Source organism: Rhinolophus sinicus, chromosome 12 (genome assembly GCF_057876585.1).
Source record: "Rhinolophus sinicus isolate RSI-liver-muscle chromosome 12, RSI-T2T, whole genome shotgun sequence".
NCBI lineage: Eukaryota > Metazoa > Chordata > Mammalia > Chiroptera > Rhinolophidae > Rhinolophus > Rhinolophus sinicus.
The window spans coordinates 38,331,855-38,453,032 of record NC_142512.1 but is presented as its reverse complement, the minus strand read 5'-3'; the positions used below and the strand labels follow the sequence as shown (position 1 = coordinate 38,453,032).

The 121,178-nt window shown below is 51.2% G+C and overlaps 5 protein-coding genes, 1 long non-coding RNA gene and 2 other non-coding genes across 12 annotated transcripts in view; 6 read left to right on the top strand and 2 right to left on the bottom strand.

Moving 5' to 3' along the window:
• STAC2 (SH3 and cysteine rich domain 2) overlaps positions 1-8,131 on the top strand; it is a 12,906-nt gene extending 4,775 nt beyond the window's left edge. The window contains exons 2-11 of the mRNA XM_019747795.3: positions 2,051-2,357; positions 2,713-2,810; positions 2,987-3,077; positions 4,095-4,207; positions 4,291-4,363; positions 4,454-4,512; positions 4,973-5,070; positions 5,416-5,467; positions 5,831-5,968; positions 6,544-8,131. Coding sequence (XP_019603354.1) covers positions 2,051-2,357; positions 2,713-2,810; positions 2,987-3,077; positions 4,095-4,207; positions 4,291-4,363; positions 4,454-4,512; positions 4,973-5,070; positions 5,416-5,467; positions 5,831-5,968; positions 6,544-6,648 — 1,134 coding nt within the window. The 3' untranslated portion in view covers positions 6,649-8,131. The remainder of the gene's footprint in view (positions 1-2,050; positions 2,358-2,712; positions 2,811-2,986; positions 3,078-4,094; positions 4,208-4,290; positions 4,364-4,453; positions 4,513-4,972; positions 5,071-5,415; positions 5,468-5,830; positions 5,969-6,543) is intronic.
• A 4,551-nt stretch (positions 8,132-12,682) lies between these two features.
• Positions 12,683-16,719, bottom strand: RPL19 (ribosomal protein L19). Of its 2 annotated transcripts, none has more exons than XM_019747797.3 (6): positions 16,602-16,719; positions 15,615-15,721; positions 14,572-14,694; positions 13,726-13,846; positions 13,257-13,367; positions 12,683-12,914 (listed from the first exon to the last, which is right to left on the bottom strand). In XM_019747797.3, the coding sequence occupies exons 1-6, from the start codon at positions 16,604-16,606 to the stop codon at positions 12,791-12,793; spliced, it is 591 nt and encodes a 196-aa protein (XP_019603356.1). In that variant the 5' UTR covers positions 16,607-16,719; the 3' UTR covers positions 12,683-12,790. The 2 variants fall into 2 exon arrangements, with proteins under 2 accessions (XP_019603356.1, XP_074176933.1); XM_074320832.2 differs by having other exon boundaries at positions 16,311-16,610.
• Positions 16,720-19,042: 2,323 nt separating this feature from the next.
• On the top strand, positions 19,043-39,254 carry CACNB1 (calcium voltage-gated channel auxiliary subunit beta 1). 3 transcript variants are annotated; one of them, XM_019747733.3, is made up of 14 exons: positions 19,043-19,341; positions 21,750-21,836; positions 24,901-25,020; positions 25,774-25,896; positions 26,460-26,596; positions 26,820-26,896; positions 27,296-27,450; positions 28,574-28,654; positions 29,080-29,138; positions 29,323-29,432; positions 29,579-29,730; positions 32,464-32,559; positions 32,980-33,165; positions 34,847-39,254. In XM_019747733.3, the coding sequence occupies exons 1-14, from the start codon at positions 19,258-19,260 to the stop codon at positions 35,309-35,311; spliced, it is 1,932 nt and encodes a 643-aa protein (XP_019603292.2). In that variant the 5' UTR covers positions 19,043-19,257; the 3' UTR covers positions 35,312-39,254. The 3 variants fall into 3 exon arrangements, with proteins under 3 accessions (XP_019603292.2, XP_019603293.2, XP_019603294.3); XM_019747734.3 differs by lacking the exon at positions 27,296-27,450 and adding an exon at positions 28,306-28,325 and having other exon boundaries at positions 19,044-19,341; XM_019747735.3 differs by lacking the exons at positions 19,043-19,341; positions 21,750-21,836 and adding an exon at positions 23,178-23,270.
• On the bottom strand, positions 30,472-37,328 carry LOC141569011 (uncharacterized). Its single transcript, XR_012492394.2, has 4 exons — positions 37,206-37,328; positions 34,547-34,661; positions 33,180-33,305; positions 30,472-32,618 (listed from the first exon to the last, which is right to left on the bottom strand). It is a non-coding gene; the product is annotated as an uncharacterized LOC141569011 (long non-coding RNA).
• On the top strand, positions 38,829-47,400 carry ARL5C (ARF like GTPase 5C). The gene is made up of 7 exons (XM_019747519.3): positions 38,829-38,956; positions 41,158-41,285; positions 41,899-41,959; positions 43,005-43,152; positions 44,226-44,309; positions 44,827-44,978; positions 46,565-47,400. The coding sequence occupies exons 2-7, from the start codon at positions 41,240-41,242 to the stop codon at positions 46,611-46,613; spliced, it is 540 nt and encodes a 179-aa protein (XP_019603078.3). The 5' UTR covers positions 38,829-38,956; positions 41,158-41,239; the 3' UTR covers positions 46,614-47,400.
• A 416-nt stretch (positions 47,401-47,816) lies between these two features.
• On the top strand, positions 47,817-47,888 carry TRNAC-GCA (transfer RNA cysteine (anticodon GCA)). Its single transcript has one exon. It is a non-coding gene; the product is annotated as a tRNA-Cys (tRNA).
• Positions 47,889-48,592: 704 nt separating this feature from the next.
• TRNAC-GCA (transfer RNA cysteine (anticodon GCA)) lies at positions 48,593-48,664 on the top strand. The gene has a single exon. It is a non-coding gene; the product is annotated as a tRNA-Cys (tRNA).
• A 1,811-nt stretch (positions 48,665-50,475) lies between these two features.
• On the top strand, positions 50,476-113,248 carry PLXDC1 (plexin domain containing 1). 2 transcript variants are annotated; one of them, XM_074319668.2, is made up of 14 exons: positions 50,476-50,910; positions 58,752-58,930; positions 75,668-75,811; positions 76,088-76,157; positions 76,812-76,934; positions 77,558-77,676; positions 78,667-78,766; positions 93,007-93,102; positions 97,161-97,242; positions 100,533-100,593; positions 101,611-101,746; positions 106,036-106,071; positions 108,198-108,358; positions 109,649-113,248. In XM_074319668.2, exons 1-14 carry the CDS (start codon positions 50,835-50,837, stop codon positions 109,766-109,768), a joined length of 1,503 nt encoding a protein of 500 aa, XP_074175769.2. In that variant the 5' UTR covers positions 50,476-50,834; the 3' UTR covers positions 109,769-113,248. The 2 variants fall into 2 exon arrangements, with proteins under 2 accessions (XP_074175769.2, XP_088658363.1); XM_088802237.1 differs by lacking the exon at positions 50,476-50,910 and adding an exon at positions 58,590-58,629.
• Positions 113,249-121,178: the final 7,930 nt, after the last annotated feature.

Here is a 121,178-nt window from a genome sequence, read left to right as displayed (position 1 = left end):
GGAAGTAAAGTGACGTGCCATCAGACAGCAGGTTTAGTTTTGCTCGCACCATCCAGAGACCTCATGTACTCTATGTCCATGGCCCCTGGGCAGAACAATAGGTGATTCACCCGCCTCTGGGCCTGTCAGAGCCCCCAGAGCCACATTCGGCACATAGAACACATTTCTGTTCTAATTAATTGTCCCTTTGGCCCTCCACCTCTGCCCCAAAGCACAGGTCTCTGAGACTGGGGCCTTGCTTCTCAGACACACAAAGAAGCCCACAGTGCTGTCCAGGAAGCTGCATTTGGAAGGAGCTGGGCAACTCAGAGTGCCAGACACCCCAGGGCTCTGACTGCCCAGCTGGCACACTGGGGTGCCTTGTGCCCAAACATCTCCCTGTCTGCTCCCCCCTCCATCTTGCTGCCTACTGGCCTCCCCTATAGCTGGAGCAGCCACCACTTCCATCCTCTTGGCACAGTTACCAGGCTGGCAGTCGTGACACATAGTCCGCTTGGTGTGCCAGCTGGAAACACTGGCCAAGTCTCCCTTCCTGAAGCCAGACTCTGGCCCCCCTTTTCTATCACTGATGGAGAGGAGTGGGGAAGGGTAAGAGGGCTCTCAACAGGAGGAGAGGGAGGAGGATCTGGGTGGAGAGTTTTCCAGGCCTCATCCTGGGCAGATTGAAGAAGGGTAGGTTTGGGTGAGCAGCGGAAATAATTCTGGCCTCACTGCAGAATCCAAAACGTGAGCTCCATTCAGGATTCCAGTCATTTGCTCATCATTTATTCAACAAATATTGACTGAACACCTACTATATGTTGAGGCCCTGTGTGGGGATTTGAAGAAACTATCCCTGTCCTCAAGGGGCTCACAGTCTTCTGGGAGAGTGAGAAGTGAATGACAACATAAACGTGACTGGAGCTATAATGGAAGTCGGTACTGGGTGCAGAGGAGGGAGTGGTTTCACTAAATGGAATTCCTACAGAAGAGACAGCTTCCAGGAAGAGAAAGAGTCACTGGAAACCCTGAAGGATAAAGAGGGTGTTAATTGGATAAGGCAGAGAAGAGGACAAATAAGTCAAAAGCTCAGAGGCATGAAATATGAATAAGTTCAAGTCCTCATGTCTGGGCTGCAGGCAGAAGGCATGGGTTGGAAAGGGAGGTTTGGCCAAGCCGCAGAGTCACGTGACTGGGGCAAGGGCATTGGCTGGGTCCTGAGGAACCATGAAAAGTTTTTAGCAGGGTCAGTAGGTGGAATGAGCAAGGTGGCGGCAAGGGTCTGTGGCCTTGAACCGGACTGGGGGTGCTGGACCTGAACTAGGGCTGAGCTGTGCAGGGGATGCGGTGATTGTGGGGGATTGGGCTGGGAAGGTGTTTTGGAGGAAAAATCAGCCTTGAGGATGAGGAAGCAGGATGAGCAGATCCTACTGTGACTCTGTTCAAGAACACAGGTGGAAAACTTGGGACCTGGTGTGTTTTGTTTAGCCCCCGAAGTATTTTTTTAACTTGAGTAAATGGTACACCCATACAATGAACTCCTGTGTAGCCATAAAAAAGAATGATGGAACTCTTTATGTACTGGTATGGAATGATTTACAAGATTTGCTGTTAGTGAAAAAAACAAGGTGCAGGAAAAATAGTATACTACCATTTCTGCAAAGAAAGAAGGAAATAAAACCTCTTGAGTTTATGTCTATCGAATTGCACATAAAATTCTAGATTTCTTTTGAAAAATAGGAAAATCAGACAACACTGGGCTGGGCGTATGGACTAGCCTCAGTTGGCTAGAGGAGACCAGTAGCTGCTCCCCGGCTGTCTGGTTTGCTTCAGTCCCCACTACTCCTAATTGTAATGCCCGTCTAGCCAGAACTCCTTTGCTCATGGGGCTTGCCTGCCATGGGGGTTACCTGGGATTGTGACCCACCTTCTGGAACTTGGCAACCTCTCTCTTAATACTTCATCTCACCTCAGGCCCTCAGCCTTCAGGCTGCTATTGACCAAAGAGATATCCTGGAGGAGAACCAGCCCCCTCTCAGGCTTCCACTCACAGCCCCTCTTCTTCTCTCAGCTCCAGCGGTTCAGGCGCTCACTTTCCCTCAAGACCATCCTCCGAAGTAAGAGTGTGGAGAACTTCTTCCTTCGCTCAGGCTCTGAGCTCAAGTGCCCCACTGAGGTGCTGCTGACACCCCCAACCCCGCTGCCCCCTCCCTCCCCACCACTGGCATCCACAGATAGAGGCCTGCCCACCCCGGCACCCTCCCCCTGCCCAGTCCCGCGCCCCTTGGCATCACTCAAACCAGTGAGGCTGCACAGCTTCCAGGAACATGTCTTCAAGCGAGCCAATCCCTGTGAGCTTTGCCACCAGCTCATTGTGGGTAGGTGCCTGAGGCGGGCAAGGGACGGGCCAGGGTGGGTGTGGGGAGGAGCCCGTGGACCTACCTGGGCTCTTGCTGTTCAGGGTCCCCAGTCCTAACTATGCCCTCACTCTGGGTGGACAAATGAGTCTTGGGGGTGGGCGGTTGCCCAGTGTTGCTGTGTTTACTAACAAGTCAGGCTTCAGTGCCAGTTTATACCCTGACCGTGAGGGGATAAGTATTAGGCCCTGAGGCTGACACAAGGGTGCGCAAACCCCTGCTCTCTTCCCACCCCCTTAGCTGCCTCCTTTGCTTCTTGTCCATGGATGTATCCTCTCTTGATCAACCCCTCTTGCCGAACCCAAATTCTTCCCAGGAAACTCCAAGCAGGGCTTGCGGTGTAAGACGTGCAAAGTCAGCGTCCACCTCTGGTGCTCTGAGGAGATCTCCCACCAGCAATGTCCAGTCAAGACGGTGAGTAGGGAACCATACAGAGACGGCTGGCTGAGGGCTCCCAGGACTGGCATGTGGGGGAGTGAGTACCCTTAAGGCTGGTTCCCCATGTGAGGGGGTCCTGGGGCTTGGGCAAGGCCAAGTACTCAGCGGGCTGTGACATCCCCATGCCCTCTCTCTGGCCTCTCTTGCCACAGTCCTCCTCCTTCCGCCGCAACTTCAGCTCCCCGCTCCTGGTACATGAGCCACCACCAGCCTGTGCCACAAGCAGAGACTCCCCACCCACTGGTGAGTGTCCCCCTCCCCCGTTGCCCCTGCTTTCACTGTGGTACAATGAGGAACCCATGCTTTCCTCAGATGGGCACCTGAGTCACACTGGCATTTCCAGTTGTTGGCACTGCTACCACTTCCCTTCTCTGGATGCTCCTGTCCTGAACGTAGGATTCATTCATTCATTCCTCCTTCAACAAACATTTTATTGAGCACCTACTAAATGTCAGACACAGGGGCACAGCACTGAAGAAAGTGGAGTTCATGGTCTGTAAGGGAGCTAGACATGAACTGGTTAATGACACCAATTATCAGTTAATTGCCAGTCAGATGAATGCCTGAAAGGAGGATAGGGCATAAAGAGAGGATAAAGCAGGCACTGTCCTCATCCAAAGAGACCAGGCAGGCATCCCGGAGATGTAAAGGATGGCAAGTTAGTCCACTGAGGATCTGGGGAAGACGGGTGTAGGCAGAGGGTGACCTGGGGAAGGAAGGGCAGTTAAAGAAAGGACAACATGGCTGGGTTGAGAGTGAGAGGGTGTGAAGGGCCTTGGGGTCCGTTTTAGGATTATTCTTCGGACTTTATTCTAAGGGCAATTTTCGTGTTTTTACAAGAGCGTTCTGGCTGCTGTGTGGATTGGAGGGGCAGGAGTGGACGCAGGGAGAATAGTTGGGAGGTCATGACCGTTTCCAAGGGAGAGTTTGGTAGCTTAGCCTAGGCTGGTAGCAGTGGAGATAGAAGTTGGCAGATTCTGGAAACATTTGGGAAGTAGGACTAGGTGAGGAAGTCATATGGGCAGTGAAGAGAGTGGGGAGTCAAGGATGCCCAGGGTTTCTGCACGGACTCCATGGGAGGACATGGAGCTCTCCCTGCCATGCGGGAGACTTGGGCGCGGCAGGGGAGGGGAGGCTGGGAGTTCAGCCTCGGGCATGTGCAGCTGGAGCTGGTGGGGCAGACAGAGCCCAGATACAGGGCTTCAGGGCAGAGTGAGGCTGGCAGCTGGGTACCTGGCCTTAAGGGTGGATGCTCATCAGGGGCCAGCGGGAAGGTGGACCCCATCTACGAGACCCTTCGTTATGGCACCTCCTTGGCACTGATGAACCGCTCCAGCTTCAGCAGCAACTCTGAGTCCCCCACACGGAGCCTGGTATGGTGGAAATAAAGGGGAACCTCAGGGGCAGGGGTCTTTGAAGGCCCAGGGGATGAACCTTCTCCTCTCTCTGTCCCCAGAGTGAGCGGGATGAGCTGACTGAGGATGGGGAAAGCAGCATCCGCAGCTCAGAGGATGGCCCTGGAGACAGTGGTGAGGCGGGTGGGGACCAGAGGTGGGAAGGGAGTGCAGTGCGGATGCTTCTTGCTGCCTCACATCCTGGCCCCACCCTGGTATCTCCAGTATTCACAGCCCTGGCCGAGAGTGAAGGGTCAGTACCGGAGAAGAGCCCTGGACAGCAGGTGAGGTGATGCTGGCACAAAGCCCTGGCAGGCCAGGTGGGAAGGGGATGGTACTTCTTGTCACTGATCCATAGATGGGTGAGAGCAGGGTGAGGGGAGTATCACTGTTCCATCATTTATATTCAGTCTACAGGGGTGGCAATGCCAAGGTGAGTGGGCGCAGGAGGCAGGGGTATTGCCCCTCCCACCACTGACCCAATGCCTGTTGCTCCCACTCCTGCTCCCTTCCAGGGTGGGCAGTTCCAGGGTACAGCAAGCAGCGGAGTATCCCCCCTTCTCCATCCCTGGACCAGTCCCTCCAGGGGTGTGTAAGCACAGCAGATAGGAGAGGCCCTATCCGTGGCCCAGGAGCACTGTGTCCCACCTGTTAGCCCCCAGGTAGCAAGGTCAGGACAGGTGGATGGTGGGTGGAATGAGGAGGGTGTCGCCCTCCCATCACTGATCCAGAGCTCTTCCACAGCCCCCCAAACCTCCCTTGCGGAAGGACGTGGGACCCATGTATTCCTATGTTGCACTCTACAAGTTTCTGCCCCAGGAGAACAATGACCTGGCTTTGCAGTAAGTTCTTTGTGCCCAGCCCCACTGGGCAGCTGCCTGGCTCCCACTTCAGGTCTCTGAGTTCCCTTGGAACATGAGGGGGGCCTTCAGGAACCTTCTTCTGGCATGGTTGGGCTGCTGGGCCCAGAGAGGAGCGGAGCTGCCCAGAATCCAACAGGGGTTGGTGTTGATGGCATGGCTCCTGCCCACTGCCCTGGCTCTGTCCTGGAGAGTGTCTGCTGTAGCTGTGGTCCTCCTTTTAAGGGCGTCAAGAATCCTCCCCTAGATGGGGGGAGCCCAGAACTGTTGGGATGTCGGAGGGCAGGTCCCTTCTGCTCTGTTTGCTGCCCAGCTCTCTCCTCCCAGGCCTGGAGATCGCATCATGCTGGTGGATGACTCTAACGAGGACTGGTGGAAGGTGACTTGAAAGGGGGAGGTGACGGGGGTGCAGAGGGACTTGCTGGGCACCTCACCAGCCTCTGCTCTGCATGGCCACTGCCTCCCCTTCTCTCCAGGCCCCTAAGACTGCCCCTTCTTCAGTCACTGGCCCACGCCAAGCCTAGGACCAACCCTCAAGCCTTGCTCTCCCTGTCACTCCACCAACCCCCGCCTCAGCTTTGTCCCTCTTCCTACCTCGTACCCTTCCCAACCCAGAAGCCACCTGACTGGGGGCTCAAACACAGACAGCCCAGGAGCTGGCATTGGCTCTGAGTGGGCATTGTGTCTAGAGAAAGCAGTGGGGGTGGGGTGGCACTGGTGCTCATGCCAGCCTCATCCCCAGGGCAAGATTGGTGACCGGGTTGGCTTCTTCCCAGCCAATTTTGTACAGCGGGTGAGGCCAGGTGAGAATGTTTGGCGCTGCTGCCAACCCTTCTCCGGGAACAAGGAACAGGGCTACATGAGCCTCAAGGAGAACCAGGTGAGTGCCTGGGCCCTGCAGCGGCTGGAGAGAGGGGCACGGGGGAGGGGGAGAGGCAGCAGGGCCGGCGAGTGTCCTGGAGGAGGATGCTCGCAGCGTGGCAGGGGGAGGGAAGGCAGGTTAGAAGTGAAGGGACTGCAGGGATTTGGGGCTGGTGGCCAGCACAGGCATGGGGCTGAATGACATTAGAGACAGCTTGGGGAGAGGAAGCGCACTGGATTAGGAGTCTAAAGGCTTGAGTTTGAACGCTGGCTCTGCCTTTGGCTAGTCGTGTAAGCTTGGCAAGTCCTTTTCCCTCTGTTACTTGCTCTGTGAAATGGGAATGGGACCACAATAAGTCAGCTGTTCTCAAAGGTCAGCCCCGAAGGGCTGCTCGGTGTCTGCTGATGTCCTGGTCTGGCTGCTGTGCTCTGGCCCCTCATGGGATCTGCTCCCAGCACCCCAGCTGAGGTCTTGAACTACATCTGATGCTGGTGGCATCATTCCCTGGAGTGGGCCCCCTGGGAACCATGACAGGACTCAGGGCCAGGGCTGCAGGTAGTGCCAGGCCTCAGTTCCATGTCTCTCTGCCTCAGATCTGTGTGGGCGTGGGCAGGAGCAAGGATGCTGACGGCTTCATCCGCGTCAGCAGCGGCAAGAAGCGAGGCCTGGTGCCAGCCGACGCCCTGACCGAGATCTGAGAGGAGCCAAGAGAACCCAGATGCCACCCCTGCCCATGCCTGGCCCTTGCTTCTAGCCCCGGGTGGGGGAGCAGGCATCTGCCCACACTTTTTCTCCCTCTGCCTCTCTCCTAGGGGGCACTCACCATGGCTTGGGAGCCTTCTGGTCTGAGGAAGATTTTATTTCTTGGGTCCCAGGGTGCCCTGAGGAGGTGCTCTGGGACTTGGGGGTGGAGGAGAAAGTGAGAGGGAATGGGGAAGCTCATTAGGTCTACCCAGTGCCCAGGCACCCCCAGAGTCGTTGCTGTGCTGAGTCTAGCCCTGGGGGGCATTCCTGGGGAACTTCTTTGCTGCTTCTTCCAGAGAGTCTCCCAGTGCCCACACCAGCTTTGCATGACTGACACCTGCCTTTCCCCACAGAGCCTCTGCTTGGGTCTGTGTGTGTGACCATGCGGCTGTCCCTTTGGAAGTGGGGCCTTGGGAAGGTTCCTTCCCTGACCCTCAGCTATCTGTCCTGGGTGCGGAGGAGACTCAGCTATGGCAGGGCCCCGAGTCCACCTCTTGGTCTCACTGCCTCTGTCACTCCATTAATTCTCAGGAAAGTTCTGCAGGAATCTCTCCCATTACTTGAAATCTGGGCAGGCAGAGGAGGGGGGAGGGCTGAGGTCCGTGGAGTGTGTGGCAAATCAGAGACTGTCCCTTCTAGTAGAACAGTCACCATAGAGCAGCCTCACCCCACCCTTGCCCACTGGAAAAGGACATCCAAGAGCAACCGGAACACAGAAAACCCACTGAGAACAAAAAACTGGCCCATGCTTGGTCCAAACAGCCCCCATTTCACTGTCAGGACTCTAAAAGCCCCCGCAGCAGGACCAACCAGCTCGGGGGATCCCCAACAGGCAGCCCCAGGAGCCCCGCCCTCAGCCTGACCTCTAAATGGCCCTCTGTCACCCCGCTCTCTGGGCACTGCGGGCAACAGGGTTGCTGGGCTGCGGTTGCAGGGGTCCCTTTTCTGGCTGTATTTGCATCCTTGTCCTGGACAAAGCACCCTGGGAGGGAGAGGGAGTGAAAGATAAGGAAGGTGGATCATTCTATTTGGACACCAGGAAAGGCAGGGAGTAAGTACCCTGGGGGTTAGGGTGGGCACACGCAAAGAGGATCCCTCCCTTGCAGGTTGTTTCATTCAGGTGCCAACCTCCCTCTCCCCCCAGCTCAGAGCCTCCTCTTGTGCCCTTGATCGTGCCAGCCGATGCCAACCCCCATCCTGGGCACAGTCACACCCTCCCATGCAGTGAGAGGGACACATCCTCCTACCCACTGGCCCCTGCCCCACTTCTCCCCTGCAAAGGGGGGCTCAAGCCACACTGCCCTGTTTGCTGCCATGAGGCCCCCTCAGCAATATCCCAGGGGCGGGCCCTATGCCCACTGTACATGAGGCTGCATGATGGGTCTGCTGGGGCATTGCTGAGCCCCCAGACTCCTAATTAAATGTTTCTTGTCCCAAGGTGTCTGCTCCGTGTATCTGCCTGGGATAGAGGAAGAAAAGGGGCAAAGAATGGGGGTGAAGGATGAGGGTACTGAGGGGACAAACATGAAGGTGGAAGAATTTGTTTGTCTCTGAGGAGAGGGGTGTTGGGGCTGACATTACAGGGGCCCCACGCCTCTTCACTCCCTCCCACTGAGCAGCCTGAGACGTGGGATCTGGGGAGGTGTTTGAGAGAAGGGGCTGGGGAGAGAGGGTCGCGGGACGCTGGAGGGAGAGACGGTGGGCCTATGATCATTTTCAGGTTCCTAGCGCACCTGAGGTGCAGGGAACGGGCACACACCTCCGTGCGTCAGAATGGTTCCTGCCCGCCCAACAGTGCCCTCCCAACAGTGCCCTCCCAGAGCCGCCGTGCCTAGGGCCTGAGAGACTCAATACCCACCCGAGATCAGCCTCGTTCCCGCAGCTCCCCCAAGCCCGAGGCAGCAACGCTGGCGGCGAAGACGGGAGCGGACAGTGGGTCCCTGAGATGACTCAATCACGCCCATCGGAGCCTGGCACGAAGCAGGCGGGCGACGGCTCCCCTCCCGCAGCGGTGCCCGCCGCCCACCTGCTCCAGCAGAGCTGCCTCCTTCCCCTCCGCCGCGCCACGTCAGCGTCCCTGCGAGCACGTCCTGTGCTATTTATAGGCAGAGGGGAGCCGGGAGAGAGCGAGGGGCGGGCTGCGGGGGTGCCAGGGCAACGTGGTGCGAAGATAATGCAAGGGGGTGGGGACCTGCCCCTCTCTCGATAGGCACTCACCGCTTCTGCTTACCAGCCCCCCACCACCAAAGCAAGGTAAGCTAGGTGGGACCAGACCCTGAGAGAAGGCCCTAGAGCTGGTGGGGGAGAAGGAGGATGACCATCCCACCCCCTCTTCCTAGGACTCTGGTGGTAGAAGTGAAAAAAGGGGTCACAAACCTAGTTCAAAGGCTTAAAAAAAGGTAAACTCATATAAATAGGCACCTACTGCGCCCCAGGAATCAAGCCAGGAACTTAATTTATTTAATCCTCTCAATGATCCAGTGAGGAAAGTGGTAGTGTCCCTTTTCACAGATGAAGAAACTGAGGCCCAGAGATATTAGGTGGCTTACCCAAGGTCAAACTGAGACCCAGATGGATTAGTAACCTACCCAAGGGCACCCAGCAAAATAGTTCTCAAGCCAGTCTCAGAAATCATCTCTTGCCTCCCAGTTCAGCTCTTCCCCCACTGGACTCTGGGTCCCTCAGTGCCTTAAACCAACAAGATGGAAACAGAAACAGCCTGAGATGCTGAATCAGGGGCTCCAGGGATCAAGGCCCCACCCCCATCAAGCCTTTCAGCTAAGCCTTCTGCACACCCTACTTGGGTCTGCCACCAGCCGGCAGCTGGCCTGGACCCCTCCACCCCCTCCCTAGCCCATTTGCTGCGCTGCTGAGCACAGCAGCTTTTTCGGGTGGCTGAACCACTGACAGCATGCTCACAGCCTGGGGGCTGGGAACAGCTGGTGCCCCCACCGTAGCCTCTGCTCTCCTCTGTGCTCACTCTGCGGGTGGCTGAAGCAGCAATACCATTGGCCTGGGGCAGAGGATGCCCAGGAACCTGCTGGTGGTGCCAACCCACCATTTGGCCCTGTTGTCTGACCCACACGTATCCTTCCATCCTCCACCTCAGCCTGAGATTAACTGTGTGGGGATGAAGGTTATCTAGGTTTAGGGGTGCAATAAGAGGGAGAGTCTGGGAGCCAGAGACAGGAGGCCTAAGGGCAGAGATAGATACCAGAGATGGAAGAGGGGGGACACAGAGTGAGCCCCTCTGTGTAATTCCATCCATCCTGCTAGCGCCCACTACTCCCTTTGGCCCCTTCAACCTTCTTCACCCGCCTCCTCCCCACCCCACTCCCCCCTTCGCTCCCATACCCTCCCTTCCAGAGGCCCACACCTGCTGCAATGTTTGGGATAGGCTGGGGGCACCTGCTGAGGAGTACAAGGCAGGGAGCATTGTACTTCCAGCCTCAGCCCTCCCTGTGCTTGCAGGATGCCCCCCCCGCCAGGAGGTCCCTCTGTTAACCTAGAGCGAGTTCCCGGGGAAGCCAGGGGCTCTGTAGCCTGCTCCAGCTTATGGCCCTGCAGCCGCCACTGTGTGCAGTAGCTCTGCCCACTATGAGTCAACCCTTCCATGTGTGGAGGAGTCAAAAGCAGGTGCTAGTGTTCATGCAACGCAGAGATTCTGGGGAGTCGTTGGCCCCTCCGGGCCTGTTTCCTCCTCCAGGGAACTTCCTTGCTCAGGGAGTCTTTACCTGGGGGCCACGAACCCCTTTAAAGGGTATGCAAAATTACATAATGGGACCAGTTGTATGCTCTTGAGAGAATGGGTATATCGTTTCATCAGAATTTCATAAGGTTCCAGGACCTGGAAGAAACCTAGCAATTACTTCAGGGGATCTGCTTGCTGAGGGTCCTTCCCAGGTACTGCTCTGAGAAGGGATGGTGGAAAGAGGTAAGCTCCAGGCCTGGGGTGAGCTTCAGAGAGAAGTGACTAAACCCTAAGCTTCCCAAGAGATAGGCTCTTACAACCCATAATTCTTCCCTTCCCTTCCCTTCCCCCCACCCCACCCCACCCACAACAAAACCCAAAAAGTGAGGCAGTTTCCTACACTTGCAGCAACCTGTGAGAGAACAGCGCCATCTCCTGGTCCAGGGTGGAAACCTGTGCTGCAGACTCAGGAGTCCCACGCTGGTCCCATGCTTTTACCTCATTTTTCTTCCTCTCGTCGCTCTACTGCCAGGAGGGTGTGGAAGTAGAGCGGTCTTCAATGCCCTTCCTTCGCCGGTCCAGGCCTGGCGAAGAGGTGTCCCATGCTTCAAGCTGGGAACTTGGCCAAGGCCCTTTTCCCCCTTCTAGGCCACAGCTTCCCCACGTGGGATGGGCAAAGGATTCGAGCAAGAGCTAAAGGATTAAATGCACACAGGCTGCTACAGCGGCAACAGGGAGCCCACAGATCAGTGACCGCTTGTACCAGGCTCTGATGCACATGTGTGGTGAAGGTCCTCTAGAGATTCTTGAGTCTGGGTTTCCTTGCCTTGGGCCGCCCACCTGCCCCACTCTGTCCAGACTGGACGAAGACAAATGAGGCAGAGCTGGAGAGGGGTCTGCTACTGCCAAGACTTTAGCCCTGCCTTTCCCACAGAAATGCAGATGGGACATCTGCCCAGTATATCCCCAGAAGGCCCCATTTGGTGTTTGCATTGCTTCCCCCAAAACAAGAATTCCTAAGAAGGGAGGACGGCAGGGAGATAACGCACATGGGCACACCAGTCCTAGCTGTGCCCAATATAGTGGCTCCCCCTAGCCAACTTTCCTCCCAATCCAGACCTCTCACCTGAGTTGACACTCCTGTATTTAAATGGAGGACTGACCCCTTCTACTTGGACACCTTACCTTCAAACTGCCACCCACTCAATTTATCTGAAACTCAGCTCTTCTAGCCACTCTCCCACCTCAATTGGTTCCTTCTCATCACTATCCTCCAAAGCTTGAGGCCTGGGGACCAAGCCAGACTTCCTCAGCCCCCACAATGTCTAAAGTCCATTTTATTTCCTAAATATCTTGAATCCATTTTCCACCCCAACAGTGCAACATTAAAGTTGTGTGAATTCAACACATCCCTTCACCTGTTTTCCTTCTGCAGAATGGACATGGTTAATAACCCTACTTTACAATGTTGTGAAGGCTACAATCAATGCCAATATACTTAGCTCACAGAGCAGGTAAGTTTATTGTAAAATGTATTGGCAGTTATTACAAGTGGCAAAACAAAACATACTTCCTATTTGCAAAAGCGGTTATGAATTCCTTAAGCAACTCACAATGGCGTTTTCGTATATTATATTCCTGCATTTCAATTTGAGAAAAGCCTTTCCTTTGTACACTATGTGATAGATATGAACCTTAAAACCTGGTAGGACAGGAAAGCAAGTTTAGAAATTGGGATGCTCCAAATGACAGCTTCAGTTGTACCTCAGTAGTTTAGAGAGCTCAGGTAGTAGTCAGCGACTGCAGTCCAGGTGTCAGCTTCTTGACTGGTGGTAGCTGAAATCCCTACTGTCCTGGAGTTGTGGGGCGGTAGGTATCAACCCTGGACCTCAGTGCCCAGCTGAGTGCTGTGAAGTGTAAACATACTATTTTGTTGTTTTTAAAACGTGACAACTGATATCACTACTACTGGTTCCCAAACAACATTTGAGACCCCTTTAAGGTGACACTCATGCTCTACTGTCGAAGGCAATTCTGAAGCAGTATTTTAGAGGCTTGGGTAGAAGCCATTCTTTCCTCCTTTCAATGTAAGGCCCACACCCCACTAAAACAAGATAAAGAAACCATCTCTTCCATGGACCAAGGGGTCATGAGCCTGACCAGAGGCCAGGAGCCAAGAAAGAAATGCAACAGGCACCCTGGAAAGGGCCTGCATCTGTCCTCAGTGTGGTCAGTACTGGCCCTCTAAACAGAGAAGACCCACCCAACAGTCAGAAACTTTGGAAGCCACAGAGAGGTAGGCAGATGAAAGCTATTTTATTGAATGATCGATCCGTAACTGGACAATGGCTAGAAAAGCTGAGTTCAAGTACAGGCCACTATGTACAAGTAAAAGAGATGGAGCTTTATTTCTTGGTCTCTTCTTCCTTGGACAGAGTCTTGATGATTTCCTCCTTCTTGGCCTGGAGTCGCTCTTCACGGCGCTTGCGTGCTTCCTTGGTCTTAGACCTACGGGCCTCAGCCTGGTCACTGAGTAATGGAAGAGAAAAGATGGGTCAGCTTGAGAATAGATGAGCTGCTGGGACATGGAAGCACCTGCCCAGTCCTCTTCCTTTGAGCCTAGTCAGCTTGAGGAATGAGTTCCAGGGGCCACCAAGAGCTCCTACTTCAATTAATCTCCATTCCCTACCCCGACAATGATGGTAGATGGTGTGGGGGTGTATAGAGGACAGAAGAGCATATACGTCTAACACAGACGGCATGCAGGTCAAGATTAGGTATTAGCACATTTTAAATGTCTCAGAAAAACCCTTCCCTTTAAAGGTCAAAGAGCCTGCCCCATGACAGAGGCCAATTCCTGAAGAAACTTACGCAAGAAGCTTCTTGCGAGCCTTGTCTGCCTTCAGCTTGTGGATGTGTTCCATGAGAATCCGCTTGTTTTTGAACACGTTACCCTTCACTTTCAGGTACAGGCTGTGATACCTGCAGGGTATAAGAAGCAGAGGTTCTGGTCAGCAATAGGATTAAAGGTTGGCCCTTCCACAAGGTCCCTAAATGTGTATGTTTCCTTTCCACTCTTCTATTGCTGTAGTAACGACTTTCCCCCAAACCAAGACTTTCTGTGCAATTTCTAGACAGAAGAGCTCATCTGGCAGATAAATTCGTAGATTATGTATGAGGAAAAAGACAGTAGTACAGATGGAAGACCTTTCTTTAAAAGGCTTACTTAACACATATGGCTCCCTTGACGAGGCCAATGAGATGGCTTGTGTCTATGCAAAGAACAAGCCATCAACGCAGCAAACAGGTCTTGGTGGGCTCAAGAGGAGGGTGTGCTTACATGTGGCGGTCAATCTTCTTAGATTCACGGTATCTTCTGAGCAGTCGGCGAAGAATTCTCATCCTTCTCATCCAGGTTACCTTCTCAGGCATTCGAGCATTGGCAGTACCCTTTCGCTTACCTGCGGGGAAAGAGGAGTTAGGTCTACTGTAGTGCATCCAGGTCGCAAGTCAGTTTTTTACAGGTGATGATCCCAAATATTAAATTTCTTTCATTTACTCAAAGTTTAAGGAAGCACAAACAAGGCAATTCTTCTCCATTCACCTTGCACTGAATGTGGATATGAGAAGGCATGCGCCACGGCAGTATGGTAAGCTGGAAGGGGCTTTAAAGGTGGTGAGACCATCATCTCCCTAAATCACCCTGACCTTAGAAAGTTCTTTTAGGATTTATTGGATAACATTTTCAAGTACCTAGCAGAATCCTTGGTATAATGTAGGTGCTCAATAAATGTGACTTCTACCAATGCTTTCAACTTCAACACTAGTGCCAACTTTCTGATTTGTACATAGACAACCTATCCAATTCAGAGTAAGAAAAGGGTTCAAGATGAGACAGAATGGGAGAAAAGTATTCTGAATGTATCTCAGTCTAGACTTAACCATCTATTATTTCTTAAGTCTTAGAGAAAGGGCAAGAATGCACTCACTGCGGGGTGGGAGATGAGGGTAAGGGGGATCAAATATATGGTGATGGAAGGAGAACTGACTCTGTCTGGGTGGTGAACACACAATGGGATTTATAGATGACGTAATACAGAATTGTACACCTGAAATCTATGTAATTTTACTAACAATTGTCACCCCAATAAATTAAAAAAAAAAAAAAGAAAAAGAATGCACTCACCTATGCCCATATGCCTGCCCTTCCTACGGGCCAAAGTGTTTTTTCGGCATCGAGCTCGGGAATGGACAGTCACAGGCTTCCGGATGATCAGCCCATCTTTGATCAGCTTCCGAATCTGCTGGCCTGGAAAAACACAATGCACCTGGTCAGTCAGTTGGGGCCTAACACCAAGAACATCAGTCACAACCCAGAATCCAACTAGGACAGGCCAAAGGCGTGGCTCACAACCCTCGCGCAGTGATCTCAAAAATGGTGGCAATTCCAAACATATATATATATATATATGTATTTGGTGATGTGCAATCAAAATAGTGTCCAGATGCAGCCTAATCCTTTAGATCCTATCTGTCGCACCTATGAGCTACTGGTCTAAAACAAGATTAGGATTTTTTTGAGCACACATCACAATGCCACAGACCCAAATAGATTATGATTTCCCCTGATATTTACAGTCTTTGCTTAACCAAACTTTCGTCAGGCTCTTGAACCTTCTCCTAGGCCTATCTGTGCACTTCCCTGTAAATTCTAGTTTTAGTAAGAACCCTGCACAATCTCTCTCCCCCGCTGTAAAATCCCATTGCAATGGCCCTGAATAAAGTCCGCCTCACCATCTTTACCTAATGTCATTGAATACTTTCTTCCTGTAGCAGTAGTACATGAAAGTAATGTGGGGATGTCAATGTTACCTACAGGCTCTACTGAAGTCTAAGGCCAGGTCTTCCCACATCATTTTCTTGGCCACCTCTACTCCCCAGTCCCCGTCTCTTATCCTTCACATTGCTATAAAACAGAATATCCACTCTAGCAATAATCATTAATATAACATTGGGTGCTTCCATTAACTTCTATCCTGTCATTCTGGCAAATGGCAGAAGAAAACCTCTGGCATCTCCATTATTTCTGCGACTCCAACATTTTATAAGACCTCCAAACTGTGAGCTTTCCCTAGGTTTGTTAGAGTCAACACAATTGTGTTCTCTTTAATCTCATGAAGGCTGAAGAAGGGGTAGGGTGAAGGATGGATATAGACCCCAAGAACTCACGGGAGTTGGCATTGGCGATTTCATTGGTTTCATTGGGGTCCAACCAGACCTTCTTTTTGCCACAGCGGAGGACACTGGAGGCAAGCCTCTTCTGAAGCCTGAGCATACTGTCACAAACAAAACACGATCAGAACCTGGAAGCCATTCCTGGGAAAGAATGAGCATCCCCAGCAAGACGTTCCCTCCAATGTCTTCTACTGTTACTTAACACAACACACGGGAAAGTGGATGTGTATATGCACTTAGTGTTACGGGCAAACACATTTCCCTCCACTAAGACTTTTGCCACTCATTGTACCACCCACCCACGATTAATAATCTTTCTTATATCAAATATCAAGATCTTTCTCCTCTGGAAAATGAGGACATTGAATAAAATTGGGGTGGGAGGTGCTATCCTCATTCTGGTGTTCAGCCCTAAAAACAAGTGTTTAGCATGAAGAACCCGAGAAAAGGAGACCTGGTTTGCTAGTCTAGTCCTTTGCTTCCTGGTCTCGTTTTCTTCGTCTTATCGTAATAATAAGTTACGGTAAGCTAGCGTTAGAATTTGCTTATGAGCAGTCTACAGGGGTGCTAGGGGTTGCCTCACTCTGGGCAGATGGAGGCCTGGGGCCTACGTCACATGGAAGCAGACATCGGCCGGGATCCAGGTACGCCCTACGACTAAGGGGACCACAGCCTAGTCCCCGCCGCTACCTTTCTTCTGTCCACGTGGGTCGCCCCTGACACAGGTGAGGCGCGGGACCAGTCCTTCCCGCGGCCTAGAGTTCTCAGGACGCTCCCCTTAACCCCATCCTCCAGAGGCCCGGGCCTAGTGTGCTCCCGTCTACCCCGAGCTCCGGGACCGGCTGCTTCAGGACTGCCTCCATCTCATCGCTCCCACCTGGGGCCACGGTACCGATGCCACGGTACCGAGTCCACGGTACCGGGCCCTTCTGTCCCCCAGCAGCCCGGATCAACCCAAACCAGGGAATCGCGGGCCCTCACCTCATGGCTGCGGCCGCAGCAGGGAAAGGAAAGAACGCCTTCTAGCCGGGCTCCTCCCATTATCTGTAAAGGGGAGAGCCCATCCCCGGCTCCGCTTTCGCCCGTATTCCCCTCTGGCCCTTTCATCTTCTGCCACCCTGAACTTACTTATATACTGTATAAAGACCCGAGATAATAGAAGCCTGGTATCGGGAATCGTTTTTAAACTTAAAAACATAGAAAAATGTATCCTTTGGTTAAGGCAAAGTGGTATAGTCCGACTTCCTACTAGGCACGCGCAGGATGGGTGCCTAATCATGTGGGTAGTGGAAGCCGGAAGTCAGCTGGATGGCGCAGGCGGGCTGAGGGCCTTTTGCTGTAGTGGCCTACTCCCTGCAGGTGTCCTGGATTCTCTGGAAGGTTGTTTTATTAGCGGGAAAAAATTAGTGAATGAAGCAAGAGAATAATGAGGGCAGGTATCAGACAAAAGCAACCTTTTATTAACGCTCTCAGTAGATTGGGAGCCCCCGGAGTCCAGAATACAGCATCAAATACATTCGTTTTTGCACCACTACGGTCCTTAATCTCTCAGTGCCTCAGTTTCCTCCTAATCCTAATATTTCCGTCATCCAGTTGTGAAAATCAGATGAATTTATGTTTGCTACTTGTAAAGGTAGACATTAAGACAACAAGCTCCTTGGTGGCGGGAACCAGTCTTTTGTTTGGCTCAGTGTACTACAGCAGGCTTGGACCTTTGCACATAGTAAACACTTGAGAAATAGTATATTGGCTGAGTGGATGTATAGTTATGAAAGTTAAAAATTCGAACGACAGGACAACCCACAGTTCTTTCTCCCTGATCTGGAATACCCAATGCAAAAACCCAAGGAGAATAGTCTGCGTTCTGGCTCTAAATCTTTGCTTGGTTGGCTCCAGCTAATCACCCCATCTCTATCATCTGAATTTTCCTGGCTGTTGAATAGAGCTCAGAAGGTCAAAAAGAGAAAGGGGAGCGAAATTTATACCACTTGCTCACAACACAATTAGTGTCATCCTCATTTTACAGCTAAGTGAGGTAGTAGAAATGAAAAATCCAGGTATTTCTGACTGCAAAACCCATACCTCCTCTGTCATGCCAGGTTCTCCTGTGCCCAAGGGGCAGATGGGAAACCTGCTCAGGGTTGGATCTGTTCATGAACAATGCTAACAGGCTTTATTCACACTTTCCCTTTAAAGTAATGTGATTAGACAAACGACTTAGGCTGGCCATCCACTTGTTGTAAAGGGTGAAGAGGAGGATTCAGTGTATTCTAGTCCCTAGCAGAACACAGCAGGTTGGCCTTATATGTATTAGGGTCACTGAACCTGGGCAAATCTGCATTCTACTTCTCATCTCTCCTCTTTGTGGAACAGGGGGAGGCGGAGAGTAGGGAGGCAACAGGTCGTTCCATCATGACTGACCTCTGCACAGCACCTGGCAACATCGCCAAAGCCCCCAGCAATCCATCATTTAATTTCATTCTCCCTCATCCTCCCAATAATCCCAGGTGACAAAGACCCATTTTACAAACAAGGTGTAGTGATTTGTCCAGGTCCACACCACCACAAAGAGCCTGAGCCAAATTGGCACCAGGGTCTCTTACCAGGATCCCCTACTCTTCTCTCCACAGATCATGGTGGGTGGGGTCCATGCCCTGGATATTTGTCCCTATCTCAAGGATGAAGGGGGAGTAATTCCAAGTCAAAGGTCATTAGATTTGATTTTAGGCAGTCTCCTCTCTCAGCTCCATTTTTCTTCCTCTTTCTTCTCTCTTCCAAGGTACATGGACCTCACCCAGCCCCATTCCTGGCCTTTGGAAAGGCCTGGGGGATACTAACGACTGGGGAAGAAGGACTCCTGGATCTCTGAGATTTCTTGTTGCTGTTTCTGTTGGGACTCCCTTTGGACACCCTCCCCACCCCAGATTCAAACTCCAGCCCGCCAGCACCGCGTTGGAGGGGAAGGGGCCTTTCTGTTTGGTTTAGGGAGGCCTGGGCCCACACAAGGGAGAAAGGAGTTAAAGCAGGGTCCCAGGATCACCGGGTCAGGGAAGTTCAGGTAGCCCAAGGTGCAGAGGAATGGGGAGACCCGTTAGGAAGAGTGGTTTGGGACGTAAGGGGGACGTGGTGCCAGCCATGCTAATCTGCGCTGCACCTCCATTAACGCTTGGCATCTCCTGATAGCCGCCCCCAGCCCCAAGGCAAGTTTCCACTCCCCACGCCTGTCCCCGCAGAGTGGGCTGCCTTCACCCCAGGCCAGTCGGAAGACAGAGCGAGCCGGACTCCAGAGCCAGGAGGGGCGGGCCTCCCTCCTGCCGCCCTCCCATTGTCTGCGCGGAGCCGGCGGAGGGGCTGCGAGGGGCGGGGCCGGGGCGGGCTGAGGGAGGGAGGGAGGAGGGGTTGGGGGAGCGGAGCGGGCGGGGGGAGATGCTGAGCCTTCAGGGGCGGAGGAGGCGGCGGCGGCAGTGGAGAGAGCGGGAGGAGGGAGGCAAGGCTGGAAGAGGGCAACCGCAGGCCGGGCCAGGTGGCTGGATCGGGTGCTGGCTGCGCTGCGCCGCTCTCGGTTCCGACGGCCTCTCTTTTGTGCTGAGGGCGCCCGGCTGGGCCGGGCCAGTGGTCGGAGGGGAGGCTCCTCTCCATGGTCCAGAAGACCAGCATGTCCCGGGGCCCTTACCCACCTTCCCAGGAGATTCCCATGGAGGTCTTCGACCCCAGCCCACAGGTGAGGCGTGGTGGCCGGGCCGAGGGAAGGGGGCCACTCCCGCGGACCTTGTGGGGTCGGCTCGAGGGGCGCTGGGGAGGAAGGGGTTATGTGCCCGGCGCGGAGGAGAGAGGGACGCCTGTGCGCCCTCCATTCCTGCAGGTTAATGATTGATGGGCGCTTGGCCCGGAGTTCGGCTGCGGTTTTGCCGAGCTGGGAGGGGGCGGTTGGGCTGTCTGTCATTCTCGCCTCCTCGTGTCGCCCGCGTTCAGGGTCCCTGCTGCTCGGGTACCGGCTCCAGTGGGTTGAGAGCTGGGGGGATTCCAGGGTTGAGGGAGGCTAGAGAGAGAGCTCAATGGGGGCTACGCAGAGCACGCTCAGGGGCGCAGGGCGGGGGTGGGTGAAGTGGGGGTGGCACTGGGAGATGGCCGAGGCGGTAGTCCGAGGGCGGCGCCAGCAGGCCTTTGGAGCCGCAGACACTGGCCCTCCAGGGTGGGGAAGGGGCCGGCCTCCATTCCTGCCACCTCAGCCACACCCCTATATTGGACCAGCTCCTCTCCAACACCCACGTTATCTCTCCCTCCTCACCCCCCAACCCCGGAAAAAAACGCCTCTAAAGTTTGGAAAGTTGGATGGATGCCAACTCACTGAGAAGCTGTTACCTGGGGGAAGAAGTCTGCTGCCCCAACCCCACTCACGCTTCTCCTGTGCCCATGCGTTACCCCAGGAAGGGGAATTCTTGGGTGTGGTGGGTATCCATGTAATTACCAGGAGGGTCTGGGGTGGTCGTGCCAGGGGCTTTCTTTGGGACATGTCCTTCTCCAATCTGTCAACACCCCAAGGCTAGGGCAGCATTAACTTTTCTTGCTGTGGTTAGCCTGGAGCGACTGTAACCTCCATGATGTGGTTCAAGGGTGTGTGTGTGTGTGTATGGGGCGGGGGGGTCAGGTCAGTCCTAAAAATACCTCCCTTTTCCACCCTAGGCCCCTTGGATCCTGGGAGGCAGCTGACTGGGGCCTTCCTTTCAGCTGTCCCTTGTCCCTCTGGGTGCCACTCCCTTTTCCCAGTCTGGGATGGTGGTGGGAGAGAGAGTCTGGAGCTCACTAGGGGATCCTCTTAAATTCATAGAGATCCTCAATCCTAGAGGTTGGGTGTGTGTCTGATTTGAAGAGGGGGGTGGGAGGGAGGATTCTGGCCTTCCCAGGTGCCTTTCTCACCCGTCTATCCATCCTCTTTACTGTACTCAGATACAAGGAACCAGAGTTCCTAGTCTGGTCGTGGCTTATCGACCTTTTTTGGTAAAGAAACTCTAGGGTACAGGCTGCAGGCTGGGGCTTGGAGGGCCCGAAACCTCAATCATCATCCTCTACTCTGGACTGGCCTCTGGCCAATATGTGTATGTGAGTTGGGAAGGGCAAAGAAGCAGCCCCCTTTACAGGAGGCCTGGAAATACCTGAACATGTGGTCAGGCAGTGTCCACTCCAGCCAAATCAGGAGCCTAGCCAGTGAGACTGAGCCAGCCTACCCCAGGGACCTGTGGGGGCTATGTCCTAGGCTCCTCTTGGGGCAGGGCCAAGGGGCATTTAGATTGATGCAGCCTCATGGGTACCATGGGAACAGGATGTAGTACTGGCAGCTGGAATCAGTGAATGCTTGATCCCTCTTGCCCCCTTGGGGAGAGGTGCGATCACTGTGATTGTGAGGAGGGGACTAAGAAACAGTCCTGCAAGGGTAGCTACCCCCCTCTCTCTAGCTAAATCTGCCCCGTGACAGTGGGTAGGGATTGGGGTTAGATGTTTACATTCCAAATACTTTTCCAAGCCCCCCGACGCCCTCCCTGGAAATCTAGTTTGGGGTCTCCCAAGAGCTGAGAGCTGTCACTCCCCTCCCCACTCTGCGAAAAAGGAAATCATGAGTTGGGCATGAGAAAAGCAAGGCTGGGGCCTGTTGGCAGTTGGCAAATCCTCTTCTCTCTGGGGGCCACAGGCGCACTCCGCCCCCGTCTGCTCCAGCTGAGGGGGAGAGGGATGGGAACCTTCCCCAGCCCTCTCTGCCCCACCCCCCAGCACTGCAGGCAGCCTCTTCCTTCCCCTGAGGCCACTGCAGCCTGCCCAGCATCTTAATTGGCTTTGCTACCTAATGAGCCTCCAGCTATTCAGCGCCTTCCCCTTCCCAGCCTTTCTGGTTTGGTTTGGGGGTTTCTGTGTGTGCTTCCTAGGGCTCTCTTTCACTGTCCCCGACCCTCTGGTTGTGGTCTGGGGCCTCCCCCCCACCCCCCGGGGCTGTACCATCTCGGGAAGAAGATGGGGGGCGCTGTTCAGATCAGGGAATGATACTCGCAAGGCTTGGCTGTAGCTCTGGCCCTGATGGGATGAGGGTTGGAAAAGGGCCTTTCTGATTCCACTCTTTCCCCTTCCTGGCTTCTCCAGGGCAAATACAGCAAGAGGAAAGGGCGGTTCAAAAGGTCGGATGGGAGCACCTCCTCAGATACAACATCCAACAGCTTTGTCCGCCAGGTAATGGGGAGGTTGGGCTGAGAGGAGGGAGGTGGTTGGTTGGTGGAGCCCAGCATTGGTGAGCTGGGTCTGAGGCTTTCTCCAGGCGCCCTCCCCCATGTCATTTATCACCTGTCTGGAGCTACCCATCACCCTGACACCCCATGACCTCTTCTACATAGACTGTCAGCTGCACCCACTCCCTCAGCCCCCGCCCCACCCCTCCCCCAGCACCAGGCACCAGCCCCTGCTGCCTGCCTGCGTCATCTCATTCAGGGACAGCCTGGCCTGCCTCCTTCTAGCTTGCTTCGGGCTGTCACCCACTCCCCCTGCCGGCTGTCTGCTTCCTTGTCCTCCCCCAGAATCTGACTGTGGAGTAGAGGCAGGTCCTAAGAAATGAGGAGCCAGGACATTTGAGTCCCTGGAGCTTTAGTTAAGTATCAGTCAGGGAAATGCTCTCCTCACATCCATATATGACTGTTCTTTAATATGCAGAGAGAAAGTGTGTTGAGGGAGGCAGAGTAGAGGCAGGCAGGAGTTGATTTTAGAGAGGATTTTAGCTTAGCAGCCCAGACTAAAGCGGGGTGTGGGAGGGTGGGGTGTGTGTGTCACTGAATAGCTTTCTGGGGTCTTCTGTGCTCAGTCAGGAAGATGCCATTTTCATTGCTGTTCTAATTCTCAACCCCAGGCCATCTCAGGCTCAGGGAGAGGCAGTGAGAGAGGCATGTGGTTGCTATGACTACAGAGCATCTCAACAAAGCCTGGTACCCAAAAAAGGCAAGGAGGGCTTGGGATCAGACAAGGAAAAGGAGTAGTTGAAGAGGAAATTGGCAGGGCGTCTGAGGGCAGAGAACAGTAGGGAGGAGGAGCCCCGTGGAGGTCAAGCCCCCCTTGGGCCAGAAGAGAGAAGGTGGTGCCAGGCAGATCCACCACAGATTGGAGTGAGGCCCTTCTTTTTGATTCCTCTGTCTCCAGAGCACTTGGCACATGTGAGCCCAGGCCTGCCTGACTTGGGTCAGAAAAGGGGCCCTTCGTCCCAAAATCTCCTAAGTACACAAAAAGGAAGTCCTGTCTTCAGTCACTCCCTCATCCCTCCTGTTGCATTACTGGGCTAGGGGCTAGGAAGAATGACACTGCACTCAGTGTAACCCCTGTTGACAGAAAAAGGCCTTGGTTCCCTCAGTGTTTGGCAACCTAGGGTGTCAGACCCCAGCCTCCAATCTTTCCTTGTCTTAGCTCCCTCGCTCTGACCACCCCCAGTAGGTGGCGGGGAGTGGGGGGGGCAGTCCTTGCCACATCTCTGAGCTAAATATACCCTAGCAGTTTGCACATGTAGCAACTCTGCTTGAAATCTGAGCCCCCTGGGGGAACAGGCAGTTTGGGCCACCTCCTAGGCCAGCAGGGCCAGGCACTGAGGGCCCCGGGATGGAGGTGCCCAGCCGGACCCTTGTGGTGGTAAGCTGGGGATGGGGAGGGGCTAGGTGGGAGCAGCCCCTCAGGAAAGCTGGTGGGGTGGGCCTTCACTCCAGCCTGTCTCAGCCTCCTCACTGTTTCCCTGCCTCCCGCCATTCCTGACAGGTCTGTGTGCATGCATGTGTGTGTGTATGTGTGTATGTGTGCATGCATGTGTGCATGTGTGTGTTAGGTCAGTAAGTGCGTCTCGGCCACTCTATCTCTGGGTCTGTTTCTCTGGCTTTCTGCACATCCGTCTCCCTGACTCTGGGTGCTCCCGTCAGGAGGGGTGAAAAGTGGTAGGTTAGCTGTTTTTCACTCTCCTTCATTTGCATCTTTGTCTCTTTTCCAGTGTCTGTTAGCGACCTCAGCCCCCACCTCTAACCTTTTCCTTCATAAGTCTCCCACTTTTATGATTTGGCTGGAAAAAGGATAGGCAGCTGCACTAGCTAATGAGCAGGGCCCTCTAGGAAAGGTGAGACTTTGTCTTCTTTTCCCGGATCCCCTCCATACCAAGCTAATGGGCGTTTCTGGTCAAGCGACACTTTCATGCCCTCAGGGAAGAACCCCCATATCTCTACAATCCTGTTCTTTCCCCCACATCACCTCCCACCCTTGTAGCAACAGCACTGCTGCACAGTGACACAAATCCACATTTCCTGGCTCCTGCCCTCACGTGCTACACACCCTCAGGGACACTGACACCTAGGGCACGCCCCACCGTATGCTCATGTGTACCTGTTTGCATCAGTCACACATACCCAGCACATATTATAGAACATACCCTCTTACACACACTGGAAGTTGCACGTCCAAGCACATCCATGAGTAAGCATGTTCATTCACACTGTGGGTCTGGACAGGCTATGTGTATCTTAGCACATGTGCCTGCATCTCTGAAGGCGTTGTGCTCTGGGATGGTCAGTGTGGTTCAGGCCAGCTTCCTGGCACGGCCAGGCTTCTGCGCCAGCCTTAACCCTGGCATCTGCAGGCCTAGTCCTGGGCAAAGGCCTGCCCCACATCCTGCTCTTAACTTGCCTCTTCTTCCTGAACCACCCCAGGAATCTTGGACTCTCTTTTTGTATCTTCTGAGAGCCTGAAGGTTGGGACTCCCCTGATTCTGGCAGGGGACGTAGGGTTCTATCTTCCTTCAACCTTGAGCAGAGGATAGCAGTATTTTTGGTGGCCCCATCATGCCGAGCATACTGCCCACTGCCAAGAGGGCAGAAAGCTCAGGTCTATGCTGGCAGCTATAGTCCCTGAAAGGACCCACTGGGCTTCTGCTGAGTTTGTCTCAGACAGTGCTGGGAGGAGCAGAGAGTGGAGACTCGTCCCCTGGCACTCCTCTCCTGTGCTTTGCCCCTATCAGGTTCCTGCCCCTCCCTGGGCCCCAAGCAGCTGTCCTTGGACCTGCCTTAACCCCTGGCTTACTGCTGTCACCCTTCCTAGGGCCACACTCTTCCCTCAGTCCCCGATTCCTTCCATCTAATACCACCTTCTTCTAGCCCTTGTGGCATCATGCTGGGTGGCTGGGGCTTGAGGCATCCGTGATGGGTGGCACTTCCGTGCCTTCTGAGTCCCAGGAGCTGGGGAGGCAGCAGCAGTAGCCTGACCTGGCCCTGTCTGTGTTCAGGGTTCAGCGGAGTCCTACACCAGCCGTCCATCGGACTCTGATGTGTCTCTGGAAGAGGACCGGGAAGCCTTAAGGAAGGAGGCAGAGCGCCAGGCATTAGCCCAGCTCGAGAAAGCCAAGGTGAGAAAGAAGGGAGGGGCTGTGCTGGCATATTTTCACCACCCTCAGGCCTTGGGGACAGCCTGGACATACCCGGGGTCAAGTCTTGGCTCAGCTACTTCCTAGCTGGTATACGCTGGGCCTCGATGTGCCTCTGTCTTTCATCTGTAAAATGTGGGCTATGATACCGACCTCCTTATACAGTATATTAAGTGTCTAATACTGTTTCCACACATCATAGGTGTTTGAGAAGTGCTAACAATTTACACTTCTTTCTGGAGTCAAACTTCCTGGGCTGACTATTATAGCTACATGATCTTAGGCAAGTCACTTAACCTTTCTGAACTTTACTCTCCTCATTCATTAAAATGAAGAGAATAATACTTAACTTCATAGAGTTTTTGTGATGAATAAATGAGATAATACACGTCAAACATGTAATGTAGTACCTGGCACACTAAACGGTAGCTGCTATCATCATTATTGTTATTACTATTATTCCTTCTGGGGGTCATTCTGGGTTCCCCCACCACTAATACGTATTCCCCAGTGTTCCCCTCCACTCTGTGAGAGCTGAATTCTAGTTTTTGCTTTCTTTTTTTAATTGTGAAATTTAACATACATACAAAAAAAACTATGTAAACCATTCAATGTACCTTTTAATGAACAGTTTACAAAACAAATCTCCACATAATCACCACCCCAGTCAGGCAGTTGTGCATTGTATTACGGTTTAACCCTCTGGTTGTTTTCCTCCCTGTGCACCTCCTCTAGACCAAGCCAGTGGCATTTGCTGTGCGGACAAATGTCGGCTACAACCCGTCTCCTGGGGATGAGGTGCCTGTGCATGGAGTGGCCATCACCTTCGAGCCCAAGGATTTCCTGCACATCAAAGAGGTGGAGAGAACACCTGGCATCTGGAGGGAGGGCAGGGTAGTGGGTGCCAGGAGAGGGGCAGCCAGCTCTATAGTGGAAAAAGACTTCTGAGCCAAGCTGGGCTGAGTCTGCTGTGTGACTTTAGACAAATGTCTCCACCTCTCTGGGCCTCTAATTTTTCATTAGTAAAATGGGGTAGTAATGCCTAGGTCACATGGTTGTTGGGAAGGTTTGTGATGAGGCCTGTAAGTGGAGTGGCAGTTTGCCAGGCACATGTAGGTGTCAGCATTTACTTCTCTGCCATTCCAGGGCAGGGCAGACACGTGAGGAGGAAGGACTCTCAGAAAAGGGATGTGCTGGAGGCGGGGTGGTCCATGGCCCAAGAGGATGCTGGTCCTGGATTTGTCCTGAGAATTGGGGGCTATACTCAGAGGCTGGAACCAGGGGCTGGGCTCTCTGAGGTTGCCACACCCTGGGCAGGGTAGGCAAGTCCAGGGGTGGTTTCCCCTGGAGGGTGGCTGCTGGCTTACATATCCAATCTCCCTCTTGGTCTCTCCCACCCCACTTGCTGTTGTTGTTTGCAGAAATACAATAATGACTGGTGGATCGGGCGACTGGTGAAGGAGGGCTGTGAGGTCGGCTTCATCCCCAGCCCCGTCAAACTGGACAGTCTGCGTCTGCTGCAGGAACAGAAGCTGCGCCAGAACCGCCTCAGCTCCAGGTGTCTGGCTGGGGGCAGGGCACTGCCAACCCCTGAGAGGCCCTGCAGCCAGGACTAGATTTCAAGGGTTGACCCATTGTCCTGAGGGCACAGAGCTGCCTGTGGTATCACCAGAGGGGCTGGAGCATCTTGGGGGCAGGGCAGCACGTGAGAGAACAAGATTCCTCCACCTTCACACCCACCCCTTTGCTCAGAGCTCCTGTTTGCCTCTCTGCCCACACAGCAAATCAGGTGACAACTCCAGCTCCAGTCTGGGAGATGTGGTGACTGGCACCCGCCGCCCCACGCCCCCTGCCAGTGGTAAGAGCTGCCGCCTCCCCAGGGAGTGGGGGGGGCTCCAGGGTGGGGTGGTCTCCCCACTGCCTTTCCCCTCCTTTCCCTGTAGTAGTGGGTACCCCAACCTCAGTCCTCCAAACACATCTAGTGGTCGACTTTCCATGAAGAGTAGGGGACCCCACACGCTGGGCCGGTCAGCGCCCGTCCTCTCATGTCTCTCCTTTCCCATTTCTTTGGTAGCTCCATCTCTCTGCCTGACTCCCCTCCCCCTACACCCCGTTCATTTCTCCCAGCCCTGTTCCATTCACCTCTTCTTCTTTCTTTTTTCCCCATCCCATCTCTGCGTTCTGTGTTTGTGTCTCCATGTCCATCTCACTCCTCCCCACCTCGCCTCCCTCCCTCTCTTCTGACTCTCCGGTCCAGGTAATGAAATGACTAACTTAGCATTTGAACTAGACCCCATAGAGTTAGAAGATGAGGAGGCAGAGCTTGGGGAGCACAGTGGCTCTGCCAAGACTAGTGTTAGCAGTGTCACCACCCCGCCACCCCATGGCAAACGCATCCCCTTCTTCAAGAAGGTAATTCTTGCTGGGCTCTTACAAGAGGGGAGGGGGTCAGGGCCCAGCTCTTTTGCGGGGTGGGGGGGGTGAGGGGGGAAGCTGGGATGGATTCAGATGTGGTACCAGCATGATTCTGTGGAGATCAAAGCTTCCTGCTGAGGAGAAGGGAGGGGTAGGATGGCACAGAGGACAGGCACATCCGTCTCCACACATAATCCCACCCTGGTCCACTGCGCAGGAAGGGATGGTTCTTGCAATTGAAGCACCCCTTCCCTTGTAAGGTCCCCCCCCGAGCCCCCAGCATCAGGGTCTGGTGCTAATGAAACCTGACCTTTCCCCTCACTACCAGTGGGATATTCCATGTTTGCCCCCCACCCCTGCATGTGAAGGGGAGAGTGGGATGGTGACCCTTCTTTGCCCTTTTCAAACTCCATGGGACCAGGGTGGGGCTAGGATTCCATGTGGGGGTCTACTGGCTGCAGAGAAGGACAGTTAAGGGAACCCTTAAAATGGGCCTATACTGGGGGCAAGAGATGGGCACCAAAGTAAGAGCTGTCACCCTTCCCAGCTCTTTTCTAAGACCCAGAAAGGGGGTCTTGTTATGTCTGAATATTCCCAAGTCCACTAGACTGACTGATTGTCAGTCCCACTCCCAGCCCTGATCCAGGGTCATCTCTGGCTCCCCTTTGGCACGGGGGTCCCACCCCACCTCTCTAGCTCTGTCTGTCACTAACACGCATGCCTTGTTATCTCTCCTCGTCTGCCTGCTTTTCCTCCCTCTCTTGTCCTGGCTCCTTCCTTGCCCTCTGCCCCTGCCTGGGTACCTTCCCTTCTTTCCTCCCCCTCCCGCCTCTTGGCAATCTCTGGACCCAGCCAAACAGAAGCAGAAGTCGGTGAGTATCACAGCTTTCTGTGTCGTCCCCCCCCCCACCCTGGGGTGAGCTAGGGAGATCTTCTAACACCCATTCCCATATCCGCCTCCTGGTTCTCCCTGGCCATTCCTCCCCACCCCCACCCTGATCCCCACATCTGGGCTCTGGGACCAGGGAGAGGAAAGGATGCATGGGGGTGCCTGGAGGCTGGGGGAGAGGTGCTGACGCCATCTCCACTCGGGGGTTTCCCCTCCCCCCTTCCCCTCCAGACAGAACATGTGCCCCCCTATGACGTGGTGCCTTCCATGAGGCCCATCATCCTGGTGGGACCGTCGCTCAAGGGCTATGAGGTAGGAACCCCGAGTGGGCAGTGGACCCAGAGGGGCCCAGACCTCCAGAGAGACTCCAAAGAAAGGTTCAGATGCCAGAGAGATCCCTGGGAAGGGCCCAGGTTCCCAGGGGATGCTCCCCTTCAGAGAAATTTCCCAGAGGGTCCCAACCCTCAGGGAGACCCACTCAGAAGAGTCCAGTCCCTCCCAAAACTCCCCCAGAAGAGTCCTCCCAGAGGTCATCCCTAGCAGGACCTTTGGAATCAGAGATCCTATTGGCATCCCCTCAGACTCAGAAGCAATTCCCCTCCCCCTTCTCAGGGGCCCATTCATCTCAGGAATTTAAGAAAATGGAATGTGAGGGTGCAAATAACCAGCAGCTCACCCTTCATGACTGGCTTTGAACACCTGTTTCTCCTCCCTCCCACCCCAACCCCCATCCTCAGGTTACAGACATGATGCAGAAAGCTTTATTTGACTTCTTGAAGCATCGGTTTGATGGCAGGTAAGGTCCTGGGAGCTAGCTACCCCCTCCCACCATGATCCTCTGCTGCTGGGATTGGGCAGGACGGCTCGCATGATCACCCGGGGACTCTGGGACCAGGGCTAGGAGGCAGTCCTGGAGCCTGGGAAGTGGGCAGGGCATTCTAGCCACCCTGACACCTGACTCCCTTTGTCCCGTCCCCCAGGATCTCCATCACGCGTGTGACGGCGGACATTTCCCTGGCTAAGCGCTCAGTCCTCAACAACCCCAGCAAACACATCATCATCGAGCGCTCCAACACACGCTCCAGCCTGGGTGAGCTCACCCCTCAGCTTCCGTCTCTGGGTCCAGATGTGGGAGGGGAAGTGGGGGGGGTCATCTCTGGAAGTGTGCTATCCACTTACTGCCTCCTGGGGGGCTCCCTCACATTTCCCCCTTCCCCATGACTCCATGTCCCCCAGCTGAGGTTCAGAGCGAGATTGAGCGAATCTTCGAGCTGGCCCGGACCCTTCAGTTGGTTGCTCTGGACGCCGACACCATCAACCACCCGGCCCAGCTCTCCAAGACCTCACTGGCCCCCATCATTGTTTACATCAAGATCACTTCTCCCAAGGTGCGTGCAGGAGTTGGACCCTAGTGGGGACAGGAGCGCTCAGGAGTCAGGCTGACTGTTTAAATCCCAGCTACTGCTTACTAATGTGTGACAGTCTCCCCAGCTTGACTTTCCTTCTCTGTAAAACTCCATCATACAGATATTGTGAAGATTCAACCTAAAGTGAATACTTAGCACTTAGCAAAGGGGCTGACATAATGTACCCCATCGTGTATTAGCTCTATAATATTATATAAAGAATCATATAAATATTTTATTGGGGTCGTGCAGGCCAGTCCCCTGTCTCCACTCTGGTTGACCTTCCATTTTTGGTCCTGAAAACTGAAAGAATTCTGTGCTTGTTGTCCCAGTGTCACTCGGCTACTTGACAGTTGGGAGGTCTTTGCTGTCTTTGGATTTCAGCCCTTTTTGTCGCACTGTCCTCATTTGGACCTTGATAGAGATGAAATCGGTAGGAAGGCTGATTTACTTCTTTGTCATATTGCAGCCCCATTTTTTTTTCCCTCCTAGATATTAGTGGGAGTTTGAGGAACATGGAGAGCAAGTGCAGGTGAAGGATTTGAAGTTAGAAGACAGCATGGGGTTCAAATCCTAGCTCTGGTTGGCTTATTAATTAATTAGGTTTTGTTGTTGGTTTTCTGGCTGTTATTTTCATTGAAATTGAGGCCGCTGAGCCTCAATTTCTTCACCTATAGAATGGGGATTATAATCCCTTCCTGTGTTATTGGTGAGAGGATTCAAGGTAATAGTGTAAAGAGCCCAGAGTTCTGTTTGATTTCATGGTGGCAACTAGGGGTGGCAATTGTTATCATCCATGTAGCACCCTATGAGCTGAGCACTCAGTTACTTAACCTTAACCTTTGTGAGCCCTAAATTTCTAATGAGCATAAAGGGCATGATAAGATCTAAGTACTTCCTCAGGGTGATTGAAAGGATCAAATGAGATAATGGATGCAAAAATACTTTGTGAAGTAGAAAGTAACAGATACGTGCATCTCCCCCCCATGGAAGAGCGCTGACTGGGTTAAGGGTGGAGACTCAGAGTTCAGACTGCCTGGGTTTATGCCCAGTGCTGCCACTTAGCAGCACTATGCTCCTTTGGCAGGTCACCTAACGTCTCCATGCTTCAGGCTTCTCATTTGCAAAATAGGGATCCTCAAATGGTGAAGATTAAATAAATGGACTACCCATGCAAAGTGGCTGGTACCTGCTAACACTATATCTATTCCACTGTTTTTTTTAAAGATATTTAAAGTAATTTTACATTTACAGAAGAGTTGCAAGAATAGTAAAAGACTTCTCATTCTTTGAATACTTTTCACTCAGATTCACTGTTTTTTTTAAAAGCTTTATTGACATATGAGTCACGTATCATTCACTTAGCCATTTCAAGTATACAATTCCAGTTTTTTCAGATTCACTAATTTTGCATTTTGCCACATTTACTTTATCTTTCTCTATCTTTTTTTTAAAATTGGGGAATATTGTGAAACAGTGTGTTTTTCCAGGACCCATGAGCTCCATGTCAAGTTGTTGGTTTTTTTTTTTTTTTCAATCTGGTTGTGGAGGGTACAGCTCAGTTCCAGGTCAAGTCGTTGTTTTCAATCTAGTTTTGGAGGGCGCAGCTCACTGGCCCATGTGGGAATCGAACCAGCAACGTTGGTGTTATGAGCACTGCACTCTAACCACTGGGCAACCAGCCGCCCTATCTTTCTCTATCTTTATATATGTATGTATTATATACATAAGCATTTGAATGTAAGTTGTGGATATTGTATTCCTTTGTCCCTAAATACTTCAACATGTATTTCTTAAGAACAAGGACGTTAATTTAACCACAGCATAATTGTCAAATTCAAGAAATGTTATCAAAAATACAGTCCATCTTCACTTCTCACCAGTAGTCCCAATAATGCCCTGTGTGGAGTTTCCCCCTCAATGCAGGGTCATGTGTTGCATTTAGTTGTTGTAGCCCTTTAGTTTTCTTTAAGCTAGAACAATTCTTCAACCTTTCTTGGATTTTCATGATACTGACATTTTTGAAAAAGTACAGATCACTTGTTTTGTAAACTGTTCCTTAGTGTTGGTTTGTCTGATGTTTTCTTCATGATGAGATTTAGGTTTTTGCCGTTTGGGTAGGAATGTCACCAAAGTGATGTGTCCTGAGTGCATTGCATCGGAGCACGATGTGGGTTTGTTGCATTGTTGCTGATGTTAACTTCGATCACTTAGTGAAGGTTGTGGCTTTGTTTTAGCTACTATTATTGAGAGAGAATAATAATAGTGGTTACCTAATGGGATTATTGTCAGGACTAAATGAATTGATCATGTATAAAGCACCGAATAGTGCCATTACATAGCAAGTGCCCCATATACCATGGCTGCTGTTATTATCATGCAGGGGAAGTTGGCCCTGAGGATGAAGCCTGGAAAGAAGCTGAGAGGGGCTGGGACAAGAATCGCTGCCCTTCATATAGCCACGGCTAGGAGAACTTCCCAGGACAGGCTGGCATGAGTCCCGAGAGAGCCTGAGCGTTGTGTATGATGTCCCGAGCTTTAGAAATCACCTTCCAGAGCTGCAGAGGTGATTTCTAAGAAGGTGGCCAGGGCTGAGAGTCATTGAACGTCCCCCAGCCCCGACACTGGCTCTCCGCCCTGGCTCCAACCAGGACCTGCCTTTCTGACTTGCTGCATTACGGGGTTCCTCTAGCTCTTCTTCTCTCCCCAAACCAGGTACTTCAGAGGCTCATCAAGTCTCGAGGGAAGTCTCAATCCAAACACCTCAATGTCCAAATAGCAGCCTCAGAGAAGCTGGCGCAGTGTCCCCCCGTGAGTACTCAGACCCGGGGGAGGACAGGTGGAAGATTTGGGTTCTGGCTTCCTCTGGCCTGCGTGGGAGACAGAGTGACCAGCAACCCCTGGGCCGGGTCCACAGGGGCAGACTGGTCTGAGGGGACAGAGTGCTGGACAGGCAGGCAGAGACTGCCTTCAAGCCCCAGAAGCACCACCTCTCTGTGGGGAGGAAGCCTTAAATCTAAAATGAGGGAGTTGTATTATGTGGGTGCCAAGACCTCTTACAGTTCTGTTGATGCGTACACGAGTGTTCCCCTCTTCCTGGACATCCAGAGGTCTCTGTTCAACTTTGTCCTCCAACCCCTTGACTCTCTGCCCACTGTGCCCAGGCCACACCCTCTCCCCCTTGGTCATGCCTGGCGTATCCCAGCCCCACCCCTAACCCCACCTCCACAGGAAATGTTTGACATCATCCTGGATGAGAACCAATTGGAGGATGCCTGCGAGCACTTGGCAGAGTACTTGGAAGCCTATTGGAAGGCCACACACCCGCCTAGCAGCACGCCTCCCAATCCGCTGCTGAACCGCACCATGGCTAGTGCAGCCCTGGCTGCCAGCCCTGCCCCTGTCTCCAACCTCCAGGTACAGGTGCTCACCTCACTCAGGAGAAATCTCAGCTTCTGGGGCGGGCTAGAGGCCACACAGCAGGCCAGGGAGGTGCCCCAGCAGCAGGAGTACACCATGTAGATGCCCCGCATCTCCCTTCCTGCCAGGGCCTGGAACTGGAGCGCAGGGAATGTGGGGAAGGAAGGAAAGAGCTTTATTTTATAAAAAAATGTGGTGAGTGGCAGTTTCTGGTGTCTGTGGTTTCTGGGGCTGGCTGGTGTTTCCTGGGCCTGGTCCCACAGGACTACATCTGCTGCTTTGGGGGCTTTTAGGGATGAAGCCTGATTAGGGGCCTTATAAGACAAGTGACTAGGAAGAAAACATAAGGAAGACTGAGAGATTCTTTCACTGGACTCCATACCCCTTTTAGACCCAACAGTGGTCATGGCATTTTAGTGGTCACAGTAGGAGGCCTCAGACACAGAATCCCACAGAGCAGGGACCATTAAATCCAGAGAGACTGCCCCCTCCCCTAAACCCCTAACCCCAGAAGGCCCCTCAGAAGGGACCCAGAATGTAGCATTTTCTGTGATTGAATGGACATTCTATTCTCCCAGTGAAACAGACTCTCGGAAAGGGCCTCTTGTGGGTGCCCCGCCATGGGAGCCAAGGCCGATCTCTGAGGTCACATCATTAAGTATTTGCTTCTAGAGTAGAGTTAGAAAGAACCCCATTCTAAACTGTTGCTTTCAAATTTGTTTTCAGCAACAGATCCCATTTGTTCATTGAATCTTATATGGGAGCTCATGTAGATAACATCCTTGCTCTGCTCCGAGGGAGCGAGTGGCTTGGCCTCCATTTCACCTCCATGGGGACCCATAAAGCACGTCTGTGCCCTCCTCACCCTCCCCACCAACCCAGACCTCCAGAGAACAGTTTGGAAACTGCTGCTCGAATCCCCATCACACCACCAGAGAGAAACTGGGCCACAGAGAGGGGAGCCATTTGCTTAGGGTCACACGACTTAAAAGGGCAGGGGCGGGACTAAGACCCAGGCCTCTTTGCACCCACATGGCAGCCTCCGTGGTGGTAATGGCCATCAGGTCACCTTCATGTGGCATTTGGTGCTGAGGACATTGGGCCACCTCATCGTCTCCTGTGGGAGATGGAGACCCATCGCCCTTCTCTAAGCTGCTGCTTTTGAGTCTCTGCTGGGGACTGGGGAGGAATCCATCTGACGGGCAGGCGGAAGTATGGGGTTCTGGAGGTCTCTGGTTAGGGTCTGGTTTGTGCTGAAGGAGCTCGGCTTAGTGAGCTGGAGCTGAAATCCTCTTAATATGTTTGGAAAACAGGCAACGACTAACTTAATCAGTCACTAATGAGTAGCAATACTAATGAGCTGTTAATGATGACTTACCCTAAGACAGCATTAATGACGTGTGTTGAAGTGAAGACTAATTGTTCTTGGGCTCTGTACCATGGTTACCAGGAGAGTTCACGCCTCCTCACGCCTTAGGAAGGTTGGGTGACCCCTGTCCCAACAGAGGAGCTAATGTCCCGAAGGTCTGGCTGGGCTCTAGATCCATCCCCTAGAGCCAGTCCCCTCCTCCCTCAGTTGGGCTGGTGTCTTGGTGCCCTCACTAATCTGCCTTGCTTTGTTGTGTTTTTCTTACCCCTGCTTGATCTGCATGGTGTGTGCCGTCTGTCTGCTAACCAGGGACCCTACCTTGCTGCTGGGGACCAGTCGCTGGAACGGGCTACTGGGGAGCACGCCAGCGTGCACGAGTACCCCGGGGAGCTGGGTCAGCCGCCAGGCCTTTACCCCAGCAGCCACCCACCTGGCCGGGTGAGCACCGTACGGGCACTGTCCCGTCAAGACACATTTGATGCCGACGCCTCTGGCAACCGAAACTCTGCCTACACGGAGCCGGGAGACTCGTGTGTGGACATGGAGACCGATCCCTCAGAGGGGCCAGGGCTTGGAGACCCTGCTGGGGGCAGCACCCCACCAGCCCGTCAGGGATCCTGGGAGGATGAGGAAGAAGACTATGAAGAGGAGGTGACTGACAACCGGAACCGCGGCCGGAATAAGGCCCGCTACTGCGCGGAGGGCGGGGGTCCAGTGCTGGGGCGGAACAAGAACGAGCTGGAGAGCTGGGGTCGGGGTGTTTACATCCGCTGAGAGGCAGGGGCCACACAGTGGGGAGGAAGGGCTCTGAGCCCCAGGGAGGGGAGGGACAGCGGGCTCACCTCCGGGATGTATCTTGCCTCCAGGGGGCGCTGTCTCCCTCCTTTCAGATGCCTTTGCTCAATGTTTGGGGTTTCTTGGGTGGTAGCATCCCAATTCCTGGGAGTCCTTAAGCCCCAGCTGTAGGTTTTTAATCTACCTGCTGTGGATGGATGGGGGATGCCCACCTTTGTGCAGTGTCCCCATTCCCCCACCTAAGGGGGCTCTCTCCCAGAGAAAAGGTGCACTTCCTTAACTCTTTCTACTTGGGGCTCTAATGAAGGGTCCTAAATGGGGTGGCCCTTTTTCCAACCTGGAGTATTTGGGAATGGTAGGGGGCTTTTCCTGGAGAGGGAGACCACAGACTTTCCCATGAGGATTCTCTTCCCCCAAACCCCAGATCCAGGGTCCCTCACCATGCCCAGCCCTCCCCCCAGCTTCTGGCAGCATTGTCTGGTAGGAGAAAGCTACAGGATGGAAGCCCCTTGGGGCAGGGTCTGGATAGAAACTGGCAGGCCTCAGATGTAGGGCCATCTGCCTGCCTGGGACCTAACACTGAGGAGTGGGCAACCTGAGACGGCTGCTACCCACCCCACCACCTCCATGCCCCAGCCTTTGCCTGCTCCAGGAATGAGCTTTGCCTACCTACAACATCCTTTGCCTGCTGCCATCCAAGGAGTGGCTCTCTGTGTCTGAGCCCCCTGTCCCTGTGTCACCTGGGTGTGGAACCCATGGAACGCTCTGGTCCGCCTCATTTTGAAACCAAAAACTGTTCATTCACTCACCCTGAGGCCCCAGGAGAGAGGCCCTGTGGGTGGGTACCCAAGAAATGATCACCACCCCAGGGGTTTCCTCGGGACCATGGATCTCCCTGGGGGGGTTGGCTGCTGCTGCTGCTCTATATTTGCCTCTTGTGATCCTGTCCTTTACCCACGTCCACTTCACTCCCCCTGGAAGCCTTCGTATCCCGTCTGCTCTGGAGTGTCCTCTGCCCAGCATCTCCATAGGCCAGCAGCCCTGCCCCTCCCCAGCGTCTCAGCTGGGCCAGAGAGAGCCGATTGTGCCAATGACGACTGGGCCTTGCCTGGATGCCCACCTCAGGGATGGGCACCTCATGCCTGTCTCACCACCTCCTGTGCCAATGTTGTCTCACCCCCCCCACCTGGGGGTGGGGTGCAGCTTCCACTTACTGGTTAGAAGAGACCACTGCCCACCCTTTCCCCCCTCCCTGTCTGGTGTCCTGTGCCCCCATCTGTCTGTCTGTTCGTCTGTAATCCCCTAGAAGTATTTTGCCACATATAAAACCGCCACCCTGTCCTTTGCGGCACGTCCTGAGCCTGCTTCTTTGTTCCCGCCACACAGTAGCCGACCTAGCCATGTGAGAACTGCCGCCATGCAGGGGGGTGCGAGGGGTGCGCGCAGAAGTAAGCTGTGCCCTGAGAGTTTACTCAACAAGAGAGATGGCGCTTTGTGTGGCTCTGATGCGTTACATTCAAGCCTGACAGGAGCCGCATGGCCATCTCAGTCCCCACTCGTCCCCAAACACCATACCTAACCCATCTCCCCATAAGTAGAGCCAGGAAAAATGGGAAGCTGAGGCCGGGAAATAGGGTGTCATTCGGTGGGTGAGCTCCAGACCCACTGGCACAATATCTTAAAGGCTTGTGCTTGTTTTTCTGCTCCTGTGGCCTCAGCTGCTCCCCAACACCTCAGGGAAGGGAGGGGCTGAGCTTCCGGCTTTCTCCACAGATGCCACCACAACTACCATCCTTCCAGACCCTATTAACTAGGCATGGGGGTGGGGAGGAGGTCTACTTGCAGGGAGGAGCAGAGAAAATCAGGGACTCACCCAGTCCTATCCTGAGAGAAAGATCACGAGTGAGGAAGAAAGCAGGTGACTGCCAGTTTTTACCATCACAGCTGGCAGGATGTGAACTGACGGTTGTTACTGCTGCTGTCACCTGTATCCTGCCTCATGTAGCACCTACCAACTTGTACTCATGGTTCTTGTTTTGGGGTTGGGGGTGGTGACCTAAAGGGCTCCTGGGTCCTTCACCTGAGTGCTCCTGTGCAAAATGTGTGTTTGCGTACAGAGGGCAACAGACATCCAGGTGCCCCAGATGAAGGCTTAGCAGACCCAAGAAAAGGAACTGGGCAGGCCAACAGGTCAAATCACTGGCCCAAGGTTCCTGGGGAGTTGATAGCAAAGCTAGCTAGCAGACACTGCTGGGACTGGAGTGCATTCTCTGCCTCCCAGTGTAACACTTGCATTGCCTTGCAGTGCAGTCAATCATTCATTCCTGTATTTGTTAAACATTTACTGAGCACCTGCTATGTACCAGGCGCAAGTCAAAATGGCAATGCAGGACAGCACAATGAGCTCTTTGATGCCAGAAGCCCTGGGTCCTGGGGGAGCCTGGAAAAGGAGTCACTCCCTTAACCTGGGGAGGCCAGGAGAGGTTTCCTGGAGGAGATGAGGCTTGAGTAGAGACTAGAAGCAGAGAAGTGGGGGAAGTGATCAAGGCAGAGAAAGCAGGTGACATGCAGGACGTGTCCTTGGACTTCACGAGTAAAGCACGCTCTCAGGGCGATGGTCAGAGAGGGTTGGCAGGAGCAGGTCCCAGAGGGGCTTGAGTCATGTTAAGGAGTTTGGACTTGGTCCCGAAGCTGGTGTGCAGAAATTGAAGGATTGTAAGCAGCGGTGGCATGATTGCTTTGGTTGCAGTTTGAGGCATAGATTGCAGGGCCTAACCTGGAAATCTACAATATTCCAGGTGAGAAATGAGGAGGGTTTGCAATAGGCTTCAGCAATAGAACAGGAAAGGAGGCAATAGTTGCCTGAGACACCTAGCAATTAGAATCAAGAGCTCTTGGAGAGCAATTGGAGGTGGCCAGTGAGAGAGAGGGAGGTGTCTGGGGTTCCTGTGGGTCACAGAGAGGAAGCAGGTAAAGAAACCAGGTTAGAGACAGAAACAATGTCTAGCTTTGGACAAGGTGGGTTTATGGTGACTATGGGAGATCATCCAAGGGGAGAAGAGCAGAAGGCAGCTAGGTGCTTGGCCTGGAGCTGAGCAGAGAGCTCCATCTGGAGTGGAACCTGATATTTTGAATCAAAGGCAGGGATAATTAACTCTAGTTTACACCTAAAGCTCAGAGAGGTTAAGCAACTTGTCCATAGAAAGTTACACTACCAGTGAGCAAGGACCTGAGCTCAGATTACTGGCTTTCAAGTTCTGTGCCACTCACGTCTAATGCTACTTCCCCTGCCCCAGTATGCTGCAGCTTCTGTGAGGGGAGGGGGCTTGGGGAGAAGGAAGCAGGTGTCTGAATATGTTTTTGTCTCCTCCCCACGTGCCTTCTGCCTGAAATTGGACTTGCCCAGAAGTTGCAGGCAGGGGCATTTCTGGGTTAGCTTGGAGATATTGAGAGATGCGGGGAGACATAGTCTTGTCTCTTGGTAACCACAAGCCCTCAACCTACATGGTTAGCACTTTGGTGGTTGTCAACATGTAAGGATGTCACAACCACGAAGCCAGCTGGGACTAGGCCCAGAGAGCCTGGTGCTACTACCACAGCTGCCTCAGCAGCTCAGGAACTGAGGTACTGGAGACACCCCTACCTGGAACCCCTCATCTCCTTCCCTGACTAGCTAAATCAGGCCTTCCCACCTACTGTCTCTCAGGGTTTTTTTGTTTTGTTTTGTTTTGTTTTGTTTTGTTTTGTTTTGTTTTGTGGTTTTTGGTATGTGTGTTTGTCTCCCCACTAGACGGTAAGCTCCCCACTAGATGGTCGTAAGCTCCATAAACCTGGATTGGGTCTGTTTTGTCTACTTAGCATGTTTCCTAACTCCTGGTTCATATTTGTCTAATGAATGAATAAATGAATGAAATGCCCTTAAGATTCAGGCTCTGGGCCTTAGTGAAGGCAGCTCTTGTCTGTTTACTGAATGTGCTCCAGCTAGCAGACTGTCACTTTCAATTCTGCAATTTGTGGTAGTGGTAGAGGGGGTAGGGTACAGTTTCCCCAGCCAGGAAACAGATGGTGAAAATACTTCACACAGTGCTGCTTCCCCCAGCACCATTCTGTGCCCCCACTCTATTGAACCCAGCTGCAGCCCCAGCTCCTTTCCTAGGGCTGAAACGGAATCAGCCAGATGGGCTCTGCTAGCCAACTCCCCTTCCTTCTAACTCTGGGTACCAAGCTGGGTGGGATGAAAATTCTGTATTTAGTAAACTGTTTTCCCTCTTCTCTTCACAAACTTCCCAGCCTTTCTCAATCCTCCTTAACTTGTGCTCACACTTCTTTTTTTTAATACTCCAAACACCATTTTTCAGGCCGTTAGCTTAACTCACTGTACTTAAGTCCAATAGCAATACATTCCTACCGTGTGCCACACACTGGACCAGGTGGGGTGTGGGGGGAGTGCACAGGTGAGCAAGACATGAACCCTGCCCTCTAGGACTCACAGGCGATTGGATGAAATAGACATGCCCATGTGCAATCTCTGTGGAGAGAAGTCCCATATGGCTGGAGAACCACACCAGAGCTTTTACAGCAGGCAGCTAACGGGTCTCAGGAATCTTCCTTTCTGAAAAGGGGAAAGGCATTCAGGTGAAGGAAACACAAGCAAAAGCACAGTGGGAAAGAACTGTGCATGGATGAGCAAGGACAAGTGGGTGCGAACATGGGAGATAAGCTGCAAAGGCAGATGGGGGCTATTCATGGAGGCGCTTGCATATCAGGTGAGACTGATCTGAATTCAGTGGGCAGTAGGGAACCATTGGAGGTTTATGAGCTGTGGAGGGATAGACTCTGAGCTGTGCTTTAGGAAGCGTAGTCGGGCTGTTAGGAGGATGTCCTGCTAAGGGGGAGGCAGAGGCAGGGAGACCCGTTAGAGGGTTGTTCTCTTATGGGCTGTAGGAGCGCAGTGACAGTGGAGAGAAAGGAGCTGATTCTCCTGAGTGATGGATGACTGGTGTCTCCTAATCACCCCCGCAGTCTGAGATTGGTTGGCCTTCCCCACTTCTCTTTTTGTTTTCTGGTTTTTCCCAGTTTAAGCAAAGAAGGAAATTCACAAACAAGACCAAATGGCTCCCCCTTCCTCCTCCAGCCTGGCTGTCTCTTGGCCCAGGTTCTCCTGTGCTGGGTCTTAGTATCTGGGATCCCTCCATAGAGATCTCTTTTTGCTCCATCCCTGTCTTCAAATGCCTGCCCTTGGGAACGAGGGAGCTGTGCCTGCGCAGTGGGTTTGTCAGTGAGTCATAGAGATAGCACCAAGGTACCTGAAAAAGGAGGGAGACCCTGCCCTTTCCCAAGGGAACTCACTTCCAGTGGGCCTAACAAGACCCACACTAGTGAACAACTAGAGATCTGTTGAGAATTGGAACATTCCCCCAGCTCAGTGAGAGAGAGAGGATCGGTGAGCCCTGTCTACCCCACACAGCTGGTAGGTGCAGAACGTGGGTGACCAAGCGCTTTGTTTCAGTCTCGTGCCCCAGACATGGCACTTGGAGAAGGGAAAGCAGGGATCCGGTGGCGGGTCACTGTACTGAAACTTCTTGATTTGCAGTGGGAGAGCAGTCCACCCAGAAAACTCTGGAGTTTTCTCAGGGCGACTGGGAGGATGTGGAGTCTGAACCCCATTTTCCTTGTACCTCCAGAGTTCTGGATAGGTAGTTTGTTGTCACCGTGACGTCCACAGCGTCCGCGAGGGGCCAGCGTCCCAGGGGATTCCCAGGCCCTGCAGAAGACCCGTGGGGCTTCCGTGACTTCATAGGCAAAGCTCTCTCGGCCCTCCCCAGGAGGCGGGGCTCGAAGCGTCCGGGCTCGACCTCGGCCCCCGAAGGCCATCGAGTCCTGCCCCTGCCTGGCCCGGGACACGCCATGGGACAACTGATCGCCAAATTGATGGGCGTCTTCGGGAAAGAGGGTAAGGGACGCACAGTGCATCCAAGCGACCTTCTTTGACCCGGCTCCCACCTGGGGCTCCCCGGATCTGGGGTCGCGGGAGCGGATGCGCTGGGGGACCTCGGGTTCGGAGGGTCGGGTGTGGGCGTTCCTCAGCGGCTGCGTAGTCTCCCCTGCCCCCTCCCCACCTGCTCCTCGCGGGTTGCGAGCTTCGGAGCGTCCCCAGGGTGCCGGGCTGGACGAGCCTCCTTCCTTCGGGTAAACGCCGCCGCGGGTTTCCTGCGGTTGTGATTTCGGGCTCGATTCTTTCCCCAGACCCCTTCTGTTTTGGCAAATCCAGAGCTCCCCGGACCCTTCGGACAATCACTTTTCTGGAAATGTAGAGCGAGCGAGGTGGGGCTCATCTCCCATTTCCACTGTCCGGGAGTGGAGCAGGCGTCCGGGGCTCGGTGGGAAAGAAACCTGTCCTTTATTGGAGGAGGGGGGTGGGGGCGGGGGAGCAGAAATGGTACCGAGGGGAAGGTCCCCCACCCTGCTGGGAACACTTGTCTCCTTCCTGGGAGGCCTGGAGGGTCACACAGTACCTTGGTCATCGCATTTGTCCCTGACTCTGTCCTTACCCCGGATGCCTCCAGAGCACAAGGTTATCATCGTGGGACTGGAAAATGCAGGAAAGACCACCATTCTTTACCAGTTGTAAGTGACTCCGGGGTGGGCGGGGGAGGGGATTTGGACCTTCCTGTAGCCAGGAGGAGAGATGTGGGTAATGCTGATGGGACCTTCCTGGTTTAGTGACCCCTCAGTTCAGCGGCCCCCCAGCCTGGTATTCGTATCCTGCTTGGTATGGGCAACCCCGGCCCCTGCCAAACGCGGCTGCAGACTTGACCTGGTCTGAACCTGCCTCCTAGGCAGGCAGGTTCTTCCCACCTCCCTGCTCTTCGCTCCTCCTAGCGGCAGGTCCTCCCCCCACCCCCCAACCCCGTCTAACTCCTGCACCCCATCTTTGCATCTTAACTTTCTCCCCCTTCTGCAAACTTAAAGGGGGATGCCAGCTTTGGGTCCAGCTAGGTTGTGTAGCTCCTGGTCTGGCAGAGTTTGGCACTTGTGCTGAGCACCCTTTGGAACTTTTCCTGAAATTCTCTCTCTGGACGGCATCTCTCCGGTTCTGGAGCCTCCAAAGTATTTACTTAGGACAAATTTTCCTCTGAAAAAGTGATATATGTAAATGGCTTTTAAAAATTAGAAGAAAAGAAAAATCCAAACAGTACAAGAGTATACAGTGAAAAGTAAATTTCTATCTCATCTCTAATTCCCAGTTTTACTTCCCAGCCCTTCCAGAGGCATTCCTTACCTATAAAATTGTGTTTTCTATGTCACTGTAAATAACACCTTCCTGATGGCCTCCCTTGTGTCTCGTTTTTCTAACTCCTTGCTATTCAAAGTGTGGGCCCCAGCCCAGACCCCCTGGATCAGAATCTGCATTTTAACAAAACTCCCAGGTGATTCACCTGCATATTACAGTGGAGGCAGACTGCTCTATTAAGTCTCCCGGTCCTGGGGTCCAAGCCAGGACAAGACTTGGTGTCACTCCTGTCTGCTTTCCCTTATGCCCAGCAGAGGCTCGGTTAACCTGGGTTGAGCTGTTCTGAACTAGATACAGCCTGGCTCGGGAGCCGAGGGCTGGGAGCAGCACTGGGAATGGGCTGGGCTGAGCTCTTGCTGCTCTCTCCTACCTCCCCAGCTTGATGAATGAGGTGGTCCATACATGTCCCACCATCGGTAGCAATGTGGAGGAGATTGTTCTGCGAAAGACCCACTTCCTCATGTGGGACATAGGCGGACAGGAGGCTCTGCGCTCCACCTGGAACACGTACTATTCCAACACTGAGGTGAGGGAGGCCTGGGAGATGGAGTGGCTGTATGAGGGTAGCCAGCCTTAACCTCGCTCAGCCTGGGTTCCCCCACTTGTGAGACGGAGATCATAAGAGTGACCTCCCTGAGTTGTTGTGAAAATTAAATAATAAAAAAATAGCTCATGCATGTGTGTCAGATACTGAATGCAGCACAGTGCCTGTTAACAGTTTTGAATATTTCCTAGCAGTTTTGTCTGGGCTGGCAGCTTTCTGTTTGAGGCATTGAATGGGGTAGACCCTTTGTCTCCTTACTTTCTCACTCTGGCAGCAGTAGAATTCAGTGGTTTCATTCCTGGAACGAGACAGAGACGAGTTCAAATTCTAGCCCTGCCACTCACCAGCCATGAGGCTGAGGGCAAGATATGTCACCTTGCTGAACTTCAGTCTCCTGATTTGTAAATGGGGATAATAACACAGTTAACCCTTGAACAACACAGGTTTGAATTGCATGGGTCTGCTCATACGTGGGTTTTTTCAATAAATATACAGTCAGCCCTCTGTTTCCCTCTGGTTTTGCATCCATGATTCAACTAACTAGGGATTAAAAGCAGTTTTTTTGATCCACAATTGGGAGTCTGTGAATGCAGACGGTCAGCTGTATGCATTGCTCTGTGCCATTTCATATAAGGGACTTGAGCATTTATGAATTTTGGTAACCATGGGGTCCTGCAATCAACCCCCCATGGATACCAAGGGAGGACTGAAGTTTTTGGGGAATCAGAAGTTATACATGGATTTTCAATTGTGCAGGGGTTGGTGCCCCTAAGCCCTGAGTTGTTCAAGGGTAAGCTGTAGTTCTGGTTTCACAGGGCTGTAGTGAGGCCTCAATGAAGTGCCACGCAATCGAACGTTGTGTTGTGTACACTCTGTGTCTGGACGGAAAAAGGAATGAAAATGGGACTAGGGCAAGGAGATCTTGAGACTGGACAGTTTGTTTGCTGTGGGGCTCACTTCAGGGTAGTGCAGAGGCCGGGGGGGAAGCACAGTTGTACAGGAGGCACCTTCACCGAAGAGAAAGGCCACCACTCACAGTTCTCTCTGCTGGCCAGTTCATCATCCTCGTGATTGACAGCACGGATCGAGAGCGGCTGCTGACCACTCGGGAGGAGCTGTATAAGATGCTGGCCCATGAGGTGAGCCCCCTGCAGTTGGGAGAGAGCCCAGGATACTAGCTGTGTGACCTCAGCTTACTCACTTAGCCTCTCTGAGCTTCATTCCTGATGCCCCACTCTAGGAGCCCCTAGTGCAGCAGCTTGGGCAGGACTAGTTTGTCGCAGATGAAGGACAATAATGCCCTTAGTACAGTTGATAACAGAAGCCAAAATTGCCGGTCGGGTCCTGATCCCACTTCACACTCACTGCGGGACCCCAGACAGATCACTTTGCCTCTCTAACCCTCAGCTTCCCCAAGTACAAATTGGGGAGGATCATGAAATGCCTCCCTCCGGGGACTGCTGTAAGGATGACAGGAGCCAGTTAGGAGGCTCCACAAGCTGTTGGTGTGCTTTGCTGGGGGAGGGCCCGCATCCCCACCCCACCTGGGTGAGACTCTCTTGCCAGGACAGCATGGGAGTCAGGTGGCACTTGGGGCACTGGGAGGGGAGGCTGGGCCCTGGCAGGCTGACTCGGGCTGGGTTCCTCTGTCCACAGGCGCTGCGAGATGCTTCCGTCCTGATCTTTGCCAACAAGCAGGACATGAAGGACTCCATGACCACCGTGGAGATCTCTCAATTCCTCACCCTTAGTGCCATCAAAGACCACCCGTGGCACATACAGGGCTGCTGTGCCCTCACCGGGGAAGGGTTAGTGGCTGCTCCCTCTGAACCTCCAGGGCCTGGCCAAACCAATGAACGACTGACCATCAGAACCTTCTCCTATCTCTCCCGTCAGAATCTGGTTCACAGGTAGCCAAGTTAGTTGAGCACATACTCACAGTTGAGATGCTGTGGGTAAGCGGTGAGCGAGAAAGTCCCTGCTCTCAAAGAGGCTTGTTCTAAGGGGGGAGAGAGGTGACAATCTACCCCAACACAAACATCTTAGGTACTGATAAGCGCTATGAAGAAAGTGAAATGGGATAACAGTGATAGAGGGGTGGGGATGGGTCTGGTTTAGCTCTCGTGGTCAGGGACAGCCTCTACTAGGAGGTGGCTTTTGAGCTGAGAGCTGAATGAATTGGAGACAGCCATGGGAAGACCAGGGACAAGCCTTCCAGGCAGAAATCACTGACTCTTTCTGAACTTGAATTTTCTGATCTGTAAAGAGGAGGGTGATTATACCTACTCCCTCCCAGAGTTTCTGTAGAGAGTAAATGATGCGGTTCCTTTAACATTTATTAAGCACCTACTGTCCCAGGCACTGTTCTAGGCACTAGAGAAGCAGCAGTGAACAAAACAGACAAAAATGGCTGCCCTCATAGAGCTTACTTTCCAGTGGGAGGCAACAGACAACAAATAATAAAAATAGAAAAATGTATGATAAGTTAAAAAGTGCTAAGTGCTCAGGGAAAAAGTCAAGTAGGCAAGGAGACTGGAAGTATGTGCAGGGAATGTTACAATTTCAGATAAGCTATCCAGGGGGGCACTGCTGAGAAAGCTGCTAAGTAATCACCTGAAGACTGTGAAGGAGCTAGGTCACAGTAACATGGAAAGGGCCTCACATCAGGTTTGGAGAATTCCCTTTCCTCTTCCCTCTCATAGTGGAATTGCAGCGGGCTGAGGACCTGGATGGCTGGTGAAGAAGGGGAGACTTTAGGCAGATACGCTCAAGGAACCACACATTTCTGCCAGTGTCTTGCCAGCCCCTGGGTCAGGAAGACCCCTCTCCCCCAACCCACACAGTTCAATTCAACCAGATTTCCTAAGTACTCCCCATGTGCCATGCACTGCACCAGGTGATAGAGACGTGACCAAGAACACCCATCTCCTGCCCCTTGCTGTGGCATTGCTCACAGTCTAATGGGGGAACTTGCTTACGGAGTCTCTTCCCAGGAAGGGAGCATTGGAGCTTTGCCCAGAGATACTGCTAAGATGGGGCTCCAGGCCCCTTCTTTAGAGATGTCCCCCTACCCCCATTTCCCAGACATCCAGAGGCTTCTATACATTGCCTTCCTAACCTTCCTCACATATGTAGTTATGGAATTATTTGTTTAATATCCACCTCCTCTGCTGGACGTAAGCCCCAGAGGGTGTGTCTGTTTTTTCACCGGTAACCTCAGCCCTAGCGCAGTATCTGAAGCATAGTAGGTACTCCGACTGTTTATATTTGCAGATTGAAAGACTGGATATAACTTTGGTCATCCCCTCAGTTGGCTTTGGGCAGGGGCTGGGTCTTGAAGGTCATCATCCTCATGGGATATGCTAAACCTTGCCCTCTTCCTCCCTTCCTGCAGACTGCCTGCTGGGCTCCAGTGGATGCAATCTCGGACTACTGCCAACTGATGTCCCAGCCTGAGGCCAACCAGAAACTTTGGGGTTTTGTATGGACTATGTGGGTGGAAAACCCAAGTGATTATTTATTACTTTTCTATGATTCTTTGATGGGAGCAGGGGTAGCTATGGACAATGACATTGCCACTGTCCACCCAACCCCCGACCAAGCAGCTGGACTGCACACCCTGAACTGCTGTAGACAGGACAGCAGGAAAAGCTGCCCCTCACTCAATGGAAGCAGGTGTCCTTCTTGGAGACACCAGAGAAGCTCTTGGCTGTGTTGGGCGATTAGGAAGTGGAGCTTTCCCCCCTCAGCTCTCAACCTCTCTGTAGGAAAAACGGAGGGGAGAAGAGTAAGAGACTGCTTTATTTCCTAGAACCCCACCCCTTCACTCCAACTCCAGCTTTCTGGCTCATCAGCCATCTTTAGGCAAAGAAGATTATAGAAAGATGAAGGGGGTGGGCTCAGAGGAAGGAGGACAGACCCAAAAGCTGGGAGGGGAGAGGGAGTGGGACAGGACTTCCCAGACAGCGACAGTCCTTGGCACTGAATGCAGTTCCACTCCCCCCTTGCCTTCCCATTCCCTCTGAGATGCTGGCTCTGACCACAGCTTTTGAGCCTTAAGCCACCCCATGGTGTACCTTCACTCCCAGTGTCCTTCCAATGTGAATCCCACTTCTGCCAAGTGTCCCAGGTTCGTACAGCGTCTGCTTATTTTGTCTGCTTTTTTATAATGATTTTTTTCACACTGTATTAGGATTTTTATAAAGGTATAATAAATGCCATTGAAAAGTACTCCTCTTATTTCTGTCTGATTGAATAGCGGCCCTTAGGGGTTGGAAAAGCCCAGGAGTCCTAGCTACACAGAGCTGGATACAGGATAGAAACGCAGGCTTCCCTGTATACAGGGAGCGGTGCTATTACCCCAGAATACATGGGATGGTCTTGGGGTCAGTGGGTCGCTCTACTTCGCAAGTCAGGCAGTGGCCATCTCAGCGAGAGTCTGGACACAGATATAGAGGGCCCAGTATTCTTTAACACTGTTTTTTCTGAGGCGTGATTGTGGAGGAAGAACTCAGGAATTCTTGTCATCTCTGCTTGGATTCTGAGGTTTTTTTCATTAGGTTGTCCTAATACAATCCTAAGCATGATAAAAGTACCATTTCCTTATTCCATAGAAATTTATCCTAACGATCAAAACGAAGGAAGATGGGGGTATAGCTCAGTGGTAGAGCATTTGACTGCAGATCAAGAGGTCCCCGGTTCAAATCCGGGTGCCCCCTCTGTGTGCCAATCCTTTCTTGCCTTTTTAAAGTCCTGTGGTCCACTTCCCAAAATTACATTTTAGGTGACAGGACGCGGCCTCGGGCACTGCTAACCTCTTTTGCAGACGGTGAGGATGGAGGCCCGGGCCCTGCCAACTCACGCGCTCAGCTTGTGTGTGTGTGTTTGTCTAAGGGTGGAATGCAGTAGGGGTGAGTGCGAGTACCTCCAGGTTGACACCTATGGACCGTACAGACCGCCCATTCCCCTAATGGTAGGGCGGAGGCTGACGCAACACCAGGTCGGCCTGGCCAGTGACCCCACGGCTGTTATCAGGAAGGGGTTTGATCTGGGGAAGGAAGGCCCAGAGAAACCCGCGTGACCATGTGGGAGGGAGAGAGGGACGCTGAGTAGCAGTAAGAGGCCTCTAGCAGGGCAGGAGAAGGTGACCCCTGCCCGAAGGAACGCCCCGAAGTGAGGGATCTCGAAAGATCTCGAGGGACTCCTTTCACACATCCCAAATTGCATTTTTCTTACACCATCAGTAGAAACCTTTAGCTCGGAGTTTCAGGAAACAGACCCTGCATTCAGATGAGTAATTACTTGAGATTTGTATTCTTCTTCTTTATCATAAACCTCGGACTCCACTTCTCTTCGTGAGCTCTTTACGGCGCCTGCGCAGAAGCAGCACTAAGAAGCTACCTGAGCCCCGGCCACCGGCAGAGGGGGTATAGCTCAGTGGTAGAGCATTTGACTGCAGATCAAGAGGTCCCCGGTTCAAATCCGGGTGCCCCCTTCCCTCCTTTTGAGGACTTCGATTCCGGTGTCTCAAGAAACAATTTTCTTCCAAGATTTTAATTTTTCTTCCCCATTTTTATATTGACGTTTCCTTCGTTACCGCCTTTACGCAGACGAGAAACGGTGAGAGTGCAAGAAGCGAGAATTTTAGAGCAGCGGCTCTCAAAATACGGTCCCAAGCCCAGCACCATCACCTGGGTTCTCGTCCTCATCACAGAACTGCTGAATTAGAAACGTAGGGCTGGCGCCCAGAAATCTATGTATTAACAAGCCCTCCAGGTGATTCTGATGTGCGCTCAAGTTCTAGAAGCTTACATTTAAAAAAACATTTACACGACATTTGCTTCTAATTATTTCCAAGTTGCTGTTTAAGCGTGAGCCCTTGTAGGAGACCTTGTAAGACAGACTGCGAGGCACTCGGAACCGGAGAATGTACAAAGAAACCTGGGCGAGAGCTGCAATTCGGTCCTGGGACCCCTCACCTCGACCTCCCGGAAGGTAGGGGCGAAGAAATGAGAACCCGCTGGGCCAGAGTGAGAAGGAGTGGAGAGCGCCTGGGCAGGTCGGGGAAAAAGCTACATCCTACTCCGCGGGAAACAGCGAAACACACGCGTTGCGGCTCGTGATGTGGCCGCTAGAGGGCAGCAAGAAGCCGCAGCTGGAGAGGTAGCCTATTTGATCCTGCTTGAGAGTTGGCAAAATCGGGATTTAAATTAGACAAGAAGAATTTACAGACAGGCCTTGCCTTGTCCCGTCGTAAGGGACTAGAGGGTTTAGGACTGGAGCAGGTCGTTTCTGGGACCCAGGGTCCCGAGGAAGGAGGACCTGGGATTCTGAGAGATTAGAGAGTCTTTAGTTCTTGCTTCATTCTCTGGCCTCAGTGCCAGGGAACCAGCCTCTTCCAGCTCATACTCTTCCTTCTCCTGTCCCCACGCGTGTCCCTCCTCCTGGGGAATCCCCCCAGTGGCACTCAGCGTCCCTAACCTTCTCTGGGATTTTCCAGTCCCTAGGCCTCAGACCTGTAGAAGCCAGTGTGTCCCCACCTCTCACTCGAACCCCCTCCAGCGCTCCAGCTCCTTGCTATCGCATGAAGTAGGTCAGGGGCGGGAAAAGGCACCTCTGAGTCCTGACCCGATTCCCCACCGTCTATTAAATCTTCTAAATTGCGGGTATTTTTATTCTGTTCTGGAAGAAGTTTAAAAAAAAAAAAAAAAAAGATCTATCCCCAGAGCCTGTTAACACGGTGGTGGCGGCTGGCTTTGAAGATTGACTGGGTCAGGCCCTGAGCAAGCCGGGGGTCCCCAGAGAGGAGGGTGGCCTCGGCTACCTTCTGGGGGTGGGGAGAGGTCCAGGCTATTTCAAAGCAGGGGCCAGCCAGGCCCCCTCCACCCCCAAGTCAGCTGTGGGGGGCAAAGTGGTGCTGGAAATGGGGGGTGGCGGGATAAAGCGGAGAGGAGCAGGGGAGAGGGTGGGATTCAGGCATCTTGTTGAGGAGAGGACCTGGGGGGTCTCTTCTGCAAGGGGAAATGCCTGGGGTGGGGATGGGCACCACAAACCCACAGAACTGAGGAACAGCCCAGAAAGTCGGGAAGCCTGGTGGAACTGGGAGGAGGGAGATGGCAGGAGCCCTTGGCCCGAGGAAAGGGCGCCGGTCCCTTCCTGGGGTCTGCCCACCCCCAGTCCCCGCCCGGCTTTTCTCTCCGCAGCTTTCCCTGGGGGGAGAAGAGGAGGGGAAGGGAGGTAGAAACTAAGGTGCGGTGTTAGGGGGCAGCTGATGCTCTTCCGGAGTTCTTTTAGTCCAAGGGGGTCTCCCGCCCTGTACCCCGATTCCACCCCGCTCAGACCCCCTCGGTCCGCGCCTGGGGAGCTGCTGCGGGAGCTCTCGGGAAGGGCAGGGAGGGCCCAGGGAAGACTGGGGAGAGCTCTGGAGGCGCCGCGCCCCCCGCCCCGCCCCCTCCGGGGCTCCGCTCCTGGCCACCGCCGCTCTGCTCGCTCCCCGCCCGCTCGCGCGCTCGCCGCTCCCGCCTCCTAGCCTGGCCGGGCTCTCCGCCGCCGCCTCGCAGCCCACCCCTCCGTCTGTCAGCCCCGAGGACCGCGCCGCCTAACCCGGGCCCCTCCCTCGCCAAGGCCCGGGAGCAGCGGGTGGGGGGCGGATCCTGGCGCCCACCATGCGGGGCGAGCTCTGGCTCCTGGTGCTGGTGCTCAGGGAGGCTGCCCGGGCGCTGAGCCCCCAGCCCGGAGAAGGTAAGACTGGCCAGAGTTGGTCGGTGGGCCGGGGTCCGGGGAAGGGGTAGGCAGGCAGGCGTAGGCGTGGTACCGACAGGCTGGTGATACCGTAGGGGGGTGGTATTGTCCGCGGGAGGCCAGGACCCTTGTGGGCTGTGGCAGGTGGACAGGTACCACACTTTCCTAAACACATGGATGTGTGAGGGTGGACGCATCAGACACTGTCCTCCTGGAAGGACATTGGAGGGACCCCAGTAGAGGGAGCTCCACAAGGTAGTGGTCTCTGGTCCCATAGGAGACAGTGGGAGAGTCATAGGGACCCCTGGTCACATGAAGCGAGACTGATTCTGGTGAGATGGGGAGCCTGGGACGCCTTCTGCCTCAGCTTCGCCTCCTCTTTCTCTTCCCTGCCCCCACCTCCAAGCTGACTCAGGCTGGGTCTGAGCCAGATTTGGGGACTGGGTGGGAGCAGCCAGGGGGATGGTGGAGACCCAGATCTTTCCCAGAGCAAGGGCAGTGGCAGCCTGGCCTGACACCTTCCTCTCCCTGTTTGGTGCCTGCAGAGCAGTCCTGGGCCCAGGAAGAAGTGACTTGCTGCTCCCCTATCCCCCAGCCTCCAAGGTCCTCTGGTCACTCCTGCCCGCTCTCCCTGTGGCCTTTGGCCTTTAGCTGTTCTTGCTCCAGATGGAGGCTCCTGTAGTGGAGGGAGAGGCGGGGTTGGGGCGGGTAGGACTCATAGCACGCTCTTCCCCTACACGTTTTCCACAACCATCTCTCCCACCTGGAAGTCCTTTCTGAGATCTGCTTTGAGACTCTCATATTATTAAAGAACCATTTTTCAACAGGTGATTTTTATATTTTCCTCCTTTCTCCTCATAACCCAGACCTTCTCTGGGGTTGGGACAGAGAGAATTGGGAAGATAGAACTCGTGCCTCATTGGCATAGGTGTCCCTCAGATGGGTCAGAGCAGTGGACGGGGTGTCAAGGGGTGGGCTGCTGTGTCCCAGGGGTGAGCTAGGTGAGTTAGCATCAGTGACAGCGTTCTTCACCCCAGTGGTCCCTGTATGTAATTGAGACAGGCCTGGGTCCCTGCTGAGAAGTGAGGTGAGGCAGGGTGCTGATCGCGGGGATGTAGGCAGAGAGTAGCGGAAGCTGATGTGGCAAGATCCTGCTGGGGCAGAACCACCAGTCTTCAGGGAGACCACACAGAGAGTGGCCAGAGACTTGGTTTCTAGTCCCAGCATCTCACTTGCTGTGTGACCTTGAGCAAGTTATTTTCTTTCTCTGGGCCTATTGCCTCACTTCTAAAGTAAGACTGTGGGCAAAATCTTTGACTCTTGGTCGTGGGATTATGAAAGATCTCTCTCTCTCTCATTTTTTTAAATGATTGTCTTTCCTTTTCAGATTTGTTATGATGTATGGGTAATTAATATTTCACACACACACACACACACACACACACACACACACACACAAATCAGTATCAAAGGGAAGAGGTTGGACAGGTCAATATTTGAGGTCCTTTGCAGCCCCAACCTGATGGGATCTGCTGAATTCAGGATGTGACTGGGTTGATGAGGGAGGCTCCGCACCCCCTCTGAATTGGGAGAACCATGGAGGGGGTTGGGGAAAGGGAGTTAGGGGGCAACAGGAGTGCACTGGGGGATGGTGGCCAGACCCCGGCCTGGCTGAGGGTTGCCTCTTCAGAGTCGGCTTGAGGGAGTAGACGCCTGGTTTGGCCAGGAAAAGCAGGGCAGGCAGAGACTTGAATCACACCTGTAAGTAGAGGACGCCCTGTTGTCTTGGTTTTCACAGAGATTCAGTGAGGAGAAACGGACTTTCTCTGCAGCAGGAGAGACTGGTTAGACCTAAGGAAGCGTTAGGAAGCCAGAAGGGGCAGCTGTTGATTGTCAGTTCAGTGCTTTTTTCACAAGGCCAGACTGAATTATTTGGAGGGGCTATAAGGAGGTAGGGATGTATCTTTAGGGGAGGACTCATATAGCGGTGAGACATTCTGGAGGAGGGCCACTAAGGATAGACAGCCCAGCTCAGCTCTGTAGTGGAGCCCTGGTGACTCGCGAAGGGCAGCTGGGAGCTGAACCTGAAGGGGTGCTGCCATTCAGCCCCAAGGCTCTGAGTCCTCTGGGCTGGGATGAAGGGCAGCTCAGGAGGGAGCTGAGATCCCCTGTCCGATGGTAGGCCAAAGGATGACGGACAAGCCAGAGGGATAAAGAATGCTGTAGCACCAGCAGCCATACTTCCTGGTGGTCTTGTGATAGACAATAGCTTATAATCAATACTATCACCAGTTTAATATTTATCTTAGTTGTCATGCCATTCTGGCTGCTACTAACAAAAATAATATATTTATGGCTACATTTTAGGGTATGCAGATAATCATGAACTAGAGAGCTTTGATATGCTTGCTAAGGACGGTGAAGTTGGTCAAAGGTCACAGCGTGAAACTTAAATGGGGTTGGTTTGGTTCACATCTACATCTATACGTCTCTTCTCCCTCTTGATGGATTAACATGCTTGGTGGAGCCTTGAAATTTCATCCATCATTAGAATGGAGCAGATGAGTGACCCAAAGATGTAGTTAGGTGTGGGGGGAGACTAGGAGAGGCTGACAGACAGGAAGGTGGCCTTGGGGTGCACAGGGGGCACAGGGGGCACCGAGAGTCTGTCCCAGGTAGAACCAGGCATGTCTAAAACAGACATAGAAGGAAGAGGCAGTGAGAGGTGGCGTCCTGGCCTGGGAGTCAGAAGACCAGGCCCCTCACCAACCCCTGGTGAGGTTGGCAATATCCTCCTTTTTTTTTTTTTTCACTTCTTCTTTCTGAGCTATGGTTTACCCTTCTATAAAACGGGTTTTGGACCAGATTGTCTAGGGCCCCTTGTAGCCATGATTCTGCTTCCAGCCTCATCCTTGCTCACCAGGGACTTCCAAGCAAACCGAGACAAATCCAAACTTTTTAAAGCAGCCATCAGAGACAGCCTTTCCCCACCCCACCCCCCGCCCTCACTCTCCCCAGGTCCATCCCTCAACACACTCAGGTTGCCTCCCCTTGGACCTTCAGGTAACTGGCTTCTCCTCATCCTGGTTTCAGTCAGCTCAAGGGCCACCTCCTCAGAGAAGCCCACCCTGGTGGCTCTGTCCAGAGTAGCAACAACTCCAACCCTTTTGTCCATCTTTTTTTTTTTTTTCATAGCACTTGTCACCACCTCACATTGTCTTATTTGCTATATTATTCATTTTGTATATGTCTTTTCCAAATAGAATCTTCACGGACACAGGGGTTGTGTCTGCCTATTCACTGTTGTCACCCAGCAGCCAATGTGGCACCCAGCACACAGCAGAGTCTCAATAAATATGTGTTGAATGGGTGAATCAGAGGTAGTCACAGGCCTCAGACTCTCCCTTTGAGAGAAACTCACAGGGAGCCAAACTCTTTTTCTCGATTTCCTCTCCTTTTTCCTTCGGAACTATTTGGTGGTCCTTTCATGCCAATTCCTCATGCCTCCCTCCCTCTCTCCAGATAAGTGTCCTCAGTGGGAACCTGCCTGCCAGCAGGAGGGGAGAGGGTGCACTTGAGGGCTTAGTAACTAGGAGGCAGGACTTCGGCTCAGGGTCTGGAGCGTTTCCCGAGCCCCTCAGCCGGTCCTCGTGTGAAACCCAGGGAAGGCTGGACCCTGTTGGGTGCTTTGTGTACATTATTTTGTTAAAGACTCAAAATGACGACCAAGTGTAGGTTTTATCACCCCCATTTTACAGATGAGGAAACTGAGGCTTAGAGAAATCATGCAGGTTGTCCAACATCACTGTCAATAGGTAGCTGATTCAGGCTTCAATCTCATGCTTGTCAGATTCCAAACCTGTGCTCTTCTATTGCTGTGAATTTGCAGGGAGGGTTTCCAGTGGGGCTGTGCTCCAAGGGGAGGGTCTTCTCAGGTTCTCAGCGCATTTAAAGCTCCTCCCTCCCTCCCCCCCTCCTTCCCTTCCTTTCTTCCATCATCCATATGTGCCTACTGAGAGTTTGTTCTGCATCAGGCACCTGGAGCCTATGGATGCATAGCCTACAGCGATATGTTGGGATCAGGGCTGGGGTGGCACATGTAGCATTTGGAACAAGGGGGAGAGATGTCAGGGGACACACTAGGAAGAAGTGACATCTCGTGAGACTTGAAGGATGACAAGAGCTCATCAGGAGAAGGGTTTATTTGTGGAGCAGTGATCCTGGCTGAGAAACTGCCTGTGTGAAACCCCATGGCCAGAGAGAGAGGGCTGGGTCCTGGAGACAGGGCTTTAAGGCAGAATGGAGGAGAGAGCAGGGATCTTGAATGTTGGGTGGAGGAGCTAGGCCTTCAGCTGGAGAGCTGTGGCAAGTGGGACGCTTGGGAGAGATGGAATCAAGTTTGTCCTCTACATGCTAGCAGAAACGGGAGACAAGCTGAAGGGTATTAAGGGTGGAGGCTGAAGTAGCTACTGGACTGAGTGGTGGTCGTGGGGCTGGCATGGCAAGCTTGGGTGATGGGTAGGATGAGGGTGGCTTGGAGCAGGCTTTGGGGTGACACGACCTGGCCTCCTAAAATCAGCCCGTTGTTTCTTATCCTGGAGCAGGGCAGTGGCATGTGAAGGGGGTTGGGCACTACCACTGGGCTACCCGCTTGCATGACAGGGGACACAGCCTCCCAGGGCAGCCCCCAGGGTCAGTCTGTGCAGGATCCTCTGAGAGCCCAGCCCACATGCCAGTCCTTCCCTGAGGCTGTCCCTGCATCTTAGGGAACAGCCTAGGGTGGCTGCACTTTCTGGGGTCTGAGCAGACCTTGGAGTCAGCCTGCCTGAGGGTAAATCCTGCCACGGACTTGTTGTGTGACCTTGAGAGATCCCTTAACACCTTTGTGCTTCAGTTTCCCAATTTGTAAAATAGATCTAAAACCGACACCTATGTCATGGAGTTATTCTGGGGATTAAATGAGTTAATGTGTTTAAAGCACTCGGAGTAGTGCCAGCCCAGGGCAAGCATTCTCTAATAGTTGGCTACCATTTTCATTTTCACTATTACTATTGTGACATCCCACTAGACAGTATGCTACTTGGGGCCATGGGTGAATGGATGGATGAATACATGAATAGCGTGTGTTCTGGAAGCTTCTTGCCCTTACTCACATGCAGAGGCTCTCCAAAGCAAAGCATAAGGTAGAGCAGGGAGGGGCCAAGGGTTGGGTAGGTGTGTAACACGTGCATGAGCACCAGGGAGGAGGGCCAGGCCGTCCAGGCAAGTCTGTATGTGCGTGTGTGCACGCACACACAGGCACGTGGGTCCCTGCACACACACACGTGAGCAACCAGCTGTGTTGGCTCCTTCCACTGGCTGAGGGGATGATGTCCCGTCCTAGCCAGCTGGGAGGGGGAGGGTGGCAGGGAGACAGAGTGGTGTGGGTTGGGAGGGCAAGATTCAGGGCTCGGCCAGTGTAGGGCAGGCTCCCGTCTATCCTTTTCCCTGCCTTCTTCAGGGACTCTGCCTCGGACCCTGGCCTTGAGCCCTCTACTTGTAAAGCCTTCTCATTTCTGTTTCTTATTTGATACTAATGGCAGGCTGTGCAATAGGCATGACTGACGTCCCCATTTTAGTGATGAGGAAACTGAGACTTAGAGAGGTCAACTGATAGGTCTAAGGTCACACAGCTTGTGGCTGCAGGTGTCTCTTCCCTAACCCCACTTCTGGCTGGGCACCTCCAACCTCTGCCATCTCCCCAGGACTTGGGTCCCCACCATCCATGTACCCTCCTGTCTCAGTTGCAGGATTGTGATGCCTGCAGATCCCAGCATCCCTTTCCAGGCTGGCCGACTCCTCCACTTGCTCTGCACACACTCCTTTCCTATCCTGGCTCCTGCCCAGGTCCGAGGGCTTCTTGCAGAAGGACCTGGGGAGCCAGGCAGAGCAGCCTGGCACAAACAGTTCTGTCTTCAGAGGCAGCTATGGGCCTCACCCAAGAAGGGCAAGGCATCGCTGGCTTGGAGTCTGGGCTGAAGGCAGGCTGTCTTCCCAGCACTGGGTGCAGTCCATCTCAGCCAGTGGGCATCTTGGGAAAGGGGTCTGGAGACCACCCCTCTCCCCATCTTCTCCAGAGCATCTGGTTGCTATTAGGGGCAGAGAAGTGAGAAGGGGCCGGCAAAGGTCCAGCAGGCACCAGCTGCCAAGAATGACTTAATTGGATAAAATGTCTAATGACAAACCAGAGCCCCACAGCAGAGTCCTGGCCCCAACCCCAGGCCTGGTCCTGGCCAAACGTTGTCTCAACCTCTGTGCTTGCTGGCTCCCAAGTTACTTCCAATATTGTGCCCTCGACTATGCAGTGATTGGGCATCTACTGTTTGCTAGGCACCAAGGATACACATTTGCAGAAGGTGGGGGAGTCCAGGGGGGGTACCAGGGAGACAGGCACATAGTTAGAACACCAATGGATGCTCTAGGAAAGAGGGCTACATCCAGGAACTGTGGGGAGTGGGTGGGGACAGGCAGAGGCCGAGAAAGGCATCTGACCCAGGGTGGACCTGAAATTGGTGATCACAGAGAATATCAGATCCACCTATCTGGTGGTCTGTGTCCCATATACCCGACCATAGTAGGTGTGACAATTGGAGTGACAAAATAAGACACATCTTTGGGGGCACAGATCTTTCTGAAATGGAAAAGCATGGTTTCTGTGTCATTCAGAATACACTTAATGGCCTGGAGAGAACTGGAGAGAACATCGAGTCTAGGAATAGCTGCTAATCTGGCGCTTTCCCATCTTGTGCCCATGCAGACATTGCTAATTGATCATCGTAATCTTTCCTGCTAAACACAAATGGAGCCTCAGAATTCTTCTCAATAACATGCTCCTGGCAGTCACTAACTGACTGGAGATGGTTTTGGGGATGAAACCTATTTGCCACCCTTGCCGTTGTCCATGCTGTTTGTTTTATGGGGGGAAGTGACTCGCCCAAGGGGTTGGAAGGTAGTGATAGGATTAAACAGTGCCCCCCCCCCACTATGGAGACATCTTCGACTGTCACAACCTGGAGGAGGTGGCATCTAGTACATAGAGGCCAGGGATGCTGCTTGACATGTGACAATGCCAAGGAACAGCCCCCCGCAGCGAAGAATTATCCAAAACGTCAATAGTACTGAGATTGAGAAGCCCTGAACTAAAAAGGATCTGTTCTCTGGTTTCTAGTCCCCGGAGTCGGCTGGAGGGTGAGATTATGTGCCATTTCTGGCAAAGAGATAAGGAACTGGTTTGGAAGGTTCCAGAGGAATGGTTCTCACCCTTGTCTGCAGTGTTAGGTCCAGGGCTTCTTAAAAGGTCCCCTGTGGATCATTTAAGAACCCTAATGCTCATTCAACACCATGGACCAATTACATCAGTCTTTGGGGTGGGACCCAGACATCAGGAATTTTTAAACCTCCCTGGATAATTCCAGTGTGCAGCTGAGCTTGAGAATGATCACCGCTTGGGAGGCAGATCTTCCTGGGTTTGAAACTTATCTCCATCCCTAATCTGCCACGTGACTTTCTTTAACCTCTTTGAGCTGCTGATTCCTATCTGTGAAATACATTTCACTGTGAGAGCATCGTATCTACTGCGGAGGGCTGGGGTGAGGACTGACCGTGTTATACGTGCAAAGCACATGCAGTGGAGCTGGGTACATGTCTCTCAGTGGATGCTGGGTGTCTCCTGCCTTGGCAGTAAGTGTCCCCAAAGGCAATGATGGCACGGGGTCAGGACTCTGCAGAGTAACTGGGCTGGTCTCCCTCCCGGACCTTCACTCTGGACTCCCAGGACTCAGCTTTCTGTCCCCTTCTCCCAGGTCAGGATGCAGGCCGAGGCTCTGGATGGGCCGCCAAGGGGACAATGCAGAGCTGGAGTCGGAGAGCCCGAGAGAGCCCTGGGCAAGTGTCGGAGCCGGACAGGACCCAGCTGAGCCAGGACCTGGGTGGGGGCACCCTGGCCATTGACTCACTGCCAGATAACAGGACCAGAGTGGTGGTGAGTGCTGGAGGAATGTGGATGGGGAGGGAAGGGCCTGGCGGGGGCTCCCCAGGTGCCCCATGGACACTTGTCAGACATGCATGTTATATATATATCTTTTGGGGTTGGCCCTGGAGGTCAGTGTGGAGACAGAGATCTGGAAGGGATGGAAGCAGGGCCTAGCCTGAGTCATAAAATCTTGTCATCTCAGAGCTTCATAGGCTGCCCACCTCCTCGTAGACCCAGAGAGGTAAAGTGATTTGCTCAAGGATGCACAGCGTGTCCACATCATTCCTGACACCGGACTCTCCCACTGCTTAGGGCCTCGCCAAAAGCTGAATGAAGGCGGCATTCTTCGTGACATCCAGCTGCCAGCTCTGGCCCCCCACCCCACCCCATTTCTGTGCTATCTACAGACCTTGTGGCCCCAAAGAGTTCCTGGCTGCAGAGGCTCAGGCTGCTCAGCTTCATGGCAGGGCATTCTGAGTAGAGGAAGCTATTAGGGTGAAGCCCCAGGAGAGACCCTCCTCTGCCTGGGGCAGTTCTGGGGGGGGGGGCGCAGGGAGGTCAGGGGGATCAAGGCCGGGAGGAAGTGCTGTCCTCGCAGCATCTGGCCCTGCTCTCCAGCCTGCTCTCAGGGAGGCTGATGCGGGCCTTTGCATGTGTGTGAGTGAATCTACAGTCATGTGTGCGTGTCAGCAAGAGTGTGTTTGCACATGCGTCTGAGGGTCTTGGTGTATTATGCACGTTTGCCTGTGTGTCTGTCACCATGGGCTGCTTGTGTGTGTGTGTGTGTGTGTGTGTGTGTGTGTGTGTGTGTGTGTGTGAGACCATGTGAGTGCGAGTGTGCCTGTGGCCCTGTGTGTACATGCCTGTGGTAGAGTAAAGAGGGGGCATCGTCAGGATGCAGAAAAACTATGAAAGAAGTAGAAACAGGAGGATGTGCTTCTCGGCGTATAGTATTTATTTTATGTTTTAATAGTGATTTTTTAAGTATGTGCAGAAGGCCATACAGGTCAAATAATGCGAAAATCAGAAAACAAAGCACAGCACTCCCACCCAGCCGAGCCCCTCTGGGCCTGCCCAGCCCTTGCTGGGAGGGCTGCCTCAGGTGTTTCCACTGGCAGTTACCTCCACATTTCTAATTTGCTTGTACGGCTGCCTCTTGATTAACCCGTTTAGGCATTCTCTGTTGACTGCCTGTTTTGTAGATGAAGATTTGCTTTTATATACTCCCCTGAGCATCAGTTTACTTTCTCAATATGGTTGTTAAATCCATGTGCTCTATTTTATATCATTATGATCATGTAAATATTGTTCACCACGAATCCAAGCAGGGTGATAATGTCGTTTACTTTCTTATATAATTTTTATTTTTCTTGGATCCTTGCCCTTCTACACACTTGCTTAGTTTTCTGCACTGAATACAGCTATATATCCTTACACCCCTATTGGCCTTGTTTAAAAAAGAGACAACAGACCCAAAATGGAGTCACTGGTGCTAAGCCCACGGCACAAAATCCAAGACTCAATCCCTAACTTAATTACAGTTTCAACTTCTCCCAGGAGGAGAATCTTAAAGCAGTCAATCTGGAATTACCTGGTCCGCACTAGTGAGGTCATCTGCCCGATAGACCCTTATCCCCTGACAGAAGGTGACTTTGCCACAAAGAATCTACTCTTTGCTAGAAACTTCCTGCTATCTGCTAGATGGGATGCTGCCTGATTCATGAATTGTTCAGTAGAGCCAATGAGAGCTTTAAAATTTACTCAGTTGAATTTTGTGTTTAACAGCCTGAAATACTAGAATTTTCGGTGTAGTGAAACCTGTCAGTTCTTTTTTTCCTTCCCCTGGAAACCTGTCTGTTTTCGTCCTGCTCCAACCTGAACTGGCTGCGTGCCTGCCTGCCCCGCAATCACCCTGCCACCTCCCTCTCCTTCGTCATCGAACCCCTGTTTTGGGTGTCCTGTTCTCTTGACCCTATGTCTTCTCTTTCCTACTTCTCCTCCTTGCTTGTTTAACTTCCTGAGGAGTGGTTACACAGGAGAAAAAATGCTTTTGAGAGCTTGCGTGACTGAAGATGACTTTATTCTATCCTCACACTTGATTAATGATTTGGTTGAATATAGAATTCTAGGTTAAAAATAAGTCTCCTTCAGGAGTTTGTGGGCACCTCACCATTGTCTTCTGGCTTCCAATGTCACTTTTGAGAGGTTTGATGTCATTTGTATGCCCCATCTTTGTGTATACCTGTCCCCACCCTCTCTACCTCTGGGAGCTTTTGGGGTGTTCCCTGTAACCCCTGAGAATGAGGGCCTTGCTCTGGCTCTTCTCTCACCACACTGGGCTTTTGATGAACTGTTTCAACCTACAGACGTATATTAGTCAGCTCTGGAAAGTCTTCTTTGATAATCTTCTCCCTACCATATTGTCTTCTTTCTACAATTCCCCTTGATTTGATGGCCATCTCTGGGCGTAATCCTCGAACTTTCTTCTCTCTTCTGTTGTGCATACGTCCCTTTTGCATTTTTTGTTGTCTATTTTTTAGTTTGCTCGTTATTGTTCCACTTTCTGGGAGATTTCCTCAATCTTATTTATTTATTTATATCATGTTTGTTGCTGTTTATTGAAAGGAAGAATCAGAAGATAAGAATGAAAAGACTAAGCAGCAGCAGAATCAGGAACAGAAGTACAAGAAGAAGAAAGGAAGGAAAAGAAGTGTAGGGAGGAAAGGCAGATGTGAGTGGGGGGTGGAGAGCGCAGAAAGGTCCAATCTTATTTTCTTAATGTTACAGATTTTTTTCTCCTACTGTCACACTTTTAATTTCCAAGAGCTCTCTATTATTTTCTGATTATTTCTTTTCTTAAAAAAGTCTCCTGTTCTTGTGCCATAAATGTAATATCTTCTCTCTAAAGATATTTTAAAAAGGTAAGTATTTTTTCCTACTCTCTGTAGCACTCCTCTCTCCCTCCTTCCCTCCCTTCCTTTCTTTTTTTTTCTCTCTCTCTTTCTCTCTTTTTCTTTCTCTTTCTCACTTTTCTTCTTTTAGTGGGGGATTGTGTAATGCAGGGGCACTTGCACAGGAGTGGGCAGGGTGAAGGAAGACAACAAGAGATGGTGAAGCACTTTGGGAATAGTAACAGCGCGGCACAGCGAAGACGGCTACAGTTGAACTGGCACGGAGGGTGGTTATCCAAACCCATAGGAGCTGTGACTGCCTCTGCAGGAGGGACTGCTGGACAAGAGCTGTAGCAATAGGGGTGGGAGACGACCAGTGCCAGCCTGCAGCCTGATAGGGAGGGGGCAGGCTAATAAGTGCTCTGAACTCTCTTCCTTTCTGCACCTGACTTGTCCTTTCACCTCAGGCTCCGACATGGCTTGGCACCATTACTGATCCTGTCTTTATCTAAAGTTTTGATATTTTGTTCATCATGGAATTTTTTTGCATTAATTTTGATTTTTAACAATATGGCATTAAAATATTCTCCATCTTGATGACTGAGTTTGTTGGTGCCACCTTAGATGTGGCACCTGAGGTCGGTGCCTTGCTTGCCTGACCCTAATCCTGGCCCTGAGGTAGAACCTGACCTCACACGCGCGCAGCCCCATTCACTTCCCACGCTGCTCTGTCTTCTTCATCCTGCACAACCCAGGAGCTATGGTGGGATGGTGAAGTGGCAGGCCAGGGCAGGAGAGGTCCCCTGAGTAAGGGGACACCTGGAGGCTCACTGTCTCCTTTCCTACCTTCCCTTCCCAGCTGTGTCGAGCCATCGGTTAAAGAACTAATACTTGCTTTGGGCCAGACACCATGGCCAGAGAGCCACGTCCTAGTCTGTGCAGAGAGGACCTTGCAGAAAAGAGCCACAGAGACGTGGACTTCTGGAAGCAATTGTCCGTGGGCGTTCAGAAAGGGCAATGGGATCGTTAAGAGCCAGCACAGATTCAATCACCCCAGCATTAAAAAACAACACAAATGCTTGGGCTCCACCCTGGCCTGGCTGGTTCAGAGGCATTGGAGACGGATGCTGGGCCTTTGTTCCTCTAAAAACTCCCCCGTGTGATTCTGATGGTCACCTACCGTAGGTGTTGGGACTTCTGACATGTAACACTTCAAACCAATTTCAGATCAGTTACTAGGTTGACCACTGGGACATGGGGCTTTCTCAGGCGCTTGTACTTGACCACAAGGCTTCCACCATTTTGGGGGCTTGGTGGCCCCCTCAGTAGCCACACATTGAGTCCACGTGGAGGAGCAAAGCCACCCCGGCAGGAGGGGCCCCTCTGATTATGTGAGGGGCTGTGCCAGGTCTGCCAGGAAGATAGAAGGCTCAGACTTTCAGATCAGACTTCTGCCTTAGCCGGAAGTGAGTTCAGATGTCAGGTCGGGAAGTAGAAGACCCCCTCTTCAGGCTGAATAACACCTAGTTGCCTTCCCATCAGATAAAACGACCGGGATAAATACCATGTTTCCCCGAAAATAAGACCTAACCGGAAAATAAGCCCTAGCATGATTCTTCAGGATGGCATCCCCTGAACATAAGCCCTAATGCGTCTTTTGGAGCAAACCTGAATGTAAGACCCAGTCTTATTTTCAGGAAAACACGGTATAAATCCTGGCATTTCGGTTTAAACTAAGGTGGGAGAGCTGTGGCTTAGCAGCAGTTCAGAAGGAAAAGACTTAGGGTTTCTCACTGCCTGTGGGCTGGGGATGAGTCAGGAGTGAGAAGTGGCTGCCAAGAACGGAGGAGGCAAAGCGGGCTGTGTTAATGGAAACCCATGGAAATCCATGGAAACCCTGGGACCAGGGCTGGGGCTCTGGGGATCCTGCGGGGTATTTCTCAGCCTGACCACAGCTGTGGAGCTTGTGCCTCCTTTTTAGATGGTTATCTGGAAACCAGAGTGGTTCAGAATGGTTGAAGGAGTTTGGAGTAGTTAGCCTGGTATAGAGAAGTCTCTAGATGTGGCTGTTTTCTAATAGCTGCAGGGCTATGACTGGGGTAGAGAAAAACAGACACTTTTTCTCCATAGCACTTACTCCTTCCTGGACTGAAGTCTCTATTTATTTTGTTTATATTTCCTGTCCTCCCACTGGAACCCAAGTGCCATGAGACCCGAGACGGTTGTATTACTCTGTTGCCAGAGCCTGGCACACAGTGGGAGCTCCTCTTTGAAGGAACAAAGGAAGTAAGGATTTTTCATCCCCAGAGCCCTCGGAAGAGGGTTGTTGAAGAGAAGAGGTTGTGCCTGGGGTGGGTCATTGCATTCAGTGGCCTCTAAGGACCCCAATTGTGGGGACAGAGTCCCAGAGAGCAGTATCCAGGCTCTTGGCCTCACGTGGAAAGGTGCTGGCTCGGTTATTAGGTGGCCATCAGCTGTTACCTGTTAGCCATTAGCCACTGATATAACAGCCATGGCTACGCTGGGGGGTTAGTTTGTTGGTTGGCAGAGAAGCGGACAGTGGATTGCGGCTAGCAAGTGCAGTTAGCAAGCACAGATGGCGGATTGCGGATCATGTGGATCCTACTTCCTACGTCTCGCCCCGCCGGCAGTGAGACTGGGGTGCAGGAAGACCCCTCGTTGGGGTACTGACAGATGTTTGCTTTGTGTCTCAACAAGTCACCATCGAGAATATAGTGGGATGAACCCCCTATCCATGGCTCCATTGTTGTTTCTTTTTGGCCTCACCATATCCTGCGTTCTTGTGCGGGGAGCGGGAGCTGCAGGACACCAACTCTGACTTTTGGGTTCCCCCACACCTAAGAGAATGTCAGTGCTTATATACGTGTGTGCATACCTGTAACCCACATGGTCTCGTGTCTGAGTTCTCGGAAGGGCCTGTGCCCCCTTCCCTACCTTTCCTTGAACCTGTTACACCTTGCACTGAGCAGTTGTCAGCAGGGGGCGCTGGTCAGCGGGGGACACTGCTGATCCCCACCTTCAGTATAGCCAGACCTCAGTACCACCCCCACTCACCCCAAGCTAAGTGCCCACCCCGACCTGGATGGTGGGCGGCCTTGTCCCTGTAGGAGCTCAGCAAAGGGACCCGGAGACGCCTGCTTCTTCCCTGGTCAAGCATTTCTGAGAACTGTGTTCTCTTTGGCTGAAGGAAACCCCACCTAGACAATAGCCTGGTGACAAAGAGCTGAGCAAGAGAGAAGTGGCAGGAAGGAGACATGTCAACAAGTTTAAATTGGTCTGTTTTCACAAGTTTTCTTGGGTCTCAATAGGAAAACATTTCCATATTACAGCCTGGTCCATGCCTGTGCTCTGGGGCCATTTGAAGGGCCAAGAGCCTGGCAAGTGGGCTTTTGTTCTCTTTGTATCCCTCATATCTACCCCAGTGCCCCCTCATCTCTTCCTTCATTGTTCCTCAGCACACCCTTTGGGCCGTGGCTTCCTTTCTGGGCTCAGACCATGTGGCCCAGCTCTCTAAACTCAGCCCCTCTGCCCAGCCCCTTCTTCCCAGCACCCCTGCTTAGCTCCTCACCTCAGTGCTTCTTCCAGCTCAGACTCTCTTGCTCTGAGGCCTTGAAGCATCCAGTCTGCACTCCCGGGTGAGCTGGCAGCTCCAAGGCCCCTGGCCAGAGCGATCTCCTTGGGGTTGATTCTTACGCCCACTCTAAAAGCACATCCCATAGGAAGAGGACTCTGGTCTGGACTCAGGCTTTCCAGAGGTTTCCCACCAAGACCAACCCCGAGGTCTTGAAACCCTGGGAATTTTTGTGGAGGGAGTGGGATGTGGGTTGGGGGAACCCATAATGCTAAGTCAGAGGCCCTGGGAGGTGCTACAGTTTTCTTCTCTGACCGGCTGGGAGCGGGAGGCCTGGACATAGGCTCTCGTCCAGCCTGGGAATTTCCAGATCCCAGTCCAAGGTTTCCTTGGTTCTGTGGTTCAGGTCTGGAGCTAGGGTTTGGGAGGAGCCAAGTTTAAGGACATTCCGATTTGGAGGTTCCCCTGTAGTAGAATAGGTTCACTCTGCCATCCCCGTCTTCCCCGGCCCAGCTTGCATGAAGTCCTCTCCTCGGTCTCCACCGTGGCAGGCCCAGGAACGCAGAGGGACCTTGCACTGGGGCAGACACCATGTCGTCCCAGATGGTGGAGCAGTGAGAGGAACAAGTGAGTACAATTCCTGCCTGGTTTCTACAACCTCTGAAAGGAGGCAGTTCCCAAAAGGAGACCTCTAGAAGGCCCCCTCCCCAAATCTAAGGGCCTATGGGAGATAGGACAGACAGACTCGTAGCACAGACACACGAAGAGCAAGCAGTGCTCATCGAAGACCCCCACCACGCCAGTGCCCTCCGGGGAAGGGATGAGGTGAGGGGGCCGCACGGGAAGACTTCTGGGCGTACAGTGCGAGGTGGGTGGAGGGAGGGGCAAGTTGTGAGTCAAATTTTGACGAGAGAGAGGATGAGAGATTTTGTGAGAAGAAAGGAGGTAGGAAGTGGACTCCAGATGTCTAGTCTCCAGCGCTGTGGAAAGTCTGGCGGTCCTGACCCCTGAACTTGGCCCTGGCATATACCAGCTGCATGACCTTGGGCTAGACACCTAACCCCTCAGTTAATGCACCTGACATGGCAAGCTTCTTCAAGCCCCCGCTAGCTTCAAATTTCCCAAATGGAGTGGTAAATAGTGACCTCACAGGATTGAGATTTAAGAGCAAAATTAAAGGGACCTGATGGGTTCTTAGTTCCTGCCTCTGCTCTGTGCTCAGCGCTCAGAAGTCCATTTCCCACGTAGGTCCCTCTTGTTGACCCTTTCCCTTGGGCAGGTTTCTTTCTTTCTCTCTTCCTCCCTTCCTTCCTTCCTTCCTTCCTTCCTTCCTTCCTTCCTTCCTTCCTTCCTTCCTTCTTGTTGAGGTGAGGGTCACATGACATAAAATTAACCACTTTAAAGTGAAGTGTATTTAACACACCATGTTGTGCAACCATGATCTTTGTCTAGTTCCAAAACATTGTCATCACCCCAAAAGGAAATGCTTATGCAATTGCTCCCCGTTTTCCTCTCTTCAGCCGCTGGCAGCGACCAATCTGTGTTCTGTTTCTATGTTCTTATTTTACCTATTCTAAATGTTTCATATGTAAATGAAATCATACAATATATGACCTTTTGTATCTGAGTTTGTTCACCTAGCATAATGTTTTGTTTTTTTCTAAGATTTTATTGGGGAAGGGGAACGGGACTTTATTGGGGAACAGTGTGTACTTCCAGGACTTTTTTCCAAGTCAAGTTGTTGTCCTTTCAGTCTTAGTTGTGGAGGGCGCAGCTCAGCTCCAGGTCCAGTTGCCGTTGCTAGTTGCAGGGGGCGGAGCCCACCATCCCTTGCAGGAGCCCAACCAGCAACCTTGTGGTTGAGAGGATGCGCTCCAACCAACTGAGCCATCCGGGAGCTCAGGGGCAGCTCAGCTCAAGAGCTCAAGGTGCCGTGTTCAATCTTAGTTGCAGGGGGCGCTGCCCACCATCCCTTGCGGGACTCGAGGAATTGAACTGGCAACCTTGTGGTTGAGAGCCCACTGGCCCATATGGGATTCGAACCAGCAGCCTTCGGAGTTGGGAGCACGGAGCTCCAACCACCTGAGCCACCAGGCCGGCCCCTAGCATAATGTTTTTTTTTTTTTTTTTTTTTAAGAAACTAGAGGGTCAGCTTTTTTTTTTTTTTTTTTAAGATTTCACTGGGGCAGGGGAACAGGACTTTATTGGGGAACAGTGTGTCAATCTTAGTTGTGGAGGGTGCCATTTAGCTTCAAGTTGTTGTCCTTTCAGTCTTAGTTGTGGAAGGCTCAGCTCAGCTCCAGGTCCACTTGCCGTTGCTAGTTGCAGGGGGCACAGCCCACCATCCCTTGTGGGAGTCAAGGAATCGAACCTGCACCCTTGTGGTTGAGAGCCCACTGGCCCATGTGGGAATCGAACCGGCAGCCTTCGGAGTTAGGAGCACGGAGCTCTAACCACCTGAGCCACCGGGCCGGCCCCTAGCATAATGTTTTTGATGCTCATTCATTTTATGGCTGAATAATATTCCGTTGTATAGATATACTGTAATTTGTTTATCCAGTTATTTGTTGATAGACATTTGGGTTGTTTCCACCTTTTAGCTATTGTGAATAATGCTGCTATGAACACATGTACATGTATTTGTTTGAATACCTGTTTTCAACTATTTGGGATATATACCTAGGAGTGGAATTGCTGGTCATATGGTAATCTATGTTTAACTTTCTGAGAACGGCCAAACTGTTTTTCACAGTAGCTGAATCATTTTACATTCCCATCAGCAGTGTATGAGGGTTCCAGTTTCTCCACATCCTTGCTAGCACTGGTTATTTTCCTTTTTTTTTGTTAAATTACAGCATCCTAGTGCTATGAAATGGTATCTCATTGCGGTTTTGCTTAGTGTTTCCTTAACGACTTATGATGTTGAGCATCTTTTCATGTGCTTCTTGGCCATTTGTGTATCTTCTTTGGAGAAATGTCTAAGTCTGTTGCCCATTTTTTCCATTGCCCACTTTTTTGGTTTGTTTTCTTTTCTTCCATTGCCCATTTTTAAAATTGGGTTGTTTGTCTTTTTGTCTTGGCAAATTTCATAATCCCTCTGAGCCCATTTCTTCATTGTTAAATGGGGATGCTATTGTCTAAGTGTCGCTGCAAAGGTCTTCTATAGGAATCTATATAAAGGAAGGGCCTGGCACAGGGTAGGAAATGATAAACACTAGCTGCCTCTGAATTAGGTCTGGTCTAGGGTGACCAACCATCTCAGTGTTCACAGGGTGGGCTTAGTTTTATCATTACATGTTCAGCATCCTGGGAAATCCCAGTACGAGGCAGACCAGGACAGCTGGCCACCCTACTATGGCCCCAGGTATAGTAGACTTTTATATCCTTGCCACATCATCATTCTAAACCTCAGTTTCCTCCTCTGTGAGGTGGAACTGAGAATGCCTCACAGAGTTGTTATAAAAATCAGTCAAGCTAATTGGTTGACAAGGTTAACCAGAAAGGTCTGAGAAAAAAGGGGCAGGCATTCCCCCCACCCCTAGATCATACCTGAAAGTACAAAAATAGGATTCCAGCCACAAAAGAGGATTTCCTGGCCTTGAAGCCTTAGGTGTGACTCTTCCTAGCCTCATTGCTCCTCAGAGTTTGGTGGGAAACCAGAAAGGCAGAGGTCAGGCCCCTCAGACCTGCAGAATCAGAATCTGATTCCCAAATGGTTTGTGTCCACATTGAAGTGTGAGAAGCACTGCTTTGTGCCAAAGGCTTTGAAGCAGGAGAAATAATCCAGGATATGAAAATGCATCCATAAATTCATCACAGCACTATTTGTGAGAGCATAAAAATTGGAAGCTACCTAAAGGCCCAATATTAGGGAAATAGTTAAGAAAATTGCGGGTGCTCTTCTGAGTAGGGAGCCACGAAGCCATAATAAATGATGGTTACAAGATATGTTCAACATCAAAAACGGCTTTAGATGAAACTGCTTTCATGAAATGTGACCAAAGTAGCTCACATACCTGGCTTTTCAGCAGAATGATAATCAAGGGAAATTATATACGTATGAAAAAGACTAGAAAGAAATAAGCCAAATGGGACCAGATAAAGGATGGGGGAGGCCTGCTTCTGTTTTCGTGTTTCCTGGTTGTCCTGATTCTCTCTGGTTATATGATGTATATTGATGCCATCAAAAGCTCTAATTGGCTGAGATGCCTCCAAAAGCCCACATGTTGAATCAATGCCAGGGCAAAATGATTCTTCTATTTCCATGAAGTGTTGGGGGCATGGAGAAATGCTTTGTCCAGAAAGCCAGTCCACACACCCTGTTTCCAAGCCTGGTCCAACCCCCACTTCCACGGCCTGCTTAGGTCAGCCTCATCCACCCTGATACCTCTTTACCCCAAACCCTCGGTGCCCATGCAAGTACCCCTTTGTCTAGCCTGGGTTCCTCCCTTTCCGGGGTGAGACCTGCTTTCTGTACTTCTGTGATGATAAGTATTCAGTGTGGGTTTGTTTCAATCTGATGCTCGAATACTTCCAGAGGGCAGATGGCGGTTATTGTGTGGATACATGAGCAAAGAAAGTAGTAACAACAGGTAACGTTAAAGGAGCCCTGCCTGAGTGTAGGCCTCATTCTGTGGCCTTGCGTTTAACTCTCCCAACTACTCCAGGAGGCAGGTATTTCTAATACTACCTTGGAACAGAGAGATAAAGTGCTTACCCAAGGTCACACAGCTAATGAGTGGCAAAGCCAGGACAAGAACTTAGGTCTTTCTGTCTTTGGAGTCTGAGCATTTAACCACTGTGTCCTCATGGACAAAAATGAGTGACATGTTGGTCCAGACAAAGGGTGCTTTTAGACCAGCACTTTACCAAGTTCATTGTGCAAGAGAATCTCCTAGAGAGCTTGTTCACATGCAATTTTGCTCCAGAAGGTTTGGGGTTAGGCCCAGGATTCTGCATTTCTCACAGGCTCTCAGGTGTCGCAGATGCTGCTGGGGTCCACTTTGAGTAGCAAGGATCTAGAAAACATTCCTATTGGTCCTGTAAGTTCTTATGGAATGGTGGAGGCAGGAGATGGGATGCTCCCACCCCAGGAATCCCGTCAGCACTCCTGGGTTGAATCCAGCTGCCTGGAGCGCCATCCTGACATGCCTGGCCAGCTAGGCCTTTCCAGCAGGCCCTACAGGGTGCCCTTGGTTGCCTGCCCTGGCATTTCCACCTGCCAGTTGGCTGGCAGGTGATGGGCCAATGGTGACAGCTTAGCCGGAGTTCCTGTCCAGAAACGTCTTGAGCTCAGCCAAGGTAAATGCTACCCCGCTGTCAGAAATGAAGTGCTGGCAGGCTCCGGGCATGAATAATTGAGGCAGAAGAGACATTGTAATAGCAGACGTTTAGGATGGAGCTGGGGATGGCTTTGAGCAGGCAGCCTCCACAGTTAAGACCTTTATCTGGAAAGGTCCAACAAAATCAGCATCATAGCTCGCACTTATCAAACACCTACTGTGGACCCAGCACTGAGCTAAGAGCTTTCCATTGATATGTTTTGTCTAATCCTTTCACAAACTCTGAGAAAAAGGTTACTGATGGAACGGACACTCAGAGAGGAGAGTAATGCTTGGCACCAACTCTGATGTAGTGGAGCCAGTTTTTGAACTTGGGTCTATCTGATGCTACAGCCCCTGCACTTGATCCTAGAGCGATGGTTTTCAGATTGCACTCCATGGGAACCCTAAGGTTTCCCGCAGGTGCTTCCCGGACTGCTCTGAGAGGGAAGGCGTGGAGAAGGAAGTAGCACAGCAGGCTGGGCTCTAGACCCTTCTCTTTCCTTCCCCCAGAGTGGCCTTACTTTGATGTGATTTACGTATTGAACTTCCATGGAGATTAATTGGAAGAAAGGATTTCATGGCCAAAAATATTTGAAACCTACATCATGCTGCCTCCCCAAATGAATGGGGTTTATCGAATAGGGTTTCTTGCATGCATTTCGAGGAAATATGGTTCCCTTTGGTGGATTTGCCAAGTGGTCTGGCTTGTGCTACATTTTCTGACCCTCTGTAATGTCATGACACCCCATCACAGCACCTAGCCTCCAGTCCACAGTGCCTGGAGGGCTGCCCTCTGGGGTAACGTGACTGCTCCACAAATAGCAGGTCAGATGCAGTGACAGGCTGTTAATTGAGTGAATTTCTCAGAGAAGTTGACAGGCAAGCACGGCCTCTAAATCCTTTTTCATAGATATAGCTATATGGATTATTGTGAAAAAGCCCTAAGACTGACTGGCCTGAGGCGGCCGCTTAGGACCTTGTATTAATTAGGATACAGATTCAGCTATTGTAATGAATGCCCAGCTGATGAGGCAGTTAGACCTGAGAGAAGTTTATTCTTTTCTCATATGTAATAGCGTGAGCATAACTAGGCAGGGGTTGATGTAGTGTCTCCATGGCACTGGGGACCCAGGTTCCTTCTATAGCATGTGCCTTCCATGTTGTGGTCCAAGATAGCTGTGTCAGCTCCCAGCATCCCATCTGCATCCCAGCCAATGGAAACTAAGCAAGGTGAGGGCTGCTCATTCCCACTGAGGGCAATCATTTTGCTTGTCTTCCATTGGGCAGACGTAGTCATGTAGCCTCACCCAGCTGAAAGGAGGGCTGGGAAACATAGTCTAGCTGGGTGGTGATGTGCTTAACTAAAATTGGGGGGTTCTGCTACTAAAGAAAGAAGGGGAGATGAATGCGACACGGTCCCTGAGCTCTATGCTCCATGAAGAACCCACGCTGGTTCTTCTGATTTTAACCAATGACTGATAAGTGGCCCAAGTTGCCCTCCAGTGGGGCAGTTACTTAAAGACCTGGGAAACAGCGGACAGAGGAAAAGTCACTGTCTTTGAGTGAGACTGACCTGGTTTCAGATAGGTATGTGGGCCTCAGTTTCCTCACTTATAAAATGGGTCTAATTTTAGTACTCACCTCCCAGGGTTGTCCTGTAGTGATGCATTTGAAAGGCCTAGTGCAAATGTCACAGCTCTGCCAATGCTGGCTGCCCTTCTCTTTCCTCCCATTCTCCCGGGCCTCTCCTCCCAACTCTTACAGACTTTGTTCCTGGCTCTGCCCAGGAGTGGCCCCAGCTCCAAATTGTCCCTTCCTCTCAAGGCTGCAGTTTGGCCTCACTCATCACCACGGAGCCTCTTCAGGCCAGGGCTCTAATAGATACAGCTCCTGGCCTGGCTGTCCTGGGGATAACCAAAGTCACCTTGCACCCAGGAGAGGTGGTCTGTTGGGGCTTGTTTGGGACTGTGGTAGATTCTGCATTGTGTTACCCCCTCAGGCAGTTCCCCTGGCAGGCAGGCTGCACTTGGCACTTTTAAGGCCTGAAGCAGAGCCTCAGCCTCGCTCACCTGGCTTGAGCAGGGGTCCACATGTGCCAAGGCCCCCGCTCTCCTAGGGATCTGCTGACTCACTGGAGAGAATCTCTGCCTAGGAGTTAGAGCAGCAGCTCCTGGAGTTTCTGATTATTCTGAGTCAGCATAGCTGAAGACTTTTTGTCAGTTAAGAGGTGCCATGGGAGCGTTTCTAGGGAACTCCAAGAGTGAGATGATTCTGCTCACGGATCCCCCAATGCTGGGAGGAGGCACCCAGCCCGCCTCCTCAGGGGAGCAGCTCTGGCTGGGCCAGTGGTCTGGTTTCTTTCATGGGAAGCAGAGGACTCAGCAACGGGCTGGTGATACGCGTCCCCACTCACCCCACCCTTTGAATCTTGGTGAGGCAGCAAGAGACAGGTCAGCATGTTTGGGTTTCACAACTGTGAAGCATGGCTTCTGTCCAGGGCCCTCATTTCCAATGCGTGAGGGTTTGGAGAACGCTCTCACCAGGTGAGTCCCAAGAAGCAGGTGATGGAAACCTGACCTTTCTCCCAGCCTGCAAGCAGCCATTTTATTTTTATTTTTATTTATTATTTTTATTTTTGCAAGCAGCTGTTTTAAACACAGGCCTGCTCAGGTTCCTAGGGGGGAGCTGTATTCAGTTGACTCCCACCGTACCCAACAGCTCCTGTTCCCTGTTAGTTGCTGTACTGCTGTGTTTGGTAACACCAGGATGCATGGTGGTAGCAATCAGACAAAGGATGGGCAGTCCTTCAAAAACTATGCTTTCAAACTCTGAAAGAGCATTCATTCATTAACATATTCTCCGAATAAGCACATACTCTGGCTGAAACACCATAGATAAAGGCTGACCTTATCTGTGGGGAACTTATAGGAGAGATGGAGACCCAGGAGGAAACAACATGGCATCTGATCCCCTGGGGAGTCTGGTGAGAGGCAGAAGCAGAAGGGGCTGTTTTCTTGATGGAGGCTGTAAACTCTGGGCATCAGCACAGCTGTTTTCGTGCCACGAGCAGAGTGGGGAGCAGTGCTTCCTCCTCTGGGCATCTTCTGGGACCCCAGGGTGGGTGACGGTGGCAGCAATGGTAAACAGCATCCTTGCTGTGGGCACTTGCCTTCACCCCAGGGCGGGTAGCATCGGGGTGGCCCCCTCAGGTAGCTTCCTGAGGAAAACCAGAAATCCAGCAAGGGTGGGCTCATGTAAGTTTCACAAATGGTACACACACCCTTTGAGGGTTCCCACGGAGGGTGGGGGCCATTGCAGGGGGTGGAGGTCCTCCACAGGCAGGTAGGGGGAGAAGATAAAAGAGAAGGTGAAGTTTCAGCTGAGCATTGAAGGAGCAGGAATCCGCCAAGGGGAGAAGACAAGGAAAGTCATTCCAGGCGGGAGGGTCAGCATGTGCAAAGGCGTGAGTGACCACGGGGGGCGTGAGACATCAGGGGAATCTGGTGTGGTGGGTGGAGACACAAGCATGCACAGGGGACATAGAGAAGGCAAGAGAAGTGAAACTGGAGAAGATGGAGCTGGCTCATGAGGAGGGGACCTCACATGCCAGGCTGAGGTTTGGGTTTTGTCACGAGGGCAGTGGGAGCCTCAGCTCTTTGTGAGCCAAGTGCTGTGGTCTTGGACGTGGGTTAGCTTTGTGTGATGGATGTGAAACCGGGCAGTAGGAGCAGTATGCAGTCTACTCCCGCCCAACATGTTTCTTCTGCGCATCTTCTCCCAGCTCTGCCCAGATTCTCAGAGTGTGTCACTTGTCAGAAGAACAGAGTCTGCCTCCTGGCAGGTGGGGAGAGCAGGCATCTTGTCCCTGCTCATGCTGGGCCCAGGGCGAGGGCTGGCTGGGCAGCTGGCAGGTTGGCAGGGAGAACATGGTCTGCTCTGCTGTGTCTGCAGCCACTGCTGCTGGACAGCTTGATTGATGACCTACGACGCCCAGCGCTCCTCGCGGGTCAGCAGCACCATCTCGGCGGCAGCGGCCAAGTGAACCTGCCTCTTTGCTCCATTCCTCCTACCGCTGGCGCCCCCTGGACGGGCTGAGATGCTATGACATCGCCCCCTCTCCTGGCTCTACCCTTTCTGCCAACCATTTTCTGGCCTTCTTTAAATCCTGGCCCTAAATGCTCCTGTGCAGGAGGGGTTTTACAGGATTAACACCCAGCCTGCTGTGTTCTGGCTTGTTCTTTATTTTATCCCCATTGGGCACGTAGTAGAGGTTAGAAATATATCTTGCAGGAATCTTTGCTGCTTCTCCCCCCTTTCTCAACCCTCTGGCGACTGTATATGGGCCCTGTATCATCTCTCTGCTTGAAGGTCTGCATCTGTGCATTCTGTTTGCATAAGTCCCACCTCCTCCATCAGACTAGCAACTCCCCAAGATCAAGGGTCTGCCTCCATCTTTAGCCTGGAAGCTTCTAAGATCCTAAGTTTTTTTTCTTTTTCCTCTAATAGGGTACTCCCCAGAGCAGGAACTATGTCTCCCCCTCAGTCTGGGAGCTCCCTGAAGACGAGGGCTCTGTTTGGGGCTTCCCTGTCTGTTTCTCTCTGGTACCCCAAGCCAAGCTCTGCCTTGGGCATGCTCCACGGGGACGCAGGGTCTGCAGGAAAAGCCTCCTGCCCTGTCTGGAAATGGCAGGGTTGAGCAGGGGTACAGCAAGTGTGGATTAGGCTGGGCCAGAGCTGTAGGGGCATGACTGGGGTGAGGTACTGAGCTGTCTGCGGCCAAGGGAAGCCCAGGGGCTCCCAGGCCTAAGCCAGCCTTCTGGACCACAGGCCCAGGTCCCTGGGAGAGCCATGACTTCTTGTATCTAGAAGTCTTGGTGCAGGGGGAGGTACAGAGGGTGGTTCTTGGCATGCCTCATGCCTCTGTCTTCCATGGCGACAGGAGGACAACCACAGCTACTATGTGTCACGTCTGTATGGCCCTAGCGAGCCCCGCAGCCGGGAGCTCTGGGTGGATGTGGCCGAGGCCAACCAGAGCCAAGTGAAGATCCACAGAATCCTGTCTAACACCCACCGGCAGGCTTCGGTGAGTGCCCCAGTTCCTGGCAGCACCCTGGGCTGGGAGGCTGGGGGCCAGCCTGGGCAGTGTGCATGGCTATGGCCTAAGATCTGTGATCTGGGAGTTGCCTTCCAGGGGATCACGGGTGGCTTGGCCAGAGTTGGGGTGCCCACCTCTGCCAGTAGTCCTGGCAGCCTTGGATATGCCTGCCCCTCACCCTGTTCCGACAAGCATGGCCAATGTTGGTGCCCAGCCCCCTGGCCTGCAGCTTGTCCGGTGCTGACTCTCTCCCATCCCCTGCAGAGAGTGGTCTTGTCCTTTGATTTCCCTTTCTACGGGCATCCTCTGCGACAGATCACCATAGCAACCGGAGGTAAGGCTGTGTCCATGGGGTTGGGGGAGGGTTGGAGATCTCAGCCAGAACTTCGGGGAGCTACCTGAGGAGGTTCAGTGGAGATAGGGTTAGAGGTAGGGCTGTGTGGGTGGACTGGGGAGGGACCCACATTTGCCTCTTGGGAGTCCACTCTCAGGAGGGAGATCAGTGAGTGTGACGAAATACCTCCTTCATATTAGCTGACGTGTTCGTGTGTGTGTGTGTGTGTGTGTGTGTGTGTGTGTGTGTGTCCCTCTGGGCCAGCTCAGGCCAGTGTGGACTGAGTCTAGACTCAGTGTGTCTCTGAGTCTATGAATGAGAAGGAAAGGGAGACTGCATTGAGAGTTTGGTTCCCGGGACCAGGCTCCCTGTTGATATTAGGAACCCATCTTTGATTCCTGTGTACTTCCCCAGGGGGAGGGCAAGGTGGGAATTTGTGCCCACCTGAGAGTCAGGGAGAGCCTTCTCTGGTCGGGGACCCTTTTGCTCCATGTACGCCTGACCTGAGCCCAGCAGGTGGGGATGGGGGCAGAGATCCGAGGCTTGCTTCCAGCTATGTCTGTACTGCTCCTTCCTGCCCTTGGGGGGGAAACCCAAGGAAGCAACTGCTCTGGGCCCTCTCTGGTGATTCATCTGCCCTTCTCCCCATCCCAGGCTTCATCTTCACTGGTGACGTGATCCATCGGATGCTCACAGCTACTCAGTATGTGGCCCCTCTGATGGCCAACTTCAACCCTGGCTACTCCAACAATTCCACAGTTGCTTACTTTGACAACGGTGAGACCAGCTCTCAGAGTTTGTCACCCAGCACCGGGGCACCCCTGGTCCAGCCCCTTCAGAGGAGCCCCAAGGCCCAGAGAGGGCAAGGGACTTGCCCACAGTCACACAGCAAGGCAGCCACCCCAGCTTTCCTTATCTGTGAGATGGCGACGAGATGCCTGCTACTCGGCAGGATCCGAAGAGATAACAACATGAAAGTGCTTGGCTCTTAGTAGAGGTGAAATAAATACTAGAGACCTTTACTGTTTCTTACTCTCACCAGGTTGTCCCTTGAGCACCCACCCTCCTACCCCAGGAGAACAAGCATTTCTCCTATTTTTCCTCCTTTTCATTTCCATCTCAAGTGTCAGGCTAGGCAAGAAGGAAGGGGCATGCTTGGGGGGACAGATGAACAAGCACAGTATCTGGGGGCTGAAGTAGGATCTTCTGGTTCCTCTCCAACTTGGAAGTCAGGCTGATATTTGTGGGTTGCCCAGCTCCTGCCTCCAGTCAAATCTGCAAACTGCCTCCATCATCCCTGAGGGACCCGACCTGTGACCAATCCTCTTTGGCCACCATTTCTGCAAAGCACTACTCCCTGAACTACCTTTCCATCCAGCCAGGTCTCTGCTCTTCCACAGGGACCGTCTTTGTGGTTCAGTGGGACCACGTCTACCTGCAAGGATGGGAAGACAGGGGCAGCTTCACCTTCCAGGCAGCTCTGCACCGAGACGGCCGCATTGTATTCGGCTACAAAGAGGTGAGTGAGCCCTGCTGCAGAGATGGCTGGGTCTTGTGGAGCCTTTTTTTCATTCAGCAAATATTCGTAGAGAACCTGCAATGTGTCAGGCTTAGGGCTCGGTGCTGGGGATACAGCAGTTAATGAGACGGCTGTGGGCCTTGCCCTTATAGAGCTTAAGGCTTGTTGAGGAGATAGACAATCATTGCAGGGACAAATGTAGAATTGCCACTGTGACAAGTGCTCCTAAGTCAAGGTGCCTGGTGCCAGGAGAGCCTTCTGTGGGGCTCTTTACCTCAGCAGGGGTCAGGGAAGGCTTCCCTAGGAAAAGAATCGAAATCTGCAGGATGCATAGGAGTTAAGGAAGCAAAGAGGAGAGTGCAGTAGGTTCCAGGAGAAAGAAAAGCATGTGCAAAGGTCCTGTGACAGGACAGAGCGTGGCTGGTACAAAACTCTGAAAGAAGGCAACATGGCTGGAGGGGAGAGAGTAAGGGGCAAGACACAACAGGGAAACACCAGATTTGTCTTTGACCAAGGTCACTCTGGCTTCACAGTAGAAAATAGATTGTTGGAGGCTCAGAGGGAACGCTGGGAGAAGATTTAGGAAAGAGGTGATACCAGCTAGGAGTCTGTAGGAGTGTGGTGTGTGTCTGGGGGAGTGATGGTGAGAACTGGATAGATTGGATAGCCAGTTAGCCAGCTAATTAATAGGATTTAGCGATGTATCAGATGGAGGAGGGTGAAACGAAGAAAAGGGAGGGGCCGTGGTTGACTCCTAGGTACCTGGTGTGCATGGAGGTTACCGTTCACAAAGATGGAGTAAAGAATAGGAAATGTGCTTGGAGGTGGTGTGGGGAGGACTTGAAATTTGGATGGGGCCCTTGGGTGTGAGATGTCTTCACATCCTCCAAGAGGCGACTGAGCACGGATGGGTCTGGAGCTCAGAGGGGAAGTCTAAGCTGGTACAAGAGTGTGTAGGGCGTAGCTGGAGCCTCTTCTCCCCTGCTGCAGGTCCCTATGTCCATCCTGGAAATCAGCTCTTCCCAGCACCCTGTCAAAGCCGGTCTGTCAGATGCCTTCATGATTCTCAACCCATCCCCGGATATACCAGGTGAGTCCCCATGGAGCCAATAGAGACCGGGGTTGGGTTGGACTCATCTCAGACTGACCCAGGCTGATGGTGGGATGGCAGTTGGGGGGAGTGGATGGATGGTGGAGAGTTGAGTGGGAAGTGAGGGAAGAAAGGGGCATAGTGAGTTCCAACCTTTCTCCCTTAAAGGAGAGGAACCATTTTTTCCCAGTTAAATCTCCAGTGGGAGGCACCGCACCAGCTGTTGAGGGAAAAGAGGGCCAGGGCCCTTCCACTCAGCATCCCCTCCATTTAGAACATTTCCAGATGCTAAATTAGGGTTTGTGAGTCCTCCCAGGCACCGCCATAATTACCTCCCTATCAGGTGATAGAAGGAGCGTCACAGGGGCTCCAGGAGACAGAAAAATTGGGTTTCTCTCCCATCCCTGACCCCCACCCTCCCAGTTCCTCTTTCTGAGGCAACTAGGGATGCCAGGCTATTTCTAGAGTTACAAGACGTCAGGTAAGTATATTTAACACAAAGGATGGCATACGATGCCACTCTTCTGCTCCTGAACAAAGTATATCCTGCCCATCCTTCCATAACGGCACGTACCTCACTCTGTTTCGGCTGCATGATAGCCCATTGTATGGATGGCCTTCATTTAACCAGTCCCCTGGGCATAGACTTCTCAGTTGTTTCCAATCTTTTGCTACAACAAATAATGCTGCAGTGGCTATTTTTGCAAGCAGGTACTTTTATGCCTCCGTGTGAGTATTTCCGTAAGATAAATTCCCACCACTTCACCTGCCCCCTCCCTGGACTCCCTTCCCAAATTCCCAGTGCTCTAGCAAGTGGCTCGGCAAGGACCTCAAGACCCTGTTCCATTGCTGCTGTCAGCTTCTGCTCTAACTGGTTGGTTAACGTCCGTGCTGAGCTGGTTGCTAAATAACCTCAGAATCACCCTGATTGTATTAGTCAGCTACTTCCGCATAGCAAATTACACTGAAACTTATTGGCTTGAAACAACGAACACATTATCTCTTCCTGATCTGTGGATCAGAAAGCAAAACACACGACTTAGTTGGTTCTTCTGGTTCAGGGGCTTTCACAGGCTGCTCTCGAGGTGTTTGCCGGGATGAGTTATCCCAACCATCTATGCTGTGTATGTGTGTGGTGGGGTGGTGGTGGCGGTGAGATCCGCTTCCGAGAGCTTTCACAACATTGTTGGTAGGATTCTGTTCCCCACTCAGTTCCTGCCGTGTGGACCTCCCCATAGCACAGCTCCCAACCTGGCAGCTGGCGTCCAGTAGAGCAGGCAAGGAAGACAGCAGTGGAGTGTGAGTAAGAGGGAAGCCAGGGTCTTTTGTAACCTAATCTTAGAGGTGCCATCCTATCGCTTCCATTCTACTGGTTGGAAGCAAGTCACTGGGTCCAACCCACATTCAGGACAGGGTTATAGAGGGTGTGAGTAGCAAGAGGGAAATATTTTATTATTTTTAAGATTTTTATTAAAAATATTGCTAACACCAATATATGGTGATAGAAAGAGAACTGACTCTGGGTGGTGAACACACAATGTGATATATAGATGATGTAATACAGAAATGGACACCTGAAATCTATGTAACTTTACTAACAATTGTCACCCCAATAAACTTTAATTAAAAAAATATATATATAGCTAACATACAATATTATATGTCTCAGGTGTACACCATAATTGTTCAACATTTGTAGACCTAAAGAAGTGATCACCATGATAAGTCCAGCAACCATCTGACACCACACTATGCCACCACAATGTTATTGACTATATTCTCTGTGCTGTACATTACATCCTCATGACTTATTTGTTTTATACCTGGAAATTTGGACCACTTATTGCCCTCCACCTTCCCCGCCCCTTTAAATTTTCAACTATAGTTGACGTTCAATATTATTTTATGTTAATTTCAGGGGTACAGCACAGTAGTTAGACATTTATATAATTTAAGGAGTGATCCCTGTGACTAGTCTAGTATCCACCTGGCACTATACATAGGTATTACCACATTATTGACTATATTCCCTATGCGGTACTTTACATTCCCAAGACGATTTTGTAACTACTAGTTTGTACCTCTTAATCCCTTCACCTTTTTCACTCTGCCCTTCCACCCCCTCCCATCTATCACCCCAACAAATCTAGTACCCATCTGACACCATACATAGTTATTGCAATATTATTGACTATATTCCTTGTGCTATACCCTACATCCCCACTCTAAGAATTTTGACTTGATGCTGCAGACAACAAAGAGCCAGACAGAGAACGTCATGATCAGATCTGTCTGGCAGTGACAAGAAGCAATGGGGGGCAGATAGAAGGGAGAGTGGAGGCTGGGAGCCTCTGGGCAGTGACTGAGGGTCAGGCCCAGGCTTTCACCTGGCTGGTGGACATGATACCTTGGCAAACAGCCCCTGGAGTCCCCAAAGCAGCAGCTCCCACAATAGACCCCTTGCGCCTCCTCCAGGTCTCTCAGAACAAGTGCGGCTGCCCTGCTGTTTTTTCAGGTGCACTGTACTTCCTCCCCCCCCTTACCCAGTCTCCCCACATCTCCCTGGCTGGCTGTGACTACTGTGTGACAACCAATTTGTACTTCTTAATCCCTTCCCCTTTTTTGACCCACATCCCCAAACCCCCTCCCATCTGGCAACCATCAAAATGTTCTCTGTATCTATGAGTTTATTTCTGATTTATTTGTTCATTTATTTTGTTCTTTAGATTCTACATATAAGCGCAATCACACTGCATCTGTCTTTCTCTGTCTGACATACTCTACTTAGCACAATACCCTCTAGGCCCATCCATACCGCCACAGAGGGCAAGAACACATTCTCTTCCATGGCCAAGCAACATTCCATTGTATATATGTACCACCTCTTCATTATCCATTCTTCCATCAACACACACCCAGGCTGCCTCCACATCTTGGCCATTTTAAACAATGCTGCAATGAACATATGGATGCATACACCCCTTGAAGTAGCGTTTTGAGTTTCTTTAGATAAATACCCACAAGTAGAATTGGGTCCTTCTTTGTCTCTTGTTATACCCTTTGTTTTAAAGTCTATTTTGTCTGGTATAATAAGTATGGCTACCCCAGGCTTTTTTTTTTCCTTTTTTTTCATTTTCATGAAATATCTTTTTCCATCTTTTTACTTTCTGTCTGGGTGTCTTTCAATCTGAAGTGATTCTCTTGTGGGCAGCATATGAAAGGGTTTTGTTTTCTTATCCATTCAGCCCTCCTATGTCTTTTGAGTGGAGCGTTTAATCTATTTACATTGAAAGTAATTGTTGATAGATATGTAGCTATTGCCATTATATTATTCATAATTTTGATCCTTTTTTTCCATCTTAAAGAATTCCCTTTAACATTCCATGTAATGAACTCCTTTAGCTTTTTCTTTTCTGGGAAGCTCTTTATCTGTCCTTCGATTTTAAATGATAGCGTTGCTAAGTACAGGAGTCTTGGTTGTAAGTCCTCAGTTTTCATCACTTTGAATATTTCCTTCCAATCCCTTCTGGCCTGCAAAATTTCTGTTGAGAAATCAGCCTGACAATCTTATGGGAACTCCCTTGTAAGTTAATAGGCACGTGGGAGAGGCCACGCTGTGAACCGAGAATGGCTGCCACCAGTACTGGGCCTGGGGTAGCTCTGCAAAAAGCCAGGACACCCCGAGGGCTGCTGCCATATGCAAGCTCCTTTAAAGTTCAGCTGTTGACAAAGCTTCATGTGGTATTCAAGTTGGGTGAGGCAGGGTCTCAGAGAGTCACTAGAGTGGGAAGAATTATGGTCACCAGGTTAATGTAGATTCTGGTTTGGTGTCAGTGCTGAGCCTCGAACTACTCGGAAAAAGTCTCAGAGCACACCAAGGCCAGTCGTCTTCCTCCTGGGGTCTGTGGACTCCGATAGTTTTCCAAGAAAGAGTGCAGTGTGGATGGGGCTTGCTGCTTGCAGCCACTGGGTGGGGTGGGATCCCAGTGAGTCTGTAGGGCAGAGCCCTGGAGCTCATCAGACCAATCAGATTCAGATTTGGCCAGAAGTGTAAGGGGTGGGCTCACCATATTAAAGATGGCTGCCACCTGCCTGGCTGCATGGGAGAAGGACCCCACACAGGGAAAATAGCAACTGTCCTCCAGCCCTGGCCTTGAAGCCACACACTTCAATCTGCTCCCTGTATGCCTCTGACGCCCCCTAAGTCACCATTCCTCCACTGGAGCCCAAAGTGAGTGCTTCTGAGTGAGTGAGTCTATGCGTGGCCATTTAAGAGGATGTCTAGATTTCCTGCAGCCTTCTGTCTCACACAGATGGTTGGAATCCCTACTGTTTTCCCAGCCAGATGTTATGGGGGCTCCTCTTCCTGGAGTGGGGCTGGGGTCCTTCGCTCCTCTGGGGGGAACCTTCAAGGCTGAGGTATCCCTTCCTATTTTTAACCACTATATGGAGGTTTGGGACTAGCCCAGTTCGTGTCTCTGCCCTTCCTACCAGTCTCGACATGGCATCTTCTTTATATCCTTAGTTATAAAACTTCTGTTCAGCCAGACTTCAGATGGTTCTCTGGACTGATTGTTCTATAACTTAGTTGTAATTTTTATGTGTTCACGGGAGGAAGAAGCACAGTGTTTATCTACTCCACCATCTTGGATCTCCTTTATTATTGATATTTTTTAATTAAAGAAAAGTTTCCATTTATTAACAGGGGCCATTTTAGAGACTGCTTATCACACTGATTATAATCCTGTCCTCAGGCTCTGAGCTTTAGAGTATCTTATTGGATCATCCTCCCAACATTGTAAGTGAATGTTCAGTAGTCCCCCCTTATCCGTGGTTTCACTTTCTGTGGTCATGGTCAACCATAGTCCAAAAATATTAAATGGAAAAATCTGGAAATAAACAATTTTTTTGTGTTTTAAATTGCACACCATTCTGAGTAGCATAATGAAATCTTCTGCCCTTCTGTTTCATTCTGCCCAGAATGTGAATCAACCCTTTGTCCAGCATATCCATGCTGTATACGTTCCCTGCCCGTTAGTCACTTATTGACTGTCTCATCAGAAGGTCTATAATAGCATAACGCTACGTCACACTGCCTATATCATTCACCTCCTCTCATCTCATCATGTAGGCCTTTTATCATCTCATATCATCTCAAGAAGGGGGAGTACAGGACAATAAGATATTTTGAGAGAGACCACATACACATAACTTTTATTACAGTATATTGTTATAATTGTTCTATTTTATTAGTTATTGTTAATCTCTTACTGTGCCTAATTTATAAATTAAATTTCATCATAGGTATGTATATAGGGTTCAGCACTAGCCACAGTTTCAGGCATCCACCAGAGGGTCTTAGAACATATTCCCTGCAGATAAGGGAAGACTACTGTATGTTTGTCACTTTCTAAATGAGGACACAAAGGTTCAGAGAGGTGGAGTGACTTTCTTGTGTCACATAGCTATGAAAGGGAGAACTGAAAATCAGATGTTCTGGGGTTTTTAAACTCCCAGGTCCACCATGGAGACTTTCTAAACCTGACCCACTTCCATTGCATCCAGAGGGGTGCACCCTTTCCTCCTCAGTTCCCCAAACACCCACAGCCTTGTTTCTACACACTTCCTGTTTTGCAGGAAGGACAGTGATAACATGCTCCAACCTTCCCACGTATCACTGAAGCACTGGGGCAGGATCTGGTCCGTTTCATCTGTGCCTCCCTCACAGGGCTTTGTGCATAGCAGAGCCTCAGGAAATGTGTGTTGGATCCAGCTGTTGAATAAGGGTGAAGTAGAGGAAGTCAGATCCCCTGGGAGTGTCTGCATCTGAGGCTCCTCTGTGCTTCTGGAATAAAAAGCTGTTTTAGAGCCAGCCAGGGAGATGTGGGGAGACTGGGTAAGGGGTGGGGGAGGAAGTACAGTGCACCTGAAAAAACAGCAGGGCAGCTACGCCTGTTCTGAGAGACCCGGAGGAGGCGCAAAGGGTCTGTTGTGGGAGCTGCTGCTTCAGGGACTCCAGGGGCTGTTTGCCAAGGTATCATGTCCAGCAGCCAGGTCACTGCCCAGAGGCTCCCAGCCTTCACTCTCCCTTCTATCTGTCCCCCATTGCTTCTTGTCACTGCCAGACAGATCTGATCATGACGTTCTCTGTCTGGCTGTTTGTTGACTGTAGCATCAAATTAAAATCCTTAGAGTAACGTAAGTGCACACAGCCTGACTTTATAGGCTCACCTCCAAACCCTCCTGTCACGCACCACTCTGTCCAGGAAGCACTGGTCTGTGTGTTCTGTGTTCCCCAAACATGCCAAGGACTATCCGTGTATCTGTGACACAGTCCCTGTCTAAAATGTCCCCCAGCCCAACCAACCCTTTTGTCAGTTGGCAAAGCTCAGATGTCGCCTCCTCCATGCAGCTCACATTGTCACCTTTTCCATGCAGCAGACTTCATGGTTTCCTCCTCCATCCCCGTAGCACTTTGTTGATACCTTTAATATTGATCTCTTCACTCTGCCCTGCTTATCCACTTTATCCCCAGTTAGCTGTGAGCTCCCTAGGGGCTCACTGTGGCCCCAGACTTAGCCCAGTGCCATGGTAACAGCCCAGGAGTGTGTGCTGCCAGAGATTCCCTGTCCTCTGCTCTCTGCTGACCCCAAGTGGGAACTGGGTCTGACACCACTTAGGTTTGGGGTTGAGTGCTTTGGTATTCGTTATCTCTTTTTGTCAAGATTTTTAGCTTGGGGGGGTCCAGGCATAGACTTTGGGAAGAAAATTGAGGTGCCCTAGATGGAGCATATTCATATGCCTGCATTTTTCTGGGACAGTCCCCATGGCCTTCATTGGGTTTTAAATGCTTTGGGGAGTAGTGGCTTTTATGTGGCTAAGAGGTCAGGTTCCTCTGGGTCTGGTATTCAACCCAGGAAATAGGGAATTAGTTTGGATTAGGTTGAGCTGCAAATAACAAACAATAAATCCCAAATGACCAGAGCTGAAATGAGACAAGTTCAGGGAGAGTGCTCTCATCTGCAAATCTTACTGTCACCATGGATATTCCCATTGTCCAAGCCCAGTTGGTCCTACAGAATGGGTGGCATCACTGTCCTTGTCCCCAAGCTGGGCTCCTTCTTGCCTGGGGTACTATGAGGTAGAGTTTGGTTCCCCACTATTCAAGAATCCCCCTGCCACTGAACCCTGTTACGGGACTCTCCTTTCCCAGCCTCCAAACACTTGCCTCCCACCCAAGCCTGAGGGCAGAGGGAATTCTGCATAGTCTCACTTCTGGGTTTGAGAGGAGGACAATTTTTCTTACCATTACTTCCTTATATAAACTACTATACAGGCTTTGGAGCAGGGAGTCTGCAGCGTGTGCTTCGATGCAGAGAAAAGATTCCTGAGCAATTGGCAGCATCTTTCTGCAGAGGCACACAAAACATACAGAATAGCTTATACACTTTTTATTTGGCTGGAGGGGCCCCCAGATGTCAATATAATTTCCTTTATTCACTTGTTTAAGAAACTCTTTCTTTCATGGACAGTATAAAAGCAACTTTAGTGTAGCCAATGTCAAAATGGACAGATTCTGAGTTTGTGGAATCAGTTAATGAGCCTTCGTTATTAAAGACTGCTCCTTGGCTAGCCCCAGAATGGCCTCAGACGGCCCTAACACTTGGGCCATCTCCTTTACCAGAACTTTCCTTTCCTTTCAAAGGCAGATGTGAGTCCAGAAATGTGTCAGAGGCCTGTGCTGTACCTCTGTGATGGGCTGCTGGGTGGGAGGCCCCGGAACTGGCTACAGAAGAGTGAGAAGGACTAGCCAAGTGAGGGAGTGGTGGGTGGAGACATGTCATCACCACATCTGGCCTGTTTTGCCTTCTGGCCGCTCTGGATAAAGGGTCCTTTACAGTGCTCTCCAATTGAGTTTTTATCCATCTGGGAGCCCTTCCTCCCCTCTTTTCACTTTTCTCTTCTGTTTTTCTCTCTACTCTGTTCCCCGAGTCTTGTCATTTCTTGCCTCCTCTCCTCTCTCGGCCCCTTTTCTACTTTGCTTTAGTGCTGAGGGAGGGAGAATCTTCCTGGAGTGAGGACCCTCATTGTGTTTACTTCTGGGGTCCCCTGCTGAGGCTCTATTCATAATTATTGAATGAATAACCAAGTTGAGCAAAGGAATACATGAATGAGTAAATGAACACTTTTTCCTGAGCCACCATTTTATATTTTTTTATGTTAGATCCACTCATTTTGGAGGAAAGTTTGTAGCAGGACCTGTGAGTCTGATTTCTTCTGACCAATCCAGCTCTCCCCCATGGGTGTCTGTGTTGAAACAAAACGGGGTGTGTAAACCTCTCTTTTGAACCACTAGCATTTCCTGATTGGGCGGCAGGGCTTTCTATGTATGGACCTTAGAATTTCTGAATCTTTGATGAGTAGAAGCAGAGATAAAACAGAACATGTCCAATTGCCAAAAATGTGGGTTTGGCGTGGCCTGTCTTTGTTCTAGAAGGTATTCGCTGGTCACGCAGACAGACGTCATCGTCCTTGGGCGAACCCCAGATGCGGGCGAGATAATCCAAAAACAAATAACTCCGGCAGGGATATTAAAGGTTCTGTTTATAGAGAAATAAAAATATTACCAAAGCCATACACTCAGACAAGCACAAGTTGGCTGTTGAAGTGAGCAAATATTTTTAATCAGAGATGTGTTTCTGCCCACACCCCCTCACCCCCCTGCCCTGCTGGTAGGGCTGTGGTGGGTTTTGGAGGACATCTGTCCACCTCTGGTTGCACCCTCACTAGAGGCACACCCCCCACTCCTCTGAGCCCAGCCAGTGGGGAGACCTGTCCCTAGATTCTGGTGTAAGGTTTGCTGGGAGCCCCGCTTTCCCAGGCTGCTGCTTATGTGTCTCTGTCCCTGCAACTGGCCCCTTTGACAAGTTTGTGTCTCCATTTGTGCCCCAACCCTGACTCTTTGACCCTCCCATTTCACTTTCCTTCTGACCAAGGGCCACTGTCCCCTACTTTCTCGTAGGTGGAGAAGTCCTGCAATCCAGCTCTCCTACTTTCAGCTCTAACTTAAGAAGCAGCATGTCTGGCTTTCTCTGGCCCACTAGGGGTGGCCCGTTGAAGAAAGGCCATAATCTGCGGTGGGCAGGGGAGGAAGTGCGTTCTTCCTTTGGGCTGTGGGCTGAAGTTATAATAGTGCTGAGGTTTTCATGACTCTTTGTAACCCATTCATTCATTCACAGGCATTTCTTGTGGCCCTGTTATGTGCAGGGCTTGTGCTAGAGGTTGGGGGACAGAGACAATTAAGTTGCAGTCTGTGCCCTTGGGGAGCTTGCAGTCTGGTGGCGCAGGTGGCCAGCAAAGTAAATACTGATGGACCAGTGTAACAGGTGACACCAGACATTGCACAGGGGGCAGCGGAGCTCAGGAGGGGCCACTAACTGTGCCCAAGGGTGGGGGAAGTCTTCAAGGAGGGCATGTCCTTTGAGCTGAGCCCTGAAGGATGGGGCAGATAAAGGAAGAAAGGTTTACATGGACTCTAGACCCGCTGGCCACATGCGCCTTGGAAAACCTGGCGTTTCACGTTTATTTTTTATCCTATTACATATCGGTGCTAAAAGGGATGATTTTCAGAAGGAGAGACGGTTCCTGTAGGTAACGGGTGGGATGCAGCTGTGAAAGGCTGCCTGGACCTTCCCCATCCTCTGCTTTGATGTCCTGCATCCCACAGCCTCAATCAAAGCCCAGGCCACCTTCACATAGCAGTTAGTGTCACACAGGGAGGGCCCTGCCACACAAATCAGCCTGGGCCTTTGTGAGAATTAAAAATTGGTGCCTCCTCTGGGCAGATGAATTACAGAAAGATGCCCTTCCTCGCCCCAATTTCAGACCCCACTCCTGCTTTGTAAGGGGCCTTTCTTGTATTAAAAAAAAAAGTGAAAAAACGTGTGTGTGTGTGTGTGTGTGTGTGTGTGTGTGTGTGTGTGTGTACGTGGCTACACAGGGCTCTGTGAACCTCGCTCCCTCTGCTTTTGATGGAGGGTTCTCTCCTACCTAGGACCCTGGTAATCCTGTGAACATCTGGCGGTTACTGCCTGATATGTAGGAGGTTTGCCTCCTGGGCCTCTTCTCTCTCAGACTTGTTTAGGAGAAAAATCAACACACCATTACTAGATCTTTGGGACATTGGTTTAGTGATTTTTTTTCTTAATTGTAAATATTTCCCTTGGAGTCTTTTAGAAATACAACTAAAGAAACCGTAAGCAGAGGTGTGCTGGAGACACTTGTACAGATTCACAAGAGCAAATTGGCCACTTTTCTTCCCAGTTCTGTGCTCGGTGACTCCCAATTGAGAGCTTGAAATCAGTCATTTTGCCACAAAAATCAGCCAATGCTACAAGTGCGGGCCCCTCCCTGCTCCTACCCCTCCCCACGCCAGAAGCCAGTGGTTAAATGTTTTTCTACACACACAGGCTTTGCTGAATTTCTGGAGCTGCACTGACATCAGGCTTGAGTTTGAAGTCTGGCCTCTGGGGAAAAAACAAAAAGCTGTGTGGCTTTGGGCAAATGAGTCCCCTCTTTGATCTCACTGTCCTCCTTTGTGAAATGGGGAGAACAGTGATGTCTGTCTAGACGCCTCAGAAAGTTGTGAGAGCAAGTGGGAGGAGTCAGATCCAGGTACCCTCCTGTGATGTGAGCCCTGTGGGGGCAGGGCCACCTCTGTCCTGCATGTCACTGAGGGCTCGGGGCTTAGCACAGCCCCTGGGCAGAGCAGGTGCCATATCTGTGTGTTGAACAAGTGAATGAATATGGTGTGTGGCGGTGCTGAGCTTTTATATGAGCTTTTTCATTAAATAGTTCTTTTCCCTGTAAGGCTATGGATAGGCCTGGTAAATTGTAAAGTGTTACACAAAGTTTCATCAGTCAATGGGTTAATCTGCCTGGGCCTCAGTTTCCCACTTGTGAAATGAAGGGCAAAACAACTTATCGCAGCTCTCAACCTGGTATGTCTGACTCTCTGAAGCCTGTGGCCCATCTCTTCACTCATAAAGCCCACACTGGGGTGGTGATCTCCTGCTGGGCACCCTTTAGGACTGCCTGGACCCCACCCTTTCCAGCTGTTTTCCTTAGAAGCAGAAAGTCCCCTGATCTGCCCGAGAAAGAAGGAGAAAAAGCAGGAAGAGGCCTGGATCTCATTACAAACTGTCTAGCTCCGATTCAGGGGAGGGAGGGTGCCTTGGGGCTGGAGTGCTTATCCTCTCTGGAAGGCCAAGTCCAAAGGCCTCCTCCTGCCCCTCTGCATGGCAGCCAGTAGGTTGGGGGTGGGGGAAGGACTCTGAGATAAAGTACTCTCCGAAGAGCCCGCAAAGGTGGTGTGGGACGTTTCACCAGGCCCATTCACCACCTTAGCACTGACCTTCCCCCACTTCTCCTGTTAGCTCACTCTCAGGGGTGGGGAGAGTGGGGGGGTGGGGGGCACGGGGTGGGGGTGGGGGTTGTGAAAAAGCAAGAAACAGCATCCCATCTGGACCAGGAAAACAAGGGTAGGGGGCAGCACTCACGGGAAGAGAAGCGAGCAGCCTGGACCCTGGGAGCCAACAAGGGGAAAGGGAGAGGCCCACAGTGGGCAGTGGGGGGGTGACACCTGAGTCTGGGAGTTGTGAAGCTGGGGGACCAGCATGTTCAGACTGCTGGCACAGCCCTGTGGCCAGGCTGCCTCTTGGGTGTCCTCACTCCATCCGCAGCCTCTCAGGACTTCCTGAGGAGCTGAGGAACCCACTTAAGAATCGCTCACTGACAAAAACTATGCTATGGGGGGTGGCAGGAGGGAGGGAAAAAAATGAGCCATCCTTTTCTCTCATATTCTTTGGCCAGGGTAGAGTTTGAGGGGTTGGGAGAGGCTGAATATGCTCTAGTCTCAGCCACAAGAAAACCAAACACACAAAAGGAGGGGGTGGTGAGAAGATAGAGGAACTCACATATTTTAAGTGGCTTCTCTGGGCCAGGTACTTGCTGTACATAAGTTACATACTTTAATTCTCAGAATAACCCCATAAGTATAATATAACTAGTTTCATTTTTAGATGAGACCCACTGAGCTTAAGTCCCTTGTCCAAAGGGACACAAGTGGTAAGGACAGAGCCTAAACCTCCCCTCCCTGTGTGGTCTCTCCCGATGTAGGGCTTCTCTTCCTCCATGTTCTTGTCGGTCTCTCCACATTCTTTCCCCTTCCCACTCTGCCCAGAGCAGAACTTGACCCATGGTAACAGACAGATCTTCCTGGTGACATGTCGGTAAGTAGTGCCCGCATTTTAGCCACACGCCTCTGCAGTGGGGCTGCAGATTCTTGTTTCGTTCCAGGAGGGCTCTGCTGGCATCAGTGCCAAAGCGGTTTCCTTTTCATTGCATGAATGTGTGTCAAGGATGTGTCTGTGGTTTCAGGTGTTTCAGGGGCTGCGGTGTCCACCGTTATTCTTCAGTGGGGCAGTGTGGTGTGCTGGGGGGAGAGCACACTTGGGTGCCAGACCGGCTGGGGGGGTCAGTCATGGTTTGAGTGGGAGGAAACAATTCCAGATTGGGGAATAAATAAACGAAAGAAACGTAGATGAGAGATATTTTTTAAGCAGCGACACTCCCCCATATTCTTTATATAGGAGGGTGAGCAGAGGGATGGGACACCCATCAGCTGCACAGGATGCCCTCTCTTTTATGGATGCCCCTACTGAGTTCTACTGCCACCTTGGGAAACTTTCCTCCAAACCACCTTCAGCTGAATGAGAAAATTATATCCTCACCTACTCTGGGCTTCTAGTGACACAAACCCAACTCAAACTAGCTGGGAAAAGGGGGTACATTGGGGATATTGAAGTAGCCCACAGAGCCAGAAGAAGAGGTGACAACTGGTAAGACAGGGACCAGGGCAGGTCCTGGGACTCCAGAGCCTGGAATGTCACCAGTATGACCTGCTTCTCTCCATGACATGGCTTCATTCTCTGGCTTTCCGCATGAGACTGGAACTGTGGCCATTCACGGACTCCTAGTTTGCATCTTCTCAGCTTCATTACTAGAGGGCAAAGGGTCTCTTGGTTACAGTTGAAAAGTTCCAGGGAAGGTCTCTGATTGGTCCGGCTTCCATCAGATGGCCAGCCCTGGACCAATCACAATGTTGCCAGAAGCAGGGTCATGGAGGAAGATGGCAGTTCCTGCAGACCACATGTAGGAAGGGGCTGGGGGCAGTTCCCCCAAAGGGAATTAGAGAAGCAGTCCAGAAGGAAGAAGGGGTGCTGGGGTGACCAAACACTAAGTGGCCTTTTCCCTTCATGGAGAACTCATTCACAAAGTTTAGTGGCTGGCTGCCTGCCTTTCAGAGACAGAGGAAACCCGCCCCAAGTCATAGTTCTTAGGTGGGAATGGGGGTGTGATGTGAAATATCAGAGCATCTCAGATTGCCATTTTAGGAAAAGTCTTTTCATCTTCATTTCCAGATTTTTTCCTCCCAAAGGTGTTGTGTGTGGCAGGTGTTTCTGTCTTTTCACCTTACAGACAAGAAACTGGGCCCTAAGGTTATCCAGCGTGTCAGGAGCAGAACTCAAATCAGAACTTGGGTCTCCTGGCTCTGAGATCCTGTAAGAAGTTTCTGCAGGGACCAAGGCAGGACAACAGCCTGGATCCAGGCCCTGAACCTCACCCTGGCCTCCATCCGGGAGGGGAGAATTTCTTCTAGTTCAGCCTGTCCATCCGCAGACATGTACAAGGTGTTCACTGTAGGTCAGGTTCAGGACCAGATGTTCACAGTCTAATGCTCCCACCCTCCAAATAAAACCTAATGTCCACACTAGGTGGTGAGTGCAGTGGGAGGAGGGCACCTGGCCTGAGTGGGGAAGAGAAGGGAATGGTCAAGAGGGGCTGCTCAGAGGAAGTGGCCCTTGAGCTGGATCTAGAAGGATGAGCTGGACAGGGAGAGAAGGGGTGGAAATGCATTATGGGTCAAGGGAGCAGTAGCTGTGAAGCCACAGAGGCATACGGGAGTGTGGGATCTCCTATGTCCTGACCACAAAGCTCTCTTCTCAAGGTCACCTCCTGTCCTCTTGTGTCCTTGCAGCACCAACATCATTATCCTAGGTTGATGGGTGTCTTTTTTTGCCCTCAGTTCCACTTGCTACAACCTCTTTCTTGCCCGTCTGTCAGGCTCCCAGGTATAGCCCATGAGATGCTCCTAACAACAGGCTCTGCCTCTGTTTCAGAATCTCGGCGAAGGGCCATCTTTGAATACCACCGTGTGGAGCTGGATCCCAGCACAGTCACCAGCACGTCGGCCGTGGAGTTCACCCCATTGCCAAGTAAGTAGGGGTGGTTCCCAAGGAGAGGAAGAGGCGTTCTGCTGTGCTAGAAAGAGCTCTGGAGTCAAACAGTGCCTTCCACTGACCCCTGTGTGGGTACAGCCACCTAACATTAGGACCTTCATTTCTCATCTGTCACATGGGGCTGACACCACCACCCTTGGTCAGGGTTAGAACCACAGTAGGGAGAGTTGAGGACGTAAATGGCAGCTCTGACACTAACTAGCACATCTCAGGCCCAGAGTGTGGTCTGTGCTTGACAAATACAGCTATTGTTATTAACACATAATTGAAACCCAGGAAAGATGTACCTCTGAGGACTTAAACTGAGCACCCAGGAAAAATAATCCAGGAACTGAATTGATCCATAAGTTTAGCATGTTATTGTCCTGAGAGGCGAGGTGATGCTGGAGTCTAGGCAGAAGGCCATAGAAGGATTTCGCCAGCCGTTCTCCCAGCACCGTGGGGCCTCAGCCCTCTCCCCCCTTGGTCCCCCCTCACCTAAAGTTGAAGGCCCCCACGGCCACGGCCCCAGTTGCTGCTGTGGATCCTGCAGGATCAGGGTTGGACGTTCTTCAGGATCTGGTCGGAGCCCCTGGGGGGTGTGAGGGGAAGAAGCACCACACTCCCATTCTTATATTTTTAAAGAACGTTTTAATTTCCTCTCCTGTCTCACGATCCCTCCGGCTTCTGAAGCCATGGCCTTTCCCTTGCGTCTCTCCTTCCTTTCCTCTTCCCAGGGGGCTCACGGAGCAGGGAGCGGAGAAAGAAGAGGAGGAGGTCTCTTCTCCAATGCTCCGCTGCTGTCTCAGTCGGGCCTCAGCATGTGTCCTCCCTTGGAAAAGAGGAAGGACCCAGACACTATGGGGTCACAGGGCTGGAAAACGGTGTAGGGTCACAGCCCCACGCCCACTCCAGCCACCCTCCCTCTAGTCCAGAGAGGCCTGGGGCCTGAGAACCAGCGGTTCCTCAGGGACTGGTGGGAGCAAACCTCAAGTCCTAGGACTTGAATACAACTTCATGTGGGAACAAGGACATCCAAGGACAGGGCTAACTTCCCAGGGCAGAAAAAGTGAGCCGTCCTGGGAATGTGTTTCTGGGCCACTGTTTGTACATGTAAGCCACTTCCCACACCTCTAGTAAGTTTTGTGAGCATTTAATAGCACGCAGGACATCTGAAATGCAGAAGAGAAATAAAGGTCAGTGGGTGTTATGAACACCTCACAAGGCTCCCAGGATTTGTTGTCAGCTTAACTGGAGCCATTTAAGGGGCCTCCAGTGTCACTAGGAATGACCAGGCCATGGGCTCCCATGTGGCTGCTGCTGGTGGGCAGGGGGCAGTGCTACCAAGGTTATGACTGAAGGCCCTGGGAGCTTTGCCCTCAGAAAACTCTGTCCCCCAGCCCAGGCTCTCTCCCTTACCTTTGGGTCAGGAAGAACTTAGTCAAGATTCTTCCAGAGGTGTGGGCCATCTCCAAGCCATTGCACTCTGTGGCTGGTCCCTCTTCTAGAAGAGACTCATGAAAAGGTGGTGTGGGGTGTGGGTGGGTACTGGGATACGGGTACCCCACAGAGGCTGAGAGCTGAAGCTCTTGGCTCAGACAGATCTCGGTTCACACCCAGAACTACCCCTCTTAGCTCCATGACTCTCTCCAAGCCTCAGTTCCCTCCTCTGTAAAATGAGGTAGCAATAGCATCTATATATCGATTCTAGAAACATGTAAACTGACTACCACATGCCAGGCACTGCTCTCGGCCTTCTGGATACACAAGGGGACAAAATAGCCAGAGCTCTCGTTCTCAGGCCAGGCCGATCTCTGCTTATTTCCTGCCCGTGGTCTTCTATTCACCCTTCCAGGGCCTGCAAAGCCCTGGCAGACGAAAGGACACGGTGCCACCTACAGACAGTCCCTCCTGCAAAGTGACTTCAGGTGACCACGCTGTGCCCACAACAGCTTTCCTCCCATTCACCAAGGGCTGCTTCCCAGCTGCCATCTTGTTGGGGGTCCATAGAATGCAAATTGGTTCCCTAAGTAATGGATTGCGGTAGAGGCCCAGGAAAACTCACATAGTGAAGAAATGAGTGTGATGTTTGTTGAATGAGTGGTCATATTTCTGTATTGTTAGTTGTCACCTCTTGCTGCTGTCAACGTGCTCTGTTCAGCTGCTCATCTGATGAGCCCTTCTGTTGCGGTTTTTCTGGGGGAGGGCCTGTCTCTCCTTGTAAGAAAATGCATGGGCTTTGTGGCAGCTGCTTGCCACTCAGAGGTCGTTCTGGTTCACTTAATTGGGTGGTATTCGATTGCAAGTGAACAACCCTTAAAATCCAGCCCCCACGCCTCCTGCTCCCCGGGCCTCCCTGCTCCTCTGCCCGGCTGGTGCCAGAGGGGTCTGCACACCCACCAGCAGCCTGCTCCCACTGACTTCTCTGCCCGCTGACTGCCCTGCTCAGGGGCTCCTACATGTCCCTCATTGTCATTTCCACCACCTTCCGCCTCTCCAGTCTGCCCAGCCTGTTCCTGCTCTGGCTGCTGCTGGGAACACGCCTGGGGTGTTCTCCTCCCAGGCCTCTGCGTAGAGAGGGCCGCCTGCTTGGACTTCTCCCCCAGGAGAGCTGCCTGTTCGTTTCCTCCCGTCTCTCGGTCTCTGCCCAAGAGTCCTCTCCTCAGAGGCCTTCCACAACCTCTCTGACTAGAACACATACCCCATGGTCATTGCAGCTCCCTGTTCTGCTCTACTTTTTCACAGCCCTTCTCACCACCGGAAACCCCAGTGTAGATTTATTTGTCTGTGTATGTGTTGGCCGTCTCCTCCACTAGACTGCGGGCTGTCTTTTATCGTTCGTCGTTCGTCGTTGTATCGCCAGCACCTGGGACAGTGCCTGGTTCGTGTCAGGCACTTAATAAATATTTGCTGGAGAATGAAGGGCTGGATGAATGAGTGACTGAGTGGCTGATAGGGATATTGACAGAAATGAATAAGACCACAGTCACTAACAGCAGGTAGCATTCACTGGGCTCCCCATGGGGCCGGCACTATTCTAAACCCTCCAGCCTTTATCTCGTGTCATCCTCACACTCTACCAAGCCCATAGCATCACGATCCTTCTTTTATAAATGAGGGACTGAAGCACCAAGAGGTTAAGTAACTTCCCAAGTAAGGTTTGAGCCTGGATGAGCAGAGATGCCAGCACACCCCCTGGGGTAGCCCATTTCCCAGAGGAGAGGAAGAAGGAATGGAATTACAAATGCCTGTTTTACCCTCACAAACTCAGGCGTCCCTGGGAGGAGGCGAGTGAGGAGGTGAAGAGAGGCCAGGAGTGGGCACTCGGAGACAATCCCTCCACCTGGACTGAGTCAGAGGCGGAAATGAGTTCTCCCCGCCAGCATTGGGTGGGGATCAAACCAGGATCATCTTTAAAAATTCTTTTCAGTGATTATAGACACAAAAGTGTATTATAAATATTACACTTGCTAAGAGACTAGATCTTAATTGTTCCCACCACAAGAAGAAATGGTGATTATGTGGCATGATAGAGGTATTACTGCAATGGCAAGCATTTTGCAATATAAATGTATCAAATAGATATGTTGTCCAGCTGAAACTTACACAATGTTATACATCAATGTGTCTCAATTAAAAAAAATCCCTTTCTACGCTTCCCAGACTAGGTGAGATCCCTTTGTACACGCCTGGGGCAGCCTGTAATTCTCCTTCATAAACCTCATCAAAATAATAATTACACGGTTATCTTCGTGTGATTATCTGTTTGATGTCTGTCTCCCCAGATAACTATAAGGCCCAAGAAGGCAGGAACCAGGTCTAACCGCTGACTCCCCAACACCAGCTCAGGGCCTGAGAGCCTGGTGACAGAAAGAAGGAAGGAAGGGAGAGATGTGAATCAGGGCTGGACGCACGTGAGGGTGGTGTTGATGACCTCTAGGGTCCTCGAGAGTCAGACCCCACAGTTCTGTAAGGACCCCGCATTCAGGAAAGGTGCACCTGTTGGAGGCCTGTGCGGGGCCTGGTGCTGACAGTCACTGCCTTCTCTCTTGCAGCCTGCCTGCAGCATCAGAGCTGTGACACCTGCCTGTCCTCGGACCTGACCTTCAACTGCAGCTGGTGCCATGTCCTCCAGAGGTTTGTGCCCAGATTGACCCTCGGGGTCCTGCCAGCAGAGTGTGGAGGAGGGGCAGAGGGGAGCACAGCTCCACTCCTTTCCTCAGGCCTCATGCCAACACGAGGGCATTTCTGGCCGGTCTACTCCGACCATAGGACAAGAACCTCACAGAAGTGAGTTTCTCCTTAGGGTTTTGGCTGATCAAGGTGACGTTATGGCAGGGTTCTTGTGCTCACGCGAAGCTCTTGAAAGACTTTTCAGAGATTCCAGCTACTGCAGCTCCCTCCTCATTCCTGGGAAGGGTGGTTCATCCTAGGGCAGGCCTTCTCAGAGTGGTCCACAGTTGCAGGCATTCTAAAATCAGCTAGGATCACGTGAACATACAGCTCCCTGGGACGCGCCCCGGCCCCTGCGTCAGGAAGCCCAGGAGGCTGCATTTCAACAGAACACGCATGAAATCTGCTGGCTCCTCAGACGGGGTGATCCAAAGACCCAGTGCTGTTGGGTGAGAGCTCCATGACCCCAGCACACCACCCCAAGATCTTTTTCAGGCTGCAACAGGGTTTCCTGAAAACTAGAGGTGTGGAAATGTTAGGCTTCTGTGGACAGTTGGGCAAGTTACAAAGCTGTGTTTGCTTAGTTTTAGAAGCAGAGAAAATTCTGGATGAGATGCAGGTTCAGGGATCCATTTCTTAAATCCAGCTCATCTTCTACTCCTTGTTCTGAAATCATTTCCTCACAAATTAGACTCAGAAGTTGAACTCTGTTCTCCTGCCCAAGATCAGTAAATGGCAGGAGGAAAAAAAGAGTAATTTCTTTGCGGACAAGGGCTCTCGTGTGAGTGCGAAGCCCTGCGAACTCTTGAAAATTGCAAAATCACAGAGTCCCTGAGTTCCTTGCAGCTGTCATGCATCTGTCAGTGTTTCCTTTGCTCCTTTCCAAAATCTTGGTGTAGAAATAGAAGCCACTGCCTTTATGGATGGTCGCCTCACACACAGGACTCAGCTCTGAGCTGGGAGGAGATGGGGGCCCTCATCAGGCCTCCCAGGTGTTCCTCCCACAGCTCTTATTCACTCTTCTGGCCTCAGTTTGCTTTCCCTGTCAAATGGACTGGAGTTACATGGTTTGGAGAGACGTGGGTGAGGAACACGCTGCTGTTTTAACTCCTCAAATACCAAACAGCATTTTTGCAAAGTTTTCAGGGACCTTCCCATGAAAGGCACAGAGCCTCAGAGAGAATATACAAGTTAGGCCCCAAGTGGTTTCTTCCTGGACTAGAGCCTTGCAACGTGGCCCATCTTGTTCTCTTTCAAGTTTGAGAGCCACCATCTCAGTGTGGGGAGAGAATCCAGATGACCTCAGATGAGCCCTGGAATCCTGAGGCTGGCTGCCACCATATGACTCAGCGTCTAATAAGAGCTGAGCCATGAGAACTGCAAAATGGGTCAGATGGAAGCAAACCCTCGCACTGACACAGCCCCATTTAGCGCATATGCCTACTCCCAGAGATCATGACAGTTGAATGAGGTTGGTCAGGTTGAGGGAGGGCAGGGCGTTGGGTGTAGACACTGCCTGTGCTGTGGTTATGTCAGCTGCAGGGCGGAGAGGCTTCATGAGAGCGTGCAAGGCTGACGTGGTTCTGGAAACCTCCAGTCCACAGATACCCATGGACCTTGGCTCACCCCAATGTGCTCTCCTCTTTGCCAGTTCTCTGGAGCCTCAGCTGCAACTAAGAGCTGACTCCAGGTCCCTAAAATGCCAGAGGGCAGGGCTGGTGCCTTGGGGCTGGCCATCATGGCCTCTCCAACCAACAGCTGCTGGCACTCACCATGTGGGATCTCTACTACCCTTTCCCTTCCACCTACTCTGCTCTCTGCAGCCTCCCAGGGCTTCCCCTCCCTGCCCTGGACCCGGATCTCATTTAGACAATCTCACTTACCATGGCAGGTGTCTTCCTTTCATCCCACATTGCCTCCCCTCCCCCCATGGCCCATTTTGGAGTCTAAGGGTGACCTTAACTCCAGGATTTGACTCAGGAAATGAGGGACATAACCCTTGCCTTCCTGTGCCATTGTGAGGGTCCCATGAGGTGGCATAGGGGCAGCAACTGGCTGGGGCAACAGGAGACACTCCATAAATAGCCATTTCTCATGCCCTTCTTCTCTGAATTCGGGTTGGTTGTCTCAGGGCTTAGAATGTGATGCTCTTAGACCTACATCAAAGGCTCAGACCTTGAAAGAATCAGTGTGGCCTAAAAGAAACTTTAGTTCCCATCCTCCTCAGTAGTGGGCATGAAGGACCTGAGAGAGGGGAGTGTGGCTGGCTCAGTTCAGCCGGGCCTGCTGCAGGAGGACCAGCTCAGAGGCAGCTTCGGAAGGAAAGGCTGACAGTGCCTGGAAAGCCTCAGCCCTCAGCCTCCCAGGACCCAGGCAGGTGGCAGGCAGTTGCTGATACAGAAAGTTAACTAGCTATGAATTCTTTCTCAGCACGGGTGGTGCATGATACTATCCTTTCCATACAGATAGATGGCCCTACACTTGAGTAGAGCTTGGTGGATTCTCCTGGCACCAGAGAGTGAAGATGGGAAATTTGAGTGTGACACCACGGAGAACACTCTCTGGTTCATCGTCATGCCCCCCACTCCTTCCCTAGGGAAGCGCTTGGCGTCTTCCAGCCCAGCGGAGCTGCATGGTGTCCTCTCAGGGGACCCTGGTCAGCCAGTTGTCAATCTCTCCCAGCCTGTGGCAGGACCCTCATTTTTGCCCTTTAATGATCACACAGGAAGATGTTGGTTCAGCCTGCTGAGGCCCGTCTGCTCCCAGCCTCTCCTTGCCAACTCCAGGCCCTTCCATAAAAGAGGGGTCTCAGTGAATGAACAAGACTTCCCCAGATGAGAATGTGTGTGTGTGTGTGTGTGTGTGTGTGTGTGTGTGTGTGTGACTTCCTTGAATTCTTAGCAATTTCACAGCTGCTCAGAGTCAAGGGGACCTGAAAGGTCATTAGAGGTCATGCTGTCCATCTAGCCTCATACACATACCTGTCCAGGCAGATGTGGCCTTGATTCTTGGGAGCCGGGTCAGAAAGAAGGTGGACACTCCATAAACGTCTTGCCCTCCTGCTGGAGAAGGAACAGAGAAGCCAGGAGGGTCTCATTCCTGATCCCACAGCTGCCCAGTGGTCTTGGGGAGCTTGACCAGCACTGAGAGGCTAGCCCCTTCCTCACCATCATGGGAGAGCTATAGGGAGAAATGAAAGGGAGGGCTTCTCTGTCAATCCTCCCCACACCTCTGACTTTTGGTTCCCCCTGCAGATGCTCCAGTGGTATCGACCGCTACCGCCAGGAGTGGCTGGCCTACGGCTGTGTCCAGGAGGTGAGAGGCTTAAGTGAGCCAGGCTGTGGGGTGCCGTGGGGCTGTGAGCAGGCCCCTTGCCTGGGAGCTCCTCTCATAGTGTCCTCAGCTCTTGGTGAAGTTCTTCTCTCCACCTGGGACTTGGAGCCTCTGGGAGGCTCTGCCCTGGTAAAATGACTGCTGGGCCTCCAGCCTTGAGGCTTTTGAGGGAGGCAGTTTCTGGGATTGAGGAGGGTTGCTCCAGGCTCCTCCCATTTAGAATCCCATAAAGGTTCCTTCTCACTGCTGGACTTTTCCAGAATGCCCCACACTTTGATTCTGGGTGGGGCGTGTCCTATTCCCACCCCTTACATTAACACAGGCAGACCCATTCATCTATGCGTCCTTTTTCTTTCCATCTCTTCTTGCAAAGCAAGCACATTGTGTGTGCCCATCACTTCATTGCGCGCCGCCCTCCACTTGCTCTGATTTCATCTTAATGTGACCCCAGGAGCCGGGGGCCAGTGTCCCCACTGATCACAGCAGGAAAGTGAGGCTCAGAGAGGGTTAGTGACTTGGCCTGCATCTCACAACTGGTGAGATGGTGAAGGTGCCAGGGCCAGCATTTAAACGTAAACCCCCAGACCCCACTGCCAGGCACTCATCACCGTCCGTTTTATTAGGAAGGCTGCGTGAGCTGTCTTTTTCTGGCCTTACAAAAAATCTTATCCAGCAGCCCACTTCTGATGTTGGCTGTTGGTGAATGCACAGATTTTCTGTATTTATTTAAAATTGGTATCTCTGCTCCTTCCTTGAGGAAGGATTCGAAGCAGCAGACAGATAAATTGCCCTGTAAAATAAGATGCTTACTTTCAGGATAAAATGGAAGGCTTATAAGCACGTAGGGCCCAGCTTTGGTTAGAGTACCATGCTTTGACCATGCAGTGGAATCTTACATTTTCTGGCTGCTGAGGGATAGAAGTGCCCCCACCGTCCTCATTTGTGTGGCATGCCCACCGGCGAGGCTCTGTCCAGGACAGCCCTTCGTCTCTCTTCCAGGCAGAGAGCAGGACCTGTGAGGACTTCCGGGATGAGGATCAGTACTCGTCCTCCCCCAACAGCTCCTTCAGCCCCTTTGATGACGACCTCAGCACCACCTCCTCCTCCCTTTCCATGGACAGCCTCACCACAGAAGGTACGGGTGGGGAGGAGAAGGGCAGAGAAGCCAGGGAGAAGGGTTTGTTGCCCTGGTGTACCACTGTCTCTGATGGGGATTACCTCGGGGAATGAGAATCGCCCCATCCTTTCCCAGGTGAGGGACCTGAGGCTCAGAGAACTGGGATCCCTTGCTGGTGAGAGCAGAACCAAGTTTAGAATGAGTGGACTCCACGCCCAGGCTCTAACTGCTATCCTGGCCCACGTCAGGGCTGTGGGATGGAATTCACTGTGGCGAGGGGAAAATGTTTCGTCCAACCCAGGGCCCGGTGTTTTATGTACTATTTTAGTTAATCTTACTAGCGATCCTCACCGAACCTGTGAGGCCTTCTCCCTGTAGCAGGTGTAAACTCAGTCCGCACACTCAGAGGTGAGAGGACTGCCTCATTTTCCTATACTTCAATCCTGGCTCTCAGCCCTCACTCAGTATGAGGAATCCCACCGCAGCCCTTCTGGGCCTGGGCTCCCTGCCCCTGGGACCTTGTGTGGCAGAGGGTCTGAGTAGGGCAGCTGTGACCCTCCTGGTTGCTGCTGATCCATCCCTGCCTTTTCAGGCCTGGCTGTCCCTGGGGGCTTTTCTGCCATCCTGAGGCTTTGGGTCAATACTTTGAATCTAGGCTAAGACTGAGAGACTTATGGGCTCTTACCACCTCCCATGAGCCAAATACCTGCTTGACGGGGACAAATAGAAAGGAGGAAAGGAGAAAAGAAAGAAGGGAAAGAAGTTAATATTGTAAAACATTATTCAGCCACAGTCCCATTTTGTAGATATGGAAATGGGCTCATTAGGGGCAAGGTAGGTTACTCAGGGTTACCTGAGGGATAAGTTGTAGAATGTCCTTTCCATAGAGGCCCTGCCTTTCTAAATGCAGCCTAGAGAAGGAGAACTAGAGCAGGAACCCATGGGTCTGGCCATAGGGGAGTCATAGAAGAAAATGAAAAAATGACAGAAAGAGCTAACATTTGGGGTGCACTGCCCATGTGTCAGGGAGGGTGCTAACATGCATGCATTAATACTCACTTAGTTCTCCTAACAATCCTGTATGTTGATGCTCTTTTATCCCCATTTTATAGAGGAGTCACTAAGGCTCAGAGAGGTTAATAACTTGCCCAAGGTCACACAGCCAGGAAGAGGTGGAGTCAGGTTTCATCTGGCTCCAAAAGCAGTTATCTTACCCCTCTTCTTGGTGCTGAAAGAAATAGAAAAGGGTCTTTACGGATTCAGGGAACAGGGAAAAATAGCAAAAGTGAACAAGCAAGGCAGCTTCAGATGGTTCCCATTACTCTAAAGTTGCCCAGGAATAGCAAGGAGCTGGTTAAAGCCTGGGTATTGAGAGCAGAGCTCCTGCTGGTGCTGTGGGGGATTAAATAAATTAAATGAAAAAGGAGCAGGAGGAGACCTTGCCCTCCAGGGAGTTAATAATCCAGTCCAGGGTAACCTTCCAATGAAAGGAAATTCCGCTTAAAATGAAGAACCACTTGGCCAGTCACCCCTGAGTTAACCCTGTGTGATTACAGCCTGCGTAGGGAGGCTTGTGGAGGCAGGTGAGGGACGTCTATCTCAGGTCCTGGGAGATGCTGTGAGTGAAAGGCATACAGCACTGCAGCCAGAGGTACCCCTGAGCAGGGCAGAGTCAGCGGGCAGAGAAGTCAGTGGGAGCAGGCTGCTGGTGGGTGTGCAGACCCCTCTGGCACCAGCCGGGCAGAGGAGCAGGGAGGCCCGGGGAGCAGGAGGCGTGGGGGCTGGATTTTAAGGGTTGTTCACTTGCAATCGAATACCACCCAATTAAGTGAACCAGAACGACCTCTGAGTGGCAAGCAGTTGCCACAAAGCCCATGCATTTTATTACAAGGAGAGACAGGCCCTCCCCCGGAAAACGCAACAGAAGGGCTCATCAGATGAGAAGGTGAACAGAACACGTTGACAGCAGCAAGAGGTGACAACTAACAATACAGAAATATGACCACTCATTCAACAAACATCACACTCATTTCTTCAGTATGTGAGTTTTCCTGGGCCTCTACCACAATCCATTACTTAGGGAACCAATTTGTATTCCATGGACCCCCCCCAACAAGATGGCAGCTGGGAAGCAGCCCTTGGTGAATGGGAGGAAAGCTGTTGTGGGCACAGCGTGGTCACCTGCAATGTCTTTGTAGGAGGGACTGTCTGTAGGTGGCAGTGTCCTTTCGTCTGCCAGGGGTAGATGTTGTCTGGGCTACAGTGGACTTTCAATGGGCTAGATTCGAAATAAGTTGATTTGAATCAAGTTAATTTTTTCCAGTGATGTTTAGGGTCATTTTTGATGAACCAATTCATTGTTTTCAACTTGCAGGAGCAAAACAGGCTCAGAGGTGTGTTTAAATACTCCTGAAGAAAGCATAGCTTTCTATTATGTCTATAACTCCCTGTTTTGTTTTGCTTTCAAATTTAGGGGTGCTTTTTGATTTCTTTATAATTATGTTATCGTTAAATGATGATTTACATGGTTCCAAATTCGAATCTACGAAAGCAGGCATATCCAAAGAAGTTCAGTTTCTAGTTTTCTCTCCTCTACCCTGTTCCCTCTTTCCCCTATAGGGAGCCATTTAAAAAAATTTTTTATAGTTTATTCTTCCATTGTCTAGTGTGAATTTTTGGTATTTCAAGAATTTCTGGAAATGAATAGCAGAGCAGGATGCCACATCCAGGCCCAGGCAGTGTAACGAGGCTGGGTGTTGAGGAGATCACAGTCTAGGGAAATAATGGGACCTGACATGCAGCAGAAACAGGTCCCAAATGCAATGGGACACCACAGAGGACACATCCATGTGTCCTCCAGGAAACAACAGGGCCAGGACTGGGGTGAGGTAAATGAGGCACTCAACACAGATATAAAATTTCAGGGGGCACCAAAAAAAAAAAAACAAACAAAAAAAACAGGCAATAATCGGGATAAATAATATTTTAATGCAATATTTGTAAAAACCAAAATTAATGCTAAAAATTCCATGATGAATAAAGTATCAAAATTTAAGTAAAGACAGGATCAGACCCTGCTTTACTTGTCTCACCCTCATCCCAGCCCTAACCCCTAATGCAGAGGGCAGTTCAGGGCTGACACTTCTGAAAGAGGAATAGAGAAGCAGAAGAAGGGTATTCCCTGCAGGAGGAACAGAATATGCAGGCCCTCAGAGACGTGCAAGCCAAGGCCTTGGCAGCTTGTTACAGCCACTCCTGCAGTCTTGAGTTGTGGTGAGTGACAGGAGGAAAGATTAGGGACAGATTACAAGGACCTTGAACACCTGTGAATAGAGGGGAGCCAGTAAACCCTTTAAGGTGATTCGGAGGGTGGAGGTGCTAGAAGGGGATGAGGAAAGAGATGCATGTTGCCGGCCCTAACCTGTGGACTGCTTAAAGCAGTCACCTTGTCATCTAGAACATTCTCCTGACTCAGAACTCATGCTTTCCTTTCCCCTACATGACTGCAGGAAGAACCACAGGAAGAGTCAATCACTGGAACTTATTTAGGAAGCTGCAGAACATACCTTGAGGTGGAGAGAGTGTTCTTGTGGAAACCTGCCCCCCCCACCACCACCCCCCGTTATACCCTGTGGGTGGTCTCCAGGCAAATCTGATCTTGTGACATATTCACCCCCTCCGCAAATCCTTCCTCAGTTTCCCATCGCCCCTTAGGAGAGCATGAAAAGTCCTCACCTTGGTTTCCTAGCAGCCATTCCCCCAACCCCCTCATCCTCTTCACCCTCCAGCTACACAGAACTGCTTTTAATTTCTCAACTGGCCAAGTTCTTCCTGACTCTGAGCCTTTACCCGTGGGTACTCTTTCCTCTGTCTGAAACCTTTTCTCAGCCCCATAGTTCACCCCTCCTTCATGCTCCCTTTGTCTGGTGAGACCCGCCAGTCAGAACTTCATTATGCTGGATTTTAATTGTCCCCCCCCACACACCACCTGTTAACTCCCTGAGGGCAGAGACCATGTCAATCCTCAGCACCTACTCCCACTGGTCAACTCATAGTAGATAGTCAGTAAGTATTTGTTGAACTAATGAACATGAGACTAGGAAAAGTTGGCTTGTTCATGGCCTTCTATCATTACATTGCTGTGTGACTTTGAGCAAGTCACCTCCCCTCTCTGTGCTTCAGTTTTCTTGCCTCTGAAATGAAGGGTTGGACTAAACCTCCCAGACCTAGAGTGACACCCAGACCTAGAGTGACAAAGACCATAAGAGTTCCACTAATCTTGTGCCTTCCCTCCTTTCTTTTGGAAGATGACACCAAGTTGAATCCCTATGCAGGAGAAGATGGTGAGTACAGGGCTGCTTGCCCCTCTTCATCAGACCTGTTGCCTTTTGGACCCACTCCCAAAGAGGGTGCAGCAGTCACCTTGCCTCTTTGCTTTTGTTCCTGGTGTGGGTGGGGAGAAAAACAGCAGCCTGAGCTTCGCAGAGAGGTCTGCTGGGTGGGAAGGCAGGGGACTTCTGGGCAGAGGCCCCCTATGTGTCTACATCTAGACATTTCCCTCCTCAGTCCGGAACCTCTTGTACTTCTTCTCCAGGCCTCTCTGCTCTTAAATATTCACCGGCCTAAAAGGAGTGAGAGGAGGAGGGAAGGGCTGCAAGGGCAGGCAGGGCGGTGTGGGGGCCTGTGGCCCTCGGCCCCTTGCCCCCATGGGCCTCACAGTCAATGAGGGCTGGAGAGCAGCTTCTCTCACATTAACCTTCCTTTGATTCCCAACCTGGGTTGGCAGAGAGTACACAAAAGTTGTCTGCCACAATTTTTATAGGGTGCCAGAAGGTGAGGTCGTCTGCCCCGGGATTACCTGGGAGAGTAACTTCCTCTCTGATGATATGAAGTGGCCCCACCCCCCCTGCCCTTCTCCCAAAGCCGGCTCAGGCCCTTGCTGCAACCACTGTAAGGGGGAGATAGAAATGCCTTCCAACTCCAGGGCCTGGGAGATCTGGGGTTCTAGCAGGAGAGGAGGGGCTATTAACGCAGAACAGTTTAATCTGGTCTCCTGTCGGAGATGGAGCCATTACACCTCTGTGGGTAGCGGGGGTGTGGGAGCCAGGTGGGGGTGTGGGGGTGTGGGGCAACTGGGCCACGTTCCCCTCGCTCTGTACCATGTGCTCGTCAGCACAAGCCCTGACCATCACGTCATCAGGGTCACCGTAAGCTGTGGGCTGGCTGATCGCCAGGTCAGGGGAGGCCAGTGTGGGGGCGTGTCACCTCAACTCTCCCACCTATTAGCAGATAGAGGCACTAACCCTGCACTGGCTTGCGGGGTGCAGGGTGCGGGGGGAGGGTGAGGAGGGGGGTGTAATTCCTCTCCTGGGTTTCCTCTGCTTGCAGAGAAGTAGGGTTGGGGAGGGCACTGATTTTGGATGCATGCCACATCCCCTGTTGACTCCCATTTCATCCACTAGCTATGTAAATAAGGTTAGACATTCCTGTTGTTTATAGGCTCATCTGTCTCTATTGTATTATCTCCACATCCCTTTAGGGTAGCAAGAAGAAGCAAATAGCCGCCCCAGGTAGTATCAGGAAGTTAGGCCTCTTAGTGGCTGGCACTGACTGTGTCCTTGGGCAAATCACTTGACCTCTCTGTATTTCCATTACCTCAGCCGCACAGGAAGGGTGAGACTGGATGAGTTTCCAGCTGGATAGTCTATGGAAATACTCAGTCTCCTCCTCGGGATCTATTTCAAATGCTTGGGAGGTTCTCAGAGACTGTCTGCTGCTATATTAGCCCTCAGAGGACCTATCTCATTTCTTTTACTGAGCTCCTACAATGGGTTGGCCATTTTTTCTAAAAGCTGAGGACACAGAAATGCATAAGACACCGTGTACGCCCTCCAAGAGTTCACAGTCTGACAGTGGACAGTGACAGGTAAAAATATGGTCATTTTGCTATCATAATACCTGACACTCCCTGAGCTCATCCAAGATACCAGCCATGGTCCTTGGTCCTTGACATGAATTCTCTCATTTTAAGCCCAGCAGGTGGTTGTTATTACCCTTGTTCTACAGATGTGATAACTGAGACACAGAGAGGTTAAATAATCTGCAAGGTCACACAGCCAGTAAGTGCCAGAGCCTGGATTGGAACCCGGGCAGTCAGCTTCCAGCTCCCAAATTCTACCATCACATTCCCATTGTGAATTTCTTCAGAGTGCTTATGTGGCATGAGTAGCAGAGAAGATTTCTTTTATGATTCTTATTAGACATTTGCACAGCTTTAAATGATTTTGGAAAACCACCTGAACCATGCTCATGATTCCACCCACTCCAGCCCCACCTTTTCATGTATTTGGTAAATAGGTCCGAAGGTTCTGTTGGCTTTCACCTCTGGGACTTGGTCAGAACCCAGGACTCCATGGTCCCCCCTTCTCTGCTCCACTGCAGCTGCCCTGCCCTAATGGTCTCTCCACAGGCCTTCAGAACAACCTGTCCCCTAAGACAAAGGGCCCCCCTGTGCACCTGGGCACCACTGTGGGCATCGTGCTGGCAGTCGTCCTCGTGATGGCCGTCATCCTGGCAGGGATCTACATCAGCGGCCACCCCACCTCCAATGCTGCCCTCTTCTTCATCGAGGTCAGTGCAGAATGTGGGCCCAGCTCCGCCGTCTTCTTCTACCTCAGCGTTGTCCCAGCTGTTCAGTACCTGCCTCTCCCTATCTCATTCCTTACCTGCCACCTGCCTGGCTCCGCTTCCCACCTAAGGAATCTTCCTCGATCCCATCTTGGCACATCTCACTCTGGCTCAGGCCCTTTTAGTCCCCAGCTCCCAGGGTTCTGCCCCTCAGAACTCCCCCAGCCCTCCTGTCCTGTCTGCTTTTGCTCCCCCACTTGTGAAATCAGAAGAGGCCCCGGGGGGAAGAAAGAAGGCCAAAGGTGCCACACATGCCCGTTTAGTGACTGTGCAGCCAGCCAGTCGCTAATGATTTATGGTCTCTCATGGCCAAATTTCAGGCCCGGTGCTTATTCAAAGCCATCACGGAGCTGAGGTGTCGTCCACTTTGGCTGCTGTGGGGTTTTTTTTTTATTAGAATCAACAAACCATAGTAATAATAATAATAAAAGTTGCTCTCTCTGGGAACTTTCATTGAGGATGCTACAGTTTTACGTATCTCAGAATTCAGAAGAACCAGCCCAAGGTACAGCATGGGAAGTGAGGCCCAGTCCCCTTCCCTCTGGGCCCCAGAGCTCAGCAGCCCTTACCCCAGCTTTCCGCTTCTCATCGCTTCTCCACAGGGCACAGTGGTGGCACCTCTGTGACCACAGTCTCCTCCACAGGGTTCAGGAGCCCACTGACATTGCCCAGAGGCCCAAGTGGTTCCCTCCTCTTTGTTTAGATACCCCATGTTTCTCGTGCGTCCTAACCAGTCATTCTCAGGTCTGAGCCTACTTAATATCATCTGAGGAACTACAGACCCCCAGCCACAGGGGTGCTGATGGGGCAGGTCTAAGGCAGGCCCAGGAATCTGCATTTTCTTTTTCTTTTTTTTAATCTGCATTTTCATAAGCTCCCCAACTGACTCTGAGGTCGTACCTGTACTGTCTGGAGTGTTACCTTGGCATTTCTAGAACCTCCCAGATCATTCTGTATCTCACCCACTTCCACACTTGCCATAGTCTCAGGACTCTACTCCGTATGCTGCTAAAGCTTTCACCTTGTGTCCTGTAGCCCACACACCTCAGCAAGTTTCCCAGTGGTTGAGGGATCATAGCAGGGAGGCCTCTGGAGAGAGGGTCCCTGAACTTCACTCGGCTTTGAGGCCCCCAACTGCCCTTGAAAAGAGTCTTAATGCTCTGCACTGTCCTTGGGGTGGTGGTCCCCAGTGGGTGAGGTCATGCCTGCTGACTCTGGTCTGTGCCCCCACAGCGGAGACCTCATCACTGGCCGACCATTAAGTTCCGTAACCACCCCAACCATTCCACCTACACGGAGGTGGAGCCCTCAGGCCATGAGAAGGAGGGCTTCGTGGAGGCCGAGCAGTGCTGAGAGCGTCTTGGAAGGGTAGGATGGAAGACCCCAGAGGCCCCAATAAAAACGAATCAAACAAAGCAGAGAAGCGATTTTTCTTATTCTCCTCTGAACATATCCTGGTTGGGAAGATGGGACAGTGGTTTGTGGTGCTAGACCTACAGTTTGGCCACCACACCCCAGATATTGAAGCAGGGGCCAGAAAAGCGACCACACTGAGTTTTTAAGGAACCATGACCTAATTTCATCCTGTTTTGATGCAAGGAGCTTTCAATGGTCTACTCTGTAGCGGCCCCAGAGGCCCCTCCCACCTGAAGATGGCCAGATGCCTGCATAGGACACAAGAGAAGCGAACTCTCGATCGGGGCTGCCGCATTCCAGGGTCCATAGATTCAAGAGCTGGTCCTCATGGCTATGGATTCGGCACATTCAGCCCCCGCTTCTGGGTTCTGGAAATCTGGAGGAGTTCTCTCCTTCTGTTAAACTAGTACAGCTGCTCTCAGCCCTTCGTCAAGCCACCGAACAGCATTCTATCATCCGAGGAAAGCCAAAGGAAAGGAGAGAAAAGAACTTGTGAGGAAAATTGCATCTTTAGGCTTTGCTCCCTCAACTTGCCCTTTCTGCTGAGAACGAGTACTTCTGCTTCGGACGTGTGTGCAGCCCGCGTCACGGGCTTTACCCTGGCTGTGCCCAGACTCAGCCTGGCGAGCTATGCGGGGCTCTTTATTCCAACAGCACGTTTGGTATCCATTGCACGAGTATTCACTGACCTCCTGTCAGTGCCAGTAAGTACCTCCAAGGGCAGAGTTTGCCTGATCATGATTTTTTCTCTTCCGAACCGGATTTTGATAGCTATTAAAGAGAAACAGGGTGGTTTATTGAGACACACCCAGCAGGGAACTTCAGTCGGAATCTGTTGAGAAGCTGTCGGTTGGAACAGAGGACTCTTGACATGGGAAGGAGGGACTTTCTATGTAAAACCTTGACCTGGAAAGCTGCTTCCATCTCCCAGTTCTGCTGGAAGTTTTTGGGGCAGAGAGTTTAGGCTCTCAAACTTAACCTCGTTTTAAGGGAATTCTGTCTCAGAGAGGAGTCAGGGCTGCTTCTGAAGAGGATTTAAAATGAAAATCCATAACTCATCCTCAGTCAAAGTAAAACATATCAGCAGTCAATAAATATTAAATCACAGTCTTTCCTTAGTCATGCCCTTTTGTGCATATCGTCAGGACCCTGCAAAAGAAAGAAGTTAGTCTGAATATACAGCCTGCCGAAGTGGAGGTAGGGAGTCCACAAGTAACCAGACACATCTAAACACTCCACGGGTGCTTTTCCAGATGCTCCATGGTTTATCCTCGATGAGGACACTAGTAATAATCAGAGTAAGAAACATGCTGGACCTCGGCTATCTATATATATATTTTATAAACCAGACAAGGAAGAGCTATGGGGAGGGTCAGAATTTGAGAAAGAAAAAATACAATGCAGCAGAGAGAACAGGCTTCTTTTCAAGCTTCGGAGGGACAGGAAGGTGTGTAACAGCTCTCTTAATGAGAGAAGCGCAGCCAGGCACTGCAGTGACCTGGGCTCCCAGTACTCCGGGCCAGCAGGAGGGCAATTTTTGTTCCTGCCTGACCAGCAAAGCATCTATGAACTTTATGTGTCTGAAATGACCAGTGGGGCAGCTTCTGTTGTGACCAATGCAGGGCACACCACCAGTTGTCCTACTCCCAAACCCAACATGCTTCTTCCCAGTGGGAGCTCTGCCAGCCATTCTGGATTCCCAAACGGAAAGAACACCGAGAGTGAAGAAAGGGGCGGTGACGCACTTAGGCCTCTGCCATAACCGGTGCAGGTGGGGAAAGACTACGCGGTGCCTCTGCTGGCCTTGTCAAGAAGCCTAGGATGACAGTGGGGAGGGTAGTGGAGAGGGCTGGCAGCAGGTAGCCTGGTTTGTTTACAGCAAAAAGGACTAAAGATGTGTCACTAAGAGAGGCTTCTAGACTTTAAGAGCCTCGGAGTCCTCAAGGCAAAACGTGTAGCCCGGTGCTCCCAAGAAACGGAGCCAGGCACTCACAGAGTTAATGCTGGGTCCCATCGATGCTTAGGACCTCTTGTGTTTCTTAGACAGACCCTAGAGTTTTACTCTAAGGTTTACAGCATGTTAGCCTGGTAGCTGGGGAGAGTGACGAGAAAGAGACATCGGGGTCTCATGGTCAGCCCTCCGCGTGTGGCTGACAGTCCAGGAAGGCAAAGTAGCATCTCAGGTGCTGTGCACCCACGGAGAGGGTATAGACTTCCAGGCCCCTCAACCCCACAAGCATATACAGTCTCCAAGGAAAGCAGGTGGTTGACAGTTCCTTTCCCTCTGTGGTGTCTCTGGGCACCTCACAGGGATCCCACTGGGACAGGACGCTCTAACCCTGGGCAATAGGGCTCTGGGGAGCTGTCTGCATTTTACCCAGACATCGGTAGGTCTCAGGGAGGCTCCGTTTTACACCAGGACTCTTAAGAGAGCCAACAGAACATGGGAATAAGAAAGGAAATGAGGAGGCTGAGGGTGAGAGGGGCCCTGGATCAGGCTGTGAGCACAACCTCATTCTTCTTTAATCAGTCACGCCTAGATTTTCGCACATGTCCGGTAAGGTCCCAGGGGATCTGATTCTAGAATGTGAGTGCATATGAGACCAGCCCTCAACCCCAGCACCTAGGAATGCCCCAGGTAGCAGATGGGGTTTCCAAGCTTGACTGACTGGCTACCTCCCTCCCGCCATAAATCAGGTATTACCTGCTCGGCCCAGCAGGCCCCTGACTCTGGAAACCACTTCGTCAGGTCTCAGCCTACAGCCTGAGGTTGAAAATGTCCTTTTGTCACTATTAGAGGCTCTCAGTGGACCTATGAAAGCAATTTTTAAAATTCAATGTGTTTCACCAGGGATCCCCTGTGTAATGTATTCCTGTGTGTGTGTGTATATATATATTTAGGCCCATACATATATATGAATACACATGCATGTACACATGTGCATTTTATTGCTAAAAACATTGGCTGAAGCTACAGCTGTGCTCAGCCTGTAGCCCGATTTGTTAAATTAAGACAGTGGCAAAGGCTGCCAGCCAACCACACTATTTGAAAAGCAAGGTGTTCACCGCTTGAGCTAGAATGTGAATGAGTGATCACTCATCTGGTTGTGGGCAGGGCTAAGCCCCTTCTCCGGGCCCTGAAACAAGTAACAGATCAGCAGCTGCACCCAGACTCCCTGGCCTTGAGAAGAGACACCAGGTAGAATCGCAGATAAAATGCAGCCAACCTCTCTTTCTCTCTCCATCCTCACTTCTCCTCCACTCCCCAACAAAAACCTACCTGAATTTACAGCACAATTAGAAGTTGTATGGGGATTGAGGGCATCCTAGCTGTCCTACATGCAATATACTCATGGATTTAGTGTGAATTCTCTGCCTGGATTCTCAGTGTTAATAATAAAAGGTAACATTCTTTTACGACTTCTGCTGTGTGCAAAATAAAGTGCAAAGGAGTTTGAGTGACATTCCGCAAATCACCACACATACCTTAATGTAGATGACTGACGTCTTCTGTAAGGACCTTCACGGAGGAGTACAGGAACAGCCTCCATCAATCTGCCCAGCAGGGGTATTTTCCCAACCTCCTGTCCCACCTCCAGGAGAAAGAGCCTGGAAAGAGACCCACCTATTTATTGATTTGGGGTTTGTCAAATCCCTGGAAGTAAACTTCATGGGTTTCTAATCTACTATCTAAAGTTACAAAATAAATCTGTATAAGTTAATGCTGCCACATTTCTGGAAGCTTTGCATTTGAACCATTTTAGCAGCCTCATTGTGTTTTCATTACTTTGCGTTTTTTGCTCACAAAACATGGTTAAGCAAACCAAAACAAAGAGAGAGAAAATATGAACTCCTCACAGCCAAAATCAGCTATGCCAAATTTCAGGCTCCAAACAAGCCAGTTTATAAATAAACATGCTGTGTTTGCCAAAAAAAGAGAGGAATGTGTTAGAGAAGGCAATGCAGGCTGGCGGAGAAAGAGTCCAGTTATGCAGGGAGTTAGAAGGTGGGAGCTGTAGCCCCAGCCCTGACCCTGAAGAGCTGTGTGATATGGGCTAAGTCACCCAACGTCTCTGGGCCTCTGTGAAATAAAGGGGTGGGGGAACTAATTGATCTAAGGTGGGAATATGCTCCTTTCCTCAGCAAACAGCTCCACCTGTTGTGTTTTGTTGTTGTTGTTTGTTTTATGTTTTGTTTTGAGTTCAGACCAAAGCATCCCTTTCTTTTCCATTATCCTGATAGGGTGACCAACTTGTCTAGTTGGCCTGGGACTTCCCCATTCTAACACTGAGAGTCTGTGTCCCAGGAAACCCATAATTGCAGAACATTGGGACAATTGGTCCTTGGAGTCTATCCCGACCCCATCGACTAAAGAGATGATGTTAATAATTTCAAGGACTTTAGCGTCTTGGACCTAACTATTCAAACTGCGGCCCATCTAAGCATCCCTTGGTGGTTAGTTGGAAATGCAGAACTCAGGCCCACCTACCCTAGACCTCCTGAGTCAGAATCTGCATTGAGCAGTTCCCCAGGTGACTCGGGTGAAACACAAGCATGTTTGAGAAACACGTCTAAGAAACAGTTTTACCCACATGATCACAACCTGTTGGGGAGGCATCATTCCCCCATTTCCCAGATGAGGAAACTGAGGCTCAGACATGTGGTTTACTTGTTTGTTCATTTGATCCATACTCATTAAGCACCTTGTGGGGACAGAGCCAGGAGTGCAGTTTCCAGGTTCTCAGCCTCACATAGAAAAGTGCTGGCTCAGGTAGTAAATGGCTATCAACTGTAATTGGATGGCCATCAGCTGTAACCAGTGAGCCATTGGCCACTAATATAACTGCTGTGGCTATGCTAGCAGAAAATGGGGGCTAGCAAGAAGAGGGTGGCTGGGCTGGCAAGCACGGATTGCAGTTAGCACAGCGGATTGCAGCTAGCAAATGGGGTTGGTTGGCAGTATGCCAGGCAGGCACCATTAAGTGGCTTGCCCAAAGCCACACAGTAGTAAGAACAGCAGTCGAGACAATCCCCAAACCCAGGTATTCGATTTCCATCTGCTATTGTTCCCTGTGTAGCATGGGGAGGGTCAGAAGGACATGACCACAGTTTAATATGGAAGCAGACTGTAAATTAAACAGAGGCCCCCACACACCTGTAGAGAGCCTCAAAGAGATGCATAGTTACAACTTCAGATACACACTGTTGGCTCATGAAACTGTGAGCTTATCCTCTGTTCATTTACACACCCCAAGAGCTTGAAAATGTCCTCATTATCGCTGGCTCCTTCTCATCCCCTTTCCACCACTCCAGTGACCTTCCCACATGAGGATTTGGAAGCAGTCTCCATACGGTTTTAGAGAACACCAAGGCCTTGCCTGTGTGCTGTTTATCTTCTTGAATGGAGGACAACTGCTTACTTCATTGGCCATGAGGGGGCTGGAGAGAAGGGAAGTGGGAAGGGAAGAGAGAATCCTTACTTGAATGGCCAAAACCAAAGAGACATTCTTTGGGGGATAATTTTTCTGATGTTCATAAAACATTTTTACATTTAGTGCCTAGAGATAGCTAAATCATTTCCACAGTTTCCGACAAAGGTAAAAGCACTGAAAAAAGAAACATGATATAGGCCAATAACATTTCATCATACAGTCCCAGTCTTGGGTTAGAACCTTCCCTTCCAGCTTCAGTCTTTCCTCTTCAAAGTTGTTCCATTCTGGCACCACCATCCTCCTGAGAAAAGTCTGGAAATCCTCAAAAAAGAACAGATATGATTTCTCCTCCATTGATCCGCCCGCCAGTCCCCTCAGTTTAGATCCCATTTTGAATTCACAAATATGCTGGTCTCAGTATACTCATATGTGGTGGGTCGAGGGCCCCCTACTTTGACTCCCCTCTGTCAAGGAACAGTACAGTAAATCCAAGAGCCCCTCCTCAAGGCCAAGAAGGCAGCCTGCCTCTGGGCCCACCCTCTTCTTTCTCCAGAGCTGCTGACACCCCTCTTGTTCCTTGAGGCTCTTTTCCCCCAAGCCCTCCATGGACTAAGCAAAATCTTCTCAACTAGACTCGCTCTTCCTTCTGCCTCGAGAGACAAGCACTCAGCCTTCTTCACCGGTGTGGGGACAGTGTCCCAGAGAGCAGTTTCCAGGCTCTCAGCCTCACGTGGAAAGGTGCTGGCTTGTTTATTAGATGGCCATCAGCTGTAACCAGATGGCCATCCACTGTGGCTGGGTGGCCATCAGCTGTTACCGGTTAGCCATTAGCCACTAATATAACTGCCGTGGCTACGCAAGGGGGTTGATTGGTTGGTTGGCTGGCAGGCAGGTAGGCAAGTAGGCAGACAGGCAGAGAAGCAGAGAAGCAGAGAAGCGGATGGCTGATTGCAGCTCCTACTTCCTGTGTCTCCAACCCAGCCGCCAGCGAGAACATAGTGGTATGTGACTCCCCTATCTATGGCTCTGTGGGTGTTCCTTTTGGGCCTCACCATATCCTGCGTTCTTGTGCGGGGAGCAGGAGCTGAGACCCTGCATGGCAACTGGGAAGGAGGAAACAAAACTAACAAAATGACGCCGCAGGAATGCTTCCTTACAGAGGCCCTGGTCTGTTTACTTCTGTCCTCTGAGATGATGATGATGGCCGTGGGGGTGGTGGTGGTTCACATTTACTAAATGCTGACTCTGTTCCAGGCACTATTTTATGAGATTTATTTGTATCATCATTTATGGAGCTATTACCTCTACCTTCCAGAGGCTACTGAGGCGCAGAGCACCAGGGAACTTGCTCAAGGTCTCCAGCTGGGTTACTCAGACAAGGGAACTAGAACTCAGCAAAGGTAACTAGGAGTCAACTGGCCTTTGATATAGTTCCTGAGGCCAGGGCCTGCCCACTCCGCTGCCCTCAACATCTGACCAGCCCTCTGTCAAAGTCCGTGGGGATCCCTTTCTAGAGGGCTAGTGCCTACTGACTTGGGGGTCATGCCCATCTGTGGGGCCTCAGAGATTTAAAACTCCCACTTGACACTGAGGAAATGGTGCTTCTTCCCACCCAGTTCTGCTTCCTGGCTGGAAGTGAGGCTTCTATGGAGGAATGAACCCTGATGGGATGCTCCTCCTGTTCTTTGGGCCACACATCTTAGGGGCTGTTACCCGATGTGTTTTTCCTCATCTATTGAGCCCAGTCTACAAGGAGGGCTCCCTTGTCCAGTCCCCCAACCCCTTAGTGTTACAGAGGGAAAACTGATGTCCATGAAGGCCAAGGTTGACTTGCCCACACAGAAATCAGGAGAGCCCAAGTTCTCAGGGCCAGCATGTGTGGGTGGAGGGTAAGCAGGTGGGCTCTGATGCCATCAGGCCTGAGTTACATGCTGGTGATGCCACACACCACCTTCGTGACCTTACACAAGTTACTCACCGTCCCTGCTCCCTTCTGGCATCAGTTAAATGGAAGTGATGAAATAGTAACACCTGCCTCATCAAGCTTTGTGAGGATGAAACATTCCAGTGTCTGGAGCCAAGTCTAGCACTCAGTAAGTGCTCCACAAGTCTTGGCTTCTTTTTCACTTGTTAATTACTGAATCGAAGCAACGTATTATTCAGGGCAATAAATGGATTTTCTTGCATTCTCTGCTGCCTTTACGGTTGGACATCGTTTCCACCAGGAGGAGGCGCACTACTGGGTGACCTGCTCTGCTCAACAGGCAGTTAGCGTCTTCTCTCAGAAAGTCTTCCACCCAGGCAGGATGGGAATAGTCACCAACGGACATCCCTGGGGCGGGGTGGGACGGGGTAGGCGGCTCTCATTACTCTGAAGGAAATAGTCACCATAACGACTCATCCCTCTTCAATCTTAGCTTTCTATATTTATCTTCGAAACACTAACTCATTTTCATGTTCTTTAGGGGGGATAAATGGAATATAAAAGGGTAGTGCAATATTCAGCCTGTAGAAATCAAACCCTGGAAACTTCCCTCAGTTTCCAGATTAATTTTGAAGGAGGGTCTCAGTGCCTAAGGCTGTTTTGTAAATACTCGTAGACTAAATGAGGCACTGGGTTTACTTTTCTAGTTCCTTTTAAGCCTAAATTAGATTAATTGTTGTAATTCCTTTAAAAAAAAAAGAAGAAGAAGAAAAAAACAGTTTAAACTAATAAAGCACCTACAATGAGATCTAGTAGATAACAGGCATTTGGCATATTTGTAGAAAAGATGAATGTAGAACAAAGGTGTGCCTCTTAACCCAAACAGAAACTCTTCTTTTCCTCACCTGAGAAACTCCTCTCACAAATACTTTGATGGAAAGAAAAAAGGTGAAAAGCCTCCGTGCTCTTTCAAAGGTACGTGAGGCCAAGACAAGTCCCAGTGTGGCTCTCATGTGCGTAGGTGGTCTGTGGGTGAACAGGCCCCAGGGAGGGCAGGATAAGCCTTCATGCCTGGCTGAAGAGCGAACCTCTAATCCTTAGGCCCATGGAATAACCAGGAATCACAAATTTAGACTCCTCATTTCCCCCCTTGCCTGCGTCCTCTCCTTCATGAGAGAAGGCCGATGTTCCAGCAGCCCCCAGAAGTGGGACAATGGATCATTGGACATGGAAGCATTTCCCACTCGTGCAAGCCCCCGGGGCTGGGTCTGCTGGCTTCTGGTTATTGGGCAAAAAATCACAAATTAACTCTCTGTCCTCAACACCCAAATATATGACTCATAGGCAGGCCACTGCACAAAGGACACAAAATGAAAAAAAAAAAAAAAAAAAAGTGCCAGAAGCACCGCGAGCATTTCTGGAACAAATCCCTGCCTGGAACAAATCCCTGCCTGGTCCAGTCTTCATAATCCAGATTCTCAGTTTCTGGAGGGAAATCGCTTTCTGCAACATAAACACGGGAGAATAGGAGGCATGGGATCGGTGGCCCAGGTTGCATTAGAAACAATCACCTAAAGGCTACAAAGGAAATTCTTTCATTTGTTTATGAAGACTTACCAAAAAGGCCCTTTGAGAAGCAGAAAAGCTCCCACAGGGGCTTCTCCAGAGTTTCTCCCAGTTCTTCTGCTTGGATTGTATGGTTAAAGAAATATCCATCACTGTGGTTTCTATTATTTCCATCTGAGTTCCTTCCTTTTAGGCAACTGTGCAGATTTGACAACTAGCAATTATAGGAACGTACACGAGTGCAGGTCTCTTGCACCCCTTGTATTTCCTACACCAGAGTAAAACAAAGCTCCGCATCAGTTTGGCATATACGGGACTCCCTCCTCCACCTCTACTCTCACTCATAATGAAAGGATCCCTGTATAGGGCTTTACAGCTTTCAAAACACTTTCACACGTTCAAATCTCAAAGGCAGAGCAAGCCAAATTCATGCCATGGGGGCCATGGCAACTTCCTGCTGCCATCCCTTGCCCAGCCCAGCCCAAGAATGATGCTGAGTTCTATACAAGTAGAACCATACTTGATATATCTTCCTGTGTTTTTTTAAAAGTTTTTTTTTTGTGTTTTTTTTTTAGTGTGTTTCCCAGGACCCATCAGCTCCAAGTCAAGTAGTTGTTTCAATCTAGTTGTAGAGGGCGCAGCTCACAGTGGCCCATGTAGGGATCGAACCGGCAATCTTGTTGTTAAGAGCACCCTGCTCTAACCAACTGAGCTAACCAGCCGCCCCATATTGATAGACCTTCTTAGTTTTCAAAATACTTTCTCTATATACCATGTTTCCCCAAAAATAAGACTTAGCCAGACAATCAGCTCTAATGTGTCTTTTGGAGCAAAAATTAATATAAGACCCGGTCTAATATTTTACTATAATATAAGACCGGGTCTTTAATGTATAATATAATATAATACAATACAATAAATACAATACAATACAATATAATAGAGTATAATACTGAGTCTTATAATAATTTTTGCTCCAAAAGACGCATTAGAGCTGATTGTCTGGCTAGGTCTTATTTTCAGGGAAACACCATAGCATCTCATCTGAGCACTGTAGCTCTCCTTTGAGGCTGACAGGGTGGAAACTAGCATCCCATTTTAAGGATAAAGGAAACAGAAGCTCATAGCACTAAATGGTTTTCCCAGGCCCAACTGCCTCCAACCAGAAGATTACATCAGAGCTTCAATGCCACCCACCATTACCAATATAACAACTCTATAAACAACTAACGTTTATAAAGTATATTTCATGGTCCAGGCAGTGCTAAGCATCTCACAGGCATTTCAACCAGAAGGTAGAAAGGAAGCCTGTGACCTTCACTTGCTGTTGGATTCCCAAGGATGTCAATCAAAATACACTTCTTGGGTACCGACCCTGGGCCCACCAACGCAGTGAGACAAGAAATGCGAAACAGAGAACAATACAACCTAATCCATATTTATGGCCCAAATTGGTAAGCAGATGAAACTCTCAGAGCTGTGGTTGCTCAAAGGAGAACTAAGACGAAAACTTTAGAACTGCACACGTGGCCACTGGCTATGTGTGACTATGGAGCACTTAAACTATAGCTGGTCCGAACTGAGATGTGCTATAAGTGTAACATACACTCTGGATTTTAAAAACTTCATACAAAAATAAGATTGCAAACATATTAATAATTTTATATTAATTACATGTTGAAATTATAATGTTTGGGATATGTTGGGTTAAATAAATTATTTAAATTAATTTCACGTCTTTATTGTTATTTTTTAAATGTAGCTACTAGAAAATTTTAAATTACATATGTGACTCACATTATATTTCAATTGGACAGTGCTGGTTTCAAATACCAATCAGTCATCAACTTGTTTTAGATGCCTAACTAAATACTAAGCACTTTATGTGCATTTCCTTATTTAATACTTGCATTATCTCCATGATTTCATTACTATTCCATTTTACAGATGAAGAAGCCGTGGTTTAAAGGAAGTGAGTACCGTGTTTCCCCGAAAATAAGACCTAACCGGACAATCAGCTCTAATGCATCTTTTGGAGCAAAGTTAACATAAGACCCGGTGTTATTTTGCTATAATATAAGACTGGGTCTTATCTAATAACATAATATAATATAAGACCAGGTCTTATATTAATTTTTGCTCCAAAAGACACATTAGAGCTGATTGTCCAGCTAGGTCTTATTTTCAGGGAAACACAGCATATAGCTACTAAAAAGGATAAGTTAAAACTGTATGTATTGTGATGGAAAGTGTCTACAATAAATTGTTTTTCTAACAATGATCATCAATTAGAAAAATAAAGTATGTTTATATAATTTATTTTAAATGAAGACAATAAGTAACTTACTCGTGGCCATCCTACTGTGGAGCCAACACTTGGGCCTATGACGACTCCAACTTCATGCTCTTATCCCCATAAGACCCG

Coding starts and splice junctions, on each gene's coding strand:
- PLXDC1 (XM_074319668.2), top strand. CDS start 50,835: ATGCGGGGCGAGCTCTGGCTCCTGGTGCTGGTGCTCAGGGAGGCTGCC. Junction 76,935..77,557: donor AGTTGCTTACTTTGACAACG/GTGAGACCAGCT, acceptor GCTCTTCCACAG/GGACCGTCTTTGTGGTTCAG. Junction 101,747..106,035: donor GGACAGCCTCACCACAGAAG/GTACGGGTGGGG, acceptor TTCTTTTGGAAG/ATGACACCAAGTTGAATCCC.
- ARL5C (XM_019747519.3), top strand. CDS start 41,240: ATGGGACAACTGATCGCCAAATTGATGGGCGTCTTCGGGAAAGAGG. Junction 41,286..41,898: donor GGGCGTCTTCGGGAAAGAGG/GTAAGGGACGCA, acceptor GGATGCCTCCAG/AGCACAAGGTTATCATCGTG. Junction 44,310..44,826: donor ATAAGATGCTGGCCCATGAG/GTGAGCCCCCTG, acceptor CTCTGTCCACAG/GCGCTGCGAGATGCTTCCGT.
- CACNB1 (XM_019747733.3), top strand. CDS start 19,258: ATGGTCCAGAAGACCAGCATGTCCCGGGGCCCTTACCCACCTTCCCAG. Junction 28,655..29,079: donor CGTCGCTCAAGGGCTATGAG/GTAGGAACCCCG, acceptor CCCCATCCTCAG/GTTACAGACATGATGCAGAA. Junction 32,560..32,979: donor AGCTGGCGCAGTGTCCCCCC/GTGAGTACTCAG, acceptor CCACCTCCACAG/GAAATGTTTGACATCATCCT.
- RPL19 (XM_019747797.3), bottom strand. Junction 13,847..14,571: donor GGGCAGGCATATGGGCATAG/GTGAGTGCATTC, acceptor CTTTCCCCGCAG/GTAAGCGAAAGGGTACTGCC. Junction 12,915..13,256: donor GCTCGCAAGAAGCTTCTTGC/GTAAGTTTCTTC, acceptor TCCATTACTCAG/TGACCAGGCTGAGGCCCGTA.